Source organism: Tympanuchus pallidicinctus, unplaced genomic scaffold (assembly GCF_026119805.1).
Source record: "Tympanuchus pallidicinctus isolate F22 unplaced genomic scaffold, pur_lepc_1.0 scaffold14, whole genome shotgun sequence".
In the NCBI taxonomy this organism is placed as follows: domain Eukaryota; kingdom Metazoa; phylum Chordata; class Aves; order Galliformes; family Phasianidae; genus Tympanuchus; species Tympanuchus pallidicinctus.
The window spans coordinates 7927967-8049862 of record NW_026294659.1 but is presented as its reverse complement, the minus strand read 5'-3'; the positions used below and the strand labels follow the sequence as shown (position 1 = coordinate 8049862).

Genomic DNA, 121896 nt, shown 5'->3' with positions numbered 1-121896 from the left:
CTAACAGACTAATAGTATTTTTCTCATTATTAGGTATGGAAAGGAGGAGGAAACCAGGCAGGCCTCATGCAAGAAGCTCTGAGTCACAATTAAAAGTTATACTGCAATCTTATCATATTTCCCTTTTATGGTGCCTGACATTATGTCCCTGATAAGATCATGTGAATATAATACTGACATTTCTCCCCCCTTGAATTATATATCTCTTTTTTTTTTTTTTTTTTTTTTTCTGGCAGAAGTGCTACATACTTAAACTGCCAGCTGACTGTTAACCCTATGTGATTTTTCCTTATGCCTCAAACAGAAGTCAGAGCTTTCTGTGCCTTTGCAAGTGAGAGGCAGACACAGATTGCAGCTTCAGCTGGGTCCTTCTTTCCATGAGGAGAAGGAAGATCTTCAGCATTCAGAAACTGAAGGCTGACCATGAGATGTCTTCACAGGCTTGCCTCACTTTTCCTTCTGGTTCTGCAAGGAGAAGGAAATCACTATTTTGGGCTCTGCCCTTCTGTCCCTTCCTCTCTGCTCCTATAGGAGGTAGGTTGAGATCAATTCTTATGATAAAAAGCTGACCAGGGAAAGATATGTGTCTAGTTTTCTACATCAGCTCAAACTAGCACCAAAATCACAGCATGAACTGTAGCAGCACCATTAACACTGGATTCCTGGAATTGTTCCTTGCACTACTATCCATCTCTTTTACGTTTTTTTGGCATCCTCAGTGGTCCCATTTCTAAACTGTACTGATGAATAAAAAAAAAAAAAAAAAGAGGAACATATGATTCATGCTTGTAAATACTATGTAAGTTCTGCAATGTCTATTTTGCATATTAAACTATAGAAACATTTATTAAGCCTTTATTAAGCTTAACAGCAATATTCTGCTGAAGGAGACGGGGGTGATACTTTGTGGAGCAACTGGTGCAGGTTTAGGAAGCTTCTTCTAGCCTCCAGGATGAGCCTAGATGTCTGTAACAAAAACAGCCTCCCTAACATTGAATAAAAAGCTTTCTGTCAGCTTGAATGATAGGTGATACATAGCTAATCATAACTGTCCTAGCAAATCTGTCAGCAGATTTATCTAGGGAGTACTACTGCCTTTGCTCATAAAGGTTGAACTGCTACTACACCTTCTTAAAATCTGTTCTCAACAGCTATGCTAAGAGTTAAATTCAAACTGCCTGTGCGACTTAACAGTTTAATGGATTATTTTTTCATTGTTTTACTTATTTTCTTGTTTTGTTTTTCTATATGGGGCTTGGAAACTGGAATAGCTTTAAAATATTTCTATTGGACCTTCTAAAATCCAAAATTTGTCTTGTAGCTCAATGTTGTTTCTCACTCCAATTCATTCAGAGTTGCTTCAAAACTTTATCACAAAAATTAATCAGGTTCATATATAAACATAGGGTTACAGCCTTGGAGATTGAGATGGAGGCAAAAGCAAGAGTTTGCTCAATTTTGTGTAATTGTCCCATAATATGAAGGAAATCGAATCTCTGAATTGAATGTAATTTCTACTGCTCTATAAAAATAATTCCATACCTGTCATGAGTTGTAACAGTGTGATAATATCCCAATGATACGGGTCGCCACATGATGTATTTTCCAGCAGTAGAAATTCAAGGATGGTTAAGTGGGAAAGAAAAGGAGAGAAATTTGAAATGTAATTGTTTTAGCATTTTTTTCCTATGCAAAATCTTCTCTGTTTGACTTTTTACATTTCTTTTGGCAAGAAGGTATCTTTAGTTTAGTAAGGGAATATTATTTAGCCCACAAATTCAATGCAAATCAAATAACAGTTTGTTATATTAACCTAATAATTTTATCAGGTGTATTTATTTATTTATTTATTTATTTATTTATTTATTTATTAATGTTCACCAATAACACTGTAATATATTGTTTTCTTATCAGGAATGGACTGTGGTATGTTTCCTACAGTCAAAACATATGAGTTAAGAACATGAATGAGAAAAGCTAGGGAAAAATCACAGAATCACAGAATCACAGAATTGCAGGGGTTGGAAGGGACCTCCAGAGATCATCGAGTCCAACCCCCCTGCCAAAGCAGGTTCCCTACAGCAGGTCGCACAGGTAGGCATCCAGGCAGGTCTTGAACATCTACAGAGAAGGAGACTCCACCACCTCCCTGGGCAGCCTGTTCCAGTGCTCCGCCACCCTCACTGCAGATATATAATCATATTGAAATGGTTCGTGTAACCTGAACAAAGTGTAGCAAGACACTCTACCAACAGTCTAGTGAAGATAATGAAAATATAATTAATACAAACATTATTCTGTTATATAGGACATTGTTCCTCAGTGGCTCTTGATTTTGTCTTCCACCATAGAAAAAGAAAGGCTTTATAATACAGTATGTTAAAAGCAAAACCTTTTGAATGTTAAGTATGCGGTGTAATTTTAGGTCCTAATTTTGATTGGCTGAAATCAGTGACTCATTCATCAACTCTGCTCCACTGTACTTAGTAGTTTTGCAGTCATGGAGCAGCAGTGCAAAGGGTTCAGTAAAAGCAGGGGGACAAAAGCAGCTTCTGCTACCAGGTGCTTTGATCTGTGGTAAAATTGGCGGACACTAATGTGCCTCCAGTGTTTATTTTCATGTTTGTATGAACAGACTTCCATTCTAATTCATACATCCTTCTGTTTGTGTTCTTTTAAGAATATAAAAAGTAGCATGTTTCTTCAGGTGGACTGGGAGTTTGTTTTTTTTTTCTCCCTTGTTTTTCCTTACATAGCTGAAGTCGTTATTAGATCTCCCCTGCCAAGTTTCTATTATATTCAGACAACTGGACTTGGATTCATATTCCCCACAAGGCAGTCTGCTGTGCTAATGGCCAAGCAATCAGGTCACCTCTTACAACTACTGGTATAGTGTTTGATTGGCAGATATGTATATTAAAAATAACGTTCTCTTTATAGCTTTTTTTCTCTGCTGTGCTCTTGTGTCTTCACTCACCCGTTTACTAACTAACTCAGAGTCTGTGTGCATAAAAATAATACTGTCTCGGATCCCTTGCCCTACTTGTAATATTCCTCATTAGGTGTTTTTTTTTTTTTTTTTTTCCCAAAGCCAGTTATGTAATAAACTTTAAATGCTGCCTTGCCAGCTCTTTTCAGTGACACAAAACTGCTCAGTTGCCGTTCCAGCTCCATTGGTAGCACGCCTGCCTGCGAGCCAGGACTCTCTCAGTTTTCAGTTTATACCCTTGGCCTTCTGCCCTTGCCCACCACCCAGTGATGTTACAGAGAAATATCAGGCTGGATATTACCTCTTCTGGCTTCTCCCTTAGTGATACACAGATGTAACTGCTAACAGGCAGCCTGCCTCAGGCTGGACAGCCACAGATTTGTCACCAAAATGCAATATACAGTTTTACTGAACAAGAAAGTCCAGACTTTTCAAATGGGTCTGCAGGTGGTTTCCAGGACAGGAAGATATATCTCCTCATGAGAATATAGGCTTGAATCTTTTCAAGCGTACAGAGGTGCCTAGAACAGCACTGGAATAGACTGTGATGAAGGGAAAGGCACCTGTAGATGAATGCTGGGACAACAGAGGTTGTGGTCCCATCATCTGGTCATACGTTTGAGATAAGAATAGGATGCAGTACAGGTTGCTTTGTTCTACAGGCCCAGATAAGGGTCTCTGGGTTAAAGTCATCTTTCAGATGCCCCACTGCACTGCAACTCCTTCAACATCATGGGAATCTCTCGAGGGGTCATTCCTAAACATGAAATCAGTATGAAAAATGAAATGTAAGCATTTCATTGACTGAGTTCAGCACCTCACTAAAATAAATGATAGGAAAATGGTGCAGGAATTTGTATGGTTATGCTTTCTGCCAGTGAGTCACAAAAAAAAAAAAGGTGGCCAAAATTCCTTGTTAATTACAGAATAGAATATTTTAAGAGTTTGATAGCTGCTTCCTTCAACAGTACACTGTTCTTCCCTGTCCATGCTGTATTCTTGATTTTCCTTCAGTTTTGTTGGGTCTTAGTGTCTGTGTGTCTTTGCGGGCTGGTTGTTGACTGCTGCTACACCTTAGCACTTGATATCCTAGGATACCTTTAATATATGTCAATAAATGGACTGGGATAGGTGCCAGTTAGCTGTTTGCTACAGGACAATCAACTGAGGAACAGATTGCATTGAATTTGGAAGGACAGGGTAAAAAGCCTGCAATAACAATCTTTTTTTGTGAGGTTTTCATTGCAGTGATATGAAACAGCCTTAGAAAGCGTTGCACTGTGATTTCACGAAATAAAAATCTCAGCTTTGCATGCTCATTAAAATGGTCACTGTACTAGCAATCTAGATAGAGGGTATAGAAATGATTACTTATTGCTTTCCTCTGCATTTTCAAGATCTACAGAAGTCTCTCTTTGTGATGTGATATAAAAGATCCTCTCTTCATTTTCTGTAGAAGTTTTAATTTTCTTATTATCATCAGAATAGAATATCCCATGTCTTCTCATCATCAAGGCTTCAGGATACAGATTAGCAGCAATTTAAAAACACCTTTCTACTTCAGTACTTACTAATAGAGAGATGCAGGCAATCTTTTGTTGTAAAAAAAATCACCATTTTCTTACCACACTTCATCATAACCTATTTGCTGCCCTTTTCAAATTATGATTCTTTTCATTCCATTGAGGAATGCATTATTTACCTGTTTTCAGTTTTCTTGGTATCATTACATTTTGCAGAAATCAGAATATTTTGCATTAAATGTAATGAGTAACTTTTGAGCCAGGGAAAAAAAAAGACTATTTTAATTTATTTCTCAGACAAAATGGTAAAAAAAAAAAATAATAAAAAGAAGAATGATAATAAGTAACAACAGTAGGAAAGTGACATTTCTGACCCATTTGTTTCTTTCAGTACTGGCAGCTCATTTCTGTTTAAGACTTTTGGATCTCAATTTCATCTAACAGAAGCATTTTGGTACACCACTGGGCTAGCTCCTATAATGTTTAATATTTACAAATGTCTAGAAAAAAGGGGAATAGCAAGCAACCTCTTTTGAATGATTTGGGCTTCAGTGTAAAGAATGCCTTCTCCATTTATAAGAGGCAGTTTTTTTAATAGGCCTTTCATAAGTCTGCTCAGTCCGGCTGGGATGTGGTCAACTTTCTTCATAGCAGCCCATACAGTGCTGTGCTTTGGACCTGTGGCCAAAGAAGAGTTGGTAATGCAAATAAATCTTAGGCTGTTGCTGAACACTGCTTGCAAAGCATTAAGACTTTCCATATTTCCAATTCTGCCTTTCACCCTCACCCAGCCTCCCAGTTTCAGTGAGTATAGGAATGAATAGTGTTGGACAAGGGAGTAGGATCTGGGACAGCTGACTTGAACTAAACAAAGGGATATCCCATACAATATGACATTGTGCTCTGCAATAAAAACTGAAGGAAAGGGTGCAGAAACCAGGGCAGTCAGAGTGGCATTTGCTGTCCCAAGAAACTGTTGCACTTGCTGAGGCTCTGCTTTTCTGGAAGTGACTGAGCATCAGCCAGCTAATGGGAAGTGAAGGAATGCCTATGTTTTTGCTTGGCTTGTGTATACAGTTTTCACTTTCCTTGTTAACCATTCATTATTTTCATGTAGTAATCTTCTCACCTTCCTTCTATTTTTTCCTCACCAAAGTGAGGAGTGAGCAAGAAGATGGGTGAGCAGCCAAGGTTAGCTGAGGCTAGCCCACCACACCAAGTGTTACTGCTAGAATTAGTTTCAGAAGTTTCTGGACATACGTGTTCAGGAAACAACTCTGTAGTCTGACTTCTCTCTCTCTTCTTTTTTTTTTTTTTCCTTTTATTTCTCCACATGTGGCAGTTCTATAATTCAGTGATCAACCTCATACTTACTGTTATCTTGCTGTGGTCTTTGCCTTTAAGTGTAAGTGGAAAAGTGTAGGTAGAAGTCACTCACTAAATATTGGGAATCAGATATAACAGAATTCAAGACCTATATACTCAGCAATATTTTAAAGTTTTTAAAGGCTTGCTCATATATTTTGTTGATCAGTAGAAAGGTCCTAATACCAACCACTGGATAACTTTCAAGTAGCTCAAGTGCATGGTATTTCTGGCTAAGGATGAGATTAATCACCCTGCAAGTAGCAACCATTTGTAATAATAAGAAGGATGCATTTTCAATTATATGTTAGAGATTGGAACTCCTGAGTCCTTCTGAGAGACTAAGCATTAGTTCCTCAAATGACTACCAAAAATAGGTTCAAGCTTGTTGACAACTTACACATTTTGAGAATATGCTTCACAAAAGTTACATTCAGACTTTTTATAAATGCAATTGTCTCTTTACAAAGGAAACTAAGTGAGAGTTTCACTTCTGTTCACCTTTATGAGCTTTTGCTACTGAATTCAGTTCTTAGATGCCTAATCAAAAACAATCTTATGGGCATAGCACACTGCTGGAAAACCTTCCCTGTACCCACACCCTCCAAACGTTTACCAACATATATAAAGAGGTTAAGCTATAAGAAAGACTCAATAAAACAACATGTATCTCCTGGGCCTCCATTTGAAATGGGTGATGCTTTTAAGTTCTGAAAATCACGCTTTAAACATTATTTACCCATATTAGTAACTTCTTCACCATTTATCTACTCTTGGCAAATGGTGATCCCTACTATTCACAAACTTCATACCCTCCCTTGCTAACACTCCTGTGTAACTAAAACTTAAAACTTAAAAAAAAACCTTAATTGGCACATTCATGAGCCCCAATGCTGGCCACTGAAATATATCATAAATATTATGCATGGAGAGGCATGAGAGGCTGCAGAACAGAATCACAGTGGCATTAATAAAATTAGTGTATAGTGCCAGAGCTGTGCATGGCATCATATGAAGGCAAGTATGTTTTTAATTTTATTATAGAAGGCAAGTATTTTTTTATTTTATTGTAGGGATACCGAGGCTTTGTGATGCCATTCCCTGTACATCTATGCTCAGCAGTCAGAGTTTGCATTCCTGTAATAAGCAAAGAAACTGACAGTGGGCAGAAAGTGTTTTAATTCTTGTCTTGGAACTACCAGATTAAATGAGAAATGACCAGTCCAGGAACAGAGAAGAGACTTGTGCCAGAATTATGCTCCCATTTCTTGTGAACCAGGCTAATATCTTTCCTAGTGGAATGCCTTTCTTTTAATCAACTGAGACACATCTGCATTAATTCAAAATGGAATGAAAGCCAAGCAAAAGCACTACAGGTGCTTTTTATTTAGTAACAATGGTGAATAATTAATTGAACAAATGACAAAAAGGCATCATACATTTTCTTAAAAAATAATTCTTGCTAGTAGATATTTTAAGCAGCTGCACTGAATGCCGAGACAATTAAATTGCCTGAGTTGTTGTGACAGTAAGGAGGAAAGACAAAGGAATAACAATTCATCAAAAAAAGCATATGAATTCTAAATAAGGAAAAAGAAAATAACAAAAAAATACCGTTTTCTTAATAATCCTAATTTTATATACCCATAACATGGTTTTGAAATGAATTATTTATTCTCAGGAAGTGAGCAAAAGAAAATTATTAATGTTTGTGCAGATACTTCAATTTTGATGAAAATCCAAAACAAGGAACATAATTTGAAAGCCCTCACTTAAAATTTTGCTGAATCTTTCCTATAACTGTTTCAGTTCACTGGAGGTAACTTACATCAGAGAAACCTGAAGTTCTGAAGTCTGAGATAGGCTTGGCTTCATATGAAGCAATTAAATGAAGCAATGAAATGCTGCAGAGACTGTCCGCAGTGCTTTTGCAGGTCTTTTCCAGAGGTCAACAGTTGACCTTAGGTGCAACATGCAGTCTGTAGCTTTGAAAATTAAACAATTCTGGTCCCCCTGTGTGGGTGTCATTTTTTTTTATTTGAGAACAAACATTTCAGCCATTTCGATGTTATATAAATTGATATTGTTCAGTATGTATGGACTCTGGATGTATTGTTCAGTATTGTATGTATGCCAAGTCTGTGCAACTTCTGTCCTTGGAAGGAGCAATAGCCTTCCTAGGTAGTAACTTTGGCACTTCTGTAGGGATGCAGTACATTTCTTACTCAGCACCAGTTTTTCCCTCTGGGAAAACACTGTAAGTAGATATCTTCCCTTCTTTCAGAGAAAAATTAGGCTGTGTGCTTGCTGGAGCTTCAGTCTTGAAGATCCTTATCACACAGAATCACAGGGGTTGGAAGGGACCCCAGGAGATCATTAGGTCCAACCCCCCTGCTAAAGAGGAGTTTATGAGGAAGTGCCTGTTTGTGCTAGAGAAATTCCTATTTGTGCTGGAGAAAAGGAGTAGAGATTTCATGTTCCACTACTCTTGCTCCCCGAGTTCTACACGTTTGCCTGAAGAGCTGAGAACTGAGTGTCTTCACAGCTGTCTCCAATCACTTACAGGTTATTTTAGCACGCTGATATTAAATTTATTAAACTTATTAAATATGTTGTTAACAAATTAATCAGCTAAAGTAGATCATTGGGTCAAAAAAACCCCAAAAACCCACATGAAAAAAAGGAAACAAAAAAACAAGGTAGCACTATCAGGACACACTCTGCCAAGCTTATGTCAGAGGAAGAGCTAAGACTTGTCAACATTACTAGCAGCAGTGGGAAAAGACAGAACTGCAAACAACACTGTTAATGATCTTAGGAGGTCTGTAATATATTAGAACAGTGAGATAGCTCTTTTCCTCTGTTGCTACTTTTTACAGTTATTTGAGCAGATAAACTAAAATTGAACAGGTTCATATTGTTTATCTGGAAACACAAAGTTTATTTTTTCCTGGTACAGATACGGGGACTAACATAATCAAATGTCAGGCTAGAAAGTTTGCTGAGGATCTCAGTGAGTACACAGCTCAAATAGCACAGAGTGCCCTAGCAAGGAATCTGCAGAGCTTTTATATTTTTCTGACAGTTCTGTAATCCAGAAGAGCTGGCTGTCTGGGCTGCTCAAGATTAATTATGCCTGAAAGCAATAGCAAAAGGATCTTCAGCTTTGCATATTACTGCTCATCAAATACAAAATGCTCAAAAGCTTTCCTCTGTCTCCAAAAAGTAAGCAGTTGGCAGTGTCTTTTTTTTCCTAGTCACATTCCACATTCATCAGTGGTGGTAGTTCAAAATACTTTTTATGTCGCATGCATAAATTGTTACACACAAGTTGCACATAAATTTATATAAAGAAACACAATTAAAAGGATTGAAGTTTGGAAATGGCAGACCAACTCCACTTTTATTACATCCCACCCATGCATCTCTGACATCCTGTCTCTGAATATTGTAATAAAATTGTTAGCTACAGATAACTTAATATTTCCTCTTTGGCAGTTTGGCTTCAGTTAATACACAGATGCCTTGATAATAAAATGGGGGAATGGGATATTTTTCTATAAAACCCTCTGCCTTGTTCATTTCAGAAGGTGACAGCTGGATAGTGGCTCAGGCAGGGAACTGCGGGAACAGAAGATGTGACTTATTTTTCCTGGAAAAATGAGCTCTGATTGCAATGATTTGAAACTCAGATATGCTCTTCATCTTTGGTTGCCTGATCCGTACCTCTAGATCTGCTTTGCAAAACACTGCATGGTCTCAGCTGCAAGCAAAATGCATGGGAATTGGTCTTTTAATACGCAAGGTGTTATGTAATGCTAAAATATTCTTTTCGACAGTTTGAAGGATTTCATTTTGGACATTCAAGGTTCTTTATTTCATTCTCTGTGTCTCAGCTCCTAACCTGCTAAATGCAGATAATGCCCTCAAATTTCACGTAGGTTTTACAGTGATGAATGAATTGTCTGCAAAGCACTCCGGTTTCATGGTGGTGAGCATCACAGAAGAGACTGGGAGGAAATTAATAATTTTGTTTTTAGCGCAAGGCTTGAATGCTATTTTTTAAATATGGCCCAGGGCAACATATTGAACAATGAGGCTGAAAAAAATATTGAACAGCTGCTAATTAAGTCGTTTTGATGCACTGTGTTAGGTAGCAGTCCTCTTGAGAGAGCGCAGTGTGTGATTCTGTAATTAAAGACTACAACTCATATGGAAAAGGTGGCCAAATTAAGGTCACACTGGCTATCTTGATTCTGTCAATTTCTAATTTTTGATAGCTTAACTTCACAGCTGTGATCTTATTCTTTGATGAAAAGAAATGAAGCAAAACCAAATCCATGGCATTATCTTGACACCTACTTGGTTCATTAACACAATTAACAGAAATGGGACCTTAAGAACCAGACCATGTTTCTCTGCTGCTTGGATTAACTAAGTCAATGACAATAGCAGCAGGGTGTTCCCTTTATCCTGGCCCAACAGTGAAATGAGTTGAGATATATATCTTTTTATGACAGCTAGTGGTATTTCTGGGAATCTTAGATTTTATTTCGAGCCTCTACAAAGAAAGTTGGTACAATCTCTTAGATCACCCCAAGAGTCACCATCTCAGCCACTTCCTGTCTCTACTCTGTCTTGTCCTTTCTCTCTTCCACTTCCAGTTTTCTTTCCAAATCTGTCCTTGTTTTCTATTCAGTGCTCCTTATCTAATTTATCTTCTCCCTTCCTCACAAGAACTTCCCGTCCTGATCTCTGTCTCAGGGAAAAACTTCTCAATTCTTGTAATGCGGACCAAATTATTAACAAAGCAATGTATTAGGTTTTGTTTTTTTTTAATGACAGATTGGGGAACTCTACATTCACAATACAATTCTAGACATTTATGTAATGTTAATAAACACCTAAATATATCTAAGCACTGTACTAGAGGCAGTTTCTGAAAGCTACCATCATGCACATATATGCACATTTACATAGATGTGTGCACAAGTGCACAACTCAACTTCCCTCTGGAAAAGCAAGCACCTACCCGTGCTGCAGGTGCCAGACCCCCATATATGCTTGCCACCTGCTAGAGATGAGGATGCCATAGATTTGTGCTCATCCATTTCCTACAGGCTGCTAATCCCCATGTCAGTGCTAAAGCCTTTCCTGAGGCTGCCTGCACATGGTTGAGGTACAAGTCTATTGACTCACCCTGTAGACACAGTCCTTTACCTGGCTGCAGGGGTCTCATGGTGTCCAACAAGCAGACTGTTCAGCCTGGTTGTGACAGGGGTGGAGGTGCTAGTGGGGAGATGTTCAGCAGTGGCAAAGCAGACTTGCTTCCATTTTCACTCCAAGGTCTCTTTGTGCTGTTAAAAAATTTCATGCTTCTCTTGTACTTTGTCTTGGGCTGGGAGGCACATCAAAGCCCACACTGCCCCAACCCCTGCCATAGGCAGGGCTGCTCCCCACCAGCTCAGTCTGCCCAGGCCACCATCCAACCTACCTGACCTTGAGCACCTCCAGGAATGGGGCACCCACAGCTTCTCCGGGCAGCCTGGGCCAGTGCTTCATGATTCTCCGAATAAAGAAATTCTTCCTAACATCTAATCAAAATTCCCCTCTTAGTTTAAAGCCTAAAGACTTATATACTTGACTCCATCTTTGCTTCCATGTCTTGCAATTCTGAAATTACTGTTTTATCCTATTTAAATTAACTAGTTTGGGGGCAAAGGTGCTCTTGGGCATTTTGTGTGTTGATTTACACACATTCTCACCCTCAGGTTTCTGTCTTAACAGCTGCTGTTATTCAGGCTGTGTCAGCAAGGGTGGGCTGTGCAAGCAGCTTCTCATTGTGACTTATTTTCCCTGCTGGGAACCTTCTACCAGCTGTCTTCTCCTTCATCTGCATCCAGTCCCAGTTCTGTAACACGACTATCTCTGCAACTTTGCTGCCTCCCATTACTTGTTCTGACCCTGCTCCCCTTCCTTTTCCAAGCAGATCCTCTGTTGAGAGCTATGATTTCTCTACATGAAGAAAGCTGCCTCTGGGAGTAAGGGAAAGAATCCAATCCAGTGGAAAATAAGTATTTCTCTGTATCAGATGGGAAATGTCTTTCTGCACACGTGATAGAGAAAAAGCAGCACACAGTTAATACTGGTATCTTTTAAGAGTGTTAAAATAATAATAATAAAACTCAGGCTATTATTTTGGGACTGGAACACTAATGGCACAACTCTACCAACATTTTGCCCCAGAGTTTTGTTGGCTGCGCTCAAATCATCTGTGTGCATAAGCAGTTCCAAGAAGGCGGAGAGCTAAAAGAGGGCCCCTTTATGCCCTTGTTTTCCTGTACAGCTCTTGTAAAACAGAAAATAACACAAGGTGCCTTCCACTGAATCCACAGAGAAAAGATGTACTGCCAGACTGACCATAAGCTCGTTGTCCTTTTTCCAGACTTCTCTGTTTCATGGCCACCCATGATAAATGGCGGCAGCCTGACAGCTGTTTTCACATTGTTTTTCCAAAGAGACTGATCTGTGTAGAACTGCTGAAGGATGTGAGGCATTTAGAGCAGGGCTTGTTTTTTTTTGTTTTGTTTTGTTTTTTAAGTCTTTGCATGTTATCCCTGGCAAGAAATCTGTACAGTTCAGCAGTATCTTAAAGGCTAGCACCTCTGGTCTGAAATGAACTAATCCTAAAACATTGATTTAAGCAGTGATAAACCAGAAATATTTGCAGAAAAAAAATTAGTTGATGTAACAAACTCTGTTTTCTTTTACACATTTTTTCTCTCTTTCTTTTTTTTTTTTTTTTGGTTTTCAAGATCTCTAGGAGGCACAACACAATGCAAAGCCCAAGCATTCTTACTCTCAAAATAGAGTGAAGACAGGCAGGCTCAGGGACGTAAAAATTCCTATGACTGTTTAGTTAGCTTTTTAAAATTTAGTTTCTGGCCATCTCTGTACTGCCTTACAAAATGCCCCTTCACTCTTTGTCTACTGTATCTCTCTTCATTTTAAAATTTATTTTTAAAATTAAAGATCTGAGACATCAAACAGTCTTTGTTGCATAAATAAAAATGAACTGCACATTACACAAGACAGCTTTTTTTCTTCTTTTAGGCTGGGAATAAGAAGTGCTCATTTATTACACCAGAGTGTCAAGATACTAAATAAACAGAGAAGGATGAAAAAGGAAATTACATGCTTTTCCCAACTAATCTGCCATGCTGGAGTCAGCAAACTATCTTTCTTAAGTCAAACCTTCCTAGGAGACAAAACCCTACCTAAACAGCACGTTAATACTTGCAAAGTCTGTGCTTTCTTAGTGATTTCTGTGCAAGTAAGATTCATTTACCTTTCTTTGGAATATATAGGGAACACTCAGGTGTTTCTTTAGCTCTCACACTCTTTGGAGCCATTTTGCAAAGAATAATCATTGGAACAAAAGTATGTTTACTCTGAGAAGTTACAAAAGCATTTTTTCCATTCTAATGTGATCAATACTTTAAAAAATGTAAGGTTGGCTAGCGTCAGGAGACAAATAAAGTTACTGGAAGCAAAAGGGCAAACCCAAATAACTGTTGAATATGGTATGAGGATGTAGATGACATTTTAAAACCAATATACCTTCCTAAATCCTTCACCCAGGTCTCATTGCATATGTGAGGATTAAAATTGCTTGCATGCAAGTGTATTATGAACTTTAAGAATAGATGTTTTGTGATATTCCAGTTCTTAGTGTTGTGAATAGCTAGGAAATACTGAATGAGACAGACTTTCATTAGCTCCTAGGCAAAGTATGATCTTTCTTCCTGTAGACTACAGAAAATATGTTTGCAAACAACAAAAGACCAGCTGACGAACAAACAGCTGAGTTGTGGGTAATAGAGCTGAGTGATATGAAAGATGATGTGATATACTGCCTGACCTACATCTGAACTATTTCCTGCTCAGGGAGAGGAGAGGGGATTATACTGAGCATTTGAGAGGCTTCTGTACGAATTATAACTGGTGTTTTTTGTTCTCATAGTAAACAACATATAAGGAAATATTTCACAAGAATTCTACCCTTTTAGGAAAGTAGTGACATTAGACAAATAATTTCTTCAAACTATTTTCTTTTTCTGTGATGCTGAATGCTAGCAAGCCACGCAAAATTCTACTAGCAATTAGTCTTTGTTGCCATGCTTGAAGATTACTAATACTGTCCTACAGGAAGCCAAATTGAAAGGTAAACAGTGTGCAGGAGTAAGCAAGGCTTTCACCTGCTTTGCAGAGAAAGAGTATGAAAACTCATGTCCTGAAAAATGGATTCAGCTCATGAAAAATGGTTAAAGAAGAAACTTGCTATTGGTTTAGCTTCTCCAGCAAATATATAAAAAATACATACAGAAGATAATAGAATTTAGTAAAGACACTATATCTACTAGCAGATGGAAGTAGATTGCAGAAGACATCTAATAGAGTGAGTCTATTAATCCCTTACGTTCTTGTCCACACAATACCAAGATCAACTGAGATCCCAAGTGAATCAAATCATGTTTTCTAGCCATAAACATTCAGCAGTATCCAACATTGTGGAAAACTGCACACAGATTTGTGAACAATTTGAAGCAGGTGTTATGCAAACCAGTTGGAGCAATGTGTAAATTTCCCAGGTCAGTGTGTACATCAGAACTTCAGACTCTCTCCAATGAAAAAAATTACATAAATCCATACGTAGGAGGACCAACCCAGCAATTACCCCCTCCATTTGGTTAATTAAAGTCTTATTTCAAAGACATTTTTGTTTTAATTTGGCAGAAGAAAGTGAATCTAATTCAGTGACCCAATGTTATGTGACTTGAGTCTTGGAGACTTTATGAAAGAATGTCATGAAATCCCATTCCCATTGGAAATGGGAACTTCAATTCCCATTTGAAGTTTGGTATCTATCAAAATCTTTATACCTGCTCTTTGCAGAAGCAGACACCAAAGCTCAAATTCAGAAAGCCTCTTAGGAGTTATCATCCTGAATGTTATGGCACCTGCAATTGTAAGTATAGTTTAATCAACATCTATTCACAGTCTTTTATTAAGAAACTTACATACCCATAAACTCACACATGAATATACTTCCACAGTGACCAGGGAGAATTATCTTCCTTGGCTTCTTAAACAGGTAACATGATAGATGTAGTGCTAGTCAGACAGAAAATCCAAGAGATTAAAGACTCTCTATGAATTCAGTTTACCCTTTTTGCCAATTGAGACTGGATCAATCTGTTTATTTCTTCAATTCCAAATTATACAAAGACTGTATCTTTGAACTAGCATGTCTCAGTTCCTTGCAAGCTCTTTAAAAGACTGAGCAGCTACAGAAAGGAAGGCAGCCTGAAATTACCACTTCTTTTGAGTAGGACTAACTATGCTCCCATATTTTGAGCTGACCTTCATGCTGTCAAGAGGTATTAGGTTTACTATGAAGCTTAACAGATCAGACCTCGACAAGGGGCATTGGTAGACAGAGGCCTAAGCTGTGAATTCCTGACAGCCATAGGCACTGAGTCATGCAGTTCAGCCAGCTTGGTGGCCTACCTCAGCATACACAGTAGCATAACTTTAAGCAACTACATAAGCTTTGTGCTGAAAACTTTCAGTGTCTGTGCACACCAAAGCACTCTAGCAGAAAAGCAGCTTTTATTTTTTTTTTATTTTTATTTTTTGTCAATCCCCTCAGAGTTAAGTACATGAATGCAGCCTAAAATGAAATTGAAGTGCCACAATTCCTTTGTGAGACTCTGCCTAAGTTCTCTGAAATGAAACTCGCCTCTTTCATTAGGAATGTCTGTCAGCATGAAAAAGATTTAAAGGTCATTGGTTTGCAAAGTGGTATGAGCAGAATCTCAAGGCTGGTGGAGCAACTCTTGCTGAGGAAGCTGAAGGGAAAGGGATGAAATATCTTAATTCTCCCTGCAGGCTCCCTCAGATCCTCCAGTGCTCTTCTGTTTTTGTCTGTACAACTTGCTTCTGATAAATCCTATGATTAGGGCATTCCGTATGGTAGTGCCTTTGCAACAAAATGGCTATGATGGAAAAAAGGGGGGGATAGAGGATGTACTGCATTTTTTTCTCATCAGCATATTTATATGCATTATATAATTTTGAATATTTGTTTGAAGAAGAAACCACACTTCATTCTCAGAAGTAGGTTTTATTAATTCTAAAGCTTTTGAGAAGTAATACCTCTTAATATTACTATAGTGTATGACTAGTTCGCACTTCAGTGTAAAAGTACAGGGAGATTTGGCGTGGTTCATTTTCCTTGGATTATACAGACTAAAATCAATGGTTTTCAGATAACAACAACAACAACTACAAAAAAATTAAAGACATAAATGTATAGTGGACACATGTATCCCATTGAATTTCAGTGTTTATGGGATGCCTTTTGCAGTTTGGGAAAGGTTTGCATTTTTGAGATATTTCAAACACAATGCAAAGAATTAATAATGCATAACTAAGAGGCTGTACTACTGCATGATTTAAACTCTCTGTGCACTTGCTAAATGCACTGGAAAAAAAACCCTTAGGAAAAGAGAATGTGAATATGAATATAGAAGGTAGTTGAAAAGAATTGTAATGAAAAAAACTATTTTGTTTTCTGCATTTTTCAAATGTAGATTAAAGGGACTAAATATATAAGCTGTTGTTGGAGTATAGGACAAATATTGAGTAATTTAAGAGGTCGCACCTTATAATAATACAAAAGATGAAGTTATTCCAGTAGTCCATAAAGGACTTTTTCTTAGCTGTTAATGTCAATATAATGAGCAGATGTGTGTGTGAGTCGTGTCACCAGTTGTACTTGAAGCTCATTTGTTATGTAGAATATTACCATTGCAAACTATAACTCCATATAAGGATGTCATAAGTGTAGTCTATTTCGTGTCAAGAAAATCTCTGTGTAACTGGCAGCCCTCAGAAAAGTGGCCCTTTAACCCTAATATTTACATACTTCTATATTCCCCAAAACAAAAAAGAAACAAACAAACAAAAAAAATAGTGTATAATCTCTTGAATTGTCAATTATCAAAAAGTCTCTCTTCATCCGAAAATCACTAGTGTGCTATCCTGACCGTAAGATTCATTGTTAATGATTCATTCATAATGGGTTCATTGTTGCTTTTAGCTTCATCGTTCCTGACTTTTTTTCAAATATCTCCACAAGCAAAGTTCTGTCACTTTAAAGGATACACATGAGAAAACTTCTCAATTCAGCGGGATTTTACTCTCGCATTGTTTTCAATGTGGAAGGTGCATCAAAGTTTACTTTGGGTATGTCATTTATTCTTACTCTGGGAAGAATTTTGAAGCTTCTACTGTATTGTTACTTCTAATTTAAAACCAGTGGGAGAGGGAAATTTTTGTGGAGTCTACACTTTTGGACTGTTTAATGTGCGAAGTTCCCATAATGCCTGTATAATTTAAAATTACTTTTAATGATCCATTTGATCAACACTCCTCTTTGAAAAGGGATCAGCTAATCAAAACTATTGCTATTCTCACAACAGCAGCTGAAGGCCCAAATCATGATACCTGTTGTAATCAAAATATGGAAAATTCAGACATTGCTTTGTTCTTTCTAACTGTGCTATTTCAGTGAGTGAAAATCCAGTGTTGGGCTCCATTATGGCAATTCAGAAAGCTGTAAATAAACAACTGGACTCACTATACAGTCAATAAAATATTCTGAGAGTCTCTGAGGAATAATTCACAATGACTGGTAAGAAATAGGCACTCGGGGAACTGAGTTGCAAATTATAGAGAGAAATTAGGAAGCTGGCTACAAGCTGTAAAAGAAGGCTGAGAACAAGAGAAATACGCGAGAAGACCTGACTTCAAAGGCTACATCTGTGCCCAGTGTATAAAAGCTTTGCTGTGTCTAACTGGTTAGAAATAGGAGAGAAGAGGATCTGCTAACAACAGAACAGTATCTAGGTTCATCTAGATAGGTTACCATTATCCCTGCCAGATGAACCTTCACGAGTCTCTATCAGTGTTTAGACATGAAGGAGTAAGAGAGCTCGACTCCTTGAGCCCTAGATATTGCCAAAGACAAAAGGTGGGAGTTCGGCACCTTATCATAAGCCTTTTCTGTGGTTTTGGGTTTGCTTCCTCAGAGTATCATTGCTTATTTTTTGTTATCATTTTGAGGCATATGACTCTCAGCAGTCCCTGTACACATGCTTTGGGAACAGATAAAGCTTAGATTTAGATTTGTTAATAGCACATTGAGAACAGCCTCTTAACTCTTATACTTTCAATGATCATATTGAGGCCCTACTGAGTTTTTAGTTAGTCAGCTACCTAAACTCTCTGAATTATGTCCCTAGTCTGATTCAGGAGCTGTAAGACTTGAGAATATGTGGCTTTGTGATTATTGTTGTTTGTTCTCTTTTCCATTTATACTGCTAATATAATCTTACTGAGTTTGTTTCATTTTCTTTTTCTTTCTTTTTTTTAATTTTTTTTTTTTTCCTAGTAAGCAGTTCAAGCATTTTTTCACCATACGTTGCTTTCAGTGTTCAGCAAGGATAAGGACTGTCTCTTTGTAAGTATAAAAGGATTTTGCCAGTGAACATAATGGGAATAAAATCAGATCATATGTGAAAGTTAGGTGTCACTATGCAATGAACAAAAACAATGTTTTCACTGCTAAGAGTTCCAGGTCCTTTATGAGTTTAATGAGAGAAACTGCCTTCATTTAAATAAGGCACCATCAGAAAAAAATCAGATGCAAGCAGCAAGAAGCTGCTGGGGCTGATACAGGCAGCAGACACTGGTATCAATGATAGCTTTGGAGCAGCTCCCAGTTATAAACTGAGAGCAGACCTTTGGGACTCGAGGCTAAGGTTGGCCTGGAGACATCAGAATAGGAAAAAAACGTTCTTGGAAAAGACTTACATTGAGATTAAATAACAGAGAAGAGTTGTAGAATAGGGACTTCATCTGGTATTAAACTGCAAGATTTCCAACAGAGGAGGAAGTGGAATTTTCTTGTGCTAAAACAGACGAGAATAGGAAGGAGGGTGTATAACATCAGCTCCTGCTGCAACAGTGATCAGGAAGGAGGGTTTGACATGTGGACTGCCAGGACATTTAAGTCAAGTCTGCTAGAAAACCAGGTTCTGGGCTTCAGCAATTTGTAAATTCTACCTAGAATTGTAAAAATGAAAGGCTAGAAGAATATTCAGGCCATCTACTCCTTCCTTTTGACCACTGCTTCTTGCAGGTTATCTTCCTTTGCATGTTAGCATATCTTCAGATTTAAGCACATCATTTGGATTACACATCCTTTTGAGCTTGTTGAATCATGGTCTGTTCTGGTTGTCACTAGGTCATTCTTGCTGCAAAAATAATGAAGTTAGTTCTGGACTAATAAAACCACACAAATGTAATAGGAAGCAGAAAATCATATATATGGCTGTGTAGCTTAGCCTCCATCATCTCCTCTTAGCTTATTAATTTATTAACTTATTAACTCTTCCTAACAATGTGTATTGTAGGAGCTACCAACAGATGGCATATTCAATAACTGTACTCTGTAGTACTGAATTTGAGAATGAGTATGTAAGTATTGTCCTCAAATTTCTCATTACTTCAAAGGTGACTGCTGTCAGTGATCACCACTTCCTAAACATCACTAATAATATAGAAGAATAGTGAGCTAAACTCATGTCTGTGATCATATGGGAAATTATATTATCTTTGAGACCAGGTCTTGCTGTTGCCACTTCCTCCTTTACCTGTTCCCCGACGCTTTAGGGACTTTTCTCTTTTGTTTAGGTTGCTGTGTCCTGTTCATTGGTAAGTGTCTTCCAAGTTAAAATTTGCTAAATGAGCACAACTAGATATCTTCAGTATACATGTGCCAGGGACCAAAGAGTTGCAAAGGCCCTAGGTAAATAGCATCTGAATCTTGAAGGATTCCTACACCAAGTACACAAAGTAATTTTGTCCAAATTTGTTGTCAGGCACAGTGCCTCACTGCTGAAGCACAGAATACCTTTCTTGAAAACATGCATCCAGTATAACCAATATATTTTTCCTGTTCTTTAGCAATTCCTTCGGTTAACATTATGTTCAAGGAAGCATACCTTAACTAACCTTTACTGTCAATCACTGGCTGTTGATGTGCTTTTGAAAGAATAAAGTAAATACCAGTTTTCTTTTGTCAAGGTTACAAATAGATTATTTTAAAGTAGCACCTCATCATTCTGTTAGGTAAGTTATTCCACAATTTGTTAGATTTTGTGGAATATCTTTTCTGAAAGTGCTCTGAATTTTCAGTATTCTGTATGAAGTACAGACATCAGAGCTGCCCACGGCTTACCAATCTCTTCAGTCCTGCATACAGGAGACAGTGCCACTTCTCTCCTTCCTGTTAACATCCCCATTTCACATTCAAGCAGTGCCAGAGTCCTCTTTTCACACATTCCATAACTAAGATCTATGTAAATCATGACGTAGCGCTATTTCAAGTTTTGTCAGGAGAAATATCTTCTATAAGATCAGCATATGTACTCAGAAAAGAAAAAAAAAAAACGAGGCCTTAGGCACATGAGCTCTTCATATTGAATAGCCCAGGCATTAGGGCATTCATCCATTTCAGAACAGGAAGAGTCACATCTCTCATGTCCCTGGTGACAGATCTAGCTACTGAGATATTGTCGATATTGTCTGTTCTGTGGCTGTTTTCCTCTCTTTTGTTGCTGATGTTATTTATTTTTACTTTCTTTTACTGCAAGTTTTCATCACATAAAGAGGGTTGTGTACATCAGATTTTTTTTCCAGTTAAACCAGTGGATTCAATAGAAAGAGCACCTAATCCTACAAACCTTGCCTCACTTCTGTACCATCAAGCCATTACAGCTGAAATGTGACTACTCTTAGCTTCATCCAGTGGTTATTGTTTTAAGGTACTAGTTTACCAGGTGATGATCCAGATGGCTGTCTTTAGATCAGCTATGGTTATTTGCAGGTTTTAGCAGGAATGTTTAATGTTTTCTCCAGAATTATATGCAGTAATATCTTAATATTATCAAACATTTCAACATATATAATTATTTGATTCTCATTTCATCAAATAGAAAATGTAGACTGAAAGCAGATAATATTTTTCCAAATCAGAAATCATTTATGGTTTAGGAAAAAGTTATTGTAATTTTATGTCAATATAAGCTTTATTTAGGAAGGAGAAAATTGGATTTTGCATAGGGTTGTATTTTTTTTTTTCCCACATTATTTGATAACATTAAATTAGTCATGTAATTTTATTTATGAATATGCTTTAAAACATCCTTAGATGGTGGACATGAATATTGCTAAAAAAGGGGTGGCCAGTTTAGACAGGGGAGGTTTAGGTTAAATATTTGGAGGAAGTTTTTCACTCAGAGGGTGGTGATGCACTGGAGGAGGTTGCCCAAGGAGGCTGTGGATGCCCCATCCCTGGAGGCATTCAAGGCCAGGCTGGATGTGGCTCTGGGCAGCCTGGTCTGGTGGTTGGCGACCCTGCACATAGCAGGGGGTTGAAACCAGATGATCTTTGAGGTCCTTTTCAACCCAGGCCATTCTATGATTCTGTGAGCAAAGTTGATGTCGACAGATCATTAATTGTGATCATAATGTAATAATAATCCAATCTGGTCAACTTGTATTATTTAAGGATTTAGTGAGCCAATGCCAAGACTAATAGTGTAAGTGGTCAGTAATACTATTATTATTTAGTACTGTCTGTATTAACACTGAGAGAGAGCAAACAAAAGGAATGAAAAGCATAAATAATAAAAATCAATCTCTTCAGGAAAAAAATCAATGGAGCAAAGCATCTTCCCTTCATTTTTAGCTGAAGTCTTCCTGCTGACCCCATCCATGTTCTGAAACAAATTCTGGTCCTCTTTCATTGGCTGTTATGGTTGTTTCAGATATTCAGATCCAAAGTTCTATTTCCAAAAAGAGAAAGGAGAAAGAAAAAAAAACAAAATGAAAAAACAGAAGTCTTTAAAAGAAAAGAAAAAAAAGTACATCTTTTAGGATCTATCTATATGTTCAAAGACAACTTCTACGTTTACTTTAAAAAAAGAAAATATCAAAAATCATGACATGGTCATGAAAGACCAAAGGTCACCTGAAAAGATGGGAGAAAAGAAAATCAAATGAAATTAATTGATTATGAGAGCAGAGTACCTAGGAGAGGCTGATCACAATTCATAGGACAGACAAGGTAGGGAACAGTACAGAAAGAGCTTAAAAAAACGAATAGAGGCAAAAGCAACCATTCTAGTACAAGACAGTTTTCAAGTGTTCCTTCCTTGCCAAGCAGATTATGTTGTATGTAACCTTCATAAACTTAAAAATTAGAAAAATACCAACAGAAACTAGTCCTCCAGGTAACTGACCCTCTAAGTACACATTACATTTCTTCAGTAAACCAACAAGAAATTGCTTATTTAGGGCCAGTTGCTCTCAGTGATGCTGATCTACTGCTCGGGAAAAAAACAATGGGTTCTGTGGACTAATTGCAGATTTTCACTGGTGTAGGGGTTTAGCTCTGTGTGATCTAAAAATGTAAGGAAGATTAAAGCATATACAGAAAGTAAACTATTCTGTTGCGGAGTTTAAGATTTCAACATGAGACAGAAGAATAAAAAAAAACACTTATGATGTTTGTTTTCAGAACTTAGGCAGTGGAAAACTGGATATTGTAAATGTTGAAAGCAGTAAGTAATGACTCAGAGGGGGTTGTAAATTAATACATATAATATTAATATACCTGTGTCACCATTGCATGGAGACAGGCAACATATAAGGACAAAAAAAGAGAGAAAAGTACACTTGCATTTTGATTGGATATCTAGTTCTGGAACAAGCTCGAGGAGGTTTGTTTTGCTAATGAGAATTTTCTTAATAAATTCCTAGTGATGTTTCCTATGCACTTCTCTTTATTCTGGTAACTCAATAACCATACAATTATCATGCAAAATAGTATATTTTACAACCCATCAGAGAGAAAATAAGGAACATTTGAACGATGAAATACTGATTCTGCACTACTAAAGTCTATGTGATTTTTGCTGTTGACCTCAATGAGTTTTAATATGCAGCTATATATTTCAGGAAGAGTACTGTCACACTCTGTTTTGACTCAAAGGAGACAGTTCTGTTTCCATATAATCAGGACTGCAACGAAGAAAAGCCTTCCCTTCCTGCTAAAAGCTGTCATAAAAAAAAAGACTGCATCAGCAGCAGACATTTGGTGTAATGGAATTAAACTCATCATGTTGCAAAATATTGTGGTAGATTTATATTTCTTGCCTTGACACCATTTTTTAAAATTTTCCTTCAATGTTTTTGTGAAAGGTGATGATATTTTGGTCTTGGGGTTTTCGCAGAAGCAGTCTGCTATGCTACAAGCATTTTCCTGTCACTACATTGAATTACTTTGCAACAGGATTACAATGCAGCTTTTAAAATACAGAGTGGGATTCCCTCTGTCTGTTAATATATATATATATTTTTTTATATATATATATATATAATATATATATAATATAATATAATATAATATAATATAATATATATATAGTTAATATATGAGGCCACAAGATTTGTTTGTTTGATCAAAAAAGCTCATCATAAAATAGAGTAATAACAATAAATGCAGATGAACTAGGCTGAAAGAAAAGTTCCCTCCAGCTTTTCAAGAAAACAAACAAAAAATTCATCTTGCTGAGGTTATTGAGTCACCGGGACATAGATACATAACCATGAGGGTTCACTGACAAAATTCAGTCTCACTATCTAAGGTGAACACACGTAGCTTAATCTTTTTATGAAAGATCACAGCACAGCTACCTCCAAGTGATTGAGGGTGACATTATATTTTTCCTTACTGTGATGGCAAACTATTTAAATCATTTCTAATGGTAACGCAAAAGCTGTCATTGTTCTTCCACATAGAAAGCTTTTCAAAAAAAAAAAAAAAGATTCACTGGGTGCTGGGAAGATTAATTTCTTTTCTTCTCTACTGAACTTTCAATTTCAGTGATCTCCCTTGCCGAGCTGTGTCCCTGAGAGACTTCAGCTTGTGACAGATTCTGAAACAAGGAGGGATGGAAATATTTTCCAGACTCTGATTATTTCTTATGCTTTAGTACATGGATGTCGAACCTTTTGGCTTGCCTAGGCCACACTGAGTGAAGATGAATTGTCTAGAACTGCGTCCATGAAGGTTGCTCCAAAAGTAATGCCTCCTATTTATTTTGTATTGAAAACTACAACTGATACAAATTGCAAAACAACACTTCTTTATAGAACAAATTCTTGGCTGCAATACTCTTTTTTTTTCAGTCATCATCGTGAGCTTTACGTTTTTGCCAGCAATGAACAAGAGCCTATACCCTTCACTTGTAACAACAAGTGGAAGTCACCTGCTGTCACCACTGCTGAAACATACTACCCGCTGCCTCCCTGTGATCATACCCACTGATTGGTCCCTATAAACATTGAGCAAGTACTGATGAATGTCAGTGCGTGCTATATTTTTCTGCGTGGAAGAATTCAGTGGCAAACCTCTGCTTCATCTGCACTTCCATGCCAGACACCACTGCGTCAGACTGCCTCTCTGCTGCCATCTGTTGCATGGCAACAACATGGAATGTAATACTGGTGGGAAGGTTCAGCCCCTACTTCTGTACCATCGACATTCAACACTGACATTGTGGGCTGACATAATGAAGTAGGTGGTATTACTTTTGGAGGAGTCCACTTAAAATATATAATACAGTTAATGTTTATAAGGAACAAAACCTATTTTATTTTCAATGTTTTGATTTTGTTTTGTTTTTTAGTATTATTAAAACATATACAAAAAGAAAGAAAGAAAAAAAAAACAGAGATGCTGACTGGAAATTATTGTTCTGGCTGTGACAAATTAGGACACAAAGATAGCATTGTGGGCTGTAGATGACAGTGAGCGTCCAATAATTTTGTTTGGTTTTGTGTACATTTAGATTGTCATTATATGACATGATAATGATTGTCATTACATGAAATTATATCATATATTATTACTGACAATGATTTTATGTGCCCTGCCAGATAAAAAAGAGGGCATGAAATTGATGAGGGTTTGTGTCTGATTCATATAAGGAAGGGCCATATAGCAATAGTGAAGAAAGGCATCCAAACTGCTAGAATAAATTACACAACTTGCAACTCCATCCATTACCAGAAACTAAAGAGTCCCTGAGATATCACCTACCTGCCTCTGAGAACACAAGCAGTAGTAAGCAACAGCTGTGGTCTGAACTGGTTATGCTAATGGATGGATGCGTCTTACAGCTCTAAAAAAGATGACTGATCGACAACAAGTAATCTGAAAAAACATGTAGATTAATTATTTTGACATGCTAACACTTGTCTTGAAATCCTACCTCAGATATTAAACAAGTATGTTATATTTAGGAAATGCTACTTCTCTGAAAGAGTGGTCAGGCGCTGGAATGGGCTGCCCAGGGAGGTGATGGTGTCACGGACCCTGGAGGTGTTCAAGGAACGTTTGGACATTGTGTTGAGGGACATGGTTTAGTGAGAGCTATTGGTGATCAGTGGATGGTTGAACTGGATGATCCTGTGGGTCTTTTCCAACCTTGGTCGATTCTATGATTCTATGACTCTGTGGTAGTTGTTCCATGGTTATATTTTGTCCTTGCCACTGCTGGTCTTCACAGAGTAGGGACTGTGACATCCCAGAAGCAGAGAATGAAGGAAGATATAGAGCTACTTTGTATTGCTATTACCATGATATGGAAAACTTCAGGATCTGCAAATCATTAAACAGCAACAAAGAAACAAAGCAAAACACTTAGTGAAATAACATAATTCCTTCTAATAACCCAAAGAAATTTCACCAGGTCTCTCTTAAAAGAACAACAACCAAGTAACTTCACTGTAAAGAACTTCTTTACAGTGAGGTGACGGAGCACTGGAACAGGCTGCCCAGGGAGGTGGTGGAGTCTCCTTCTCTGGAGATGTCCAAGACCTGCCTGGATGCCTACCTGTGCGACCTGCTGTAGGGAACCTGCTTTGGCAGGGGGGTTGGACTCCATGATCTCTGGAGGTCCCTTCCAACCCCTGTAATTCTGTGATTCTGTGATTCTGTGAAGTAAAAACAACAGCAAGCTCTCTGTCTATATGTACTATATATAGTATGTAGTATATAGCATTATGATTGTTGTTGATAGAGTGAAAATACCTTGGTATAAGATTTTTGTAAAATTCAAACTTGTTATCGCTGTTTCAGATTTGCATTATTGTAAATGAGAGCAGAACTTAGTCCTGTAACATTTTCCATGGAGCCCTAGGAGTTCCAGGTCTCTAAAAGTTCTTTTGTGTTTCTTTTCTTTCTGTCTTGCAGACCTCCTTTAACGCAATAAAAGGTTCACACAGGTGTGATATTTTTCTCCTTTTCCTAATGGTACATTATCAAAATTATTTTATTTATCTCTCTAGCTCATCAAATTTGAAACTCATTTCAACTACCTCTACTTTCACCCTTTTGTTATGTTTTCCTTTAATTTTACAACAATGTTTTTCTTTAGGCAGAATTATATATTCCATCTGAATTGGGTATCCAAATCATATCCCCTTTGAAAGAAGATGTCTTGGAAATTTCAGATCTAAATCTGAATTTGGTGTATCAAGGATTTATACAAGTCGATACCAAAATCCGGGTATTGTGTGTGTGTTTGTGCCTGGAATTGTTAAGTAATAAATGACCTCTGGTTCTTTTATCATTCCGCCTTCTCTTGCAGAAAATATCAGCCATCAATCTTGTTTCTAAAAAAGGAGTACTTTTATTAGGAGCTATCTGACCTACTCTTCACCCTATCAAGGCACTCTGCTTGGGGAAGAGTTTAGGGACAATGTAGAAAAGGTTACCTGTTCTGATAACTCAAGGACTCAAGATGTATTATGTAATTGAGACCAAACTCTGAATAAACCTTTAAACATTTATCTGTTTACTCAAATTGAATCTGAATGGTGAGTCTTCTGAAGTTCACTTGTCCCTTTTTATTTGAAAAATGGATTATGATAAATTACTGACTCATTACTGAGGAACAGGAAGAGTTCGCTGAACAGCACACCAGCAAAACTCCACTGGAAATACCATATGAATTACTGATCTCTGAAATTGTCACTTTGATATCAGTTGACAATGTCATTTTAATCAGCACATCTGTTTTTGCACTAGCTTTCTTTGCTGCCTGTTGTAAAGCTTTCTAACACTTTTATATTTCTGGTAAGATTTATTGTTTTCTATCTTCAGCAATAGGCAGAATTTGTACCGCCCCAGTTGAATTTTCACTTGGACTGCCATGTAGAGATCCTTCACTGTCTGGGTAGAGCCACTATAAAAAAGAAAGGTTTGATTTTATGAAGCTGTTAAGGGAACAGTTGAAGTGCTTTTCAAGGGAAGGCAAGGTGCAAACTCTATGGAGTGCTCAAAGGTCCTGTGGCAGGAAGTACTGCCATTCAGATTTGAGAAGCAAATTCAGTATGTGTAATCAACTGTGATTTCTCCCTGATTATCTCAGAACTAATTAAGAAGTGGGTTTTTTTGCAGCTAATTAGAGGTATCTGCAAAGAAGTCATTTGCATAACTTCAAGTCAAATTATGTCATGAGGACAACTGAGCTAATGTAAACTGGCATTTACTGTAAAATTAGCATGTATTGCATTCAAACCAGGAAACAAAGAAGCAATGGAAAACTGCCTGTTAGAAACTAGGAATAGCAGCATTAAGTGATGGAGTGCAATAGCTGTGCTACATGAAGCATATCAGTGCATGAAGCACAAGGAATGTAAATATGCAAAGGCCAAAATATTTGCAGAAAGGGACTCATTTGACAAAATTGTAAATACCATGGATTCTGCTGGCTGCCTAACTGTCATTTTGTCACTGTATTTTGTCACGGTTCGTGGTTTAATATTCCAGGGGGAAAAATCCTTGCTTTCTCTTTTATGGGAGACTGTTTTTACTTAAAGTAAATCCACTCTAAAATTGCCTTCCTATTCAGTATTACAACAAGTCTAGAAAAGAAAACCATACACGTTTGCTACTCTTCTTTAAAAATGTGAAATACAGTGCATCATTCACCTATTTCTTCAAGTGCTTGATAGTGAAATCCTTTTCTATCTCTGGGGATGTGTGAGGGGGTTCCAGCTGCCATAGGTCGGGCTGCCAGACGTTTTTTTGCCTGTCTCAATCAGTAAATCTGTCTCAATCAGTAAATCGGGTCTGGAAGCTGTGATTGGAGAATAAACTCTGCTTCGTGAAACAGTGGAACCTGTGATTTTTCACATGGGACAAAAGGTTTGAACACATCTGTCAACCTGATTCTTCACTGAATAGAAGAAGACCTCCTTGTGAGCTCAGATGTTCAGCCACACTCTGCCTAGATAAGGCTTAAAGTTAGAACTGAATTTCTTAACTGAACTTTACAGAGGATGGATGTACTGACATTTAACAGAACTAAACATATAAAGCAAATAGCCTCTTACTGGAACATTAAATACTAGAACCCATTATTAACACTATGGAACAACAGCAGGATCAATCAGTGAGTAACTAATATGTGAATTTAAGATAGTGTCCCTCTGCAGTGTTCATGTTTTTTCATAGGTACAGATGGGGGTAATAGTTTTCTTTACTAGGATCACTCAGCTCATGAAGATTTAGTGCTCAACACTACATAGACTGCATAATTTACATTGCTTTCTTAAATACACATCTCGTTTATTAGGAATGTATTAATAAAATTTTGTTCAAAATTTTTTTGAAAAAATTGTTTGAAAGATCTCAGGATTTGACAGGCATGGAAACCAGTGAATTCAGGAAAGAAAATAACTCTTAGTAGTCAAACTCTACTACATGCTTAATTTCTAGCTATATCCAGATCCAGAAATAAAATTTCTGCTTTACTCATTTACTCATTTACACCAAAAGCACATTCTTTCAATGTGAGTTTGCAAATTTTATTTTGCTTCTTTTTCATTCAGCAGATCTCTTGTAAGCACATAAGCACATGTAGCTAACATTGCTAGGTCTAAATTCTTTGACATAAAATTTGCTTCCTCTCAGCATTTTTAAGAAAATATGAATGTCTAAAATTGAAAAGGTTATTTCTATCTTTCTGTTTGGTCAATGTGTTCTTTGTTTCAGTTCAGAAAATCTGAATTTGTGCAAACTCCTTCCAATGCTGTTTCTACTTACATCTACTAACCTACTAACAAATTGTTAGTATAAGTTTCTGTTTTAAAATAATTTTTTAAATTACATACTTTTCAAGTGGAAATTTTAAGAATGAAGACACCCTAATTTCACTGTTACACTGCTTAGATCACCTATGATCTTGTTCAAGTCAACTGAGACATTTTAATCAAAAATCAATGTAACAACTAGACACTGATGTAAGCTAATCAAATCCTGAAAATCACAGAAAAGGAGCTCCACAATTTAAGGACAGTAGTCATTAAATTACTGAAAACTTGACAGTTTTCAGTTTTCTTGTTTTTTTATGCTTTTCTTTATAAAGTCTACTGCTAGCCACAGCAAGCAAATGGCCACTGATGTGCCTCTAATCTGATCTAACTGTGATTATCTTCTTTTAACACAGACTGCAACAAAGGCACAAGAAGGCAGCCAACACCTCAAAGCAGAATCCCAATGTAACCTAGAAAGATTTTTTCCTGTCTTCACATTTCTGTTTATTTTCTGTTTATTCATGTGAAAAATAAACAAATTAAATTAAATGTCTATTTTTTTTTTTTTTTCCTGTCCTAATTCTGCTCAGGGAAATTACCTGTCCTACACTGTATATATTATGTGTAGATTATTCCATGATCCTGAGGTACCTCCAGGCCGGTGTTACATGTGGGCATGCAGGAAACTTCAGATCTTATTAAGGTACAGCTTCTGGTTTGCCATTTACATATTTTTACCTTCCTTCTGTTTTCACTCTTTCTGTCCTGTTTCAGCTGCAGTCAAGCACTTTGACTCCATCTGTGAGGGTGGTAATTCCAGCTGCCTCTGCAGCTGTTGTCTTTGCTGTTCCTTGGCCAATCATCAGGGAATGACTCTTCCTTCCCAAAAGGTGCAATACATTTCAGCCAGCTTCCACTTGAAAAGCAAAAGAAGCCATTCAAATACATAATGGTAGTTTCTGACAGTATTTCAAGCAGAAAGCTAACCACATATTTGCTTTCAAGGTCAGTCAATATATTTATTTGCTATTATTAAGTTTCAAGTCAATGATTTTGTCAATTTGAGATATTTTCAGGATGTTCATGAAAGCCTGATCTATACGACAGGTCCTGGCAGAGCTCTGTAGCTTCCAGATCCAGGTACTTACCATGATTGCATCCCAAATCCATGCCACACATACCCTCTTCCTCTTTTCCTTATTTTTTATGCAGCAAAAGTCCATGAATGCAGCTGAGTACAATTAGTCTGCATTCTAGATGCAACAAAAAATGTAGCAAAATATAGACAAATCGAAACAAGAGAGAACATCATTATATATTCAGTAGAAAATGGATAAGATTTATTATCTTGATGAGAGCAAACAGACAGTATGCGACCATATCTAGCCAAAGAGGGCAGTGCAATTCTAAATTATCCTTCCTCCACTGGTTCTACCACTTGCAACAGTTTATAATAACGCAGCACAAGCTAAGAGACAACAACTGCATTCTGAATGTCTCATGGAAGAAAAATATTTTTTTTCAAACCTTGCATAAGAACAGAATACTCATTATTTAAAAGACACAGGTATCTTGAGTTACTACCTCCTGATACATCTATGCAGACAAAAGTGAGCTGTTGCCTTTCTATGCTGGGATGACGGCTTAATTTGTGAGTTTTGCATAAGATTGTAACCAAGGTTCCACAGGTGATAAAGATGTTTTGTCACTATTATTTCTTTTCTAAACTTACTAAAACATTTTAATGTTCCAGTAGCACTACTACTCTATTGCTGAAATAAACAGGGAACATTAGCTTAATGTTATTTTCATCATGAACTTAATGGCTCTACTGATTTTAGAGGCATCTTATACCAGCTTTTTCTATGAGAGAAATAAAACAACATCATTAAAGTAGAGCATAAGTAAGGCACAGTTAATGCCAACAGTTATGAAGCTCATATTGATATTTCTCTTTCCCATTTCCTGCTAATTTGCCAGAACAGCATTTGGCCAGCCCATAAATAGGTCTATGATAAACCAGACATTAAATTGGAACTAATTCCCTAATTAGTGCAATTTTGTAGTCATATGTTTTCAAGACATTCTTGGTTAACAAAAATAAAACACAAAAAAACTACCAAAAACACACTCTCAAAACATCCATCAGCAGCTTGGAAAAGAATGCATTCACTAACCTAATTATTTATAGAACAATACATCAGAAAATATGAATCTAGAAAGCACTGCGATAGCAGAGCAAACCTATTGCCACCGTGTTCAGTTTGCTACTTGTTAAAATGAGCGTGCTGGTCAAGCTGCCAAATGGACAGCTGTGTCATGTAACAGCCACAGGAAAACCACTGGGAGTGTGGCTGTGCAGGCAGGCAGCTCACTGGATTTAATGTCTGCGGTATTGCAGGAAGAAAACAATGAGGCAGAGCTCTGCAGCTGGCATTGGCTGAACCCACAGGCAGTGCGTTTCAAACTGTAGGATTTGGCATAGCTGAAGAAGTTGAAAAAATCTATAAAGGAATAAACCAAACGTGTGATGCTCTAAAGATAAGGAATATTCCTTCCTGATCCCTGAGTCAGAAGCTGTGAAATAGATTTTATTGCACTTACAAATTCTAGCTTTCTTGAGATTTCAGCAGTTACCATAACATCCTCCACACTTCTTTTAAAGCCCAGTAAAGGGCTCTAACCTCAGCTCTCAGCTGAGACTTGTACCTTTTGCTAAGAGAAAAGGTGGAAATTCTATTCAGTTTGATCTTAATCATATTGCTCTGAATTCAAGTATCTCCTTTGTGTATAATTAAGATAAAAAAATGGTGCTTCATTGTCATGTTTGTGTTCCTCAATTTAGGGCTGCACTCCTGAAAGCAGTAGTATGCAAAAAACTTTTGTGCTTATTCAGAGTACCATTATGTGAGGGGGCTTCCCAAGAGGGAATGGCTGCTGGGTCAGGGCAAGCATAAAATCCTGAAGTAGCTGTTTTCCACACAGCCATGGAGAACATTTATGCTTAGGTTTAAAACACTTTTGCAGTGCAGTAGATTGAAACTCTTCCTGTAGCATTTTAAATTATTGCAGGTCACTCTCATTTATTCGGTATGTACTCAGAGTCTGCTGACAAGCCTACTGGTTTCTAGCAGGAATCTGAAGAAGACCTACAATTCAATTGTGCAAACCATTAAACTCATGCAACATTTAAAACATAGATTTTTATGGAAGCGTAGAAAATCTTTAAATTTATTCTGAGCACTGTTATTCCTGATGTCCACTTTCATGTGGAATTGTGACCTCTTTCAAAACATTCATTTTCATAGAATCTAGAATCATTTGAGTTGGAAGGGATTCTCAAATGTCATCTAGACCAAATTCCTGACAATGAACAAAGACACCTGCAGCTTGATCAGGTTTCTTAGAGCCCTGTACAGCCTGACTTTGAGTGTATTCCGGGAACCATGCATCTGTCACCACTCTGAGCAACCTGTGCCAGTGCCTCACCACCCTTATTATAAAAAATTTCTTCCTTAAATGCAGTCTAAATCTTCCCTCTTTTAGTTTGAGTCCATTTCCCCTTATCCTATCACAACAGACTCTGCTAGTGTCTTTCCCCTTCTTTCTTATAGCCCCCCCTTTAGATAGCAAAAGGCTCCTACCAGATTTCCCCAATTTTCAGGCCTTCCAGTTGTAGGACACCTAAGCAATACCTCTTATCATTTTCTTGTTCATGCAGGGCATTTAAAAATAGAGAAAAAGTACATAAGGAGCATCATTTATTTCTTTTTTTGTTATTTCTTTTTTCTTTCATTGTTATTTGTCATTCTCATCTGAACATCTTGCCTCTCTTATCCATCCTGTAACAGATTCCTTGATTTGACTTCCTGGCTCTGGTTTGGGCAACAGTGAAAAAAGTGGCTTTGAGAACACACAGTTGAAGATCAGGAGCTTGGGTGTATCTAGCTGTGTTTTGGTTTCAGAGCAGTCTAGCAGTCAGTCCACAATGATGGGATATATTTTTAGTAATACTGATACCACTAAGATAATCTAGTAGCATCTTTTAAGAATATGCTTTCAGCCATTCTGTGAGATGGTTAGGAAAAAAAAGTAGGTAGCTGGAAAAAAAAGAAGTATGTGGTTTGTTCATCCTGCTGTCAATGCTACTGCAGCTTTGAGACAAGCTGCTATCAAGACTGACCCAGAAAGCATGTGGATAAACATAGGGATTGCTTACTCAGCAGTGACCCCTCTAAAACTAATTGCTAATTTTGGAAAAAGGATGGGAACTAACTTTGAGAAGGTGTGTGAGTGGGAAGTAACTTTGTTGTGGCAGTCAAAACTGCCACAAAACAAAAACTATTTGTATAAAATGTGCATGAAATAGGAATTTCTGCATTATATAGTGGCACCAAAGTATAAATTTATACACTGCTTTTAGATGAACATCGTGTAGAAACTGATACTGTGAAGCACTTCATACTGTATTTCAACTTTTTCAAAGCTTAGCACCCAAAGTCTTTCACAGCATGTGGGAAGCTTGAGCTCTTCTCCAAATTCAACCCATATAAAATTAGACAGAATGATTACCTTTTATGAAATATTTGGTTAAGTGACTTGATGGTGGTGAACAGTAGGGCAAGACAGAGCAGAGACCTCCTCAGAGGCTTCATCTCATCCAAGCCGAAGGAGGTGAGCAGAACCAGGCAAAGGATCTGGGAGTAATTAAGGGACTTGTGGCTTCTACTCATTCGAGGGAATGGAGGAAAGTAACCTTCTTTTTCTCAATTCTGCTACCTCCAATGTGTCAGAGATGTATTTGGAGAGAAAGTCCTACTTACCACTTCACAGATACAGACTGGAGAATCTCAGTCAAGGAAAATTAGGAAAATTAACCTTGAAGTCTTTACAAAGTAGATAATACCTGACAACCTGGCTGGAAAGCTCTCATAAAGGCAATACAGACATAAGCCTTTTCTGCCCTTTTTGTGATCCAGCTACAGCACAGTGATGGCATCCAGTCATCTGAAAGTGCATAATGCTCATTACCATATGCTCAGTAATAACTGAAGTTGTGCTAGCCAAGACATTCCAAAGGAAAAAAAGTAAAGCATGGGATGAATAACAGCAAGGAAAATTTTACTCCAAGTAAGTGAATAGGAAAAGTGTGAAATATTTAAATTACAACTACCAATTTAAAGTTAAAGGGTAGTAGCAAACACCTTTCCAATCAATGTTTTGAAAATAGTGTTTTTTAGTACTACTCAGAGGGTGGTGAAGCATTGGAGCAGGTTGCCCAGAGAGGTTGTGGATGCCCCATTCCTGGAGGCATTCAAGACCAGACTGGATGTGGCACTGAGCAGCCTGGTATATTGGTTGGTGGTCCTACATGTCACAGGGGAGTTGCTATGCTGCGAGGACCCTTTTGCCTTGGAAAAGGGATTGCCTCTGCCAAATCCATCCGTGCAGTTAGCATGTGGTTCTTGCATTTATTTTCTTGTACAATCTCCGAATAATAGAGGTTGGAAGGGACCTCTGGAGATCATTGAGGCCAACCTCCCTGCTAAAAGCAGTTTGTATAGGAGGTTGAGAAGGAAAGTGTCCTGGATCACCCCCCTCAAGCTGCGGGTCACACTCTTTTCAATGTGCCACAGGATACCATTGGCTTTCCTGGCTGCAAGGGCACACTGCTGGCTCACGGCCAGTCTTCTGTCCACCCAGACACTCAGGTCCTTCTCTGCAGAGCCCTTCTCCTGCAGGTCAGCCCATACCACGAAGAGTGCACAGCTGTGCTTTCTGTTTTGACATAGGAATTAGAGAATAGGTTTCAAGATTACCAAAAATTAATCAACTTTTTTGTTTCTTTGCTGCTCCATTTTCATTGATATCAATACATTTCTGGCTAGTTTTCAAATGGAACGTGTAGAGGTACAATCTAAAGTCTGATCTCTTTATTAAACAAGAAAAAATTTAAAATAAATTTTGTTACTTATTCTGTTATGTGATGCAATTTCTGAGGGCTGCTCTGAAAGTAATGCCCTCCAATGCTGGTGGTGTGGCAGTAGGAGTTGAACTTTCCCACCAGTATTCCATGGTGTGTTATTGCAGTATGACAGATAGCAGCAGAGGGGTAGTCTGACACAATGGGTCTGACGTGGAAGTGCAGATGAAGCAGAGGTGTGTCACTGAACTCCTCCACATGGAAGAAATGTCACCCACTGACATTCATCGAAGCACAGGGAGCATTGAAAGAGACCGAGCAGTGGATGTGAGCACAGTGAGGTGGGGGGCAGTGGCAACAGCAAGAGTAGGTCAGCTCCGCTGGTGCAGATTGTTACAGGCGCAGCATGGCGTGCAAACTCTTGTTCATTGCTGGTGAAAAGGCATAGCTCATGGTGGTGACAGCTGTGTAGCTGAGAACGTGAAGAGGCTTCAAGATAGATTACAGCTTTACTGTAGCTTTACTGGAGGCCTATATCTAGTGGAGGAAAGGGACCTGGGGGTCCTGGTGGACAGAAGAGTGACCATGAGCCAGCAATGCCAAAAGGCCAATGGCATCCTGGGGCATACAAGAAGGGAAGTGGTTAGTAGGTCAAAAGAGGTTCTCCACCCCCTCTACTCTGCCCTGGTGAGACCTCATCTGGAGTATTGTGTCCAGTTCTGGGCCTCTCCATTCAAGAAGGACAGGAAACTGCTTGAGAGAGTCCAGCGCAGAGCCACAAAGATGATGAAGGGACTGTAGCATTTCCCTTACGAGGAAAAGGCTGAGGGAGCTGGGTCTCTTTAGCTTGGAGGAGGCTGAGAGGTAGTCTGATTAACATTTATAAATATGCAAAGGGTGTGCATCAGGAGGATGGAGCCAGGCTCTTCTCAATGACATCCAGTGATAGGACAAGGGGTAATGAGTGCAAGCTGAAACACAGGACATTCCACAAAAATATGAGAAAAAACTGCTTCATGGTGACATAGCAGAACAGTGGAATGGGCTGCCCAGAGAGATTGTGGGGTCTCCTTCTCTGGAGACATTCAAAACCTGCTTGGACGCGTTCTTGTGTGACCTAATTAAGGCATTCCTGCTAAGGCAGGGGGATTGGACTAGGTGATCTTTCAAGGTTCCTTCTAAACCCTGGCATTTGGTGATTCTGTGATTCAGAAACTGGAATGGAGAACAGACAGCGGCTATTAAAATGAAGACATGGAAGAAAAATGTTCTTCACTTCTTAGCCAGGATTCTGGCATTTAATTTTTTAAAATAAATAATACATTATTAAGCTCTTCTTTTCTCTTCCTTTCCCCTCCTTTCCTCTCTTTCCCCTTTTCTTTCCCTCGTCCTTCCCATTTTTCTCCTGTTCACATTTCCTCCTCCACCCCTCCCCTTCCCTCCCCCACTCTGCTCCCTTCCCCTGCCCTCTCCTCTCTTTCTGTTTCTTCCTTTCCTTTTCCTTTTGTTCCTTTTCCTTTCTTTCCTTTCCTTTTCCTTTTCCTTTCCTTTTCCTTCCTTTTCCTTCCTAAAGTAAAACTAAACTAAAAGGAAAGAAGAATATCCATGAACAATGGAAGAACGGCCTGTCCATCTGGGAAGAATATAGGAACCTTGTCAGTGCCTGTAGGGATGCAACAAGGAAGGCTGAGTCCCTCTCTGAATTAAACATTGCAAAGGAGGTAAAGGATAACAAGAAAAGGTTTTTTTAAAGTATGTCAACAGTAGAAGGAAGATGAGGGAAAATGTGGGACCCCTACTAAATGAGCTGGGTGCCTTGCTAACAGGGAATGCTGAGAAGGCAGAGATTCTGAATGCCTTCTTTGCTTCAGTGTTTAATGCTAAGACTAGCCCTCAGGAATCCCAGACTCTGTAGGTAAGAGAGCAACTGGGAAAGGGAAGGTTTCCCCTTGGTTGAAGAGAATCAGGCCAGAGAGCATATAGCCAAAATTAAAGCACACAAATCCACAGGCCCTGATGGGATGCACCCACATGTGCTGAGTGAACTGGCAGAGGTGATTGCTAAAACTCTGTCATCTTTGGAAGGTCTTGGCAAACAGGAGAGATGCCAGAAGACTGGAGGATAGCCAGTGCCACTTCAGTCTTTAAAAGGGTCAAGAAGGCAGACCTGGAAACCACGGGCTAGTCAGCTTTAATTCCATCCCCAGAAGGTGACGGAACCACTTGTTCTGGATATCCTCCCCCAAGCCATTGGAAGAGAAGAAGGTTATCAGGTGTAGTCAACATGGATCCACCAAGGGGAAGTCATGCTTGACCAACCTTACTGCCTTCTGTGATGTCTTTACTGGCTGGTAGATGGGGGGAGAGCAGTGAATGTTGTGTGCCTTGATTTCACCAAGGCATTTAACTCTATATTTCACACTATTCTTGTTATGAAACTTAGAAAGAGTGGGCATAGATGAGTGGGCGGTGAGGTGGATTGACAGCTGGTCAACTAGCAGAGCTCAGATGGTGGTTGTCAGAGGTTCTAAGTCTCATTGGAGGCCTGTAACCACTAGTGTTTCCCAGGGTTTGGTGCTGGATCCTGTCTTGTTCAACATCACCTACCTAGATGAAGAGAGAAATCCACCCTCAGTGGGTTTGCTGAGGATACAGATCTGGGAGGAGTGGCTGACACACATTCAACAAGACCTGGACAGACTGGAGAGCTGGGCAGAGAGGAACCTGGTGAGATTTAACTAGAGCATGTGTAGAGTCTTGTGTCTGGGGAGGAAAACTAGATGATCTTCAAGGTTCTTTTCAACCCAGGTCATTCTACGATTCTATGATTCTACGATATATTTTTTCTGGCTATTATTTTTAGTAGCATTATTAACAATACAGATGTAATGTGTGCCACTATTTTAATGTTGTAATATGTATGAAATACTAATTTCTTCCTTAGTAAGCATACCTCAGATAATATAGCACACCTTTTATCAGTTTGGTGGTGGGCATCATTTATTTAAAGCTGTTAGAACTGCTGTCTGCCCTCTGGGTCATCTACTTGACTCCTTGTTTAAGCAAACAGACTTCTGTAAAGTGGATGCACACAGTTGCTATTCCAAAGCAACATCATCCAATTTCTATATGTTTGCTCTGAAAAACTTTTAACAACTAAGTGTGGGAAAAGCTTGCTTTCCACCTATATCTGAGACTGTCTTCTGCTCAGATTTCAACAAATGCAGATGATGCTGGGAAGGGACTTTTTATAAGGGCATGTAGTTACAGGGTGGGGGGAAATGGAAGAGGGTAGATTTTGGACTAGATTTTAAGAAAAAATTCTTTACTGTGAGGGTGGTAAGATACTGTAAAAGGTTGCCCAGAGAAGTTGTGGATGCACCCACTCTGGAAGCATTCAAGGCCAGGATAAGTAGGGCTTTGAGCATCCTGGTCTAGTGGGAGATGTTGCTGCTTGTAACAGGGGATTGGAACTGAACGATCTTAAAAGTCTCTTCCTGCCCAAACCATTCTATTATTCTATAATTACAATCCTCAGATGACTGAATGTGAAGCAATTTGGCCTTGTGGCAAATTACATCAAGAAGAGCAGTAGGAACTCACAAACTGAACATAGGTTTTTTGACCTATGGAGTTGCCCATTCTCTGCTGAGTGGTGTAGACAAGACTGTGGTGTTGTCAATTCTGAGTAGTGTCCTTCCTGCACTTTATAGAGTTGCAGCTGAGAAAGCGTATCATTTATATGAAAACCACCACCTCAGATATATAGAAATTATATGTTTTCAGTTAAGAATAATGCTCAGAAGTTTTAAAGAACTATGCTGTGACAATAACAGATAAAGAAGAGATTTTGCATATGCTTTCTTTTCAGAGCAGAAATCTTTATGGAGCAAGAATTTATAATAAAATTATTTTCAAACTTTTAATTGTAATGTCATTGGAAGATTTACTGAGTATTCTAAGTGAAGTGAGTACTAAATTACTAACTAAAATATTCTTACTTTTTAAAATGGCCTTTTAAAAATTAAGGCACTATACAGTTACAAAAGAGGGCAAAAAAAGGCATTTCCTGTCTTCATACCCATTCAACTCCAGTGGAAAAATGTACATTTTAATTACATTTCAGATTTAAACTAGAAGTGTGATTTTTGGACTATAAGAAAAAAAAAGAATTTTTAGACATATCAAGAAAAATCATTTGAAAGCGAAAGGGAAAAGAATAATGGTGTTGCATCTTGTACAGACATTTTTACAACAAAGTAATAAAAATGCAATAAAATTATTCATGAAAATTGTCAATCGCTAATGTATTGTCTTTGAGGTTCTTAGTATCCTAATATAACCCTTTGAAACTGTTTTACTTTCATATTACTGTGCTGGGATTGGAGAGTGATGCAGAATGTAAATGCAGTGTCAAAGATTACAGGAAACCACAAGGGAAATTAAGAGCTGTTTCTTATATGGTGTTGTAGGCCTCAAGCTATTTTGTTCTGGGCATCTTGTCATTATTGTTTTGTATTTAAGTCTTTGGTGGTGGTAAGTGATGTGTTCTGAAAGTAAGAACCACTGTTTCTGAGTCCCAGAAACGATTATATTTTAAAGAATGTCTTCCCTTATTCTGAGACAATTTTCACTGAGATACATAAAATTACAGAGATAAAATTATGGAGATATTCTCAGCATTTTATATTTGCATATATCTGCACTTCATTAAAAGGATGATCCAAACTCAGTTAAAGTCAGTTGCAAAATTTCTAATAATGCCAACAAGCACAGTTCATAGTCCTTCCACACCTCTGTGCAAACTGATGGCCAATCCAGTTGTTTCCCAGAGTCACGCTCTGTGGCAAAAAAAGATATGGCTTGAAAGGCTTCCTAGCAAATTTTTGTTTCATTTTTAGTTTTTTTCAACACAAACTAAAATCTAGCATGATTTTTTACACATTTTACCTTTTTTTTTTTTTACGTTTGTCTCTTGCTTATTTCTTTACTATTGAAACTATGAAGATGACCCATTTCATATTTCTAGTGGAAAAAATGTAGGGAACTCTTACCTTCTCTGGCCATCAGCCATTCCAAATAAAAAAGGTTTAGTTTCAAGATCTCTAGAAGTTAAAAGATTGTTATGGGATATGACATACATGGTCCTATGATACTGAATTTGCTACTCATATTTTCCCGCACAGAGAGTTGATTATCTTTCTGATCACAAGTTTTTACCAAACCTACTATTTTGACTGCTAAATGCACTTACAGTTTTTAAGAGTAGTGACAACTAATGCCTATTTTCTTGCAAAAGATACTTAAATGAATCTTGGGAATTCCATATGTCTTCACAAAATCACTGCATTATGGAATTCATCAGGGTTCTTGTAGTCAGCTATCTACTGCTGGGGCTGTGCCATGTCACTGCCAGAATAGTGATATGGGGAGATATAAATCTGTGTACTTTCTTTTCAAGCATCATTGTGCAATCACAAAAGGATGGTAGTGCTGAGACCTGCAAGTGAGACTGAAGAGAGTTGGAACTAGGGGAATTCCCAAAAAGAAAAATAAGGAGACCAGGTATTGACACTGGATCTGAAAACTAGGTAGCTTGCGAAGTACATGAAACTTCACAGCAGTAAAAGAGATATGAGCATAGAGAATAACAGAGCACTGTGCTTTTGTAGCAAAGGAGTATAGTTCAGTTGTGGACATAGATAAGAAAGTAAAAAATGGTCTGCATAACATAAAGAAGTTGAAGAATAGACCAGGGAGACTTCCTTCTTCAAAGACAGGAAAGTTCCTGATGAGTCAAAAATGATAAAGTGATAAAGAAGCAGAAATGGAAAATGCATGCCAGCTTTATGTTGTTTAGTCTTATTTCCCCTCCTGCTTGTTAATTTTGATCACTAGACAAAGATTCTAAGCCTGTTTGCTTGTGGGCATCCTTGAGAACAGAGCCGTAAACCCTGAAATCTAAAAGTGAAAAATATTGCACTGTAGTACTAAAGAATCTCTGACTCAACACAGTTGGTAAGAAAAAGAAAGATAGTGCATTTTTTTCATTTCCTTCATGGAGTAAAATACATGCTTATGCTCACAAAAGTCTATACAGGAAACAGAGTAAGAAAGCATTAATGTTATCTACTGAAACTGAGTGTTATGGACATTCCTGTCAAGTATTTCAGGGCTTAAAATCATTACTGGATTAATGTCTGCCTTGGGAGCTTGATTACGTTTTGCTTAGCAGGCTTTGTCCTCAATTGGCTTTTTGTCACTTCTATATTTGTTCACACGTATGACATAGGATGATTTCAAACAGTTAACATGGTGTTTCATGACATGAAGACTGTCTCAGGAGATTTTCAGAGAGGTGACAAATTATCCAGTGGTACATCTGCTTTTCAGTTGCTCAAGCCCAGCATAATCTAGAACTGATACGTGTGAAAACAGACCAGTGGGGATAACATTTTTCGTGTGAGGGTCTTTCACATTAGGTTTTTTTTTTTTTTCAAAATTTTGCTTGGTGTTCAATTTTCAACATTGTCCAAAACCTCTGTTTTGATACTCATACAGCCAAGGAATACTATCCTCTCATCTGTAAATGTGAAAGAGTTAGTATGTCTTCTATAAAACAGTGTGGCAACTGTAGTTCAGTATTTGCTTTAATGGTGATTATTTCCTGTCCTTTTCTATCTGGCTTCTGAAGGAAGTTGGCCTCTAACACCACTTAAGCAGAAATAGTTTATAAATCTTCCTCCCAACTGCTTTGTGAGTGCTCTTGATAATAGGTGCTGTTGATGTGAATTGTTGTTATTATCATCAGTGACTCATTAATCCATTGGTTGCTGATCTGTTAAGTCTTTTTCATTTTAAATGACAGGACTATAGATTGTGTTGCAGCCTGCATTTCACAGCCTCCATTAAAAGTTTAATGAAATATATATCATTTTGCAGGGAAATCAAGATGAACGGGATGAATATATATGGGTTTGGATTTTAACTCCCTCTTTTTGATTCTCTGTTTAGATATGGATAGTTTCTATTAATCATAGAAAAGAAACAAACCAAACCAGTCAATGAACCAACCAACCACAAGAGCAACAAAATCAACATTTTGTTGTTAAATAAAAAACTCCCAACCCAGTAAGTCCAAAGGGCAGTTCTTTTTTTTTTTTTCCCCCCCCCCCACTAACTGTGGAGAGGTTGTAAATGACCAGCCAAGATGCAACAACTAGCTTATACATGCCAAAAATTAGACAGGGAATTTGATTCTAAATACTTGCCTTCGAAAATGTACTCAGCTCAATTCCCAAGCCATCTTTTCTCATCAAATAATTAAATACTGAAGGAAAATAAAAATCAAACTCTCATTAGTAATGAAAAGTCACCTTGGGTAGCAAAATATTTGCCCAGAAGAAACTTCCAAGTTGTATGTTACCACCTGTGAAAACAGGGGCAGCTTATACAGGAATACAAAACAACCCTAGCAGAATCAGCGAGAGCAGCTGAAATTAAGCTGTACAGAATAAGCAGACAGGGCAGGAAACCCTCTGTAAGGATCACAAATTTCAGAAGGAGAGAGTAGCCCCAGTCTGGAACTTGTGATACATGAGCTGGATGGTCCTATTTTAGGAATCTACCTGGTTATTAAACACCAGCAAGGCAAAAGCAAATCGGGATGAAAGCAATTAGTTCTGAGAAGTTAGCAAAAAATTTCAAATAAGCACAGCCTATTTGCAGTATTTACTGTTTGTTGTAAGTACACTTTAATAATAGGATAATTTTTTTCTTCCACTGAATTTACCAATTGATGGTAAAAACAGCCCTGTAAAAGTCATCCAGGCAAAATAACGAATGGGAACAATAATTCTTCCTGAGTAGATTTTCTAAATGAAGACTCCCTGCAAAAGGGCTGAGAATGGTTGCCTTAGCGAATGGTCCTTCCTTGTTTGTTTTTAATCTTTAAAGCACATATGGTTTTGCAGTGTTGCAGCTGCTAAATTGTGTATTTATATTGGACATAAAGTTCTCAGTCTCTCTCTCATGTGCGCACATACAGATAGGTATATAGATAGGTTAATCAAACAAATTATTTGTGAAAGCAATGGTACAGTTGGGAAAAAACAGTGTTACTATTTCTTGAATATCAGGCATTTATGTGTATACAGGCACACAAAAAGATTGTATATAAATATACCTCTTCAACTTCACAGGTGCCCTTTTTTCCTTACGGACCGTGTTAGGCCTGTGATAGTCTGACCATTATGCTGCCACAGCAGTAGATACCTTCAAGCAAATTAGAATTTGCTGGACCTAATTCGCAAAATTTAGAATATGGCATTTTGGGAGTAAAATGACATGGAGCTGATGGTAATAAGCCTTCCACTTTCAAATATGCTTTTTTTGCTGCAGATAAACAGTACTGACGTGCTTACAGCATTTCTCAAATCATTTATTGTGTTGGTGACCCTTGCTCACTGTTTCGAAAGCATAATTCTTAGAGAAAAAGACATATCTCTAATAAAATTACTTCTAGATGACTCACAAGTTAGGAATATCCAAGGGGCCCCAACATTGGTGTTATGTCCATACCCCACAGAATTTCAGTCTAAGCTGAGCGCCTGACTCTCTGAAGTGTTTTTGAATAGCTCTATAAATATTAGCATTCTTTGTCTGAAGTATGAAATAATTATTTTAGTTATTATTTAGGGCTGCCTATAATGGGTTAGTCTGGCCAAACCACTGTAAGTATCTACAAGTGAAGCAGACCACCCAGTAGTTAGTATCCCAAAGGGGAGCGTAAGAATACTAACTCAAAAGGAGATGGTGACACTGAGGAGAGCACCACTCTCCTACCAGAATTTAATTTTACAAGATATGTTCCATTTCTCAAAGTTGATTTCACTGAACATATTAATAGGGAAAATGCTTCTTAGCTTTTCTGTGTGAGTAATCTAAACCAATCAGGGCTGAGCAGTCCATGATAACCACAGAATCATAGTCCCAAGGAATGGATGCAGACAAACATCTTCATGAAAAGCCACGAGGGAATAGAGGACTCAAGCATTTCTGCGGTCATTGATTTCTTGGCTTCTCTGCTTAGACTGCAAGGAAAGTGCTTATTACTGTAAACCATACTGCTAACATGGGAAATGCCACTAATTCCTTTCTGTCCTGAAAGGCAAATTAACATCAGAGCACAAGTTTTTCAGGGACTTTTGAGTCCCTTGCCTCATTTGGACTTTTTCTGTGTAAAAGAAAAATCTAACTATTAGTTCTCTGAGAGGCTTATTTGTAAGGAGGTATTTAAAATCACAGTGGGAATAAAAATCTCCGTCGTGGTTTGTGTGGAACTGCTGCGGGATAATGAGCTGTGTTACATCGCTTGACAAGGCTTCGAGCATATCCATATTAGATGGATAGACTATGATACTTACTTTAGTCTCATGGATAGACAGGAAAATATGTTCATAGAAAATGCTAGTTTTAGAAAGTAGCTAGCAAGGCCTCGTTGCAGGGCAACAAAACTTCAGAGGTCATCTTGTGCTGTGTACAAAGCAGTCTTAATCTCGAGCTCCCAAATTTGGGTAGGATAGGCAGAGGAAGTCTGCCTGAAAACTCTGTTATACTGAGGACAAAGACTGTTTCTTAGGATTATCAGAGTAAAGAAAATGCTTTTCTGCACAAATCCCTTCCAGTTTACAGAGCTCCTAGAACTCCTCTCTAAGATTTGTATAGATGCCAGCTGTGAGAGATGGCTGGAACAAAGCTGATTCCTTTTTTTAACTCTTTTCTCAAGTTGCCTGTTTATTTTGTAGTAGATATCACCATCTGGAAAAGTCTGTATAGATACAAATAATTGTAATTTCTTCTCCAGATTTTTAAGAGAAGATATTTTTGAGGGGAAGGAATAAGGAGAAGTAGAGAAAGAGCTTAAAGCAAAGTAGTCAAATTGCCAACAGATAGAATGTTTAAAATATTGTTTGACTTTAGTGGTGTTTATTTTATTATGTAATTTCTTTACTGTTGCTGATCTTGGCAAAGTTTTTATAAGTAGTCTGTAAATTTTTGTGTACTTAACCCATGACCCTTTGATTATTGGTTGCTTTCTATTTTTCCCAAGCACTGATTTATACTCCCTTCTTCCCTTTCTCTTTCTCACTTGCTTTTTCCTAGTGCACTGGGATTATTTATGGCTCACTGGATAATTTCAGAGAGTTTTTGGGATTTTACAGCTGGTTCCTAGACTCAATTACCTCAGTCTTACCATGCAGAGCTTTTGATATTAAATAGGATTGACTTTAGATGTATTGAATTCCCATCACTTGTAGAGACATCCAGCAAATAAATTCCAGCATTTCTGAGAATTGGAGAAAAGCTGTTCTTAGTCCCCTGCTAAGCTCTCTAGTTTGGAAAATAGATTTTTTCAAATGTCTGGCAACCAAAGATATCTTCTGTGAGACAGAGTTGATAATATACATTCACATAAAAATTACAGTGATCAAGGAACACTAAAAAATACTCATCTGTAAGTGGGGCTCAAACTTGCTGTACTCTGGTTACATTCCTCTAAACATAGATAGCTAACATGGTACTGATACAAGCCACATTCAGTCATTGTCTTCAGCAATAGCATATCCAGACTTCTGCTTGACCGTTTTTATGTTAAATCCTTTAGACACCAGGTTTGTCAGGTGAAATAAAGTTTTCTTGCCTACTCATTGGACTCATGGCTTTCAGTGCCTAAGTAAATAGTAAAAACTCAACTGATGAAAAATTAAACTACAATTACTGCTAGTTCAGTCTGACATAATGCTTCTCCCTTAGCTTTCAGCTCTACCTAGTCCTAAATCCTTGTTTTCTGTGCACATTTTTCTCAACATGTAATTGGGCTTTAGTTTGTGACAAGCAATACTACACCGCAATTTTATATGAATCTTGTCATGTGTGAAATATAAATATTGTAGATGATGACAGTGAAATTTGAAATATCTTGCAAGGAAAAACGGAAAAATCCTCCTAGCCAGTTTTTTTCCCTCAAGTGGACATGATTTTTAAAAAGACCCTTGGCTTATAGTAGAGAGAAATAGAGTCTATTTGTGCCAGATCTGCCTAGCAATGATAGCAGCTTCTTCCTTTTTTCTGTGCCAATGCACTTGACTTTAGGTGAAGTACCCGTATCTAATGAAGCATTTCATTAGTCACTCCAGGCATAGGTTTTCTAATGCTATTGCCAGAAAAGGTACAGATGTCTTCCTCGCGTGGATGCTTGACCATGGTGAAAGTTGTACAGATCAAAAATGTATCTTCCAAAGTAAGTGAAAAAAACACAGGATTGCGTTAAGTTGCATTACCATCAGTGATTTAGGGAAAGAGGATTTTGCATATCACAAGCATTTTTTCTGATATATCAAGGAAATGAACTTTCTTTAGAGCTAGGCCTAAAAATATCAGTGGAGTAGCAAATAAACATGCACAGTAAACTACAGTTGAAAACTCTGTCTGTCTAGTATCTCTAGAATAATACTAATAACAGCTGCTCTTATTTTCAGCCTGAACTTTAAGAAATGATTACAATACTGATTTAAGGTATATAAACTTGACTCTTCTGTTCACTGACGCGCTTGCAGTTTGCTTAAATTCCATTGCAGACAGTTGTAATATTCATATATTCATGTACAAACTGTAGTATTTTGGTGACAGGGACAAGTCATAAAACATTTTGATTTTGCAACAGTCTAGACTGAGTGCCTTTGAAGTTTACACTTGAAAGAGAGGAGCAAACTTTAGTCTGTTTTGTGAATTTGTTTAACAGCTTGAAGGTCATATCCTAGAAAAAAAATCATCGCCCATTCAGTGGTCTGGATGATTTGATTTTTTTTTATTATTATTGGTGAAGCATTGGAGTGTTAAATGAAAAACCCACAGCTTGAGGCAAGAGGGAGAAAGTCTTGGCTGTAGGAGGAGAGGAGAACTCTTTAATTATAGTAGAAATGGCTCCCAAGGAAAAACTGACCAAGAATTGTTCTGTGCAGTACAGCAAAGTTCTTTAACAAGGTTACAAATCAAAAAGTGACTCCTCTTAATCATCACCATGAGTATTGATTGCTTATGAAATTTAGAGACCCTGTGGCCATCTCTAACAAGACAGCCTGAGGTCGTTGTTTTCCAGTTGTCTTTCTACCCCTATTTAAAACTTTATAAACACTGTATTATTCTTCATAGAAAATTAGATGAGCCTCATTTGAAATGTCTGTATGCAGTTCTGCAGCCATTCTCATTTTCTCACATGCATATGTATAAATACATTTCATCTCTGGCTTCACAGTCTTGTATTTCTAAAAACAATAGAGATATACACGTGTAAATGCATATATGCATATATGTATATATGCATACATGTATGTGCGTATTTATGTTATTTATGTTTGGCCTTTTTTTTTTTTTTTTTTCACATTTACTGTGATAAAGACTCCAAGTATAAACACTGTCTGGATGTATTTTGTTGGACAGTCATAACAATTTAATTATGAGGAATTGTTGCCAGAATTTGGGATATGATTTCCACATGTTCAAGCAACAGGATTGCAGTCTTGTATTTAAAAGGGTTTTAAACAATTAGAATGCAGTCCACACAGGTAATTTTGTATCCAACTCAAACAGGTTGGAAGTGATAAGAAGAAAGCAGAGTGAAGCTCTTCCTGTTCAGTGCTGTGTCAGAAGTCTGTTGCATCTGTGTGCCTTACTGTGTGCCTACTTTGCAGAGAAATTTCACAACTCTAATGATAAATAAACTGGAGGAATAACTTGCTGGATAACACCTATGAGAATTCTGGGAGGTGGAACTAGCACTTGCCAACCAAAACTTCATTCTTCTTGGCATTGTGACTTCTAGCTCACAACTTCCTCACAATGGCCCAAATTCAGAAATATCTTCTCTGTGGCCTAAGAACCAGAAGTGGTACTCCTGCCTTGGAATGTAATCAAAATGAGGTATACCTTAATATTCTGTGTCTTTTAAATTATTATTTTTTGCTTGTTTACTATGGGTTAAATTCAGCTAGAACTCTGCATCCTGAAATACTAACTGAACTGACTTGACTCCTGCAATTGCAGTGGATTGTTCTACAAGCCTGTTGGATGATTCCTCTGTTAAATCAATGCTCTTTCCCTTGCCTTTGTAGTCTTTGTGCTTATGGTTCACAGCTGAGTAATACTTTATCTTTTATCTTTTCATGAACAGTTATGACAATTGGAGTATTCACATTGTAGCTCACTGTGCAATGTCTTTGTTGACATTATAAATGGACAAGCTGTTATTCCAAAGCATTTTTTATATCAAGTAATATGAGTCACTTTTCTTAAAACAGGAGCTCTGCCTTCTGAAGACAGACATTCTTCTTTATGAGAATTTGTCAGAATATACCTGTGAAAACTGATGCTAAACTGGATTTCAGATGCGGCAATGTTTCTCATCCAAAATGACAACGTTTCATGGCAAACTTTTATCTTCTCTTTAGTTTTCAGCCAGAATGCTTTAGCTTCTAAAATTATTTGTGACAAACAGTAACAGTCTGAGTGATACGTTCTCAGTGACATACTATGTTCCTTCAATAAATCTACTCAGACAGAAGCCTTCTGCAGGAAGGACTGGGTCTGTTTGGGGAAAGAAGGCTTCTGAGTCTGGAGAAGAGGGGACTGGAAGGAACTTGGAGGCTGTACTCGGTAAGGAGCTGGGAAATTCAATCAAGCAGACAGACAGGTCTCTGACATGATAGAGAGAGAAATTTTTAAAGGCTAAGAGGGGAGAGAGTAGAGTTTGATGTAACTCAAAAAGCTACTCACTTGGCTGAAAGCAAGCCTGAAAGCAAACACCTACTCTATAGGGACACAGCAAGCAAGGCAGAAAGCTGTTTAAAAGTCTTTTTGTAGTTGGTTTGTCTCTAGACAGATCCATCTGGACGTTCTGGCTGACAGGAGGTCCCATTACACAGGGTTTGATCAGTTCTAAATCTTTTCAGGAACCTACTGTGAATGAGAAAGTGCTTTGCATCAGATACTGGTTATAATGGTTCTAACACTTCTGCTTGTTTAACAAAACCCTTTTGTTCTTCCTTATTTGCTGGCAGTACTGTGTTGCTGCAGTAAACAGCTGCTGTGTAGTACACAGCCTAAACTACCAGTGCAATCACCATTGGGTAGTACATGTACATTACTCAGCCTCCCTGTGTCAGTACGGATAGTTCTGTCTGAAAATCTGAACTGGAAACAGTTGTTCTGTGGTTCTACTGATACTGTGATCAGACCCTTTTAATCTATGAAAACATGATTGCATACTTTCTGTCTTTCTTTCTTTAGGAAAAAAAAAAAAAAAAAAAAAAGCTCATTTTTATCACTCCATAATTTATTTTGTTACTAGACATAAAACAGATTTGGTTTCTGTAATCTCTAAGGAAGCAGTGAGTATGCAGTTCAGAAGTACAGACAGCATGAGTTTAGACATACTGTAGACATTCAGGATGCTGCTTAGCCTCTTTTAGACTGTCAGGCACCAAATTCAAGTGTAAATCAGCACAGAAATGCCATCATCGTTAAGAAGCGGGATTTTTGTCTAGCCTTTCCTCCATAAATTGCAAAGGTGCTTCTTATTCAACAGTCTTAAAGCTCTCTTGCTTTTAAAGTCTCTTGTTTATTTGTTTAGCTTTCATATCACACAGTAGAAGATGAATCTTAGTAAGAAATAAAAAGTTTAAACTTCCTGGCTACCTGGGTGGCTAGTGATGATGGTGTCCCATGCTTTTGCAAAGATTAATGTTCTATATTTTCACACACAATGGATTTCTATCTGGAGCAATTTCCCTCACATGGTTATTCTGTAAGCAACACAATAGTAGATTGTATATTTATAATGGAAATGGCTGTTCTTGTCTTAATTGTGTTTCACTGTTCCATGTTCCAGAGGAGAAATTGGGCAGTGGTCATATGTTGTTTGTTATGTATTAGTTGCAAATAGTAATACTTTTTCTGAGTTATACATAAGTTTTTTGTACTTTTTGTGTGGCTGTATGAAATACAGATTGTCTGTGAGGGCTGTTGCTGTTAATGTAAGTAAGCAAGCACAACATTTTAATTCACTAGTGTATCTGTGACTCTTTAAATTGGGCCTACATTTGGAATATGTATTGGGCCTGGTGGAATATATATTGCTTGTTAGTTGCACGAGAAGCTTTATGTTGGATTGTGTGTTAGGCAAACTTCCCTGTGTTCTTCTATACCAGTACCTGAAATCTCACCAGCTCACTTGCACCTGATCGGTTGTTGGTGGACCTGGGAGATAGTTTAAGAAAACCATAAACACCCTTCCCCAGCCTCAAAAGAAATAAAATAACTCAAAATTACCACTTTTAATAGCACCGGAGTAGAGGAATCAGTGTTCTCTTCACAATCAGATCTCATTCCTTCTTCCTGAATATGAAAAACAACTTTTCACATCATCATATTATCTCTAAATATTATTAGTGGCCTTAATGAAATGCTCCCATTCCCAAAAGGAGCACAGAGCCTTTTGTATTCTACTTCCCTTCTCCCCTCACCCAAGATTTGCCTCAACAGCAGGAGACTGACCTAGCTTTGAGCTGCAAGGCTCCTGGTCTCTCAAAGGAAAAGTAAGCACTCTTCATCGAGGCCAACTGCTCCCCAGATTGTCTTTTTGTTTCCCCACATTGTCCCTGAGAACCCAACTCCAGTCAAACAAATTATGCTGGTGTATGAATATGGCTACCGTTATTTAATCTTTGCATCACTCCTTTTCTTATTAATCTGGTAGAATGATGAAATTGACTCTGCCCTGTAGATGCTCTGTGTCTGATCACAACAGCAACGCAGACACGTGCACACTACAATGCCATTCATATGTTATCACATTAAAACTGCCACACTGCTGCGTTGCTTCCTTTTTAGAATGAGAAGATTTAAATGTTTACTTCACTACAGTGGCAGCATCATAACTCCAAATTTTAGCAATGACTTTAGCAGATTTCTTAACATCAATGGATAAGTTGGATAAATGAATTCTTACTGAGATGGACAAAGGCACTTGGGTGCCTTCATTGTTGGTATGCAGGTTTGTGGTAGCCTGAATTCCCTTTTCACTTAATTCTCCTCTTATATGGACAGTGGAAGTTCAAGAGAGGATGGAGTTTCTTTTCTTGCAAAGCAGTTGCTCTTCAGACCTTTGGTTTTAAGCAGAGTTGAAATTCCTGATGGCCTGCTAGTGTATTTATCCTCCTGAATGACAGATGAAGGTCTCATCCCTACTGTTTTCCTTAGGGCGTAAATCTACCAGACTAGTAAAGCCAGGACATATTTTTGAGCATAAACTTCAAGATTTAGAATTTGAATCCATTCACTTTGTGAACATATAAGTTCCATAATAACATTCTTTTCCTGTGGGGAATGTACTCCTATTTTTTTATGTGTGTGGCTAAAGGACAGAGATATGCTGGTTACTTTTTCCTCTTTTTACCTTGAAAGGTGTCAGATGGTTTTCTCTTATTTTCTGTGTGTTTTCATGTATGGATATCACCCCCTGGTATGCAAAGGGTGAGAAAAGAGGGATTGTACCTTTCTCTCCTGTGAGTACTGTTTGTGCAAGAGGATGCAGAACACAGATGCTGCCAACAGCTAGATCCAAAATTACTTATTTATTTTTTTTCCCCAAGAGTACCTACAGAACCAGAATGCAGATTAAATCATGGTTTCTGCCTCACTGGATAGCACAGCAGCATTTCCTCAAATCGGTAGCTGTTGTGCTGCAGTATGACAAGTGCTGCAGAGTTCCTCCAGCAGCTCCCACATCTATAGAGTCCCTCACAGCCAAGGCTGCAGCTTCATAGCAAACACTTGAGTCTTGCTTTCAACGAATTTCCACATTTATGGCTCTTCTCCTTTGCCTGTATTTCCTTGGAGTACCTTCTTTGCAGAAACGCCCCATGATGACTCATATGCTTCTTATTGATAGTACGTATGTATGTAAATATGTATGATTGGGAGAAATACATCTGGAGAGTAGAAGAGATTGCATTTTTTATACTTTCAGTGTCTTCTTCCTTCCCACTCACAAGACATGATTTCATGCAGGTTTCTGCAGAAAATTGAGCTGCAGAGCACTGGCTGGAAGGCTGATTGGAACAGAGCTTCCACAAGCATCATGACCATATTGGTAGCAACATACAGTGAGTTAAAGACATCTAAGGCTAAGTCCTTGCTCCACTCTGTTCAAGTGCTTCCAGTCCACTTTTGTGTGAAGAACTCATTCATGTGAAATGAGCTTCTTCACTCTTCTGCTTATGCTAACAGCTGTACTAACAGTGCCTTATTTATGCTAGCTACTATGTTAGGTTATCACTGGATACCATAATGTGATGGTAGATCAGATCTGCAACGAAATAAAACATGCTCTGGTCTTAACGTGAGTGTAGGCGAATAAAATTAAGTTGTAATTATTTCTCTATTTCTAGTTCTTTGTGAAAAAATTTTGCTTTTTTTGGTTAGCTCTTCATCTAGAATTATACATTTGCAAAAAGAGATGGCTGCAAATATGCCAAATGTGTCTACTTTGGGCAGTTATTTAGACAATTTTACCACAAATTTAGTTCTCACAGTTAAATGTGCAGTAAAGTGATCAGAGTGGCGGTGATCATTGTATATAGTAAATGTCTAGACTTTCAAGCCTTACAAAACCAATTTATTTTTAGCAAGAAAGATGCAAAGAGACTCCTCATAAATTCACATGAACACAATAGCATTATCTGAGAGGATATTTGTTTCTTTAATTGAGTGTATAAGTGTTTCATAGCGTTATCAATTTTCTCACCTTCTTCTCTATCATGAAATTTAATCAGTTTCCCTGCTTTACTGCTTATGCTTTCTCCTATAAATGGAAAGTCCTCATTAATGAGAACCCATTTTGTCCTTCTGAGTTATGAAACCACATGACGGATGACTCTTAAAGTCTTCATTGCAAGGTTTGCACAGGGATCTTATTGATAATAAGATTAAATCACAGCTTGTTTAAAGCATTAGCAGAAAAACAATGGATCCTGTTGACCTAAGGCAGAAAGTATGGACAAAAAATCCTTTAAGGATGCTTCAGAATTATAATCATCCATCCTTATTAACACATAGATAGAATCAACAAAATTGGAAGATTCTTTATCCAAGCAGATACGTAGGTTTACTATCATCACTCACATACTTCTATACATCTGCCTGGTCTGTTCATTACCTCAAATCAAGGTTGCAGTAGAATTTCTGTGGTTGTAATTCCTCTGTCAGTGCCTGGCACCCCTGGAGACCTTGTGCCTCTGCAGCTCTTCCTCAGAACCAGGACAGTACATGAATTTAATGACAGCCTTTCTGGTCAGAATGACTGTGCTTATGACTGTAGTGTGTTACAGGTCTAAAGCCAAGGAGCTGAGGTTGAGCACCACGTACATCTCTGGATGTCTGCAAGTGGTGTTTTATGGTGATGGCAGGATGTAAAATGACTAGAAAATAACCTTTATTCTCCCCGTTTGACTTGAGTGTGGTTTTTATTTGTTTTCCTAATTTCTATTGAAAATTATTTGAGGGCAAGAAGAGGATAACATGTATCAGCAAGGATCTTAATGAGACATTGTAGCAAATGATTTCATTACACATGATAAGTTGATTAAAATGAGAAATACTAAATGTGGCTTTAGAATATAGAAGTTAGTCTGAACATATATCTAGGCCTGAAGAGTTGAGTTTATTATGTTTTCAAGTTAAGTGCTCATGTGAATTGTAGAAATAGCACAGTGACTTCTCCAAACATGTTTTGAGTTGCTGTGATTTTTTTACATTTTATTTTTGGAATTACAACATAATGGCTTCTTTCACATGTATGTATGACCTTGGGTTATGTTTTTTGTTTGTTTTGTTAATTGATGTAACATCTTTTAAACTTGTGTTACTTTTGTATGTTGTCACATATTGCAGTTCACACCATGTAGAAAAGACTTGTGAAGGACACATGCTTTAGGAGGCTGGCTCAACCAGTGTTAAAGCCAAAATATTTTTGCCTGTTTTGTAACATCTTTGGAAAAATAAAAATAAAAATAAAGATGATACGAATGATTCAAGATTCCCATTAAGTAAGCCTTAAGATTTGCTTCAAATTAACTACCCCTGGTCTGTCTCTTAGTGAACAAGAAAGTTAATTCCAGGAATACCCATTGAGTCTAATTGATGAAAAGGTGCTGCATTCACAGTCCATGTTGGCAGCTACTCAGATTCTTCCTTTCTTTTTGCATAAGAGTGATGCCAGTTAAAATATTTTGCATATCAAAATTAAAATCCTACTACATTAAACAATGCTGTAGTCCATTAGGCCAGAGAAAGAATGTGTAAGTAATTTTATTTCCACATAATTCCTCTGGATTTCTGTTGGCATTAACTGGATAGGATTTAGTCACTGAGGATGAAGCACAGATTTTGCATTATTTTCAAGCTACTAATTTTACTTGACTAGCTAAAAATATTAAAAAAAAAGTAATCACCATTTATTATCATATAACAAAATATTCTCATCCCAGCATGTCTGCGGATTTTGCTTGTTTACTTAAATTAAAACAATTTATCTCAATACACCTGCAAAAAATTAAAGGTTCATTATCTCTGGGTAATTCTGAGAAAACAGGAGAGAGAAAGTAGCTGGGCTCCTTTATAGCCACCTTCACTGAATGTTATTTCTGATTTCACAGCTCCATATTCTATAATTTTAAGAAAATATCTCTTCAGGGCTTAAGATAGCTTGTAGACTTAATAAAAAGTGTCACTATAGTTGCTGTTACTTTACAAATATAAATGGTGACCTATATATTTATTTGTATTATTCAAAGAATCCATTGAATGGATAAACATCTCTTCCTTCACCTTTATGTGTAAATATCTTTTTTCTTTTTCTTGGAGTACCTTGGGATGAGTGAATACATCTAAGCATTTTGAGAGTTGCTAAGAGTTGTTAATATTTTAGCTTCCAGCCTGTGTTGTTGGACTGAGTGACATATTTAGCTAAAATTTAAACTTTAGCTCCTTGCAGAAAGCTGTATGGCTGTCTGAGGACTAAAATCAGTGCTTTTAGAGCTATAAGAGATGGACTTCATCTTCCACAAGATGATAAGTTGGATATGCTAACAAAGCACCATCCTGGGTAATACAGCTGCCAATCCAACTTATTTGACTGTAGAACAAAATGTTTGTTTTTTTGTGTGTGTGTTGGAGAAAGGTGAATTGTTCTGAAAAATGTTTTTTTGCAACATTTATTTTTGTTATAATAAAATTTTGTTAAAATTGAATTCTCATTATCAATTGTGTATCTGCATGCTATCGATATGACAAAGAAAAATAAAAACTGTATGTATCTCAATCCTGAATAAAATAAGTACATAAAAGTGAAAATCTGCACTTCTGGCAATCAGCAGTTTCTAAAATTAAATGTTTCTCCTTAATGTCCAATCATCTACACTTGCACTTACAAAGTAAGGTACATTCATGCAGTAAGGATTAATCAGTAAATATGCCCTTCTGCTTTTTTTTTTTTTTTTTTTTAATCCACATAGGTGGTCAGAACAGTTACTGCAAGAAAATGAAAAAACACCACCGCTTCTCCCCACCTTTTCTTTTATCTTGCAGACTGAACAATAACAGTCTCTGTTCAGTATTTCCTTTTTTCCTTTCTATACCTTTTCAAAGTCTTTGTCCTTCAATTCCATTACAATTTGTTGTCTCATCTCATATTCAGCTCTCCCAGTTCAGTTAGTTGTCCCTCGTCCCTTTATGTTTTATCTTTTTCTGATCTATCCTGCTGTTCACCCCTTTTATGATGTCTAATGGAACTTATGGCAGAACATCTTTTGTCAGGTCTTTTATTTGATTCTTGTCTAATCATGGATATTATTTTTAAATTTTACATAGAAACATGTTTGGCTAGTTATATTTTATGAGCTGAAAGAAAAAAAAATGCACTGTGCAGCATGCTGTGTGAGCAGAACAAAGAAATGACTGTAAAGATAAATGTACCAAAGGCTCTTCATAAGCTCCATCTTAAAAGTCGGTTTCTCAGACAGCCCAACAGGATGTCCAAACTCAATCAAAAAGTGTCAGGCTGCATGCTTGATATTTCAACACTAAAAAGATCTCACCCTAATTTTAACACACAGAAAATGTATTATGTCATGCCACCATGAAACATGGTGCCAAGTGAAAGTTTTATTACATGCTATTATAAATCTGGCAGTGAACTGACTCTCAAAGTCAATGCTGGTGTGCAAATTAGAAATTCTTAGCTAAAGGCATGAGAGCTGCTGATGTTGAGAGTGAATGTGTCTAACTTGCTTTTCCATTTTTACATTTAGCACTGCTAGAAATAAGATATTCCCGTCAGATAAAATTACCTCAATTTTAGTGAGATCCAATAAATACTATCTCATGGGCAAATCACTGTTTCATAACAATTCAGAACAATGCAGGTGGGAGAAGAACCCAATTATGGTTTCTTCTCTCTTGGTTCTTCTATAAACAAAAATATGCACGTCTTTTACATGATGCAACACTGAAAGAATGCTTGAACTTTGACACTATGAAATATTTAAGTGGAATTTCTTTTCCTGTATAAAACATTTTGCAATATGAGTGCTCCTCTTGTTTTCTAGGCAACTCCCAGAATTTCTGCTCCTCTGTTCATTGGAGCAGGGAGAAGTGGAAAGGGTGCCTGCCTGCTCCTCAAAAGCTTCAGAGAAACTGAGCAGCAGAACAGTTTGTAGGCTCAATAGTCATTCTGCTCATCATTCTGTCTGTAAATAGCCTCACATCCATGGCTAATCACTGACCAGTACAATAATGATAAATATAAGCCAAGAGAACAAACAATAGGACTATGCTGTATCTCTCATAGACAAATTTCAACTAAATCCAACTAAAATATCTATGGGAATTTAATGGAGAAAGAAAAAACGAGAGAGAGAAGGGAGGGGAAGGGGAAGGAACAGGAGGGAAGGAGAGGGGAAGAGGGAAGGAGGGAAGGAGGGCATGTGTCTGTGCTCAGCAGTTTTAAAAAACTGGAAGACAAAGCCAGAGACTGTTAAGAGCATAGACTTAAAGCAGAGCTACTAATAAAAATGACTGGAGAAAAAAGGAAGAATGGAGATAAGCTCTTTTTGATGGAAACAGTTGTTTCAAACTGGAATTATGTAGCCTTTAGCTATAAATCTTCAATAACATTTTATCTCCTTACTATTTTTCTTCTTTTTCACTTATCTGCACACGCATACACACCGCCACTGCTTGCAATAACATAAAGGCACTGCTGTTACTGGGTAGGAGCTATTTAAGCCAGCCATTAAAAAGGGACCAAGTTGCAAATCAGAAAAAGAAATATGGGAAAGAGATACATGTTTGTATTGAAAAACAAAAAGCCCAAGCAAACAAAAATCTCCAGGTGTGGAGTCTACTTACACAGATTTGAAGTGTGTGTGGGAAGGACATCTTTATAAATATGAAGTGCATCAAGAATTTAATGCTTCAGCTATTGTGATTCAGGAAAATCATGGTCTTCAAAAAAAATATTTGGAAAATATTAGCCACTTTAAAACCAGGATGACCAGGATTACCTTTAGATTCGGTTCAGCTCTGAACAGGCTAATGTCACCTCTCATAATGCATGTTTTGAGAAAACCAACACAGCATTAGTTAGAAATCAGCCTTTCTCAGTAATAATTAAAAAATGTGTTTTATAATAACACTTATTTATGATTAGTCAAGCTATGATTTATATTTACTTCAGTGACAGCTATTTTAGTCATCCTGTTATCCTACAAAGAGGTTTAAAATGGTCTCATAAAATATTTTGAAATTGCTTAAATTGTGTGGTACACAATAAATTCTGATTGAATGTTTTAAGTGCACCTTAATTAACATTTAGATTTGAAACGTGCAGCATGTAATCTAGAAGAATTTATGCCATTTAAAGGAATATGAAATAAGATTACCAGCGAATTTTTACAATTCTCTTTTCTTAAATGGCCAGGGTTGATTTTTATATTTTTGAAGCACTTGAAGTGCAAAATCCTTAATTTTCAAGCAGTACAGCAGTAAACATAAAATTTATTCTGTGTTCTTTCATGAAAAGGACACCTCTTGCCCTTCACAAGATAGCAAGAACTTATTCCCTAAAATAACTTTAGGGAATGTATGTATAAGTAGCAGATGTGGAACGCTTGGAATCGAGTGTATTTCTCATGTCTGCAAATATGTGTTCCCTTTCTGACATTTGTGTTTGGACAATACTTGTATGACAGTAGGAAAAAGAAAAAAATTGTATTGATTCTTCTGTATATCTTAGCTCTTTAAAATTTGATTTGAATCTTCTGTGATTTCCTCCAGTCACTGACCTCTTTACTTTTGAACCTAACCAGCAAAGAAATGGGATGTACATTAACACCAACTGATAGCAAAGCCTTGTAGTATATACGGAGTATAAATTTAATTATTAGTGTCTACTTTGATACAATGTTGCTTGAAATGAAAATTTTCAATAAAATTTTCCATTTGCTGATTAATATTTTGAAATATCCCCAAATATTTTTTTGGCTATTTTAAACATCTCTACTTAAGCAGTGCATGTGATGGAGAAAGGGATGGAGGAATTTATTTGTATGCGAGGGAAGTTCCATGGCCCAGGGATACTCTAAGGCAATCCTTGACACGTTACTAGTGTTTGCATAACTCTTGAGTGTGAAGACTGTGTTTCATCAATGATAATGAAGTCAGTGCTTTTGAACCACTCTCAACTTTCCACAGGGACCAGCTAAATATAGTATGGGTCTGGCTCAGAATTCCTATAACCACAAAATGATTTTGTCTTGGTATAGCTCAGAGTGATAGTTTAGTGTGGTCAAAATGTCTGCCTCCTACTTCATTTTTCAATCTCTGGAGAAGGGAATAAAATGATTTCCTTTTGGCATTTCACTGTAGATGGAGTTATCCAAGAAACTACACACAAAACCAAATTTTGTGTGTTATTTTTTGTTAAGAAATAAAGATTGTAATGGATGTACATTGTACACTCAATTATTTTCATAGAATGAATTCCAGTATTTATATTTAAAATAATTTAATGGGTGTATATGCTTTTATAGTAGAAGAATGGTGAATGTGAATTACTGGGGTGTTGGAGAACATTGAAGACTATTATCATGCAATGTATGACACACTAGGGAAGGAACGTTGAAATAGTGTCAACCACATCAAATGTGAAGCATGTTAATGTTTTTCTTTCTGAATACAGAAGACCATTAATGCATAGGAATCAGGGAGCCTAGAAGATTCGTGAAGGACTGTGGCAACTGAAAATTGAATTTATGCGTACAACTGTGCATAAGTGCAAACAGATGTAAATGAAATTTTCTTGAATTGCTTAGTTTATGAGTTCATCTGAAAGAAAATACCTGTGTGAAGAGAAACTTGAGAAAAAATTTATGTTGCTGGGATTATATTTGTTTATATTAATCTGGTAGAGAAATCATAAGCATCTCTGTGAATTTCATACTGTGTCTGCCATCAGTAACTGCCATAGCACTCTCTCCTTTCCAACCAAATCAAAATTAATGAATTATTTCTTGAATGCATGTGCAAAATGTTCTGGGAATGTAAAGATCAGCTACAAATGAAACAATGCAGAACCACAGATTCTAGTTTTAACTGAATACCTTCTAATTTAAAGTAAAAGCATTCGCTTTCATTCACAGTTAATATTTACAACTGGAATAGCATACTTTTTTTTTCCTGAAACTATAACATTTTAAAGCCAGATGGAAGTAATTGTGACATTTGTACATAAAGCTGAGGTCAGGTGTGTCTTCTGCTACGAAGGCTTTTCTCCAACAGAGGACTTAAGAATAGCACCTCCCAGGTTCTCCCTCATCCTCACTGTACAATTATAACTGAGAAGCGTCTTCATCACATTCACAGGAAAAAGCTTGACAGGTCAGGGTTACTGTGGTATCTGCTTTCCTTTCTCAGTATGTGAAGTTCTTCACACAAAATGCTCACAGGGATCAGTGCCCTCCAACTTGGTTCACTTCTTTAAACTAAGTTTTTACAGAATCCCCTTGTTTCTAGGTTCCATGGTGGTTTTGTTGTTTTTGTTTGTTTGTTGTTGTTTTGTTCTGATTTGTTTTGTTTGCTTGATTGCTTTGCCCACTTAATTACCTGGAAAAGGCTCTTTGTGTTTGAAGGAATTTAAATCCTCTCCAAAGAAAATCTGGCAGAAACAACATCCTGTTGCAGCATCTTCCACAATTTAATTTTGCCTTCAGCATAATAAGACTTGATAACTAGGGTGTTATAATTAACTGAAGTTAGGAATGAAGTGGGGTAGAGTCACTATAGACGCTCCAAATCACCAGTGGAGAGATAGTGGGGAGATAGAGGAGCATGATTCTCCCATGTGGTCTGAGGATTAGGAATGGAATTAGTCTTCTATCTTTAGCACTTCACAGAAATTGCTAGAGTCAGGTGAATTTAATCTGGTCCAATACTGGCAGAATTAGTCTCAGTATTATTAATGGGAGTAAGTATTTTCACTGCTAGAAATTTAAGACTCTCTCTGTGTTAAACAGTACTTTTCAATGAGAATTTTCAATCTGCTGTGCTAGGTAAATGGATGCAGTTTTCTTTTAACCTGAATATATTCTGAGTAATTAAACTAATGAATGTTAATTCAGTATAAAATGAAGCCAACTTGATCACAAAAGAGTCATTTATTTCAAAGTCTGTGATTCCAAAGAAGGGATGAAATATGCTTGCAATATAAAACTTTTTTTTTTTTTTAATTTAATGCTCAAATACTATTGTTGCACATGTTAGACAAATTCTAAGCATTTTAATATGGGTATCTTCTGTACTTAAATTTTTGTCCATGGATTCTGTCTTTTCGCATCTTTCAACCTCACTGGTGCTTTCGCTAGATTTCTGATTCTCATCATATCCATGTCATGAATTCTGAATTAGGTCAGCTGTCAAATTCCCCATGCTCTCCCAGAACAGCTTCACTCCTTTCTCGAGTTCATGGTGAAAGACAGACATATGTTGCTGAAGAAGTAGGGAAAAGATGAACTAGCACTCACCTGTTCATATCTCTCTGTTGGAGATTTATCTTTGGGTGGGTGAGGATGGACCTAAAGGATTTTTGGATGCCAGAATATATAATTGATTGTCTTTGAAGAAGTAACAACCTGAAGGTGAACATTCTCTGGCAGGGGAGGACTGACAGAAGACTGTTATTCCAAAGATTACAGGCATGGGGTTGTGGCGTTGACATGGAGTGTGAGGAAAACTTCACATGAAGCTAGAGCCAGGGAATCATGGGACAGCAGGATGGTGGCTGTGCATGTCCTAAAGAAGGGCTTGAAGTCCTCTAAAGGCTTATTCACTCTGTTTCTGGTAGCTGGTTTACAGCATTTGTGTGAGTGTAGAAATGTCTTCATATGGCAGGCCCCTTCTTCCTGGCTGCTGCCCCATGCCCCCTTGTCCCCACTGCTGCAGTAGCTCTGCCCTGCCAAGCAGCCTGGCCCTTCCCTGAGAGCTCAACCATTGGCAATAGCCAAATCCATTTTCAGTTGATGTAAATATTCATTTTCAAGGGGTGGGTATAGAGTAGCAATCCATCATTCATCTCAAAAATCTGTGTCTCTTTACTTTTATAAGATCTTTCTTACCAGAGAAAATCATCCCTTCACAATCACGCCTTATCATGTCCTTACTTTTTGGCAGAATATACATCGTGAGCAACTATTTTCAAAAATGAAGTACAGGAGTAGAAGTTCTTCAAAAATCTCTGATGAGCATCTTGAGAACTCACTGAGAATGGCAGGCACTGCCATTGAACAAGTCTGATGCATTAGTTTCACAAACACAACAACGGTTCCATGTTAGGATTTGTTTGGGTTTTTTTTCAATAAAAAAATATTAAAAATTAAAATAAATTTTGTTACTTATGTACATTAACTCTTCGATATATTTTGCAAGGTCTGCTCCAAAAGGAAGGCCTCCTGTTTTATTATGTTGGCCCACAACAACAGAGGCAGATGTTGGTGATATGGCAGTATAGGTTGAGCCTTCCCACCAGTATCTGGTTACCTTTTGTTGTGTGACAGACAGCAGCAGAGAGACACTCTGTCACAAAGGTGCCTGACATGGAAGTATGTATAACCAAAGATGTGTCACTGAATTCCTCCATGGACAAAAAAAACAAAGGCACCCACTGACATTCATTGATGCTTGCTGAACATTTATGGAGACCAGCCAGTGGACGAGAGCACACTGAGGTGGTGGGTGGTGCATTTCAGCAGTGGTGACAGCAACAGTAAGTCACCTCACGGGGCACATTTTAACAAGAGTGGTATGCAGGCTTTTGTTAATCACCAGTGAAAAGGCACAGCTCACGATGATGACTAGGTTGAAAAATAGTTCTGTAGCTGAGACTTTGCTATATCAAACAGTGTTATTGTGTTCTTTGAGAAGAGACCATGTGTGTATAGGGTCTCAGTGCTGAAATATTTATCTATTTTTTCTCTGGCAAAACTCCCAGTTTAGTTAGTAGGCTTGTTTCAGGATTATTAAATAATTGCTTCTAACATAAATGCATTTTACATGGTAATTACTTTTGAACTGTTGTAAGTGTAACTGTCAATGAAACTCAGTCCTTTGTCTCCACAGCAGAGAAGGCAAAAGCTCAGCAGCTGCCTTCTCTCCACTTCCCCAAGAACTGCTATTTAAGAGCATGGCAATTAAAACAGCCTTAATTGCAATGCCTCTTTCTTTCTTATTTCATGCTTAGCATGATCTCACAGAATAGCACAGAACTATAAGACAGGAGTCCCTGCTCATCTGCCTGCTTCCCTCTTGGCTTGCAGAAAATGTAACAGAACTCTAGCTCACCTTTGCAACCACGCAAAAAAAAGATAATAGTTTTTATCTGTTTGTCTTTCAGAGTTGTAAAGTGAAGTAATATGGCACTGACATTGTTTCAATTCAGGAAATTTGGGATTGATTCTCTTCCCCTTACAGCTCTTGAGGCTTTCCTTCCTTTTTAGTCACTCACCAAAAGAAAAGGAATTACAAGTGAGGAAAGGAGGTTACAGAGCTCTCAAAATGTTGTATGTTTTATTAACAGCTACAACTACACTTACTGGTCATGCTGAAAGAAGGAAAATTTCAGTTGCTTAGGGTTGAATTTCTCTTTAGAGTTTCCTTGTAATTTTCAACAAGGCTTCTGACAGAAGTAGTTGTTTTATGTGGCAACTAACTTTTGAAAGATGCAGAACAAAATGAGGTACCCAAAATGTGCAGTATGAGCACTCTGAGAAGCTGAAACATATCATTTTTGTAGCTGCCTCTTCATAGGCACTGGAGAGCCCTGACACATCTGCAGCCCCAAATGTACTGTATTCTAGAGCAGCAAAAGCATCAATGGTTTGCATACTTAGAGTGTCTTGGTACTCCAATTGGTACTCCAGTGTCAGTCTTTCCATTTCTCCAGCCTACAGAGAACAAATACTGTTTTATGGTATGATACGAGTGAAAATCTTCCTAAAATATGTGCACTGTAACTTTTTTTTCTATTTCTTGGACTGCTGTTTGATACACAGTGCTGTGTCAGCAGTCATCATCTGATATGTATTCCCTGTGACTCAACTGGCCAAATAGAAAGAACTGCTTTATTTCATTCCCATCTGTTGCATAAATTAGCTACTGCTGGAATATAATGGGACTGGTTTATGTTTCATATCATTTAATGTACTGGAATTACTACCAGAAATAACTATCATAATAAACCTGAAAGTAATGATAGTCATTCTTCTTGTGGAAAAAAAGGCTGCTAAATCTGCACACATGAGTTTTCTTCCCTGGGCTTACACATAATCCTTGATTGTATCATAGAATCAGAGAATCAGAGAATTATAGAATCATAGAATGGCATGAGTTGAAAGAGACCTCAATGATTATCTAGTTCCAAGCCCCCTGCCATGGGCAGAGCTGCCAACCATCAGATGAGACTGCCCAGGAACCCATCAAGTCTGGCCTTGAACATAACCAGGATGGGGCATCCACAACTTCTCTGGGCTGCCCAGAGCATGTATAATGTGCACAAAACCTTGGATTCCTAAGTGATCTCAGAAGAGAGCTGAAAGCTTTGAATCTAGATTTGTTTTGATTCTTGAAATATATGTTATGTAAATGCAGCATTTGGGGCTCTAATGAGATTAATTAAATAAATAAATAAATAAAAATATCTCCTTCTATATTATTTAGGGTTATGTGATATATATGGCGTGACAACATCAGTGGCCAAAGGAAGGACAAATGATGTCATCTATCTGGACTTGTGCAAGGCCTTTGGCATGGTCCCACAAATCATCCTTGTCTCTAAATTGGAGAGACATGGATTTGAAGGGTGGATTTTTTGATGGATAAAGAATTGGTGGGATGATCACAGCCAGAGGCATGTAGTCAACAAATCTATGACTGGAGGCCAGCCATGAGTAGGGTCCCTCAGGGGCCTGTCTTGGGACCAGTGCTCTTCAATATCTTTATCAACGATCTTGATCAGCGGGATCAACAGGATCAAATGCACCCTCAGCAAATTTTCTGATGATGTCAGGCTGAGTGGTGCAGTTGATACAATAGAAGGAAGGGGCACAATCCAGAAGTACCTGGACAAGCTTGACAAGTGAGCCTAATGAGGTTCAACAAGGCCAAGGGCAAGGTGTTGCACTTGAGTCAGGGCAATTCTAGATATACACACAGAACAGAAGAACTCCTTGAGAGCAGCCCTGCGGAGAAGGACTTGGGTGTCCTGGTGGACAAAAGGATGGATGTGTGCCAGCAGTGTGCTCTTGCAGTCTGGAAGGCCAACTGTGTCCTGGGCTGCATCAGAATTGGAGGGGCTAGCAGGGTGAGGAAGGGGATTACCCCCCACTACTCTGCTCTTGTGTGGCCCCATCTGGAGTACTGCATCCAGGCCTGGGGCCCCCAGCACAAGATGCAGAGCTCTTGGAATGTGTCCAGAGGAGGGCCACAAAAATGATCAAAGGGCTGGAGTACCTCTCCTATGGAGAAAGGTTGAGGGAGCTGAGTTTGTTCAGTATGGAGAAGGCTCCGAGAAGACCTCATTGTGGCCTTCTAGTACTTGAGGGGAGCATATAAATAGGAGGGAAAGCAACTTTTTACACAATCTGGTAGTGACAGGACAGGAGGGAATCATTTAAGCTAAAGGAAGGGAAATTTAGGGAAGGGCATTTAGGTTAGTTGTTAGGCAGAAATTCCTCAGAGGCGCTGGCACAGCTGCCCAGAGAAGCTGTGGTGCCCCATCCCTGAAGGTGCTCAAGGCCAGGTTGGATGGGGCCCTGGGCAGCTGATCTGGTGGGGGGCAGCCCTGCACATGGCAGGGAGACAGAAGTAAATGATCTTTAAGGTCCCTTCTAACCTAAGCCTTTCCATCATTCTATGATGCTGGGATTCTGTGATTCTATGATGTCCTTGCAAGTCCTGAGGAAAAACAAATGTTAATCTTCCTAACCCAGCAAAACCTGTATTCTGCTTATCTAGTTATTTCTGTCACTGATAACCATGTTTACAAAATGCTAACAGACTTGCAGTTTTCCTGATCAGTAATATAGAGCTACAACTCAACAACCAAAATGATCCATTCAATTAAAATAATTAGGAAAATAAGAGAAAATTGTGCTTCCTCATTTTTTCTAAAACTGCTGTTGAGTTCTTCACAAACAGACTTTTGTGCTGTTCCCATTAAGTCCGCTGAAGTCCCTAACAGCTTTCAAAATATCTTTCATGTATTGAGGAATAGCTAAGCTCATCCTCGCAGGCTCATTCTTACGACACAGACTCTGCTGAAACGACTGAATCATAGATCTGCTTTAGCACAGCATGTTACCTGGGTGCACACACAGCAATTCAATCAATGTCTTTCCAGAATTTTCCCTTCCACAGCTTGTGCTCTCCTTCCTGTCCCTGAAATCCCATGCACACTGAATACTGCAAATCATGAGACTGGCCATTGAAAATGCTGTCATTTGTTCTGCCTGACTGAATGAGAATTTCAGCAAAAAACAAATAACCTCTGTCCTAAAATACTGAACAATCATTTGTATCTAAAAGCATCACTCTCAAAATTGACAGTTCCTCCAATGTTTTCTAAATTCATGGCTAAAACAGCTATACTTTCAAAATTTTACGAGATGTTTGAATGTATCCATCATCCTTTTCAAACTAGGGGAAATGACTGGCAATCCTTTATACAGAGCATCCTAGAACATGTAACTAGGCTCTTTAAACTGAAGGTACAGGAGGAAAAAAATGCTAGCAACAGAGAAGTAAAACAAAACTTATGGTAAAAATACACAAGATACTTAGATATTAATTTTTATTTTCAAAGTATGTGTTAATTTAGTAGTGCATGATGCACCTGACAAAGTTATTTAGAATGGGAATCAATTACATTTAAAACTGCCAATAACAGCTACTAGGTGAGAATTTACTTTTCTTTCTTGTCTGCACTCTGACTTTCTGAACTGTCCTTTAGATATCTGAATTAGTCCATTAATAGATGGCACAAATATGCTCCCGTTCCTTTCATTCTCCAAGGACATAAGAGAAACCTCAGCATTCAGTGAATGGTGAAATCCACCAGCTAACACAAAGCAGAGTAAAAAGAAAATGAGTACCATTAGTACAGGAAAGTAAATCTTGCAGACACTTAGTAAAGTGACTTGCACACTGTTGAACATGGCTTAGGATTCTGCTGAGTTGTAAGGAACATGACTAATGAGGTGAAACAGAATGTAGAAACATAACAGTGTTCCTGTGTATGTGAGTAATGCTTCTCACTAGATTCTGAGTAACAGATGCAGGGACAGATAAGGAAAATAACAGGCTAAGGAAAACTTACAAAAAGAGATTCAAAGTATAATTGTGGGGTTTCTTTTGTTTTTGCTTCCCCCCCCTCCTCCCCCCCCCCCCCCCTCCCCCATGGAAAGGAGGCAAAATATAAGATAATGTGAAAATTTCTCTGTGAACTAGGCAGGAATATGAAAGATAGCGGGGTGTCTCCGAACTTGAATTTTTCCTATCTATCTCACAGCGTAAAGAAAGGGAGACTTTCCACATATACTTTCAAGTTGAAAAACTTTGAGATAGCAAAACCAATGTTTTTTTCACATCAGAAAAATATAGATTGTGGATCTATCAGCGTGCATGCTGTGTGTGCTTACACCAGGAACTTAGATAACCAGTCCTTCATTTGCAGAACTGCTATGTCTAAGTGGGAGAAACAGGAGAGGTAAGGGGCAGATAGCACTCTTGCTATCTCCCGGTATTCTCAGAGCCTTTTCTGAAAAATTTGGGATTATAGAGATCTTGGCACAGATTTTCAGCTCCTGGTTATTAAGAAATAAAATCAGTTTGTGAATACATGAGGCAGGAGCCTGTTTTCTTCGAGACAAGTGTCTTTTCTGAGGGGACGCCATTTGTGCCAACAATTCTGTGGCTTTTTCAGAGAGGTCCCACTTCAGAAGGGCAGGTAGAATATTGATGGAGAAGAGCTAATGGAAAAAATCTTTCTTCAACTTACAGCTTGACTTTTGAGTATTGTGTTAGCTCTTGCCCTTTCCAAGAAGAGCAAGAAGCAAAAAACCCCGTGTCATGGCACTCTCATCATTGCTGCCTCCAGCCTTCAAAACAGCTTCAGTAAATACAGCACATTAACCAAGCCTTGTTAGTAGTTGATTTAAGCCCATATGTACATTCCACTGTAGTCTTAATTAGATCAACCACAGAAATAACCACAATAAGCATTTGCCTACATTTTTAAAATAGAAATTGCAACAGGATTATTCATTTATTTGGAATTTAACTTTAAGATAATAGCTAGTTGTTTATAACTACTAGGGCTGCTCTGAAAGTAATGCCTCCTATTTTATTAAGTTGGCTCACAACATCAGAGGTGGATGTTGGCAGTATGGCAGTACAGGTTGAACCTTCCCACCAATATTCTATTACATTTAATTGCTGTGTGACAGACAGCGGCAGAGGGGCAGTCTGACAAAATATTGTCTGACCTGAAAGTACTTATGAAGGAAAGGTGACAGAACTCTGCTATGCAGAAAAAAAGGCACTCATTGAAACCTATTGACACTTGCTGAACAATTATGAAGATCAAACAGAAGATGTGAGCACAGTGAGGCAGTAGGTGATGTGTTTCTGTATTGATGATAGCAACAGCATGTCACCTTCACTAGTGCAGATTTTTACAAGCATGGCTCTTGTTTATCACTGGCAAAAATGCACAGTGAATGGTGGAAATTGGAAGATGGGAGAAATGGTGAATTTCTCACCTATAGTATAACTGAGAATTTCCTCTCTCGACTGGTCTTAGTGTGTCTGTTTGTATCTGTTGTAGATTCCATGGAAATAAATAGGAAACATTACTTTTGGAGCAATCTACATACACTGTTTGATTAAATTTTTGACAGCTTCTCTGCAAGACTGTTGATTTATGTGAATATTATTCTGTTAACTGATACTCTTTTACAGCACTTATTTAGCACATGAGGCTACTCTTCTATCAAGAATAAGAGTACCTATGAGGGCATAGCATACCCCAATTAGGGGTCTGTGCATAGGAAAGAGAAATTCTCAAAATCATGACACCTGATCAGGACTCACTCATTTCATCTGTCCCATTTTTGTTCTTAACTGTAAATCAACATGTTATTATCAAACTCTCCCTTCAGAATTTCAAGAACTGTGATAATTTGACTGGTTTCTTAGTGGGTCAGGCTTTCTTTTGGAAAAGAAACTTCATTTTAACTGGCATTATTTTTTTACATCAAAATACATATGTTCACCCAATAGAGGTAATATTACTATCCTGGTTTGCAAAGAATAATTGTATTCAATCTGTGCATGTCATTGGTCCAACTCTTAAATTGCTATAAATTGGCACCAACCTACTGGATCAGACAGCTGAGATTATTAATTTGATTTTTCTCAGCTATTTCAGCTATATCAAAAGCATCTTTAAACTTCTGCTGCCATGCCACCATGCCAAAAAAAAAAAGAATATTTCTGTCTTCCCTAGGTAATTTTTAGGTTTCATTTAGGTCACATGGGTCATAGAAATAAAAATTTATCTATGGTAACTTTTATGTATTGGCAGGGATTTTTTTCCCTAGGTAGCAGCAGAAACAGTACTGAAAATGTGCTTGATACAGGAAACAGATGCTACAGAATGACGAGCCGTATACATATTTCAATAACTTTTATCCAGCCCTGCAAACCATACAAAATCATGGTTAAGCTGAATGTCAGTTTATCTCCTTTGAAGCTCATGTGTTAGTTTTTTGGAAATAGCCCTAGCGTTGCCATATCCGACTACAGAAGTTTTTCTCTGAGGCTGAAATTCAGGCTTGTGCACAGGGACTATGCCAGCCAGGTAACACTGAGCTCACAGACAAACCGAGGACATAAGCATTTCCCTGACTCTATAGCAGGCTGCATTTAACTCTGTTACCTGAGTTTGCCTTCATCTTCAAAGATAAGTTGAATTTAAAAGTACTTCACCCTGAGTAGTTCCATCAAGGACACAATATCAGACAAATGGGAGGCTGGCTCTGCAACTTTAGAGTAAGATTGGAGAGAAATAAACAAATAAACAAATAAACAAAACAAACTCATAAATGCTACAGAGAGGAGCTGTCTGTGAGTGTTTGTGCAGTATCTTGATTTTTTATCCAATGTGAATATTACAGGCATGTGACAATTTTCTAGTATTCCATACAAATTATAACTTATGTGAGTAGAGTTGTTGTTGATAGCATTTTTGCTTACTTTAACATTAATCCTTCCTTGTACTTCACTTTTTCTTTAAAAAAAAAAAAATTATTTTCTGTCCTTTTCTAAAAATAAGCTTAGAAGAAGACCTTGATCTATAAACTGAAGCTCATTTTAGATCTTGAGAGCCTGTCCAACTCTTAAAGAAATGGAATTGCAGTTGGTGGGATATGTAAAATGAATTGGAATAATTTAGTCTCCCCAGTGCATGTGTGTATGTTTCAGTAGACGTTTAAATTGTCCCCAAAAGGCAAACGAGATGTGTATCCCTATGGGTTGCACTGGGAACTATACACTCTGTGCTTTGCTAGAAACTGCTTTCTGATGAATAGATAATCCACATATACTATATTCCAACTCTCTGAGCAAATCTGATGTAATAGACAAGTAAAGCCCCTTTGTTTAGACAGCGTGTTTAACCTTGGCACTTGGCTTCATGGGCTGTTAGGTTTGAAGGTAATGACTGCAATTCCTCTTCTGCTGCAGCTCTTGATGTTGTAAATACAGTTGAAACAATACATTGCAATATTCCTCTTTTACTGTTTCCTTTGAGATACCTGGTACAGTCAACCACTATGGCTCTATGCTGGGTCTGTATCTTGTGTTGTGTAATATCCCTTTTTCATACCCTTTAGCACACAGCACGAGTTGAGAATCACTGGAAGGAGCATTAAAAAGTGATAAATTGACTAGTGGCATAGTTAGGCTGTTTAATTAAAAATGTGTCAAAGCAAACAACAAAAATGTAATAATGATGTTAAAAATTTGAAGTCTCTGTGTTGTAAATTTACTTTCAGTATAAGTATGTGAAAGTTGTTTCACATTTCTGATATAGAATCCTAAGACAAAACTGAAAAGAAGCATTAGCATTTTGGAAGAAGGCAGCAATTTTCTTTAAGGCATTTCACTGGGATTCAGAAAGTCCTCTTCAAATTATTAGTTTTGTCATAGGCTTTCTGTGTGAACTGTTATCTGCCCTTAGTTCTTCATCTGCCAGGAAGGATCGACATTTCTTCTACTCAATATTTTTGTTATTCATGCAGATTCTGGTCATTCTGCAGTCAAATTCTGCATTCTAGTGCCCGTGTGGTTAGCAAACTGGGAATTAGTTCTTTGTTGAAGGCTATATAAACTATTATTGTCATAGCCCAGAAGGTTGAATAAATGATTGTTTAAAAAATCATCAAAGATTAGGAGATGTGAATGTTTCTGCAATGATATATGATGACCTTTTAAAATGGGAAAGAGAAGTTCTTGGGGTTATGTTAAACTACATCAGACATGTTCTGGCAAGAGCCAGAAAAACTGCTATGCTCGGAGGAGAAATGTTATGGAAAAAAAGCCACAGTTAAATAAAACTCAAATTTGGTGCTCAAGGCTGCCACCAAAGAATTCAAGAGGGCCAAGCATTTCTCCTTTTGCCTGCCAGGCATCTTGATGCCTGACAGAAAAGTGTGATGGAACAGCTCTGACTTGTAGCTTATCCCAAGCGAAATCTGCAGAGACATCGTATAGTATGTTTTTCCTTAGAATAGAGGAATTCAGGCATAATCATATGTAAATCTAAGAAATCTAGAATCTCCACTTGGTAATATGAAATTCCAGCAGATTCTGTTTTTATTTTCTATCTTAGAATGACATTCTTCAGGCTTTTGATTTAAACTTTCATTATATCCCATGAGGAGTACAGGTATTTTAACAGAAGCCTGGGTTTGCACCACTCTCTTCAGCTTTGAAGATATTCAGATTTCCATCAACTGCCTAAGTGCACTTAGCATTGCCACGCATCATCTCACCTACAACCACTAAATATTACCCATTCTATAGGTAATATAAGCTATTTTCTGCATATGTATAATGTTTTAAAAATAATAATAGATTTCTGTCAGCCTGATGTGTCCCAGTTACTGTCAGCAACATGATTTACATTTATTTGGTAGGGGCTGGTGAAAAGAAATGATAATATAGAAAACAGATTATTATTTCTTCTTTAGTTATAGATATTATCTTTATCTAGATACATAAATATCAGTCCCAAAGCAAACTTATCAAGCAGCATGCTTGATAATTCCTGTGTACGAAATACCTGAGCCCCCTGGGAGCACATAGTTGACACTGTACATTTCTGACTCTAGAGAAACATACAAATTGTACCTAAGATAAGGCGCAAATATTTTGTGTTCTCATGCATTTCCTTCTCTGTTTTTATATGAATTTTTATCTCATCTGAATCTTCAGCACAGCATATCTTCCAAAATGCTAAAATTTGCTACACTAAGAAAATTTGGGAAATAATATAAAATAGAGACATGAGTGGTTCTTGCTGCAATGAAATACCATGTGTTGGTGGGTCTCCTTTAATTCCTGGATGTAAATTCCCAGCAATCTGACAAATATGATCTGCAATACAAGAAGCTGTACTTCACAGAACCTTCTGAATAGAAAATGCTGGCACACATTGGAGATTCTTGCAGTGAGATACTCCTTAAGCAATACACTTTTAAAAGCACATACTATTATCAGATAATTGCTCATGTTAAATATCTTGAAGCAAGGCTAAAGGCACTTACAGTAAAAACATGGTCAATTTCAGATTATATTTCCTATTAACAATCTGAAAGAGACACATAATAGCTGTGCCTATGAGCTGTCAACACAATAAAGTCTCACTTATCCCTTTGCCTGCAACCTTTGGAACTTTTACAAAGAGAGTGCATTGCTGGGCAGATTGACTGAAGTGGCAAATGGTGAGCTGGTAGCTTGGCCAAGTATACAAAATAGTTCACCTGAATTTATTTTAATGAATTCCCATGTGCAGAATTTTCTTCCTTGTTAACTAAGGAATATTATTCACAACTATGAATTTTTGCAAGAAAATTTTCAGTTATCTAGAGGAAATTCAAGTTCTGAAGAATGCTTTAGAAGAGAGCATCAACATTTAATAGCTAATGGGCAGAGTTGAAGAGTCAATTGGTTGTTGAGTTTGGGGGATTTTTTTGAGTGATTTTTCATAAAAAGAGTCAGTGATTTAGCATTCTAATTTTAGGTGCTAATACAGCTGCAGCCTAGTGCCATGAGTCCACAGCTAATAGGTGACATGGTATCTAAGCATATATGCCACCAAGGAAAGACTGAATGACTTTGTCTTTAAAAAAAAAAAAAACTTGTCAAGTGAAAAAAATATAAAATAATAATTAAAAAAAAAAACAACACCACTTATCTAGGAAATTATCTGCCTTCCTCAACCTCTCCCAGCCCTGGATTTAGGAATTACAAGAAGTCATGAACTAGATCAGCAAAAGGTCACATTTAATTTACTTTTACTATTATGCAAAAGTGTGACCTTGTTATGTTTTCAGAGCAGTTCATCAGTCTCCAGAGAGAGGTTAAATAAGGAGGAAACTTACCTCTGGCAGGTAAATCAAGCAGTTTAGATTTTAGACTAGCAGCTCCAGCACACTTAACAAGATTAATATGCAAGAGCTCCTCCCACGTCTATTCAAAGAGGTGGAAGAAAAGGGCAAAAGGGGGAAGGAACTAAAATCATTAGAGCCTTCAAGAATGAAATGCAGCATTTCAAGCAAGCAAGAAATTCCTAGCACATCAAGCCAGATTTAAAAGAAGTGAAATGTCACATTAATTAGCAGTGTTAGAAAATTACTTGAGAAGTCTTCAAGACCAGCTTCTGTATGCAGGCATGCCATCCGCCAAACTCCTAGCCAGAATTTCCATGTGAAGTGTTTATGGACTCTCCTTTTCCCAGCAGCCTGGAACTGTTTTGTAATGTAGTACATCTTACAGCATACTTAATCTGATCTCCAGGCAATCAACAGTAAAAGGCTATGGTTGACTAAAGCCCTGTCTTCCTATGCCAGGGCTCAGATGATGTTTCACAAATGACTTAGCCAGTTTCTGCATTTACTATCAGCTATTGATTTCTAAAGTACTTTCTATGTGTATCAGCATTCTAGAGCTGAATGAACATCATACAGGACAAGCTATGAAATGGAATGAACAGGAATAAGAAATCTTTTAAAATCACTTACAGATGGGGTGAGAATGTATTTGTACAAAACATCAAATGGAAGGGAAACACCACCTCTGAGCTATATGAGTGTCAGCATGGATATCATACTTATGGAATGAAAAATAAAGAATCCAGCTTGTAATAGTGCATAGGCTGAAGTGTGAGGAAACAAAGAATGTCAGGCAGTGCTGAGATCCTCTGTACTCAAGGCCAATATAGACTTCCAATGTCTCCCAGGGGGTGCAGTCATAAGTCCAAAACTCATATTATGCATGTTAGCATTGGAAAGGAAAGTGGTGAAAGAATCCATATAATGTAAAATATACAAAATATCCTTCTGAGTCAAACCAGCATTCGGTCTAACCCAGGAGTTAGACACCTGCAACAAATGGCAATGGAAGGAGCTTTTTTTCCCCTCATTCCCTCCTAGCATCCGCAATTGCTGTAATAGCAACATTAGAGAATGTAGTCCTACTTAATCTTTTTTTCTGTTGTCTTATTGACCTGCTGTCCATGAATTTGTCTAATCCTTTTCTGAACCTGCTGATAAAACTATCCGCCTCCACAATGCCCTGTGGCAGTATGTTCTAGGAAATCAGCCTTTTCTATGGGAAAAAAGAAAAAAATTAAATTAAAAAAAAGTATTTAATCTGGTGTTTTAAACAAAACTTCTACTAGTTTGAGTTTTCCCTAGTTCTGGTATTGCAGACTTCAGTGAAAAGGATTCTTAAGCTCAGTTCCAAACCCAAAGCTGGGAATTCATTCTTTATAGCAAAAAATTTAAATTAAAAAAAAAAAAATGTATTCCACTTTGTCAGGATAATAGTTTTATGATTTTTTGTTATCAGTATTTCACATCATAACATCATGTAAAGCACTGAAAGTTAAGGAGTTAATGTTCCACATCCATGGACTGCCGATTTTCTGAACACCTGGCTCTCAGAAGAGAAGAACTACATTTCCCAGAGGATTTTGTGTTCACAGGAGATGATAAAGCTGCTGGCAAGTCACTGGACTCTTTCTCAATCTCTCTTGCTGCCTGGCAGTGTGTCGGTGTACTCCCCAGCCATTTCACCTTCAATTCAGAGTTAAGACCTTCAGTTGCAGACACTCTCTCTCTCTCATTTTATTTGATTTATTAGCTTTAATTCCAAATAAATATTGTATTATCTCTCATTCTGACACATATTTAGTAAGTCAACTTTCCTCCTCAGATTGTTGCTGCTGCTCTGTTTTTAGGTCCAGCTCCCATCTCCCTACCCCTCCCCTTTTCCCCTTTTTGGGGCCGGTGTGCATGTGGGCCTGCTATTTCCCCGTCACAGACACAGATAGATTTAAATAACTCCACGACACTTAGTTTAAGTTGAACAGCTGAAATAGTAACTATGGGCACTCATAAGGAGTTAATGAGAGAAGTACTTTCAAAGTTCATAACTCAAGGTAGCTAATGGAGCTGAAAAGGGATTGTCCAAGTAACAGGAAGGTGAAACTTCAGTTCCGGTTTTGAAAAGTTTCTGTTTGAGCTCTGTTTTACATCAGTTTGGGAAGCAAGCTGGGCTGAACTTGGACTGTGAGCCTTAAATAAATAACAGCCACTGTACAAGAGGGATGCTGAGATTCAGACTTGGGCTCTAAGTTGGGAAACCCAGTAAAAAGGGAAACCACACACCTGAGACCTTCCAATACTGCAAAGCAAAAACACCTTTGTGTAGATAATATAGCAAACCACTATTGTTAATGATAGAATTTGAACTAAATCCTGGCACTGTTTCTAGTTCTGACAGATGAAAGTTGTGCACATCCAATTCTGGTGGTGATCAGTGCACAGTGCTGAGGAGAGACAAATAGAATAGGTAAGATGGAAAAAAACATCAGCTTTCAGTTCAGTAATACAAAGTAGGTGCTATCCCAGAAACAATACATTTGTAACATATTATCTTGCTTGAATCACTATTAGACCACCTCCTGAAGTATTTCTTACCCTAAAATGATAAGGAAAATCTTGATCTTAGCTGTGAATTTGATGCAAGACATTGCCTTTTAATGTGAGAAAACACCAGGTATTTTTGTCCGTATGAAGCAAGCAATATTCATATATTTGTTTTGCTTAAATTTAAAACTAAATTACCTCTTTTTAAAAATATGTTGATGAGTGATTAGGTAATCTGCAGTTCATTTATAGTACTGTTAGCAGGAAAATCTGAACATAATCACATCTGTTTTGATTTTCAGTGATTAATTCCTTCAAAATGTCCCTAATCCAGTTATAATATCCTACAGGCACAGTCTTATAACTGCAGGTCTGATTCCCCACTGCATCATGCCAGTTTTATACTAGCACCCATCTAGCTGATTGATTTTCTGTGGAGTTATATCAGCATAGAATGATAGCAATAGAGTTGTGAATCAATCCAACACAAAGGCATGCACAATTATTAATTTAACAGACCTAGTTTTTAGAAACCCTGACAAGACCATCATACTTCTTTCTGTCATCTCTGGCTGGGTAAAACGATTCACCAAGTCCTGCTGCTTCCCAGGCTGATGGAAGCCTATCTGGCTCATTTTTAGCCTTTTCCCAGGAGCAGCATCTTACATGTTGAAAGAACAAATCTTAATCAGTATTTTTAAAAACACTGTGCTAATTTCAGAATAACTGTGCTGGGTTCCCTCAATTGTTCAGGCAGTTTCCTAAAAAAATTGTATCTTCAGTGTCCAAATCAGAATAGCTTTGTTAGATACTACAGCAGGCCAGAAGATTTTCAATCCCTATCTTATATTTGCAGAGTGAAATGAGCTGATCTTGGATAGCAAAGCTCATGTTATTACTTTTGCAAGTGCTGAAGATACCACCACCTGCTATATGCAGATGCAGAGAGAAAACCCCCACTCTGAAGGACTCATAGCCTTCTCCATTTAAATTCTAGGAACTGATGACTCGTTGCATCGTGGGAGGTGCATGAGGAATGTGAAGTAATGTGTTAGGTTACAAAACCACTCTCCTTCTCTTGCCAATCTCTGCTGTAAAGAGCTGGATTTAAAATGTGACACTATGATCAATCAGATGCTTTTTAAAGCATCTAATATTGTAAGAACAAACAGAGGCAAGAAATCACTGTTGTCTCAAGCAGCAGACAACTGTTATAATTATATATGGCGTTCTATTCCAGATTAGCAAGTTTATTGGTCAGTTTGTCTCATCTTTTCCTGCTTCTAACACAAAGGATTAATAAATACTTCATAGGCCCCAGTCAAAATGCTTTGCTGAGGACAGCATTTCTACTCAAGGAAAAAGCAGAAAAACAACAAAAACCAAGCAAACAAAAAACCTTTGTGGTTTAAGATACATAAAAATTGCCTTCAGTCCATTTATAATCTTTTTCTCTTTATCTCACCAAGAAAAAATCTCATGTTTCAAAATCGATACGTTTCAGCTGCCAGATGTATCAAGAGGAAACGTACTGGCCACCTTCATTCCAACCACGGATATCATGGGTTAATCCAGATAATTACATGCTTTCTGCGCACAGCAATCAGTACTGGTCAGTTAAGGGAGAACTATCTACTAAACAGTTTTCTGTTTTAAAGTATTTATCTGCTTTGAATTTGCACAAAGTACATTGTTCTTGCTTCCCAATTGGTCATGATTGGTGGTTTCCTTGTAAAGGTGTGCTTTCATATTTTGGCTCTTCTAGCTACTCTGTTTGTCTTCTTTGTCCACTGAATGACTGTGTTCTCCACTGGAGCTCTGATTTTCCAAGCTGGATTATACAGTAGAGGAGCACTGCAAAAAGGCTTCAAGTCATTGTCACCATCACTCAAACATTCTCTAAGAGCCCACTTAGTAAGAACTGTTGGTGTGCAAGGACAACCACCTATACTGTAGCTCCCCATCTGTCCATCTCCATCTGTTATACACTGTCTGATGCTTAATTTGCAAGCTCTTTGTATGACTCCCATGTTTCTACTTCACATTTCTGACTGAAAAAGATATGACCCGGCATGCTGCAGTGCGTGTAAAATGAGTCTGGCACTAGTTGGATCCCTTGAGTATATGCCACATAGTTAATCTGTACACGAGCAGGAAGCCCAATATCAGGCAGCATTACTGGAAGTGGCAAGGATTAACTTCATGATCTCACTGTATACACACATTGGGATTTATCTCAGTGTATTCAGTGCTTATGTATTTGGGAATTCCAGTATCTGAGAATCCCGTAGGTGGCGAGTATTCTCCTGTAGAACTCAAAACTGGAAAAAGAAGGCTTTCAGGGAGGGCTCGGTTGTGTCAAGAGCCTTTTTCCTTGTCCTGTGACATACAACCTTCAACAAATAGTCCAGCATCTGGCCTGGAAGAAATACTGGAAAAATCAGCATCTAAAATTGTGAACTCTCACAGGCAGAAGCTCAGTTGTTCTGTCCTTGTATGCAATGAAGCTGCACCTAACCTGGCAAGGTGCCATCATCAGATCCTTGGCAGTGAAAGCACCAAGTCATGTTAGCGCTGATGGCATTTTTCACCTGAGAGCTGATGGGTGCTTCTTAATGAAATGACCATGTCCTGCATTTATGCAAAACAGGTTGCATGACATCTCAAGATCACCTTTATTTTTGTCACTTCCTACATTTTCTAAACTCCTGGTGCTATTAGTAATATTTTTTTCTCTTCCTTTTTTGGAAACAAATTCATAGTTGTGGCTGATGTCAAAGCATGCCTAATTATAATATGTAGAGTATGTTTATATGAGCTTTTTGCAGGCTGACATATCATGCCCTGTTCTTCCACATTCTGACCAAAGACTAGCTGCATAACACCTTGCTCAAAGCTGTGATGGTGACAGGATTTGTATTAACTTGAACTTTGTTCTGCCCTTACCACATACAACTCCTGTTCATCTCAAAGAGTGAGCAGAACAAGTCATTTTCATGTTACAGTTGTGTATAAGGATCTCCTCACAGATTATCAGTTCAGTTCTCCTCCTTTCCCCACCTCCCGAAAAAAAAAAAAAAAAAAAAAGCTCTGATTTCATCCAGGAAGAACCAATGACTGATCTTAACCTAGCTAAAGGAACAGAAAACTTAATAAATAAATAAAATATATTACTGCATGTTTGTTTTGATAGGGGGTTCAGGCAAAGCAAGGTCTACTGAATAGGGTGCAATGTTTCCTCTGTGAGGTCTAAAATAGAAGATGAAGAAAATTAAAACTAGCAAATTGACTCTGTTCATATCTTTAGAGTAATAGTCAATGCAGAACTGTAGCTTGTTCCTGATGAAAGATTCCCTTTCAATTGTCATTGAAAAAGTTTTCCATTAAGAATTCTCATGTATTTATTTTATTCCATAAAGACAGAGAAAACAATATGACAAAACTGTAAGAATCTTTGCTCTCAATGATAATATATAACATTTTAGAGCATTGTCATTCTGCAAACCTCACTTTTTATGCTGATTCGTAAAATCAATTTATTTTTACAGGAAAATAGGAAGAATTCTGCTGCTTTACATTTATGCTCTCCTATATCCTCTGTAATCTCTTTGATACTGTGCTCTCTAAAATATTTTGAGTGTTATAATCTCAAGTATCTTGAGACTTCAAAGGTTTGCACTATTGCTTTTTGAACCAGTGCACTGGAATTGGAAAAGAAGGAGGAGGTACACAGAGGAAGCCACTACACTGAAAGAACATCCTTTACCTAGCTAGTAGACTCACATAAGAAATCTTGTGGACTGAGAGTCAAAAAGGGGCATGGAAAGATTTGCATAGCTTACATGCTGCTTTTGGGCAGTGAGGTTTAAATGACACTAAAGACAAACTGCAACCTTTCCAATTCCCTCTTGATTCATTTCTTCCAGTTTAATGTTAACTGAAAAGAATCCACTTTGTGTTCCTCAGGCCTCTCTATGAAGTGTACTAAAGATTAGCGAGTGGTGACAATACTGAGATCCAGTTCAAAAGTGCAATCATGATCCAAACTATAGTGCCACGTAGACTCAACCCTTAGTCCAAATGAGGTCAGAAGAATCATAAAGTCCTAGAGAAAAATAAATTCAGGATTAATTCTCAGAGTTTGCCTGAAAGCCTTCAACAAGGTCTGTGTGGCAGAAAGTGCAATTCCAGCCCTTGTTTTCTCATATAAAATGGTGAGATTGTGATAGTGCCTCTTTCTCATTTAGTAACTCAGTACTCAGCTCTCTTATTACAGACTGAGCTCAGTTCCTTTTTCTGAGGTGACTGAAGCCTTCACCTCCCACTAGGCTGTCCAGTGCAATGCTTTGTGTTATGTTCTGGAATGAAGTCGGGCTTTGTCTGCCTGCCTGTAGAAACTGTGCCACTGTACAGAAATTAGCTCTAATTCCCTGGACCAGAGGAAGCCAGCGCAGTGGTATCTATCGACTGATTTACCAAATATATAGGAACAGCTTTATGGGGCTGGAGAGGAATCCTTTCCCTTTTGTCTGCTTATGTATTAATATTGCAAGGTTGTTTCTCCCCACAGAGAGTTTTCCAGATAAATCTCTAGTTTACTTAGTAAGAGTGATTTTTGGTCAGATTTTCTCTATGCTTTTAAATAGGGCAAATGTTTAAACTCTTTGCTGAATCAGGGACTAAAAGCTTAACCAAGTTTATGCAAATACATGTATTTTTACAGTATTACTTATAACAGCACAAGTGACTATTTTGAGTGCTTCACTGTTTAAATATTACTGTTACACTATTTTCCACCTCTTTACACTCCCTTTCACCACCCTTATGCCACTCTTTTTCCCCTCCAGTTCTCTGCCAGATGAACAAATCATCCCTCAGTACTTTTCCACAGTTGGTCCTAGTTTTCCTAATCCATAGCCCACTGAGTGTTCCTGGCCCCATTTCTGACAGAGGTAATCTCAGTCCTAACGGCCACTTCTAGTGCAGTTACTGAGGCACTGCTAGTCTTGCCAAAGCCTGTTCCCCAAAAGGTCCTGAACCTTGTTTTCAGTTACCTGTGAGGTCTGTCTGTCTTACATATCACTTCCCCCTTACCACCTGTGAAATTCAGCCATTCCTCATGGTGCTATCTGCACCTCCTGTCAGCTCCTGTCATTATTACCTGTCACATCCAGTGATTCTTCATGTCATACCCAGCAGTTTCTCACTTCCAGTTCAGTTAGCTGAATGTCTGGGCCAGCAGCCTTCCCCATCCTGACGGCTTTTCCTAGCCTGCTGATTTACCAGCTCTCATCTTGGACAGCAAGGCAGGGGGGTGTCCTTTTCTTGCAAGTTCACATAATGTTCATCAGTCTAAATGAGGAGACTCAAATCAACATCTGCTAATACATATATATAAGTTAAATACTAAGAACTCCTGAAATAGTGGAGCAAATATGCATAGATGAACAGGGAAGAAATAGATGGGACTATGTAGAAGGAAGATGTGGAATTACTGGGCCATGAAGATGATGATAAGGCTGGAGTACTTCTCCTACAAAGACTGGTAGAGGAAGCTGAGCTTGTTCAATCTGGTGAAGAGAAGGCTCCAGGAAGACCTCATTGGATACTTGCAGTAAATGAAGGGAACTTATAATCGTGAGGGAAAGTAAATTTTACAGTCTGATAATTATAGGACAAGGGGGAATGGTTTTAAACTGAAAGAGAGGAGATTTAGGTGAGATGTTAGGCAGAAATTCTTTACTCATATGGTGGTGAGGCAGTGGACTATAGAATGCCCCACCTCCGCAATCACTCAAGGCCAGGTTGGAGGGGGCCCTGAGCAGCCTGAGCTGGTGGGGCAGCCCTGCCCATGGTGGGTGGGCTTCGAGGGCCCTTGCAACTCAGACTATTCTGTCACTCTATGATCTATGATTTTTGCATGTTATATAAAATGAATGAATTAATTTGTCCTTATAAGCATCAGCCAGCTACAATGGCCAAAATATGTTTTTAGTCAATAGTTTAGTCTCAGAACAGCTATTAAGACTGGAAGGGTAACAAAACTACTTTCAAGATGATACTTCATTAACTGTTGAAGAAGAGTAATTAGTTTGCCCAAGAGGGTCTTGAATATGACGATCTACGGATGCCCTTTTGGTCCAATCCTTCTGTGGGGAAATAAATGTTTTTGCATAACAATAAGATTATGATGCCAAAATGGTGCTATGGAACTCTGATACACAATTAATTCCTTCTTGCAGAAGAGAAGATCTGTATTTTTGAATATCATCAGGAGATGTACTGGTAAAAACCAGTTCTGTGGTTTGAACAATAGCCAGATGGGATGGTTTATTATGAGAGGTTATCCCAGCATATCATAATAGGTAAAAACTGAACAAGAAGGAAAGGAGAACAGGGAGGGGTTAATTAAGCAAAAAATTGAGGGGGAAGAGAAGGGGTAGAGACATCCACTAAGGGAATCAGAAGCATCAGATAGGCTGTAAACCCTGGAGTGCTTGACAGGGAGGGGAATTCACACTGGGATGCAGGAAATATACTGTGGTGTCTCTCTGATTGGTTATGCCTATTCTTGCAAAGGCATGAAATGAGTTGTAATTCATAGCAAATTCCACCTCTGTCTGGACTGTGAGAAAGATGCTCAAGATCAAAAATGTCTAATCAGGCAAAGATCGCTGTGAAAAGCAGTTTATTCATTATTGCAATAATGGGCACACACCCGCTACTGACAAGGGAGAAATTGCACAACTAGTCAGTGAAATCCATTCTGTCATATACTCTTGGTCCGAAGCAAGTAAAGCCTTTCTTGGCACTCATAGGTTGAGTGTTTCAAGGTCACAATCTTCCAACACTGTTGCTACCTTATATTTCCATACAATGTCTGTTACCAACCCATTGCTTTTAGGTATGTTCTGTACTTTTTATGGGGACAGGAAGACAATATTCTCAAAAATTTGCACACTCTTTCTATCCTGTAACAGACTCTTCTCTACCCTATATAATAACCTTACCTAGCACCTATGCCAATTCTACCCAGGTCAGAACACCCCAGTTTTTTAAAGTTTCAACTTTACTCTGATCAGGAGCTTTCTTTGTGAAAGGCATCCTATGCTACATACAGAAATACTGGAAATTTCCACTGCAAAAACACAATCTACCTCTCACAGGACTATTGGACATGAGCATTTCTCACACTTCCATGAATTGGAAAAAGGCGAGGAAACTGTTTTTTTTTCTGCTCACTTCTGTATGAGCAAGAAAATGTTCCTTCAGATCCAGTAACACAGCTGTAGGAAAGACCTGTATATTTGTTTTGAGATCCTGCAGCCTGTGGAAAAATATGCAGGAGATCCCACCAGCCACTGTGCTCAGACTGAAGTGCAAAGAGGAATTGTACTGCAGGGGAGAGGATGGAAAAGCTCCAGCTGTTTTTGTGGTTCATTATCAGACAGATGGGGACCATTGCAGTTCATGACATAATGCAGCCACAGCTGGTCTAAATTCTTTTCTCCAAAGCCTTTTTAGCTGCCAAGTAGTGAGAACACTGAGAATTAAGCAAGGCTGTCTTTTAAACCCAGTTTAAAATACTCTGGCCACAAGTGTCATTCACTAATTGCGATTAAGAATGCCAGCTACAGGAGTTGATTGAGGGCTATAAGTGGTGATCCAAACAACATGCACTGCTCATTTTCCTCTGTGGTTGGCTCCCTTGTGGGACTGCCAATAGTATGAATAATCACTTAGCTCTTCTAAGTCCAGCTTCTCACCTGCTGTGATGGCCCTGTCAACTGGAGGGGGCATCTTGTTTGGCAGAGGCAATGTAACCATGTGAGTAATAAGGCTGCTTAGTGCAGGTCTTGCTTATCTGATAAGAATTGAGCCCAAAACATTAGCAGGTTTTTTGTTTGGTTGGCCTTGTTTTTTTTTTTTGTGTGTGTGTGTGTGGTGCAAAGTTCTCCTGTTGAAATGATAATTTGAAATGTTATATATTAAAATGGTAAACTTTCTTAAATTTTTGACTTCTTAGCCAGAAACAGTGTAGTTAAAAATCTGTAAACGTATCCGCAGCTTCCTTATTCTTTAGCCCAGCACCTATATGTTCAAAAACACCAGGACAGTCTTTCATGGGGAAGGCACTGCATAGCAGAGGAAACATACCTAGCTTTATGGAGAAGAGATGACGCATAATAAAACCATGCAATAAAATTATTTTTAGCCCCATATGCCTACAAATACTAAGAAGATAGGCAGAAACAAAGCTATTGCCAAAGTTTTCCATCAGCCTAATTTCAGCTTGGACTAAGAGGTGATTAATGTAAACTCTGCCTGGGTTGTTTTCTATAACTGCACAGCTCCATGAACACACACTCACAGGGAAAGCACTTAGCTGGAGGGAAAAAGGAGGGACCATGAAATTCCTTCCTTTCTAGTTTTTCTATCCTTCGAATTTTCACATGCCAGCAGGTAGAAGTTTTGACGCAATGTTTTCTTAAATGCTTCTGAGTCAAGAGACAGCATTAGAAATTATTTGAATGGTCACTTGCTTTAAGCAGGATGACACCCAGTGCACCTGTGATACAAAGGAAAATCTGCTTCTGAGCAGCTTACTGTTAAAATGCAAGCAGTTCTTACATAGTGATAGTAATAAGAACATACTTATTGTATTGCCCATAATTACATCCATATTAGGAGGAAAAGATTAGCTAAGCTGCTCAGTTACATGCCAAAATTATTTCCTGAGGGAGATTTATTTTGACTATGTTAGGGGTTAATGTTAGGGTAAGAAATGAAAACAATCTGGCTCAGCTTCAAGAACTTGATTTTTCTTTTATGTTTGATGAAGAGAAAAAAAAAAAAAAAAAAAAGAAAGCCAAAAATGTATGTATAACATTTCTAGACTTTAAGGTGACAAAGGTTTTTAGGGTGGTAGAATTCCTCTTTGGTGAAGAGCAGGAATTCATAAACGCAGAACAAGACAAGGTTGCTATTCCCAGGGAGCATCTACTGAAGCTCTATTCTGCTGCTTAATGGAATGCCAGTATTCAATGGGACAAGATCCTACCTCCAGAAGTACCAATTGCTGTTTGGCTCCGGATATCTGAAAATAGACTTTTGTTGCTAGAGTGATCTCAGTGTAAATTTGGTTTTTTCCCTGTTTTTATTTCTTCTACTGCAATTGTTCTGAAGTGTAGACTAAAACAACAGATCATATTATTCCTAAATGAGATAAGTCATAGCTAGAGACATTCTTAGGACAGAGGCAGAAGTATGCTAACGAAGTGCTGACTGGTTGTATTAGTAGATTGACTGTAAGCCTATGTCATTGAGTTTTGCTGTGAATTACAGGGAGAAGCTTATAGAGACCTAAAAGTGGGATTCACTGGCTGGTTTAGATTTAGTTTTCCTCCAACCTTCACCTGTCCTGAGGCTTTTCTCCCTGAAACACCACTTTTTAGAAACAGACAAGCAGAAATATCAGCCTGCCCATTATGAACTATGAAAGTTGCTCTTTTATGTTCTAACTGCTTAACTGCAGTGCATGTTTGAGCTCTGCCAAGTAATATAAATATAATTTGCCAAGTAATATAAATCAAGTAATTTATAACAGAAAAGCATTAGAATGATTTGTGATAAGGTTGAGTATTGCTATTTACTACTATGAAGAGTAGGGGTAATAAAAATTTGGGAAGAATTTTGCATGGCAGCTATATCCTCTTTCTGGAAACAGAAATGCCCACATTCAGATGACTTGTCTTCTGTATGCTGATAATTAACTCCACCTTCACTCCTTCACAACTACATAACACATTGTACGTATCACTTCCTTAATCTAAATGCAGCAGTGTCACAGTTCTGAAGGAAAATGTCAATTAAGGAAATATGCTTGAAAAATACCTTTCATATTTTCAATTAACTCCTTCTTGGAAGAATGAAATTGTCTATTCAAGATTGTTCATTCAGAGTAAGACAGAGAAACCTATTTATAGTATATCTGTAGACAGTATTTCAGAATCCCAAAGACACATATTTCAGTGTCAGTCCCTGCATATATTTCACACAATTTGCTCTGGAGCAGTAGTTCTGAACCAGAACGTGGTTAAATGCATTGTGCAGTAGTGGAATTGTTTGCAGAAAACGCCTCATGTTTGGAGCAAAAAAGATAGTCAGTGCTTTTACGCCTTCCTATGGGTGAAACATGGGAACAGAAAGGCAAGAAACTGTCTATGTTTTCCTCAAGACAGTATAAAAGAGGAAGGAGCAGAATTGTTTGAAGAGAAGAGACCATTTGGGGAGAATAAAAAAAGTCTTGATGACATTAAGAAAGTGGGAAAAAAAACCTCTCGCTTTGAAGAGTTTGGAAAAACACTGAAACATTTTCAAACATTTGATGTTTGAATTTTCAGACCCTAAAGAGGGTTCCAGAGAGAATATCTCATCAGGACATCCTTTGATTCAGCCTTGCAAGAAAGAGGAAGACCTCATTATTTAGGATATGGCCTTATTTCCACAGATCTAATAAGTTAAAGAAATGTGAGTGTGAAGAGCAATTATGAGACTGTTGTCCAGCCAATCAAAGCCCTGGACATGGCCTGTGACAGGTACTCATTTCTATCCCTCTCATACTGAAGGAGCTTAGCCAGAATCCCACTGTTCTTGGCCAACATTTCATGTAGAACAAGGTTGTTAGACAGTTTGCCAAATTCGCATCTCCCCCTTTGGCTTTACTGCTTGTTAAGAAGCATGCTGAGCTTGAAAATATTAACTCTAGATTATACAGATTTTCAGAAAATAGTTGCTTGATTTAGGAAGATGCAGACATTAACAAAACAACATTCTAGGATTGTATATTTTTTCCAGTGCAGACTACAAGCTTGGACTAGACATGTTATGAATGTTACAACCACTGTAGCCAACATCACTAAGCTGATATGTCCCTGGAAGATTGATCTTTTTGTTAAGAGCATCAGGGTGAAACAGAGCAGAGTAGGTCAATTTCCAGCTTTGTCACAAATGTCCTGTTTGACCTATAGCAAGCTGTTCATTCTCATTGTGTGTTCCTCTGGGACTTGAGGGTGAGGCTTCCCTATCCTATAGGGACATTTGTCAATACGCATTAATCAGTGTTGTACAAAGTTGTAAATGGAAACTGGGAGAGGAGGTGAAAGATAACAAATATAACATCTCTGTTGTATTTCTTGTGGTGTGAATCCATAGGAGGTTTTGATTTTTATTTCAAGCCAGCCTCCCTAAGAAGAAATTAAGCCAAGTGATGTCCTGAGAGAAAAGGTGCCATGAAACAGTCTTTCTTCTTTGTTCTCCTCACTTCTTTGTTTTCTTTCCTTGTCATTCCTCTGTTTCTTTCCTTATCTGTCTATTTCAGGCTTTACTTTTCATAACTCTGTCATTTACCCCTCTGCCATATATTCCTTTTCAGTCTCTCTCTTTTTTTTTTTTCTCTTTTTTTTTCCCCCTAATATAAATGTGCATTGGACTACGAAATAAAAAAAAAAAAATTCTGCTCATCCATTTCTCTCTGCAGAATAAGTAGAAATACATGTCAAAGTACTCTTCCAATCCTGTATTTAATATGTGCTCAGATTATAACAATTACTTCAATAACAGTTTTGCTGTGTTTCAGGGAGCCACTACCTAAGTTTTTTCACAATAATAGTCTATTTTTCTGGTTAACATTGTAGTGATACCATTCTGAGTTACTGTGCGCACATATGCTGATATGTTTTGAAGTACGTGGTCAATTCTTCTGTTGGGAGATTGAACTATATAAGATAGAATGTCTATTCATACTCAGAATTTGTCATGTTAAAACAAATGTGTTGGAAAAGCTTATCAGAGGGCAGACCTCCTCTTGCTTGTGTGCATCCTCATCAGCATATATGTGTCCCATCAAGGAGGGGAATTTTACCTCTGTGTCATGTGGAGGATAAGAGAGGACACAGAGGATAACAGAATTAATCTTGGATATTTGATGCCCTGTTTCTGGAGACTTTCAAGGAGAGGCTGGATCAAGCCCTGGGTAACCTGATCTAGCTGTGGTGTCCCTGTTCATTGCAGAGGAGTTGGACTAGATGGCTCTCAGATGTCCCTTCCCATTCTAAGGATTCTGTGGTTCTATGTGTGTTTCCTTAAGCAAAAATAAAAAGTATTTAGCTGCTTCAGCTGTTCTTTTCTTGGTTATTACATTTTTTAGGAGTGTCAGTGTGAAAAAGCCTTCCCATATGGAATTCCACCTTCTCATTACTTGACTGGTTGTTTAAAGACACTGCTGAGTCTGCAGTGCTGTGCTGCAATGATGGTGTGTCTACAAAGATGAGAATGAAAGGAAAAACAGGAGAAAGATAAGTAGGTAACTGTGCAAGTTCCCTTGCTTAATGATATCTTGCATAGACAAAAAGGAAATAATTTTTTCATAATTATTGACCTACAAAGGGAATAGGCAGGGCTACTTAGATGACTGCTGTTGCTTGCCTAAAATAAATGCACAGGTTCTGTAATGTAATCTTTGAAGGAATATGAAAATGAAAGATGGCTCTCCCTGCAAAGGGAGTTGTGTTTTTCCTATCTAATCTGTGGATTGTCCTATATTATAAATAAATAATAAATAATTCTGCCATGTATTCGGTGGTATAAGGGATACTACTAATATTCCTTATGCTATAGGTTATATGCCTGTGCTACATTTGGAAGTTTATTCTAAATGTTCATCCCCTAATAGCAATACTAGGTATAACTTGTTCATTTTGCCCTGCTCTTCTTTTTACTTCAGGTAATTAATCTGAGGACATGTACTATGAACATGAGATACACTTTTTGAAAATAATCTCAAATACTTACCTCCAAGAGAATATGTTTGTCTTCAGCGACTATAAAGTAAAACATGCCTGGAATACATGCAGAATTTGCAAGATTAATCTATCCACATGTAAGAATCTGTTAAGTAACACAGTGACCTCATTCCTATTGAAAAGTGGTAGGAGAAAAGCAAGAAGACTACAAGAATAGTATAACTTTTTTTCCATCGTAGCTTCTTTTCTTCTGCAAAGTTCCAAAATAAATGTCTCGTTCTCTGGGATCATGAGCAGATGCATCTTGCAACTGCTTTGTGCATGTTCACACTCAGCACTTTGCAGTGGCTGAAGAGGCTGCAGTGTGTAAACATTGAAAAGCAAAACAGTTTATTCATGCAAAATCTGCTATGAACAGCAGAAAATCATTTTATTTTCACACTAGTTGTTTTCATTATGAATGTTTTGATAGAGTAGACTTTAAAAGATACCCTAAATCCAAACACATTGATATTTTGTGCATTCTAACAGTGTGAACCAGGATTTTCCAAATAACATATATTGGCCCGTGGTATCACAAATAAGTGTCTTGAACTCAGTCTCCTGAGCGTTTCAAGGGGTTTAGAAGTTGAATCCTGGCTTTGTGACTTAACTATTTTCTTATCCTTAATGCTGACAGGAAGATAATGGTACACTGACTTGCAGACTAAACATAGCCCAATCAATCCCATATCCTTAAGCCAGCAGTGATTTTCTTCATACGTTTTGTCTGCAGCATTCATAGAAACACTATATAAGCTTAAAAAGTGGGAATTGCCCTTTGTCTGTGAATTTTATTTACTTTCAGCTTATAGAACACTCTTGTTTGGATATTTGGTGCAACTGGATCATTAGAGAAGGCAAATCATATGGAATAGGTCTTACGTCCATACCATCTGGTCAGAGGAAGGAACAGCAAAAGCATAGTTTTTTTTCACTTGAATTTTCTGAGAAAGAAAGATATGAATCTCCTGAGCCAGTTTTGTTAGTTAAAAAGGGGAAACAGGAAAGGGAAGAAAAAAATTGAGACAGTGGTTGGTGAGATGATGGTTGCCTTTCTCAGATCTAGCATTAGAGGTTTCCATAGAAATCATTACAGTTTTCATAGAATCATTACAGTTAGAAAAGACCTCTAAGATCCCATAGTCCCTCCACCATCCCATTCCCACCATGCCCACTAACCACATCCCTCAGTAGCCACATCTCCACTCCAGGGACAATGACTCCGCCATCTCCCTGGGCAGCCTGTTCCAGTGTCTTGTCACTCTCTTTTGGAGAAGAAATTTTTTAATATCCAACCCAAAATTTTCCTGGAGCAACATGAGGCCATTGCCTCTTGTTCTATCACTGTTGCATGAGAGACAAAGCTAACTCTCACCTTGCTTCAACTTCATTTCAGGGAGTTGTAGAGAGTGTTTCAACAAAACTTTAACTGGGTCTTCTGTCTTGCAGGTTTCCAAGGAAACAAGTCTAATTAGGAGAGTGTGATTGCTGCTGGGAAATATAATCTAGCAGAGAGCACTGGCCAAGGAGCTGGAAGATGTGAGTGATATACCTAACTTTCACCTGTCAGAGCTATGTGATCTTCAAAACTTCATTTAGCATCTTGGAGGCTGCAAGGTTTGCACTGTTCACCCCTGCCTATGACATTCAGCTTTGTCCCCTTCGGGAGCAGTTGCTAGTACAGGGATGCACTATGTTGAATGCACTGTGGTCACTGTTCTCATTGTTCTCTCTGTATGCTCTTGTAATCCAAATCATAATGTGACTCTCTTCAGCTCATAGACACAGTTTGGATAGTTCTTTTGATGTAAGTTATACATCCCTTTGTTGGAAATCTGCAACCTTTGAGGTATCTATTCCAAAAATCTTCAAAATCAACTAGAGATAGTTACACTAGCCAGACACCTGCTGTTCTTACAGCACATTTTCTCAGCATTATCCTGTGTGAAGCTCTTGGAACTTCAGATCCCCTCCTTCTAGTGTAACAGTTGCTTTGTATTTAGCTGAGTCAAGACACTTCCTTCATTGCTCACATTGCCTTGGCAGCCATCTTGAGATGTCTCCACAGTACCAGAGTGCACTCACATAGCTCAGCCTCACCACCTCTGCCCCAGCATTCAGTCCTGCAGCTCTTGGCCAGCATTCAGCTACTGGGAGTCAGCCACCTCTGACTTCCCCTTAAAACTCCTGCTTTCTTTTAGCCTGAAGACAAATTCTTCCTTGCTCATAGTAGGTGACATGAAGAAGTAGAGTGGGGCAGCAGTCAGTTCTCATTAAAAATCCATTGCCCGTGGTACACAGTGTCTAACTCCATCATCACCTGCATGGGTGTCTGCCTGCACTGATAACCAGACTGACTAATAAGACAAAGAATTTCAGCCATAACAATAAAATTTTGTCTTATTCCTCCCCATATGACCTCTACTTTCCATGCTGGCACAGTAGCTGGAGCTGTCATTTACTTCACTGAAATCTTTTCCTGCTGCATCTCAGCAGTTGTGACAGCTGCTTGTCTGAATTTCAATTAAAGGAACCCCAGTTCTCAGCAACTTTACCCCCTGTATGATCAGTGAGAAAGAAAATGATCTTTCCTCAGCTTTGCAAAGAGGCATATTCTTTTTCAAAATAAAAAAGTCAAACTCCTCCTGTCAAGACAATGCTGAAGAGAGATGAACAGACAAAAGAAAATGAGCTGTAGAGGAAGAGGAGAAAATGGAGTTAATAATCAATAAAGATGTGAGATATTTCTAGGAAACAAAGGAGGGTAGAAAAGAAATGATTAAATATGAAGAAAGAGAGAGGACAGAGAATAGTAAGATAAACCATAGAATCACAGAATCATTAAGGTTGGAAAAGACCACTAAGATCCTCTGTTCCAACCACCAGCCCATCACATTATGTCCACTGTCCATGTCCCTCAGTGCCACATCCACACAGTTCTTGAACACCTCCAGAGATGATGACTCCACCATCTCTCTGTCAGCCCATTCCAATGCCTCACCACTCTTCTGGAGAATAAATGTTTTCCAGTACCCAATCTGAACCTCCTCTGGCACAACTTGAAGCCATTACCACTCATCCTGTGAATAGTTACCCAGGAAAATGAAGAGGAATGGTAAGTTAGTATACTATGATAGAGGATATGAGGACATCCGAAATGAGAGCATAGCAGGCACGATGTTAAAAAACAACTCACTCTGCTTTGTATTTCAGGCAGATACCTATGATGCTTTATTTGCACTTGCCTATTTTTGAATTTCTGTTTATTAACTTTCTAATAAATATCAGAAATAAATATTTTGAAACACTTGGCTTAGATTTGCACATGCATTAATCAGTGAGCGGCCCTTTCCTGCAATTTGCCTATAAATTATTGGATTTTGTTTTCAAATTCTTGGAGTTTGAGGTAAGACCACAGATGTTCAGATCTGAAAAGGATTCAGGTGGCAAAGGGCTATATTTTCATATGGATAAGTAAAAAATTGAGCTTCAAAGTCATAGAAGGAGACCTTTACAAATGATGGATTTATCCACCAAAATGTGGGGTCGCAGTTCAGGACTTAGAAGAGATTACATTTTTCCATTTGAGAAGAAAAAATTTCATTAGGTTGCAGCTACCTGTAGCTAGAGTTACTTGCTTACTTGCTCTGACAGTGATGGTACTTCGAGCAGTCTGATCTAGTTAAACTTGTCCCTATGACCCTGCCCAAGGCAGAGGAGTTGGATTAGATGATCTTTATAGGACCCTTCCAACCCAAACCTTTCTAAGGTATGAAAATCAAACCTTTTCTGAATAATCACTTATTAATTTCTCTTTAAGCAAAACTTGTTCTTTCTCAAATTTTATTTCAGTGTAATAGATACACTAGCTTAATATGTAGTTTACTATTTGTTGTTGCTTAAGTACTTCTTTTCAGTTGCTCTTTGCAGAGATGATTTCTCATGAAAAACTTCTATACTGCTTTTTCATGGTCTAAAGGTACTGCATAGAAATATGGTGTCTCTACAGATTTACAATGCCTTTTCTTCCTCATACTTACAACAATTATAATGTTATAATATTACATTATAACTAAATTACAGTGGAAATTTTGTAGCAATGCATATGATAGTGGCAGTAATACCACATGAATCCATTAATATTGGTGTTATTATGATGAATATGAATTTTTTTTCACTAGGCATAGATGCTCTTTCTAATGATTAGTTAAATTGCTGCTGAGCTACAGTAGAAATCTCATGAGATTGCCTATGGCATCCACATGGATACCACATAAATTAATAATGGTTAGTTCAATTAAGGTAATTTAAAATGAATCAGAGATAAGACACCTGAAGTGTTACTGTGATACATTTTGAGTCATTATTACATTGTTAAAGAAACACTTATTATAATGAAGTTTTCATTCTGTAGTAATGCTTAGGTCCAAAGGATTTCACAGAAAATACGTAACTCATGACCTTAAGAAGATAGTGTAAAAAGCAGAGTGTAGAAATGCAAGAAACAATTGACCACATGGGTTCCCCATTAGCTCAGCCATTATATGATAATGATTTGACACGATTAGAAGAAAAAACTGAACTTCAGTGACACAAGTACTACACGTAAAATTAAGGACCTAAAGCCAGTGCTTTCTAAAGGAGATTTTAGATTGATTGTAGTGAATGTTTATTAAAATTATTATGCATATTGCAGCTTCAGAGAGTGACATAGTGCTATTTGTAAGAATATTAGTCTGGAGAAGGCAAATAGACAAATTCCCATCTCAGCTACACAGGTGCAAAACTGTAATAACATGATTGCAACAGAGTGGAACTTCACTGTATCAATGGGAGCAATATTTGTTCATTGCAGTAGAATTTCCTGGATCATCTTCTGTAATGCGAAAAGCTTTTATGAAAAGTTTGCTTTACTAATAACTAATAACCATATATTTGACAGTAACACATTTAGGGAAGGTTGATCATACTGAGATTGTTTGTGCTACAGAACACTCTACAGCACATTTCCAGAAATGGAAAAAGGTGGTCAGAGTTCTTTAAGTAGTTCTATTAATGCTTCTTAGCTATTAGCTTTAAATAATTCAGTAGTAGACTGCACAGCCCCTTGTCAGTGAGGGAGAGATCTTGGCAGCATGACTAATCACAGGATTCCATACAGACGATTCCACTACGGTACGAGTTATATATAAAGCTTATCCCTGTCTTATCCCTTCCAAGTGAAACAGTCATATTGTTTTTGACTGTTCCTTAAACACAGCTGCAAAATAAATGAATTCCGGTGCAATACAGTATATTTAAAATAAACCATCCTTTCTCAGAAATCTACAGAACTCAAAAGAGCACACTAGATATTACAGTAATTACTGCAAAACATGAAGACATATTGCAATTAGCTTTTCAGTAATTCAGTGGGTGAAATAACATTCTCGACTGTTTAATCCATAATAATTTTTCCACTAAATGAAGTAGAAACTAAAAATGACTCACAAATATCCATCATTCCTTGTGCCAGAATAATGGACTTTGAGAAATACTTCCGTGCATTTGGTCAGACTACAAATCTACCAAGCATCAGATATCAGGCCTTAATATGAATACTTGTTAGTATGCAAATATTTAAATTTGCTGTTTGTTTTGCTTAGTAGTTTGTTCATCTCCTATACTGCAGCAGAAGAAGCTGATTGTAAATGGAAAGCACCTGGTTTCTGATTAAGAGCTCCTTTTCCCACAAAGGTGTGGAACTGTGAAATGTTACAAGAACAGTCTGTATCCATTACATTCGTTGCCAGCTTTTATTAGACAACAGCACTTCTTGCCTGATCTATGCAAACCACTAAATGGCATAAGCCATATCTCAAAAATTGCATGCATAAGAGCTGTGTGAATCAGCAGGTGCCAGGTGGTTTAGTTGAAGCATTTCTGATTAAGATAGTTCTTGTTTAAAGATTTTTACAGGAGAACATGTTACTTTTGACTTTTTTTAAACATTACTGCCTGAAACAATTCATGCTAAAAAGAATTAGATTCTAAGCAGAGAACATCTGGATTCATACTTCTCACTCCTGGCAAAAGAGAATCTATTGAACCCAGAATAGCATCAGAAGACAGGAAGCAGAGCTTGGATTACACTGACATCTGATCAAGTACAGCAGGGAACACAAGCAACCAAGATAAGCCCTGAGTGGTATTTAAGATAGTGGTTGAGTTTCTGAAGTAAAATAGCAAACTCTTTGTTTATAGTGTACTTGATAGTGACAGTGTTGTTTCTGACATTCTATAGAATAAAGCAATGAAGACAGCAGCAGGGGAAGCGTGGGTGGCAGACATGTAACAGCCCATGGGCAAACTTCAGTTTTGGTTTGAATTCACAAAGGGACTGAGTACAGAACTTCACTGTTTCATGTTTCTTTTTAAGAAAACTTAATGCAGAGTTCAAAAACAAACTCCTGAATACCAGACAGTGGTAAGCTGGTGCAAATGAAGGACAGTTGTAGGAAAGTGAGATGGGGATAGAGAGTGGTGTGAAAATGGAAGGGTGAGGAAGGCTGGCAAGCGCATATGTAGAAGCCACAGAGCCTCTGATATGCAGTAGAAGCAATCATAAAGGCCTATTTGAAAAACATGCTTTGAGGGAAAATTAGTGTTTGTGTTAGTGCCATGTGACGGAAAGCGAGAGACCCCACCTGAGAGGCAAAACGCGTGGCTGCAGGTAGGGAGAAGCCCTGAGGTGTGAGGTGCCACAGTTCATCCACTATTTCTCAGGGAGAGGAAAGATGCTACCCCAAGGGTAATTTTTCTCTTTTCACTAATTAAAAGATAGGTTGTCAGTTTTAGAGGGTAGGTATCTTTGTCCTTTGGGATTTGTGTGCTCATTGTAAAAATCAAAAATGATTGCTGGCCTAAGGGTATTTTACCCCTTGGTTTCCTTGTCACTTTGTACCATCTTTTTTATTATTATTATTATTATTATTTTAATTATTCTTTAGCTTTGAATCTCTGTTTTGGTTTTACTTACTGTAAAAAAAAAAAAAAAAAGAGCCTTGTAATTTTTCATTTCTAATGAAACTGCATTGTAACTGCAGAGGTGATTTCTTTTGGTACATTTTTTATTCATATCAAAGCCAAAAAAGCTTATCTTGAATTTCAAATTCCATATTTAATTTTCAGAATTCTTTATTAGGAAGACTATATTCTTTTTTAGGAAACTAAGCAACTTTGATTCGACAGGAGGAATGTGCAGAGTCCTACAGCACCTTCCTCAGTGCCTGCTCTAATGAGTACATGTACCCTTTTTGCACTTTCTGAATAAGTGAATGCTTTTGCTACACCATTTGCCAAACTACTCAGAAAATAACACAGCTAAGCATAAGGAATATGATACCAACGCATAAGGGAATTGCATGGTAAGATTATTTAGTTATATAAAATTTCTATGGTGACCAACAACTGTACAGACTCAAAAACTCTAGTGACCATTATCAGTATTGTCTGCGCAACAAATGAAAATGCAGAATGTGAATACTTTTTCCTGAGGTATGTAAATTACAGCAGGCGTGATATGAATAATACATCCTGTGCAAATTAACACATTTTTCAAATGCAAAGCAGATTCTATATGCACAGTTAAAATGGGTTTCTCTGAAAGTTACAGCAGAAGAAAATCTCACTTTGGCAGCAAAAAGAAAACGTGGGAAAATCAATATAACTTAACTAAAATGGCTACAGAGATGTGAAAGTTTCAAAGTAAGAAAATTCTTATATCAGAAATTTGAAACTAAGCTTTCATTTGGGTCATCATCCTGTAAACTTTGTTTGCAATTTCTGTGGAGATTTAATGCTTTTACATTTGCCAAAGTCCTTTCCATTTGCAAAGTCCTCTATACAGGCAGAGACCCCTATTAAGGCAATTGCTAATAGAAAAACTATGTCCATATAATTTAACAATTTTTCATTCTTCTTACATTTTTTCCATCTCTTTAATTTTATTCTAAAAAATATGCATTTTTACATATAATGAGAAAAATAAAATTATTCCTAATTTCTAATTCCTTGCTATCAGAGCTATAGAACTTCACAGAGAAGCAATCATCTGTGAAAAACTGTAGAAAACCAATGTATATTTTAATATATATGTTATATCGCTATGTTTTAAATATGTAGGTCTTCAACTATTTTTTAGATAAACTATTGTGACTGTTTCTTGACTGTTTTTTCCACCACCTGTAATACCATGTTTCATATTTCATCTACTTTCTGTTACTCATAGAATTGTGCTACAGCTTCTTGGGCTTGGAACATCTTCTCCCTTGATCAGATTATGCCCCAGAGTCCTTGCAGTAACATGCAGGATTCCTAGAAATCCCCACTATGCCCGGTTATCATTGGACCAATTCCAGTAGTTTTTTCTCTCACTTCTGGCACTGGAATCACATGGCCATGAAGGCAGTCGGAGCCTTCGTGAGGACATGTGGTCCTTGGTTAAGGGACAGAGAGAACATCCTGCTGTCCACTGTTGCTACCTTCTTTCTTGAATCTTTCTTTTCGAAGCGTGATTCCTGCTATAATGTTCTGGATTAATCTTTATTATTATTACTATAAAATGCAGGAAATATTTTACTATAATGTTGATAAGATTTTGTCTCATAGGGTTTTGTAATCTTTGATTTCCTCTTCCCAAAACTCAGTTTGACACCTCTTAAGAACTTCCTCTGTTTCTAAAATTCTCACATACATAATCATACTCCTTTGAAATGTAATCTGCTATCAAAAGTTTTGCTACATCAGTATTTTTTGTGTTGTTAGGGGTAACTCATCATCTCTTGTTGCTTGTTGATGAAGAATAATGTCTAAGACAGATTTGCATTTGACCGCATCGTAAGGCAAAGTTTGTGCTAGTATCAGAAATTCTGCAATAAGGGCTCGAACCAGAGCCCTAGATGTGTCCATGATTTGATTCTGGGAGGGAGTAGATTAGGAGAGCCAGGATGTGACCACTGAGGTCTGCATTTTCCTTGTGTAAAAGGAACATCAGCATTTAGGTACACGGCTCCCAGAGCTAGAGAGTGGGAAGATGAAGGTGAGCTCTGAGCCTGGGGCTGCTGGCAGAAAAGACTTATTTTGTATATATTCAAATACTGTTCAATATATTCAAATACTGAACTCCTGTGTGAAATGTAAAGGAGTCTATGAACTCTGGGTAGAAAAGATAAAATAGTTCACTTATCATGAACAGCATTAATTTATCAAAGCAATATTTTAAAGACTAAAAATATTTTATGGTGATTTAGTTCTGACTTCTTATGCTACTTGTGCATAGATCACAGATAGAATTCTTGTCCTTTTGCTTTCGTTCTTGATATCTCACCCCAAGTAGACCTCCTCACTCTATTGTTATTCAAAACATGTTAACTGCATGAAACATTGGTAAGCTCTCATTGTAAACAATGGAATTTTGACATATTTACAGGAAGGTCCAGAGTCCTGTTTTGTCAGTGACGGAATGAGTACCACCAACTCTTAACTTTTAGGAAAAGGAAGATATTAGAAATCACACAACTGTAATTCAGTACTGTTATTCTACAGTTAACTAGTTGCCACATTTCTTCTTAATGTACAGCTGCAAATATAAATCATGCAAATTATTTAAAAAGCACAATATAATCTGACATTTAATGTTTGTATGTCAGCTCTATCTAGGCATTAGGAAACTGATTGCCCTTCAGCAGTTTTGGATCATGCCAATGCAGGAAGCAAATACCCAAGGAAACGAACTCTCACAAGGGATATGGTGACTGTCTGTGCAGACAGACAAATTCAACAAGTGAAAAAATAAGCAAATGACAGAGACAGAGGTTTGATCTGAAACTGAAACTGACTGGAATCTTCCAAACAATTTATATTTTAAAGTTGCCACTTTCATATGGCAAACAATTCTTTGGAAGAAAAATGAAAACACATGGAAAATAATTGTTCCTCCACTGAGTGTTTCTGACTCTGTGTATATATGCATTTTAAAAGCATATTGGTTTTTGAGACCTTTGCCTTCTGCAGCAGAATAAGTTTTCATATGATTTTAATACACTAGAAAATCAGAAATCAACTTTGAAATGCAGAAGAGAAAAGACATGGAAATTTTCAAGAAAAGAAACATAAGCGGAGGCAATCCACACACAGAAGTCTTCTCAATTTAACCGTTATCATAAACTGTTTGCATCTATATTTTTATGAATCCTATGCTTTATTTAATGTAAAAATTGCTATTCTGTATTCTGAATTTTAAAGCTATCCCAAAGTTTAAGGTCGTCACAACATTGAGATCATGTCTGCCAAAAATAGAGTATTTTTATCTCTGCAGCATGAGGTGTGAAAATGAATGTGAAGGGTGTATATAGGTCGGGTACAGCCTCCTTTTGTCACAGCAAAGTTAGAATCCTTCCATACAGAGATTTGATTAATGAGATTTTTAGAAGCAATTTAAATCCACAAACTAAAGGAAAAATCTAAAAGTGGCTTGTGGAATTGATTTTACTTCAAGTAGATTACATTTAGATGTGGTACATACTCTTTTTAATACAGCAGCAATGTACATATTATTTTTTTTGTGATTATTTAACAAATAAATTAAGGAGTGCTTCTAAATTTATTTATAATAATTCACTGAATTTTACTTTAAGAAGCAGACTGTTAAAAATCACGTTCTGTAATTATTAGAGCTTAAGTGTATTTGCAAATTATGCTTGCTAAGTCAATGCTCCTACAAATACAGTTCTAAATTCAGACTTACTCATAAAACATAAAAGGCAAAATATCAAAATTAGTAAGGATTGTTCACAAAGTCATGAGAAAACAGTAACTCCAGACAACAGTGTCAAATCTTCAAACGTATTCAATCTTTGAAAACACAAAGGTAGTTTCCTCCCCTTCACCCCTCAAAGAAACTGTTAGGAGAAATTTGCTGAGATACTGATTCCAGCAAAGGATTTGGCTTATTACTATGTGCTAGGTCAGAAATTTCACGTCAGGAACAAGTCCAGACCAGGATGGGCACTGCTGCTCATCAGTCTTAGTAAGTTAAGTAAGCTGAGTAAGTTGCTCTCTAGGCCTCTGCATACACCATGAAGAGCGTTTCATATGCTGTTAGCTGAGAAATTATTTTTTGTATCTTCCTCTATATTCCAACGTTTCTCCTTCCCACACACAACACCAGAAGTGAGGAATCTAGACAGGGAGTCTAGACAGGCCCTTGAGAGTTGCTGGACACTTGGAATTCACTTTGGGCTCAAAAACCTCTTGAGTTGCAAAGTGTTGGAAACTGGGAGACTTCACAGGCAAAGTGCCAAAATATGTTTATACACTTTTTTAGAAATCTGTACGTAGTTTTTTGGAAACAGTGCTGGGAGAATGACCTTCGGTCTGACCCAGAACAGTTCCAGTTTTGGTATCTAGTGGTTTCAGTATCCTCTCACTGGTGATATGCTAAAACTGCGAAGAAAAAATCCTATGGATTCCACTTACACTTAATGATTTCAGGCTTTGAGCACGGTTAAGGTATCCTGCAATCCAACAGTTCATCTCAGATCTCGAAGATTGTCCAGGCACCAACTTGGTGTAGTTTCCCTAGAGCATCTTTAGCTTACTCTGTGATTTGTCAGACAGATACATGTTAATCCTCTTTTGCCAAAATCCTCAATTAAAAGCCATGTTTTCAGATTACATCTTTTTAGATTTACTTGTTTGTTCTGAGTTAAGCCTTGTGTTTTGCCTTTTTAGTGGAACAGTAATCTCATGAAATGGCTTACAATCTCATTATTTGTTGCATTTGTTTATTAGCTGTATTAACTTAAAACTGTAAGCATATTTGAAAATGAAGGTTATGAGTATCATTTTATATGCAAATTAACACGAGGAAAAGATTTCAGGACTAATGGAAATGACTAAAAAGGCATTTTGATTGGCCAGTCTAAATGATTTGATGAGTGTCCCATAATTTATATTCAAAGCATGAAACATGAGTGGCTTGGGGTGAAGGCAGGATTGCTGGTTTTGGAAACAAAAACAGCACATGAAAAAGAGGAAGCTCTTCAGTACCTGGAAGTTAGAAAAAACATGGGCTGGATTCAGATTTAGATTCAAAGATTTAACAGTAACTCCTTTCCTACAATTATGAGACTGGAATTGAAAATACATGTGTGTCACGAGTCCTGCTGTTACGTTCCACAGCCCAGTGGAGTGCTTTGAAGGAAGCTTAGTCTGCTCTAGCCTCTGAAGTTCAGAGTTCCTTGAATAGATACTTCTCTTGGACAAAACATCCCCACGAATTAATACTAGTTACACTCTGTAAGAAAGCTTATAAAGAGCTTCCAGGGCATTTCCTCAAAAGGACCTCAGCATGTGCAGAGATGATAAGCTCCGGTCCTCTGGGATCTCACTCTTCCTTTAAGAATACTAAGCAATGAGTCATCTTATTGTGATTTTGTATTTCATAGGCGGGCATGCTGGCAGACAAGATTGAGCTTGGGACATATTCCCTCTCCCCCACATGCTCAAATTGTTAATGAAAATGGGTATTTGAGGATCAGTGCCGTAGCGAACCTCACAGCTCCCTACTGAGGAGAGTAACAGTGTGGCAAATGTGCAAGATGGTTGTTCAGCTCTTGGGCAAAACAGAGAGAAATAGGGGCAATATACATATATATATTTCTGATGGTTCATAAAATCCACTGGAACTACTTAATTCTTTCTGCCCCGAATACTCTCTTTTTATTAAAACATTCTTGGAAGATTAAGAGGCATATTCAGAAAGACTCTTTTCAGCCTACAAGCCTCTGCCTATAGGCACAGAGAGAGAATCCTGCATAGAGTAGATTCAGTGCACCTAAAGGCAGTTTCTTGCTCCACATCACCCTGTGGAAGAGCTTTCGTTGCTTCCGGTAGTAAAGAGAATGTAGGAGGTTTCCTTCCCAAGGCTGACGTTAGCCTTCATGAATATCTTTCTTTGCTTCCCCAGAGACATCATCTTCAGTCACTTTGGTTGTGGTGTGTTTTATTTATTTATTTTTAATGGAAGTTTGTTTTGTGTCTGAATGAAAAGCATGAAACACTGAAGCACCAAACTTTTTTCCACATGACATAAATATTTGCTTCCAAGTCGTGCATCTGTCAGTCATATTTTAGTCTGAAGAAAATATTTGCAACTGAAACAGCGGCCCTAAACGTAAATAAGATTTATAATGGAAATGACAGCCTTGATTCTAAAATTATGATCTTCTACCTCTATATAAAAAGGTACAGCCTTCCTATTGTATAATCTATTATTGGTCCTGTTATGTGACTCAATTAAAGACCTACTTCAAGGATGTCCTTGTCATGCCTCCCAAATATTAGGGTAATTTAGGAGTTCCCCAAGGAGGGACCTGTAAAACTGCAGGCAGTGAGAAGCTGATTTTTAGAGCGCAATGTAGGAATTATGCCTTTTCCTACCATAGAGATCAATTTATAGCAGATACTTTGACAGATAGTTTTGTTGCAAACTGGCCTATCTAATTAAGTTTGTCATAACTCCCAGGTAACAGGGATAGGATGAGAAGTAATGGCCTTAAGTTGTGCCAAGGGAGGTTCAGTTTAGATAGATAGGTCAGATATTTAGAATCATTTCTTCACCAAAAGAGTGGTGAGATGTTGGAACAGGCTGGCTGGGGAGGTGGTGGACTCACCATTTGTAGTAGAAATGCTAAGTGATGGCCCGAAGCAGTGATTGAGCGTCTGCTGGGAAGGCAGAGGAGCTCAGCCACATGCAACTCACCTGAGTGACTGGAAGGAGTGCAGCCAGGATTCACCCCTTCTCAGACCTCATTTAAGAGTTGGCGGTAGAGACAAGGGTATCTCAGTGGAGATCCCTGTATACCTGAGGACTTCTGAAGGTAAACAAGTGTCTTTCCTTTATCTTTGTGTCCACAGATGATACATTTGAGCAAGCCTTTATTTTTTAAGGTCTGGGATCTTGTTGCTCTGCTGTCATTCCTGCAATTTCATTATAATACATCATCCCTAGAGGTGTTCAAGAACCGTGTGGATGTGGCACTAAGACAGGTTAGCGGATATGGTGGGGAAGGGGTGGTAGTTGGACTAGATGGTTTTTGTGGTCTATTCCAACCATAATGACTCTATGATGCTATTCCACAAAAACTGTAGTGGCTGGAATCATGGAGCCAAATGACCATGGACCTGGGAACTTTCTTTCCAGAGCTGGAGGAGCTGAATTCTACTTATGGTATCCCTACACTGCAGGGTAGAATACAGCCAATTGTTTTCCTCAAATGAAAATAAGAGAACCAGTATTCAGAAGGCAGGGCATGACATTCCCCAGGATGCCTCATTGATTGTTTCCATGAGGGAGTAGGATGTCAACTATATGTGACAACACTGGCAGGTGCAGATCCAGGTTGGAAAGCAATGCCCAGCTCCTGGATGATGTTAGGAGTGCGAGAGGGGCAGTCAAGATGGAGGAAGGCAGTGAGTGGGCAAAGAAGGAGACAGAGCCAAGAGCAAGATCTGAAGCAGGAACAGAGAGCAGCAAATTCCCATAGTGTCACCAATCTCGTTTTGGCTCACACTAAAGCATTTGAAGCATTCTGCTTCTTGTAGGTAATCATCTGAAAAGCAGGAGAAGCAGTGTATAAACATGAACACCAATATGCAAGGACTCATTTTAAATTTGTCAGACAAATGTTTTTCAGTGCCTTCCTCATTTTGTGCTCATAAAAAAAAATTGGGTGTTTTCCATCTGAAATTGCTACCTTGCAAGTCAAATAACAAATAAAAAGGTGCCAGAAGGTACGTGGTTATGTGCCCCCATGCTAATTGGCTGCATGTGTGCCATGGTTCAGATGAATTAAGGGTAGCAGGAAACCAGCCAGTTGTCCACCCTGTTATCACTCAAATGTCAGGAACTGTGCCTTGAGAGTGCCATAATGCTTTCATGGGAAAATCGAATTATAAACAGATGTATTCTTTCAGCAATTGTCGTACCAAGTAGATGAAGAGCTTCCCACTTGCTGAAATACATTTTCAGAATGCATTTATTGAATCACTGTCAACACCACACCAAATGAAATCACAGACTTGAAGTCGGCTAGTGGATATGAAGCACAAGTAGTTAATGTAAATAATCTGGCAGCAAATGACTTTGGCTTGCTTTGAAATGTACTTCTTTCTCTCCCTTCAAAAGAATCCAGGGAGCTGGAAAAAAAGAAGTTTGTTATGGGTAACCAGCAGATAGCGTGATGTCCTCATTGCTGGACAGAGAAAAGGTCAGCTTGCACTAATGAGTGCTAGGGGAAAGAATTTCAGATTTCCCAGAGCTCAATTAATACTTCTTTTTGCCAAAAATTAGTTTTACATTCCTCTGCCATTCTTTCAGGCAAGATTAATATAAAAATTAGGATGGCAAAAGCAGCTGTACCCTCTTTAAAAAATAATAATAAATAAATAAATGATAAATCTCTTAATTTAGTTTGTAATTCTTGAAGTGATACCAGGGGAGCACTAAACACTTCAGCAGCTGTGTCCTCTGAAGGTGAGTAAGTCAATATTTTCTGACAACTTTGCTGTACATTTGGGGTTATAACATTTTTGTTGTGCAAAATTGTGGTCAAGAAACATTATTTGTGCAAATTGTGACATTGAATTCTCATCTAAGGCACTGCCAGCAAACCCCTGGGATCTCATCCTGTGGAGTTTCAGTTTGTTGGGGTTTTTTGTTCTTTATTATTTTGATGTGGCACTGCTAATGAGTTGTGAAATTTCTTGTGCTGAGCATTCAAAGTCTTTAGCACATTCCTACACTTGGCAGTTGTGGGAGAGGGTTACTGCAGAACTGTGGTTTGCCATCTGGATGGTTTCCTTTTCAGAGGCGCTGCAGGGACAGGGAGATTGTAAATCTTTGGTTGGCATTTTCTAAGAGTTAACAAAGGAATTAAAAGCTCCATTAGCATTAGTGAAGGATGACAGCCAGCCACTGTGCTTATACATACACTGAACTTTAGGACAATATCAGAATGATGGAGTTGAGACCACCTAAGTGAAGTGAAGCAGAATTAAAATTGAGTAGGTTTCAGAGGCAAAGAAAGTAAACTTAATGAATGCATGGACAGTGTTAAAGGATGTGAGTACGTACATGATGCTCGATAAACAAGCTGAAGAGGGGCAGAGATGATGTGTTAGGATGAAGGAACCAGTCTGTAACATGGTACAGTGCTGTTATAAAATAGTTAATAACGAATTTTGTAGCTCTACTCAATTTTGAGGTTTGAATCCCATTATATAGTTTTTGATGTGATAGATATTCATTGAAATCCCAGTCCTATTTTGGATGCTTATATAGCCATGCTCAAGAGCCAGAGAAATTTAAACCATTACTGCAACACAAACAACATTAAAAGAATGTTATTAAGCTTGTAAAGATGAATAATGTTCTTTAATGTATTTCTGTGCATGTGTGTAATTTACTTGGTGTTTTGTTTTTCTGTGGTTTTTAGAAATATTTCCATCTTGTCGATTTGTGGATATTTGCATAGGTTAGCAGCAGCCTGGGACTTATTAAAACAGCTGAATGTGTCACTTATACTAATGGAACAGTTACAGCTGTCGGCATCAGTATTGGTATTAGCCACGACAGTTTTGCCAAGGAACTTCACAAGCATTTATTAAACAGCAAAGCAAGAAGAGACTTGGGACTCTGAGCTTCTGGTCCAGACTTATGAGGTGGTATGTTCTAGAGGATATTCTCCTGAAGTTTGATTCTTATCTAGCCCACCCCTTCTAGCTTGTTACCGTTGAATTTTCCCAGATCTGGGTCTTTAACCACCTCACACTTGGCAGCCTGCACAGGTGGGATTCATTTCACCTGACTTCAGATTCTGAAACACAAATGTCTATGTCTGAGCTGGTCTTCTAGGCTCCCATAACTACGTGTAGGAGGATGCATATTTGACCTGTTTTAGATGCCTATTTTAGGTTGAGAGGAATTGTTTTTTCTTGTCCGTGATTATGAAGGACCTATATGACTTGCTTAATTGAAATAACTACCGTCTCTACTCTTACTGCATAATCTCCAAGCAGCAGTCGTCTTGCTCCAATTTCAGAATTTTCCATGGGAGGAGAAGCCTAGTCACAGGCTGGGATATAGTAGATCTTGCTCTCTCCTTGCCTTTCTTGGTTTACCATTCTTGCTGTCACATGGTGTTCTTTTTGCACATCTTACTTAGATGTCAATAGCTGATGACATTGCCTATGAGCATCAGAGAGATAGAAGATCTTCACTCCAAAGCCTTGCTCTGTCATCCCTTCCCTGGCATATCCACTGCAAATTGTTATGTCAGCTTCCTACCCGTGAGCCTCGGATGAGAGGCAATCACTCACATTCTACTTGTGGCACACGAATACTCTGGCAGCAGGAGAAGCATGGGAGATATGTGTCTATTCATTGAGAATGAGTGTTCAGCTATTGAATCCTAAGGAGTCATCTAATACTGCACATTGTAGAAATTGCCTTTCAGCTTAGTGTCCTGATGTCACTGACATAGTATAACAAAGAGGGAAGACTTACTTAGTAGTTAAAACTGTAGACTGTATAAGTATCTGGGCAGGTGATGCAGTGTTTTCTCTGTGCTATGCCTGAAAATTTGTTATAAAACAAACCAAAATCTTTCTTTGCTTGAATTTCTTAGTCATTGATCTTATATGGATTTTCAGGAAGAACTGCACCCCCTTATCCTAAAACTGCTGTTCCTACTTTTTAAAAATCCAGAGTTCAAGCAAATTAACAGATAGTGCCACTTCTACAGATCTGGAACGTTTTTATTTGTTATTTTTGGCCCTAGCAGAATACACACACAAACAAACCTTGCCTTTTTGTGCTGATGGCTGTGCCAATTTTGAAAGAATAATAAACCTTGCTTAGTAGGAAATTACCCGAAAGATCCGAAGTAGTGGTGAATTACCCAAAAAGGTAAAAAGAGGATGAGGGATCTTGGGAAAAATAATCAAAAGAATCAACTGAATTTTATGTAACATTTATGAGAACTATAAAATCACTTTTGCTGAGCAGAAGAGGCTTTAGAAGGTCATTATTCTGCTGGACTAATCCCTGCTCAGTGCCTTCTGGCCCAACTCAAGGAACCCGAGAGCAGCACGTAGCTTTGCCAGAAGGCAGCAGCTCAACATTCTGAAGGTGAGAGCAGGGTGTTGATAAATGTAATCCTGTAGCAGGTGGTTGGAGAAAAAAATATGCAACTTCAGCAGATAAGTAATTAAGAATTTGTATATTAAGTAGCTTCAGATTTCTAAGCAGCCTGCTAAGTCAAGAAAACACCTTTATTATTCTCCTGGGGAAGGGGTCACTGGAGGTTCTGTATGCTGAAACCAGACTGTCTTCCGTTTCCCTAAGTTGAGCTCAGTAGGCTCTAGTCTCATTTCAGTCAGATCAAATTCTGGAACACCAGCATGTTCTGCACTTGAATTGTGTGTCTTTCTCTAGCAGTTGCGATGCTTTAAGATCCAGGCACTCTTCATGCAGAAAGAATAACAGAGGGTGACTTTCCCAGCAAACTACCTCAATTGTTTCCTTAAGCATGAGAGCACATTTGTGAAAGAGTCTATTTTATATTCCAAGGATAATTTTTCTAGTCAGACTTTTTTTTTCAGAGCTCTTTAAATTTATGTTTTAAAATTTGGTACGTTGCAATAATAAATCAGAGCTCTGTGGAAAAAGAGAGATATGGTTATCTGTCAGAAAGATAAATCAGGACTTAATCTCTTGGATAGAAGATATTTTCTATCAGACAGCTAGAGAATTAATTAATGTTACCATTTGTAAACCAACCAAAGAAAAACAGCCACGTTCATAGTTGGAATGCATAAATCTGATGGGAAAGTTAACACTCATCATTTAGATTCTTTTGTCTTGTGCTTATAAATCAGTCTGTTAAATAAGATTTGAGCAAGGTCTATAAATCAACACACTAAATTGAAAGTGAGCGGTTTCTGCTGATAAATAAGGACTTACAAGTGTTGGAGGTAACCAGACAGACAACAAATTCAAATTCCTAAATTAGATGATGGTTAACCATCATACATCAAAGCTGTAAATAAAGTTTATCTGCTCGGATGCTCATGATTCAGAAAGCCCATTTTAAAGAAAAAGAGAAAAGCTGTGAATCTAAATTCAGTTCCCTCTTTAGCATACAAATAGAGTAAATCAACAAGATTGAGAGGAGCATGAGTATATTCTCCTGTTGGAATGGTCCTAGTCCTAGCTTTTGTCATCCTTTGTTCCAGAGGTTTGCAGCAAGTGATATATCAGTACAGGACTTACTGTAACACTGTGGTTCGCGCTATTAAGCACATCTGCAAATCAGAGGATGTCTGGTTCTCCCCACAAAATGAATGCATTCTGACAGGCGGAATAGTATCAGACTTGCTTCTGTGGGTTTCCATCCTACCCCTCCCTTGCTCTGAGATCTGAGCAAACAATGGGAAGCTGAATACAACTCATGCCAGAAGGCAGCAGGTTACTAAAATACCCATGACATATTTATTCAAGAAACATGCTGTACAGCATATGGGCTTTGGGAGCCTTTCCCACCTTCTGTCTGTGTGCATTTTTTTATAACTGTGAGAAAGCCTGATGTAGAGATTTATTTCACCAGGAAAATGAATTTAAATAAGACAAGGAGGCAATCAAAACTGGTGAATGTGTACAAATGCTTGAACTTCAAAGCAATTTGCTAGTTCTAGTGAAATACTTCTTGCAAATTTCAGGTCAGACCCACAAATGTCACCTTAAGTTAACAGGTGGAGAAACACCTGAGCTGTAAGGAAGCTGGAGCCAAAACATTCAGAGGGGGCCACTGAGCTTGAGTGCTTGGCTGAACAAATACCTGCGATGCTTTGAGTTGAAAACATAGGAGCAACATAGATCAAGTATATTGAATATATGGATGTGATTTGAGGCTCACTGCAAAGGCAGTGGCAACAGCATTAGAATTCAGTTATTTCCTGCTCTTGGCTTGCTGCTGAGACCTTTCTCTTTTCTGAACAACTTGTTCCTGACAACTTCCACTTACATGACAGCTTTAAGCCTTTTGCTTTACGACTGCAAAGAAATTGTTTTCATTTTGCATAGTACACAGGGAGAAGTTTTCTGCACATTATTTCATCTATACGAATTTAGATACAGTTATGTTTGATCTACTTGGATACCTGGGAGGAGATCACTGAACTGTCACACAAAAGATCAAAGTCCAGTAGATGAGTATATAAGCAGAGTTATGATGGAACAGAGATTTGTGACAAAATGACACTTACAATTTTTGCTAAACTTTTGTGTCTTTTATTCATTTGTTGTATTATAACCAACACGGAGCCATCTCACATGCCAGGATTTACTGTATTTTTATATTCTGTATTTTATTATATTATTTAAAGAGCCAGCCTTGATCATTAATCAGATTTCCTAGATGCCAGTCCTACAGTATCACACTGTTGTATAAGTCTGCTTGTTTGGATTTAGCAGGAGCATGATTAGCATAAGACAAATTGCCCTAATCACTGAAAGTAGTTTAGGTAAGTAATTCTGAACAGAATCTTCCCCAGTTTGTAAGACACATAGGAAAGGAGTCTTAAGGAAGAGACAATTATCCACCAGAAAGAGAAAACAAGTAAATCTCTTACTTAAAACTGCAGTGTCAGATAGAATGTGGTAAACTAACAATATTATCTGCAGATAAACATTTTTTCTTTCTTTTTTGGAGCTATTTCTATTACTATCAGTTTCTGCATGTTACCAGTGAAACTGGACTGTACTCTTAATTTGAAGGTTTCGGGGAAGCCATATGTGAAGAAATATGTTGGAAAAGATATGATTTACTTTTATGAAATCATCATATGTGGATAAGAATCCCTATCTATGTAGCAGGAGGTGTACCATCCACAAATGCACTTACCTTTCTTCTCTGGGAAAGCCAGTTCCTAATTCAGCAAGTAAAAGAAGCATTGCAATCTCTACACCCCTCAGTGAGTGGAATGACAATGGTGACTGATGAGAGAGTCTTTCATCTGTGCTGTTAGATCTGTAGTAGTGTGTCAGCACCTGAACCTTTATGAAGCTTCTCTAATTCTGGTAAATCCAGTCAAAGTCCAGCTTTTGGAAAAACATAGGAAGGGAAAGGGAAATGTAAAAAGCAAAACCACAAAGCCATCAATAAACAGTTGAACACTTCTAGTAAAATATAAAAGAAAAATTAAAAAAAAAAAAAAAAAAAGTGAAAGAGCAGTGAGAAGAGACAAAGAGGGTGAACCTTGCTTCTGGAAACCTGCCAAAGAGTCACCAGATTTGCATTTGAGTAATTAATATCTGGTGGGGCTACTAACTAGAAAGGCCTCTTACAGTGCACTTCTGACTCAGTACTTGTCCAGCAGAGTCTGGTGAAGTACTGAGGTGTTTACTATGAAAAAGTAGAGTTAATACTGCAGCAGAAACAATGATCTATTGCTTCAAATCACTGAAGTCAAACCATGACTCTTATAAACATCATATGCTACTTGCTGAAACAGTGATTATGTCAGTTTTAATGCAAGTAAGGTGCTGCTATTTTCAAGGCTGAAAATTTGGTTGTCTGTGTCGTTACAGAAGAGCTGCTTGAGTGAGTAGTGAAATATTCAGTACAGTGTGTCTCATTGCAGATGTAAAGTGATTGTTCTCTTTATCCTTTAGTTTCTGCAACAAAGAAGATGATGTGGCCAAGCTCATAACAAGCAAATATTCATCACCAGCTTGAGGTGGTCGGTTTCCATCCGAACTCTGTGACATGAATAGGAAAACCTGCTTCAAGTCAATGTCACATTTGAGCCCAGTATCCTTAGTACCACTAATTCAAATCACCGTGGATGTGGCATAGAGCCCCTTCCACTTGGTCCTCAGCACCAAGGCCAGGCACAGAGCTGGGCGATGCTGCATCACATCACATTAAGCCACTTCACATAGGACACGACACGACCTGACATAACATGTTTGGAGGGTTGAAAGAGTGTTATCTGTGTGTCCACAGGCATTGTGCACCAAACTGCTAAGTCTTAGCAGGCAGGCTAAGGGGATCAGTGAATAGGGCTTTTCTTCTCTTTTGGGTAGATTACATTATGGCATGGTCATGAATCATTTTTCACTTACTTTACAAAAGTTGTACCAGGAGTCTTAAAATTCAGATTTCATGCCTTTGGATATATTTCTGTGCCTCGTATAAATTAGTTACAGTGCAGAGAACCTGAGCAAACCCTTGAACTCCAAAACCAGTGCAGACATCTGGGTTTTGAAGAGCACCCTTTTTCATACTAGATTGATGAAATCCAGTGTCAGCACATTTGTAACCGAGATTTTTTGCTTATATTAGAAAGTGGTTTATGCTTCTCACATAGAGATGAGCACAGGTGCAGACCTGCTTGTATGATGAGCAGTGAGAATGTGAGGAACTGAGTGGTGACCTACTAAAATTAATAATGGTAGATTGTTTCCATTTTTCCTGTGACAATGTATGTGATATTTTATCAACTGACTTTTCTCAGTACCAGAGATGGTGTAACAGTGTCCTGTAACAATACCAGTTGATGTTTTTTGAAGTGTGAGGAGACCTCAGTCAGATTCCATTTGCATTTGTTCAATTCTTACTATAAATAACCTTCAAAATGAATGATTTTGAAATAATCCAAATACCTTCCTGTTCAGAAAATGGCTAATCAATACACTTTGACAGCTTTTACATTTTTACCAAATGGAATTTGAGTGAAATAAAAACTGTCAACTCATGTATTCACATAAATTAAAAAAAAAAAAAAAAAAAAAAAAAAAAAAAGTTTCTCTTTAAACTTACCTGCTTGCAGTGATTTATTTTCTTTGCTGTTAAGGTAAGTTTACTGACTGTTGAACATACAACTTTTTAATTATTTACATGTCTTTGCACTGAAAACTCATGCAGAAACTAGCATAGGAATATCAGCATCAGCTCCCCACCTCCATCCTCACAAATTTCTTCCTGGTCAATAGGCACATAAAGGAGCTGTTGGCATTTTAATCACTACGCCTAATCCTGTTTGAAGGGGTTTCACTCCATGGCTCTGTATCAGAGGCATGAGCAAATTCCATGTGTTCCATGTTCTAGCATTTGTTACACAGATGTAAATAAAGGACCCAAGTGATGTCTGCTGGGTGCGGTACTGTCTCCGCTGCAGCCTCCAACCTGAGATTCTCTGCCAGGCTCTGGGGCACAGCAGACTGAGAGAAAGATGATGAGAGGGTGAGGGACCAAAGGGAGGCTCAGTTGCCCCCAGATTGAGTGCAAGGTTGTTTTTTCTCTGCATTCAGTAGTATCAGAAAACATATATTTGGGGTTCTTTTCACCACTCAGAAATAGTAGTGAAGCAGTGTCACAGGCTGCACAGGAAGGTGGTGGAGTCACCATACCTGGAGGTGTTCAAGAACAGTGGAGTTGTGGCACTGAGGGTCATGGTTTCACTAACAATGTGAACAGTGGGGATGGGTTGGTGGTTGAACTAGATGATCTTAGTGGTCTTTTTCAACATTAATGATTTACGATTCTTCCTGCTTTTGTTCACTCTGCTTTGTCTGAGCTATCTGACTAAGCTTGGCTGGTAATACACTAATTCATCCATTGGTCTTTATCTTAAATAGTCCTAAAGGCTCCCACATCACTTGCAAGTAACTTACACTGAATGGATAATGAGCAGATTGATTGCAGCTGTGTATGTAATTATGACCACTTTTTTCCCCAGGACAACAGACTGGTGAATGCAATGCTGTGAAGTTGTATTGGATGAAAAGTAGTACTCCTGGCACCCCAAATAATTCTTCGGATCTCACTGGCCATGAAGTTCCCCATTTAGGCGTGAATTCAGCTCAGTGCCACTGAATTCTTGACACCTGGAGCAATTGATATTGGACTCCCCCCTCTCTTACTGTACTCCCCTCTCTCACACTCTCTTACTCTCTTATCAGTGCCTCATCTATTTGTGGTAGTGTACCTACAAAAATAATCCAATCTCTGACTCAGAGTGAGATGCTTCAGAAACTCATAAAATATTTTTGCCATTACATGTTTAGATTCCTGTCTCTTTGATCACCCACAGCAACAAGCTCCAGTGTGAATCTTCTCAAATAAGCAAGTCAGCGTGCTTGAGAGATTGCTATGTTTAAGACAGGTTGAAATTTGAGCTGAATCAAGCTGATTTTACTGTCACCTTTTAGCAAATGTAGAAATGGAAAACTGCATGAAACACAGGTGAACTGTACAAGGCTGGATGCTTCTTTTTCATATATATTTATGACATTCACTATATATCAAAACAGAGATACAGCTATAGATCAGCTTATTGTAATATTTAGGTATGAAATATGTTCCTTTTTATAATTAGTTTGTTCTATTTGTCATTTCAAGGCAGTTATATATGCAATGACATCACTAATTTAATAGATAACTGGAGGAGAAAAATATTTCTAATTTCATCTAATCATGAATACCCTCTGGTTATTCATCTAGTGACAGCAAAGGAATAACATTATTTTCTTTTAAATATGAGAGAGTCAATATATTCTGATGAAACATATCCAGTTTTGTCACATTTAAACCATCATTACCATATATATTTCCAGTCTGGTTTTCCACAACCGACAGCTCTGAGACAACCTATGCTAAGAGCAGCCATAGATAATAGTCCCAGTAAGGCTACCTTGTGTTATACTGAGCTATCACTGCCCCTTGTCACTGTGGTATTCACCCTCTTATGAACCAGTAAAAGAAAATGCCTTTAACTGTTGACTGAAGGCTTAACATTTTTAGAAGTATCAAGATTTAACCATGTTCATTAATGCCAACTGCAATGCTTCACATTTCCCCAACGCCTATTCTGTGCTTTCCTAGATGTTAAAAAGACCAAGGAAAGAAACAGACAAGTTCCAATGTACTGAGCATCCTGTCATCTGGCTGGATGAAAGGGCACACTGATAGATTGTGAAATATAATTCTTATAAATCTTTTAACAAGGAAGGCAGGAGATGCAATAGCTTTTAGACTACACTTTAAGCCAACTTAGAAGCAAAATGAATAGCACATTACTGACACAGTATAAGGAAAGAAAATGAAAATCCTGCAAACCTCTGGATAATTAGTAATTCACCCAGCTCTGCACTCTTTTTAAATGTTGGATTAACTATGTACGTGGAATTCTGATTAACCTTTAGATTGCTGCCAACATTTTTCTTCACTTGTGTGTGCTTTGGTTGGATTTCTGTCATGGAAAAAATGTTGCGCATATCAAATATCTGTCTCTGCTATTATAATTTTCTGCAATTATCATAAACTGACTCCAAAGTGATTTTGCTACCCAAAAAAAATGACTTCGAAGTAAATTTAATGACATTTTTATAGCGGGAAAACATAAAACTTGAAAATACAACTAGTCAACTTACAACTGTAAAGAAAGTAGAGCAAATCCCATCTTCTGAGTACAAGAAAATGAATGATTAATTGTCAGAAAACTGCCAATTTTCCAAGGGAATTGTTTTAGACATACTAGAGGGCTCTGTTTTTGGTGGATTTTTATTTTCTTTTTAGTACGGTATTGATTTTCTAAACAGTTGGATATGGTATATATTGGCAATAGCCTGCATGAAGGCAGCCATTACATGGGGTAACACCTACTTCATGGAAATACAAGCTTTTGCCTATGGTAGCTAACTGAGAAACTAAGTTGAAAGGAGAGTGGTGGCAGTGGTGGTATTAATTTTCGTTGATTTGTTGCTTTTGTTATTGTAATGAGAAACCCTAAATACAACGTTAGTTACAAATTTTTATGTGCTTTGGGAGTAGGGGAAAGATGTGAATAATCAGCCATCCTTTTCTTTTTATTTACTTAAAGGCCAGTAGTTCTTCAACTGAAGCATATACAGGATGCAATTCATCAACTTAGATAAGCATATGTTTACTCCCTACTGGAATTATATGCAAAAAATTAAATTAAAATTAAACAGGCATTCAAAGACTTTGGCTAAATTGGTATATATAAAAGAGCTTTGGTTCTTAAGTAGGAGATGGCAAGATTGTTTGAATGTTTCCTAACTTTAAAAACTTGATATTCGTATTTTCCCCTAAAGCAATAGAATTCTGGCCAATTGATTATTCGCTGTAGGTGTGAGGAGGAATGTGAGATTGTATTAAATTCTGATATTACTAGGAAGATTGAAAAAAGTCATTTCTACTTATTGAAGGAAATATGAGTGTTAAAATGATGTACCACAAAAATATTAAAAGAAAATTATATTTTAGATGTATTTCACTGCAGATGCTTTCTCTCATCCTCTTAGGCACTGATATCCTCCATCCAACACTATTTGCTGACTTGGTCCTTTTTCCCCTCCATCCTTCTTTTTAATAGGCATATTGCTTTTCCACACATTTAATATGTATGTTAAGTGAAATGGTTGTGTTAGTTATTGATGGCTATAACAAATGCATTATTATTCACCTTGTTACAGAGTGAAAGTCAGTGTTTTATGATGCTACAACCACTATTAATGTTGTGGTGCCATTTCTTGTATTGTGTTCTAATCCATTTCCACAGAACAATATTTTTTGTTTATCTCCCAGTTGGTTGTTTGATTTTACTGCATAAGTGCTATGGTTAAAAGATTAATCAGTCAATATTAAAAAAAAAAAAAAAAATTAAAAAGAAAAGAAAAGAAAAAAAGAAAAAACCCTCTGATTTCTATTTTGTTTTAAATATGTTCAATATGAGGGCTACTTACAGGTGCAGAGTGTGAAAACCTCCAGGGAGGAAATATTCCAATATGTAGATACAAATTAAGATGATAAAAGTCATTTTCAAATGTTTGATTTCTGTACTTCAGTCTGAGGTTCTAAATTCAGACCTCTACCCTCACTTTTTTTTGTAGTCATTCCCTGTAAAATCCATTGGCTTAAGTAAGACATTATTTTATAGAGAGGAGCATTCTCCTTTCCTAGAACTGCAACCAGAAATCTAGAACAGCAGCCATGCAATTCTCAGTGTTTGCAAAACTGAAATATATTGTGTGGTGTTTAGGGCAAGTATTATTTCTCTGGGAATTTGTTTTTACCTGAATGCATACCAGGCATGAGACACATGATCTTTTTAGAATCTACCACCAAAAGAACAATGAAAACAAAGGCACTGCCAGTCGAGTTGGATATTTTGACATTTGTAAATTGTTGTCTTCTAGTTTTGGTACTGGTTGTAGAGTACGTAGTTTATTATGATATCTCAAAGGCTGTGTTTGGATAAACTTAGTGGATTTATTAATTACCTTCTATATTTACTACTATTAAAACCATTTGTTTAAGCTTTGGAATTAAAAATGAAAATAAGATATTAAGCTGCCTAAGTACTTAAAAGGTTTAAAGGAAAAAGAGCTTACATCTCTGTTCAGTGTTTCAGTGACCTCCAAATAACAGATAACACTGAAGACTAGCAAAATCAGAGATTTACTGAAATTTATATATGTTGAGATACCTAAGTGAATAAAAATAAGCTTTAGTTAGGTCAATATCATATTAGGTTTTGTTTCCACAATAGTATGTTTTCCGTAGTGAATATATTTTTCAAATACAAATGAAAACTATCAGCTTCCACATAAATCACAGTTGTCCAACCTTTTGACCTACCTGGACTGCAGAATTACACTGGGTTGCTCTGAAAGTAATGCCTCTTATTTTTTTTCCCTGAGAACTACAATTGATACAAAGCACATAATAATCCTATTTAGTAGAGAAAAATTATCAGCTACAGAACACTGCTTTTCAATGGAGTCACCACCATTAGTTGTGCATTTTCACTATGATAAACAAAAGCCTGCATGCCGCACTTGTAAAAGTCTTCATGGATTGAGGGTATCACCACTCTTATCTGCCCTGCTGCCTGCAAGTGGACCCACCTGGACATGGAGCTGCTGCTGTCACTGGGGCAGAATCAGCCGTGAAGCCATATGAAGGGCTGAGCAGCAATTAATTGGACTGGGTACTGTTGCCAGACAGCTCTAGAGATTCTATCACTGGAGACACAAGGAGTAATCCATGGTAAAATGTCAGAGCTCTGAAAGGTCATAGCCAACTTCTGATACCCAAAGTAATTTGCTCAGACAAGTGGATAAGGTGTACAGCTGTACTCCAATTATGCTTTTGGATACTTTATATCCCATGTAGCTGAAAAGTCCTTGAACTCATAGTTCATATAAAAATTGCACTCCTACATGAATAGATATCTATGCACTCTCCTCTGCAGCCATGTAAAAAAACTACTTTATTTGTGCGTCAACGTAGGTAGTTTTTAGGTATTTTTTTCAGAGTGGATTTTAAAAAGTTTTCCAATGCCATGATTTAGTTGAATTTAAAAACAGCCTGCCTTGTGTGCAGACCTTACTTTATGAATCTTTTAGCAGTGTCCCTGAAGACCACAGTGAATGTCAGTGGTTGAGAAATACATTGAATTTTGAGTTTTGAGCAAAGGAGGAAAAATCATTTTTGTATAACAAAAGAAAATACGATGGACAGAGATGTACATGTATTGCTCCAAAAGTAATGCCTCCCATTTATTTCCATGGAAACTACAACAGATATAAAGTATAACATTATTTGATAGAGCAAATTCCCAGCTACAAAATATTATTTTTTGGCATTGTCACTACCATTAGCTAATTTGCACCTGAGCTGATTTAGATGTTTTTTTGTTTTGTAATATGAGTGCTGTGGATGACCATCTGGAATGTGGCTTCTCTTTCATGTTGCTGTGGCCACTGCTAAAACACACCACTCACTGCCTCACTATGTTCACATCCACTGACTGATCTTCATGAAAACATTCAGCAAGCATTGATGAATGTAAGTGCGTGCCATTTTTTCTGCAAGGAGGAATTCAGTGACACATATTTGATTCATAATATGCTTCCATGTCAGGCCCATCATGTCAGACTGCCCCTCTGCTGCCATCTGCCACATGACAACAGAATGTAATGGAATGTTGGTGGGACGGTTCAACCTCTACAGCCATACCACCAATATTCACCTAATGTGGACCAACATCATAAAACAGAAGGCATTACTTTCAGTGCAGCCCTCATAAAATATACAACACAGTTAATGCATATAAATGAGAAAAATCTTTTATTATTATTATTACTACTACTACTACTATTATTAAAATGTGAAAAAGAGAGAAACAAAACCATAAAACTAGTGGGATAGGTGATACTGTGTTTGTGAAACAGACATAGCAGTCTGGTTCCATGGCAGTGATTGCCAACTCTCAGTGAGTTCTCTGGGGGTTCACAGGTGTTTCTGATGAAATTTTATGTTTTTTGGGCTTCATTCGTGAGTAATTTTTCATGAATGTGCGCAGTCAAAAAGAGATGCCATGAGGAAGGTGTGACTGCAAAGCGAGGGGTATTTCTCTCTGGTAAGAGGAGTCTGATAAAGGTCTTGCAAAGAGACATGATCAGACTTTTGACTGCAGTTGTATACATTCAATTTGAAAATTCGCAAGTAATGTATTTATGTCAACTGAAAATGGAGTTTCCAGTATACCAAAAAGTTGATTTTTTTTTTTCAATCTTAAAACCTATTCTTCTTTTCATGTATCAAAACAGATAGCACGGCTGTGTATTTTTCACTGTTCAAAGGACTATGTTTAGGTGTAAACTGATCTCTGTACCCTCCCTCCCCGTGCCTGCATTTAAGCCCCAGTGGGTTTCATATTGCTGAGCTGCCATGGGCCACTATAATACAGGGCAGAGGGCAGCCACAGCGTGAGTTGACGTAGGCTGCATGCAGACTGAGGGTTGGACATTCCTGATATAAACTGTACTTAAAATAAAAGACTGAGTAAAACTTTTGTTTGAAATTCAACTCTGGTACAGCAATGAGTAAGTGCATATTCTTCATCCATTTACTTTAGCAGAGCTTCATACAAGTCTTGATTTCTGTGAATTTTGCCTTGTGCTGAGGTTTATATTTGTATTCTCCATAAAGATTTTAACATTTAATACCTGTGCATCAGGTTTACTTGTTATGAAAATAAAGTTCTTCCTTCTTCACTTTTAAACTGAAGTCTTAGTGTTATTTGTTGAAAATGTTTCAGTAATTTCTAAACCTTTTTTTTTCCATTTCCACAGATTACTGGTACAAAAAAAAATGGTCCTGATTGTATAATAGAAATGATGGGGAACTAAAGGGTTCACTTTTTTTAAGTGTAAGCATGGCATGGCCAGATTTCATTTTCACCTTCCCCCAGGGCCAATATTAGTGACACTGCAGTGGCTTTGATGCTCTGAGCTATACATGGCAGTTGCAGGCAGAGAAGTTCAAAATTGGCAGAGGTGCTCTGTAAATCAGTCTGTTCATTAGTGAATGGTAGTTAAGGAATGGCACTTTACAGCCTCATGAATCAGCCATGCACTGTGCTGATTTGTGAGGCTGGATTGCCAAGTAAGGATCATCAGTATTGCTAGACTGAAAATTTGTCCTCTTTCCATTTGACCTGAGATCTGAGTGATACAGGATTTACAACTCCACAGTGGGCCTATTCAAAATTAACTCAGGCAGTATGTGTGACAGTATGCAAAGTAGGAAAGCCAGGATATTTCTGGTCAAATTACAATCTGAATGTACCTGAAGTGCTCCTAACCAGGCGGTGTTATAAAATATTGAAGAATATGTGTTTTAGGTTACCTGCATGCTCAGATTGCATGGAGGAATTCAATTTCAATTCAACTTTTGCTTTATACACGTACGTTTCTATGTCAGACACCACTGTGTCAGAGTGTGCCTCTGCTGCCATCTCTCACACTGCAACAAAATGTAATGGAACATTGGTGGGAAGGTTCAAACCCTACTGCCATCCAATCAACATCTACCTCTGGTGTAATGATGTCATAGACCAACATCATAAGGTAGGAGGCATTACTTTTGGAGCAGTCCACACACATTTAAATGTGTGAATTCTGCAAAGTTATGCTCATATTTTAAAGGCCCTGGCTTAGCTATGTGTTTTTTTCCTCTTTCATCAAGCAGATTTATGTAAATCTTTCAAGTGATTTTTTTTTGGGGGGGAAGGGGGTAAATAATAACAACAAGTCAATATCAACCATCTCTTGGACAATAACATTTTTAATCTCAATGCATCCAACCATATCTGGCTTAGTGGTCTTTTTCACTTAGTTGCCAATATAAGCGGGATAAGCTTCATAATTGACAAGAGTGTATAGCTGATTGCCACAGGTGGAAATGTACCACTTCTTATTGTATATACTGAGAAAAGTTCCCTCAGAGACTGGAGGTTTTGATCTCTAAAAATGTAATTTTTTTTGTCTTTGAAGGATGTCATTTGATGTTTAAGACACTGACGAAGACTAACTGAAGGAGGAAAATAAGGGCACGTTGAGAAAATGAAATCTGAGCTTTAAGCTAGCTATAAATTGCTGACATCACATCTTTTCTCCAGACCCAGTTTGCAGCAGCAGCTCTGACAAAGGACAGTAAGCAGTAGCAGAAACTCAAGAGCAGAACAGGTTCCTCCAAGAAAGTGTCAGGGCTGTCATCCAAAATAAGTAACCAGGTAACCAGGTTCTTGTGTTTGCTGGCAATTGAGAATGCAGTATGGGAAAAAAAAAAAAAAAAAAAAAAAAAGTGTCATAAACACTTGTGTTGCTTTTAGACATGATGTCTGGATTGTTACACAAGGACAAAGGGGAAACAGGAACCTTCTATCTCAAGATGAACAGCAAAGGGGAATTCTGCTAGCTTTTGAAGGAAGAGTAGAGGCTTAATGCTCCAGTACAAATAAAGGAATTTTCTCACCTTCACAAACTAATGCTTAAAAGAGCAGAGAGGTAGTTCTCTTAGAATCCAGACTGGCACAAATTTTTACACACACCTATTATTATTGCTGTTTAAAAGAAGCAGATATAGCAGATAAGCAGACGTTTTAATGTTCAAAATGCCTCAGTGTTCAAATGTCTGAAGGGAATCATCTTCTTCAAGATTATAAAATGGATAATTCACTTGTGGAAAACAGCTCACATGACTACCTGAAATTTCCTCTCACATAACTATGTGTTATCTTCACGGTGGAACTCAGAAGCTAAAAATTACCAGAGGAGAGTGAAAAGGTCCAAAGATGCCAGAGAAGCTGTTGTTCTGAATATGAGAACAGGATATATGACCTTCCTATCATCTTGAGGAATGATAGACAGGTGGAGTATACTAATGGAACAACACAAAGGTGCTCTGCGAGCTATTAACCCAGAAAGAAAAAACAAACAAACAAAAAACCCCTATCTGCATCTTAATATTATGGGTGGTAACAGCCTTCGAAGATGATTTTAAGAACAAGTTTTTGAAATTATACTACTTCATTGTAATGGATGACTATACAATGGAGTCAGAGCTATAGCAATAACTAGCAGTAATACTTAGGGTTGCATGAACACAGGTTTTTCTGAGCTTTTTGTTTTCTAGAGATTTTGTGGCACTCATCACTGCAGTATCTAAGTATCCTCTGGCTAATTAGATATGCATGGTAGATTCCTTACTGGGAGTCTGCTTCCTAACTGAAGATGTTTTCCTTTGGGTAAACATAGGCATTTTTACTCTTTTCCATCCCCCATTAATTTTATGATAGTGAGAAAGCTTCTCTCACAAAGTCTCCAGCAGTGCACCCTGAATGTCATCATTAGTATGGAAGTTCATTTTTCAGCAAAATATTTTGTCTGAAATGCTGTATTTCCTGCATCTTCATACTTTGATGTAGACTCCTTAGCTTAACATGATTGCAACTATCTTTATAAATAATAAACAAAGAGTTAGTTAGTTGGACTCTAACTTGCTGAAGATATTGAAAGAAAACCTTGTGTCAGCTT

The 121896-nt window shown here is 37.8% G+C and overlaps 1 long non-coding RNA gene across 1 annotated transcript; it reads left to right on the top strand.

Moving 5' to 3' along the window:
- The first annotated feature begins 312 nt into the window (after positions 1 to 312).
- LOC128076530 (uncharacterized) lies at positions 313 to 55489 on the top strand. The gene is made up of 4 exons (XR_008204425.1): positions 313 to 534; positions 29769 to 29881; positions 47854 to 48082; positions 48460 to 55489. It is a non-coding gene; the product is annotated as an uncharacterized LOC128076530 (long non-coding RNA).
- Positions 55490 to 121896: the final 66407 nt, after the last annotated feature.